The 144,179-nt window shown below is 35.5% G+C and overlaps 12 protein-coding genes and 3 pseudogenes across 14 annotated transcripts; 7 read left to right on the forward strand and 8 right to left on the reverse strand.

Annotated features, from left to right (window-relative positions):
- Positions 1-20,198: 20,198 nt before the first annotated feature.
- Positions 20,199-25,193, reverse strand: LOC132188006 (envelope glycoprotein B). The gene is given in 8 exon segments (XM_088517667.1): positions 20,199-20,555; positions 21,967-22,279; positions 23,034-23,105; positions 23,413-23,449; positions 23,536-23,594; positions 23,682-23,966; positions 24,134-24,315; positions 25,002-25,193. Coding segments are annotated over 8 exon segments (1,497 nt in total).
- Positions 25,194-28,259: 3,066 nt separating this feature from the next.
- On the reverse strand, positions 28,260-30,624 carry LOC132188007 (putative UPF0481 protein At3g02645 pseudogene; annotated as a pseudogene).
- A 125-nt stretch (positions 30,625-30,749) lies between these two features.
- Positions 30,750-34,389, reverse strand: LOC132188008 (putative UPF0481 protein At3g02645). The gene is made up of 2 exons (XM_059602426.2): positions 33,427-34,389; positions 30,750-31,511 (listed from the first exon to the last, which is right to left on the reverse strand). The coding sequence occupies exons 1-2, from the start codon at positions 34,387-34,389 to the stop codon at positions 30,750-30,752; spliced, it is 1,725 nt and encodes a 574-aa protein (XP_059458409.2).
- A 4,135-nt stretch (positions 34,390-38,524) lies between these two features.
- On the reverse strand, positions 38,525-56,117 carry LOC132187413 (Pentatricopeptide repeat (PPR) superfamily protein). Of its 2 annotated transcripts, none has more exons than XM_059601714.2 (2): positions 54,403-56,117; positions 38,525-38,538 (listed from the first exon to the last, which is right to left on the reverse strand). In XM_059601714.2, exon 1 carries the CDS (start codon positions 56,058-56,060, stop codon positions 54,720-54,722), a length of 1,341 nt encoding a protein of 446 aa, XP_059457697.2. In that variant the 5' UTR covers positions 56,061-56,117; the 3' UTR covers positions 38,525-38,538; positions 54,403-54,719. The 2 variants fall into 2 exon arrangements, with proteins under 2 accessions (XP_059457697.2, XP_088374071.1); XM_088517945.1 differs by lacking the exon at positions 38,525-38,538 and adding an exon at positions 50,768-50,901.
- LOC132188009 (putative UPF0481 protein At3g02645 pseudogene) lies at positions 41,613-43,208 on the reverse strand (annotated as a pseudogene).
- LOC132188010 (putative UPF0481 protein At3g02645 pseudogene) lies at positions 44,975-48,603 on the reverse strand (annotated as a pseudogene).
- Positions 56,118-57,418: 1,301 nt separating the features above from the next.
- Positions 57,419-64,766, forward strand: LOC132187386 (3-isopropylmalate dehydrogenase 2, chloroplastic). Its single transcript, XM_059601680.2, has 11 exons — positions 57,419-57,791; positions 58,208-58,337; positions 58,450-58,561; positions 59,662-59,737; positions 59,835-59,923; positions 61,926-62,012; positions 63,135-63,251; positions 63,386-63,493; positions 63,635-63,688; positions 63,771-63,923; positions 64,368-64,766. The coding sequence occupies exons 1-11, from the start codon at positions 57,572-57,574 to the stop codon at positions 64,440-64,442; spliced, it is 1,221 nt and encodes a 406-aa protein (XP_059457663.2). The 5' UTR covers positions 57,419-57,571; the 3' UTR covers positions 64,443-64,766.
- Positions 64,767-66,530: 1,764 nt separating this feature from the next.
- Positions 66,531-73,726, forward strand: BRIZ2 (zinc finger (C3HC4-type RING finger) family protein). Its single transcript, XM_059603035.2, has 12 exons — positions 66,531-66,846; positions 67,420-67,535; positions 67,639-67,747; positions 67,895-68,009; positions 69,275-69,372; positions 71,296-71,402; positions 71,477-71,723; positions 71,818-71,871; positions 72,097-72,240; positions 72,409-72,473; positions 73,116-73,170; positions 73,272-73,726. Exons 1-12 carry the CDS (start codon positions 66,613-66,615, stop codon positions 73,404-73,406), a joined length of 1,479 nt encoding a protein of 492 aa, XP_059459018.1. The 5' UTR covers positions 66,531-66,612; the 3' UTR covers positions 73,407-73,726.
- Positions 73,727-78,974: 5,248 nt separating this feature from the next.
- LOC132188324 (flotillin-like protein 3) lies at positions 78,975-81,924 on the forward strand. The gene is made up of 3 exons (XM_059602748.2): positions 78,975-79,598; positions 80,489-80,884; positions 81,312-81,924. Exons 1-3 carry the CDS (start codon positions 79,065-79,067, stop codon positions 81,819-81,821), a joined length of 1,440 nt encoding a protein of 479 aa, XP_059458731.2. The 5' UTR covers positions 78,975-79,064; the 3' UTR covers positions 81,822-81,924.
- Positions 81,925-82,977: 1,053 nt separating this feature from the next.
- On the reverse strand, positions 82,978-85,259 carry LOC132187026 (RNI-like superfamily protein). 2 transcript variants are annotated; one of them, XM_088517794.1, is made up of 2 exons: positions 85,186-85,259; positions 82,978-84,524 (listed from the first exon to the last, which is right to left on the reverse strand). In XM_088517794.1, exon 2 carries the CDS (start codon positions 84,508-84,510, stop codon positions 83,107-83,109), a length of 1,404 nt encoding a protein of 467 aa, XP_088373920.1. In that variant the 5' UTR covers positions 84,511-84,524; positions 85,186-85,259; the 3' UTR covers positions 82,978-83,106. The 2 variants fall into 2 exon arrangements, with proteins under 2 accessions (XP_088373920.1, XP_059457161.2); XM_059601178.2 differs by having other exon boundaries at positions 82,978-84,534; positions 85,186-85,253.
- A 2,963-nt stretch (positions 85,260-88,222) lies between these two features.
- WIN1 (HOPW1-1-interacting 1) lies at positions 88,223-91,594 on the forward strand. Its single transcript, XM_088517891.1, has 3 exons — positions 88,223-88,609; positions 89,765-90,199; positions 91,061-91,594. Exons 1-3 carry the CDS (start codon positions 88,223-88,225, stop codon positions 91,592-91,594), a joined length of 1,356 nt encoding a protein of 451 aa, XP_088374017.1.
- Positions 91,595-98,120: 6,526 nt separating this feature from the next.
- Positions 98,121-98,909, forward strand: LOC132188012 (Integrase-type DNA-binding superfamily protein). Its single transcript, XM_059602431.2, has one exon. The coding sequence runs from the start codon at positions 98,121-98,123 to the stop codon at positions 98,907-98,909; it is 789 nt and encodes a 262-aa protein (XP_059458414.1).
- A 5,136-nt stretch (positions 98,910-104,045) lies between these two features.
- Positions 104,046-108,683, reverse strand: LOC132187274 (uncharacterized). Its single transcript, XM_059601537.2, has 5 exons — positions 107,962-108,683; positions 106,107-106,169; positions 105,758-105,820; positions 105,591-105,659; positions 104,046-104,741 (listed from the first exon to the last, which is right to left on the reverse strand). The coding sequence occupies exons 1-5, from the start codon at positions 108,286-108,288 to the stop codon at positions 104,457-104,459; spliced, it is 807 nt and encodes a 268-aa protein (XP_059457520.1). The 5' UTR covers positions 108,289-108,683; the 3' UTR covers positions 104,046-104,456.
- A 5,747-nt stretch (positions 108,684-114,430) lies between these two features.
- LOC132188651 (S15/NS1, RNA-binding protein) lies at positions 114,431-127,480 on the forward strand. Its single transcript, XM_059603169.2, has 5 exons — positions 114,431-115,719; positions 117,075-117,157; positions 118,113-118,224; positions 121,072-121,124; positions 126,929-127,480. Exons 1-5 carry the CDS (start codon positions 114,561-114,563, stop codon positions 127,070-127,072), a joined length of 1,551 nt encoding a protein of 516 aa, XP_059459152.2. The 5' UTR covers positions 114,431-114,560; the 3' UTR covers positions 127,073-127,480.
- Positions 127,481-136,871: 9,391 nt separating this feature from the next.
- Positions 136,872-137,436, forward strand: LOC132188792 (uncharacterized). The gene has a single exon (XM_059603329.2). It carries the CDS (start codon positions 136,920-136,922, stop codon positions 137,403-137,405), a length of 486 nt encoding a protein of 161 aa, XP_059459312.1. The 5' UTR covers positions 136,872-136,919; the 3' UTR covers positions 137,406-137,436.
- Positions 137,437-144,179: the final 6,743 nt, after the last annotated feature.

A 144,179-nucleotide genomic window follows, 5' to 3' on the forward strand; every position in this document is an offset into this window, starting at 1 on the left:
AGAGTGCTCTAAGGCAGGGGTGGCAAAATGAGTACCTGACACGACTCGATTACGACCCGCGGGTACCCGTTACATGATTAGCCTATATCCAGACACGACCCGTTTAGCTAAACGGGTAATCGGATCTGACACGAAAATAGTCAGGTAACCCGACACGACCCGGTTTACCCATTTAAAATAACCGGGTCTAATTAGGTAGACACGACCCGTTAAAATCCTAAACTATAAATTTTTTTTTTTAAAAAAAAGAATTGTATTAATAATACATCAATACAGTCAATGCAAAAAATTGAGTTCCAAGATATTAAAGGCTTTAATAAAGGATAAAAAAAAAATAAAAAAAAAAAAGGAAAGTGACCGTAATTGTACTCCAAAATAAATTACTAAACTCATGATTTCACCTAAATTTAAAACAAGCAAGCATATTGACTAAGTTCATTTATTAAAATAATTTTTAGTATAAAGAAATTTAATTTTGCTCAAATTACATTCCACTAAAAAAGAATTATGTATATTTCAACACAAAATATGATATCTATATATTTGGGAGTAGTGGCGGAGCTTGAATTTCCTTATTGTAGGGGCAGGATGTAAGACTAATATTTAATTAATATAAAATAATATTATATTATACTCTATCTACCAAAAACCAATATAAATTATTTTGTGATTTCAAAGTTTCAAACACTTTGAAAAAAATATTGCATGTCCAATTAATTACTTTTAATATTTAATTATCTATTAATGGTATTTAATTATTTTTGAGTTATTTTATTTGGCATTTAGAAAATATATTCACGTTAATTGATATAAGTCCACTCTTTATCAAATTGTATTTTTCTTATTTGTAATTTTAAGAGTGGCTGTATAAGTGCATTGGGCAGAGGAGATTTTTTTTTCTTGGGATAACTTCAGAAAACCCCCCTGAAGTTCCAGCCGATTTGAAAAGACCCCCCTGAATTTCCAAAACTCTCATTTAAGCCCTCTGAACTTCCATTTTCTCTCACTTTGGACCCCTTTAACATTAAACTACGTCGTTTTGAATGTTTTATACCCATTTTACCCTTCCCCAAAACTACGTCGTTTTGTGTCCTAAAATTACCCAGCCTAAAACGACGTCGTTTTAGGCATTAATTTTTATTTTTTTTAAAAAAGAAAAAATTTAAAATTTAAAAAAAAAAATTTAAAAAAAAAAAAAAAAAAAAAAAAAAACTGGGGTGGCTTCAGCCACCCCCTGGACGGTCTGGGGGTGGCCGGACCACCCCCTTGGCCATGGGGGTGGTCCGGCCATCCCCAAAAGGGTTAAAAAAAAAAAAAAAAAAAAAAACGGGGGGGGGGGGGGGGGGTGCATATGGGGTGGCCGGACCACCCCCAAGGGGCTGGGGGTGGTTTCGGCCACCCCATACGGCCGGTATGGGGTGGCCGAAACCACCCCAGCCCCTTGGGGGTGGTCCGGCCACCCCCAAAAACACCCCATCCCTTTTTTTTTTTTTTTTTTTTTGGGGCCAAGGGGGTGGCCGGACCACCCCCTTGGCCATGGGGGTGGCTCGACCACCCCCAGATCGGCCAGGGGGTGGCTGTAGCCACCCCCTTGGCCAAAAATGGGGTGGTCCGGCCACCCCATTTTGGCCAAGGGGGTGGCTGAAGCCACCCCCGTTTTTTTTTTTTTTTTTTTTTTAATTTTATTTTTTATTATATATATATTTTACTTTTTTTAATTAAAAAAAAAATTATGCTTAAAACGACGTCGTTTTGGGCTGGATATGTGTTGTGATTTTAGGACACAAAACGACATAGTTTTGAGGAAGGGTAAAATGGGTATAAAACATCCAAAACGACGTAGTTTAATGTTAAAGGGGTCCAAAGTGAGAGAAAACCAAAGTTCAGGGGGTCTAAGTGAGAGCTTTGGAAATTCAGGGGGGTCTTTTCAAATCGGCTGGAACTTCAGGGGGGTTTTCTGAAGTTATCCCTTTTTTCTTTCTTTCTTTTTTGAGAGTGGGCAGATTTTGAACCAATTAAAGTGGATGAAATTAACCCACAAAAAAAAAAAAAAAAACTGAAATGCCAAAAATTTATTGTCCACGTGATAGGCTGAAAAAAGAATAAGTGGGTCTCTCATAGTCTCATGTTCTAGAGAGAGAAAAAAATTATGACACTTTTGAGAGAGAAAGATCCAGAGAGGAGAAATAAACTGTGAGAAAGACGGAGAAAAAGAGGGGAAGCATGAGGACTGGAGGAGAGAGATGGAAGAAAGAAGCTGAGCGAGAGAAGAAGAAGAAGAAAGGAGGAGGAAGAGGTAGGGGCAAGAAAAAAGGAGGGAGATCCGGAGATCAGTAGGGGCAAGAAAAAAAAAAAAAAAAAAACGGGTCTAGCGGGTCAACCCGCCAGACCCACACAGAAACCATGTTTGGCGGGTCGACCCGCCAGACACGAAATTACCGGGTCTTAATCGGGTACACCCGATTACGACCCGAACCCGATAAGCCCAAACCCAATACCTGTTTTTTCGTGTCGTGTTCATGTCGGGTTCGCGGGTCGTGTCAAAATTGCCAGCCCTACTCTAAGGGAATATTTTGGGGAAGGACTTTATAGATACTGTTACTACTGTGTAATATGAACACGACAGAATAAGATTCTCTCATCTTCAAATGAACTGGGTTAGTTGGATACATTTCAGATAGGCGTGAAAATGCAGTTACGGTTAAAGGTTATTAACTATAACCGCTGACCGTAACCGCTTCCAATAACTACACGATTTAAAGAAATTTTTTTAGGAAAAATTTCACTTTAAACTCCTAAATTACCATCAATTTGGACCCCTGAACTTTCAGTTGCAATCAATTTGACAACTCTGTTAGTTCTCATCGTTAACCTCAAACGGAATGGCCATCACGTGCCATTCACGTGACTTTTTTGACTTTCTATACCCATTATACCTTCACCCAGTGTAGCATATAGACACGTGCTCTCCCCCATTTTACAAAAACGAAATCAGTGAAAAATAGCAGTGAAGAACTCGTCCCACGCACACTAAAAGCTGAAGAACTTGACCTACACACACACTAGGTAGAAGATTTCGATCTACACGAAGCTGAAACACTACGGGCTGTTGATCTCTGGCGGAGTTGAGACCCACTACCCACTACTTGCAAGGCAAAGACGGTCAACGTGGACCACTCCGATGGTGAGGTGTGCTCGTCAGGCTCGAGCTACCCGATTTGCAAATGTGGTAGCAAGATAGTGATCAAAACTGCTTGCACGACTAAAAATCTGGGCAAAAGGTTTTATGCCTATGTAAATTATTTGGTCAGTAGTGTTTGCTACTTTTAATTTGAACTAGAAGTTGATTTTTTTTTTTTTTTCTCGATAGATGCCTAATTCATTTAATGATGGGTTAAACCCTAATTTGTGTGATTGTACAGAATGAAAAAAACTGTGGTTGCATTTTTTTAAAATGGGTTGAATCTGAAATTTGTGTATGTGATGATCAAGTGGTGTCGATGTTGATGGAGTGATAGCAGGGTTTGAAGTCTGAGAGGGCACTGATTGAAACAACCCTCTTTAAAATTAAAGGTTGAACTTGCTGAATACAAGTCAAAAATTGAAGTTGATGCTACTAATTTTGCACTGAAACTAGAAAGGCAGAAGAACAAGTATTGTTCAATTCAGCTGAAGTTTCGAGTTCGAGTTGCATGTTGTTGGTGTCTTCTTGCTGTCTTCATGTTTTTCCATCTTCTAATGGACTTGCATCAAGATTGATACTGAGCAGCTGAAGAATTGAAGACTATCTTACTTGTGTTAAGGGTTGTTGCCTTGACCATTTTGTAACGTTTTGCACCCATTAAATTGTACAATGTTTATGTTGAAATTAGCAAATAAAAATGGGTGGATGCAAGTTGATGGATGATGACAAGAATGGAAGTTGATGGGCATATCTATTCGAGGGACATATCTTATAGATATGGAGAATTATTAGATTTTTGAATTGTTCAAGTTTGAGTGCTGTATCATGAGTGCTTTGTGTTGTTTATTGATTATATTCTGGATTTTGTAATGCTATGATGTCTACATAAGGGACGTGTGTTCGTTGTTTTTTAAGAAACAAGAAGCAAGTTGGTTGATAGTTTTCTTTAATAATAAACTTATCTTGCTTTACTTCTCTCTTCCATTTTTGTATAACGCCCCCAAAATTAGTCTTAGCTAATCTAGCAGGGTTACTGGCAATTACCACAATTAAACCAATTTGTGACTAAATGAGGAATCGTCCATCTAAGCATTATCAGAGTTAATGCATAGGAAGATGAGATAAATCTGAGAAACTGTTAAGCATCATGTGGACAAGTATATTCCTCGAAATTAAAGGCATGAAGCATCTAATAACAATGCAAAACAAACCTGATAGCAGCGTGCAGATTCTAAAGCAAGGTCCGTAGTAGCAACCGTACCACTCATAGGTTCTAATAATAGACTTCCTAAAAGGGTAATTACAGCGTAAGTCTAACGACTTAGTAAGTAAACCTCACAATTAGGTATGATATGAGTCCAGTTAAGTATAAATAAATGTGCAGTTTAGTAAACATTCAAAATGGGGTGTTATCTCCGTTAATACACCATAAAGTAGCATTTTGGTTTTTAAAAGTGAGGTGTACTATCGGCGGCAATCGCCCAAGTATTTTAATGTAGAAAGATTAGTGTTTTATAGGTCATAACTATCATGTATGGTTTAACCGAGATATTACCTCTTCTCAACAGGATTGGCGCTATCCAGAGGGACCTGTAATACAATGCCGGTTCCCCAGCCATTGTACGCTACCGTCCATCCTATTAGTGGTATGACTGAGTCCGACCTCGGATGGCCCACACTACTAATGATGTCCGTCCTATAATGACCAACCATCAGGGAATGGCTGCACTTGGTCACAAAACCATGGGATCCAAAGCCCACATAACAATATACACATTTGACTATAAAATAAAGTCTATATAGTAAGCCCATGACCATTATACTGCACGTACCGGTGTACCATGTCATACGATGCATCTTATTAATTAGTTGATAAAGCAGTTACCAAGTTATTACAAAAATTAAACATGCTTATATCATACTCGTAGTTAGTCAACTAACATATCCTACATTTTTAAGGAAAGAGTTCGTAAGTGTTTACTTACCTCGTACGCTCGCTTGAATCCTCCGACATCGTTAAATCTTACTATAATGGAATATAACACACCGTTATACGTAATACTAGAGGACCCTTTCGAGTAAGAACTAAATCTTATCAGACAAAAGGTTTGCTAGACTCTAAAATACACGCGAATGAGGCTTAAGGCAGATGCCCGACTCCCTGGCCGTACGTCCGGGCTCGAGGTCGTACGTCTAGTCAGTGAGTTAGGCAATCCGTTAAGGGCTTCAAACGGTGTTTTAAGGTTCCTACAACATCTATAGGCTATTATATCCCTTCTAGGCTAATGAATAAACACATGCAACGTAGGAAAACTCAACATCATGCAATACAAAAGAATCAAAGAAGCTTTTGAAACTATTTTGAAAACATTTCTTGTTTTGTAAGGAAATGAGAAAAGAGCTTAGCATAACATCTTGTGAAACTCATAACATTAACGAAGCAATAAAAATAGTAGTGAAAGCATATAACGAGCAAAGGGTTACCTTGGAAATTGGCAAGAACGCACACAAATGCTTCATTTCTTCTCAAATCACAAAACTCACAAAGATATTCACTTAAGGGGTTTTAGAGGGCCTGCAGGCGAGAAATATGTTTGAAGGGCGATGGGGGGTTGGGTATTTATAGGCCAGAGAAGCTGAAGGCGCTACCAACTACTCTGAAAAGTAGTAGACATCCGATACTATTGGGGTGTACGTTCAGTACTATTTACTCAACGGTCCAAATGGTGCATCGTACGTATAGGTATTATCCAGGGGTTAATCCAAAAGTAGCGTACGTTCAGTAGTCCCCACGCATATGTCCGCGCTAAAAACAAGAGCGTACGTCCTCGTGGTCCCCCATGTGTACTATTGTCAGGCATACGTCCATGTGGTTCCCCGGCATACGTCATCACTAAAAGATAGAAGCGTACATCCGGCAACCCTTGTGTACGTCCGAATAGAAAAGGTTAACCTTGGGTTTTACTTCAAGGCTTTTATGATTAAGTGTGAGGGCTTTGGGTTATGCAGAGATGGCTTAGGGTTTTTTGTTTATGGCTGATTTAGAAGGCTATTAACTCGTTAAGTAGAGGTTTAAAACTCTTTTTAAAATGATTTAAAAAGTTGGGGTATTACATTTTGAGAGTGTGACAAGTGTATGAGTGAGAGTGTGATATAGTTTGTAAACTTATCACCCATTTATTTTGGTATTAGTTTGTAAACTCAATTCCAACAATTTCTAATGTACTGCCTAAATGTTAGGCATAATATGTTCTTAATTGGATTCGGATTTAACTTTATGGATTTTACCTTATAGATTTGGCATTGGTTTTGGGCCTTTTGGCATTAGATTTTGGCATTGGTTTTGGCATTGTACAATCTCATACTTTTTGGCATTGGATTGTACTTAAAAATTTGGCATTGGATTTGGCTTTGTACAATCTCATCCTTTTTGGCATTGGATTGTAGTTAAAAATTTGGCATTGTTTTTCCTCATGACCAATCCTTATCATTGACATTGTATTTTATTGAGTCTCTTGTTTGTTTAGCAGTGATGAATCCCACAAGGGCAGTGCTATCACTAAAGAGAAAAATCACAGGATTGAAAGGCGCTCGCCTATATCTTTGATATCATAATAGAACTCAAACAAACTCTGATTATAATTGTCTCTCACACTTCATTCATTTTCTATTCATTTAAATAGAGATATTTTTACATGTGTATTAAATAACAATTAAATAAAACCACATTAATTGAGACAATTCATTTTCTGTAACGGTTAGAATGTGAAGTGAAATGGACTTTCGTAACAGTTGAAACAGACGGAAGTGTAATAGACTTTAGACTTTTATGTAGTCTTCTTATCCTTTAATAATTATGTTCTAATATTAATAATAATAGTATTAGTGTGGTAATGATAAGGATCGAATTAAATTAGAATAATTAAAATGATAGAGGTTTGTATAATATGAAATTAAATAGAATTATAGAAAAGAAAATAAAGAAAAATACTTAAAAGTAAGCAGTGGGAGAAGTGCAATAAAAATTAAAAAATAAATAACAGCTTGGAGAAAAAGCTAGTTTTTTTTTTTTTTGGAAGGAGAGAAGAAGCTAGTTGGGCGTGAGACATAAGAATATACATTGACTTGGTTAGAAGACTCACGTGGTGAGCTAATGGATAAGTTCGAATTTAAATTGATGAGTGAGTCGTCTTAACTTGTGGGTTAAGTATTCTAGAAATGGAGAATCTCTATGTAATATATGACTGATTAGTATTAGTCATTTTAAATTTTATTGATGTTCGGGTGAAGGTGGGTCAGACTATAGCTCAGTAGGACTTAGTGGAACGCTTGCGGTTCTCATCATCTATATCCTCATGTGCTACTATGGTCACATCCAGATAGAATAACCATAATTGATCTCCTCGGCCTACCTTTTTTGCTTACGAAAAAAAAAATTCCTTCCGTAAACAAAAGTAAGAATAGAATTATCTCTTCCTCTCTTCTTATTTCACCCTTTCTCCATTGCACTAGTCACACACACCAGCCGAGAGAGTGCAATTCTGTGTGAGAAAGAGAGCTAAGATGCTTAAGAGAAGAGACCAAAACAGAGAGAGATGAAACTGAGAGACCATGAGAGTCAGAGAGAAAAGAGCTGAGCTAGTGAGAGAGAGAGAAAAAGGGTACTAGCATGAATAGTGTTTCGGATCGGGAATGCAATTTTTACAAATGAACTCATTGAGTTCCTCTCATTGTCCATTTAATTATGTGTATATCTGTTTTTCCAAATTATGTCGTTAAAGGGCCTAATAAGCTTACGAGATAAAAAATAAATAAAGTAAAACGTGATATAAATTCCTTTTATTTTTATTGTCCTTAAAGATTATCAGGAGTGATCGTCTTTACTTTTATTGTCTTCATGATTGTCCTTAAGACTATGAGTGATCAACTATACTTTTATTGTCTTCAATAGGAGTAATCGTCTTTATTTTTACTGTCCTTATGATTGTCATTAAGAGTATTATAAGTGACTGTCTTTGATTATATTTGATACGTATAATTATGGTTTTTTGTGTGCTGCCTATGATGCTTATTCGATACACGTGCGTATTCCTTATTCATTATATATCTAAAACAATATTTATATCTATAACATTTTGAAGTATTTTAATCAGCTCTTGGTGTTATTTATGAGGTATTCATAGAGTATTTAGAAAGAAAAAAAAAAAATTGCTGTGAGATCTTATCTCTAATGTCGTAACGTCATGTGGAAACTGGAGGTTTCTGCTTACGGCTTTGCTTATAATGTGGAGGAACCCTATGACTCAAGTGAGTAAATTAAAAGTCATGCGGATACTTGTTATTATCTTCTTTTCACATAGTATTATTATTTTATGTATCAAACGAGCATGTCTACAACTCAAATGAAATACATTTTAGATTATTGTGAACTTTATTTTTGTGAAAATGAGTGATAAATTAAACAAGATGATGAAAATGATGATTTTATAAATGCATGCATTAAAATTAGGTGAATATTGAATTGCATCGTATGGCATGATACACTAGTACGTAAAAGATAATGTACATGGTACGGGCGCATCATGTACGGATGATGTCAACATTACGATTTTGCTAGTAGCGTGAGCCACTCGATGTCAAATTTGGCCGAGCTGCTACTAGAAGACAATATTCGGCAATATCTAAAGTACCGGTATTGTACTATGTAGGGGTGAACCCCTTTATAAAATATACATATTTTATGAATTCGTCCCTCCAAAATAATATATTTTTCCCAAAAAAATTAACGTATTATAAGTTATTTCGTTTGTATTTTTTTTCTTAGCCATTTTCCCCACATCTCGTTTTTTCATGCATTTATTTGTGTTTTTTTTTTTTTTTTGGCACAAAAATGTGGAATATGATAAAAATATCATCTTCTTTTTTTTAATTTATTTATTTTTTGAGTGATTATTTTGAAACTACCAAAATAATGTCAATGTTCCCCCCAAACTTTCCATTGTAACAATGTCCTCCCCAAACTATCAAAACATTGTCAATGTCTCCTCAAGGCTAACAAAAAGATAAAATTGCCCCTATATATTTTTCAATAAGACAAAAATACCCTTATAAATTCAAAAAAAAAAATAATAATAATTTTTTTTTAAAAAAAAAAACCCGAAATTTTAATTTAAAAAGAACGATTTTTTTAATGAAAATTATTAATTTTTTTTTTAAAAAAAATATGAATATATTTTTTTAAAAATGGAAATTTTTATTAAAAAAAAAAACATTTTTTTTTAAAAAAATTTGTTTTAGAAACCCAAAATTTTTATTTTCTTAAACCAAAAATTTCAATTTTTTTTTAAAACAAAAATTTGTATTTTAAAAAGTTATAAAAAAAAAAACAGAAAATTTTTAATTTTTTTCTTATACAAAGGATTTTTTTTCTTTCAATTTTAAATTTTCCACCCTTTGGATTTTTTTTTTTAGGTTTTTTCTAGAAGTTTTAGTTTTTTTTTTTTACTAAGGGTAGTTTCGTCATTGGGGGGAACATTGACAATTTTTTTTTAGTAATTTGGGAGGACATTGTCACAATTGAAAGTTTGGATGACATTGTCAATTGGGTGATAATTTGAGGGATGTGAACTTTCCCCTTGTTTCTTCTAGGGTTAAATACCTAATATCCCTAGGGTTTCACAACTTTATTTTTACCCCCTAGGGTTTGATTTTTATCACAGGAGGTCCCTGTAGTTTTGATAATAGACCAAATTAGTCCTCCGTCAGTTGACCATTCATTGACTTAACGGAATTCCACGTGGACCAATCAGATGTTGACACGTGACACTTACTTTTTTTTTTAAAAAAATGTATTTAAATTTTTATTTTTATTTTTAAAAAAAAAATGAAAAAAATTGGGGGTGGCTCTTGGCCATTTGGGGGTGGCTCGGCCACCCCCTGGGTGCCCAAGGAGGTGGCCGAAACCACCCCCAGTGGGTACTGGGGGTGGCTTGGCCACCCCCTTGGGCACCAACGGGGTGGCTCGGCCACCTCGTTGGAGCCAAGGTGGCCGAAACCACCCCCAACCACCATTGGGGGTGGCTATGGCCAAAGGGGGTGGGCGAGCCACCCCTAAATGGCCAAGAGCCACTCCCAGTTTTTTTCCCTTTTTTTTTTTTTTAAAAAAAAAAAAAAAAATAAGTGCCACGTATCAACATCTGATTGGTCTACGTGAAATTCTATTAAGTCAACTAACGGTCAACTGACGGAGGACTAATTTTGTCTATTATCAAAACCACATGGACCTCCTGTGATAAAAATCAAACCCTAGGGGGGTAAAAATAAAGTTGTAAAACCCCAGGGGGTATTAGGTATTTAACCTTTTATTCTATTGTGTGTTTGTGATGCATGAGATTAAATATAAGACTTCTATGCTTTTATTTTATATAACCACACACAAATATACATATAGACAAATTATATGTATTTATCTGCTTTTGTATTTATAAAAGTCAATGTTCCTAACTTATTAAAAAAAAAAAAAAAAAAAAAAAAAAAAAAAAAAAACAATAACAAAAAACAGTCTGTCCCCCCCACACTAAAAATCTTAGTTCCGCCCTTAGGACTACGGGTCATTCGGGACAACACCAACCCTATCAAGAAGGGATTAAGGATTTTGATCGACCCTATAGAATGAACTATGAGATGATTATTTTATTACAACGTATATTATATTTATATTTCATCCATGATGATATTGTCAAATGATGAACTATAACTTACATTGGTGCATGTGATTTATAAATATCAGAGTTCACAACATAATAATTTGTTCGCCATATGTATTTATAGTCACTAAGTCGATGGACTTACACTTTTATTTTTTTCCACCCATAAAGCATGTGTTATTTTATAGAAAGTTTAGTTGACAATGAGTCCCCATAGCGCCATGTGTTTTTTTAGGGATATAGTCATGATCATTTTTAAAGAGTTAGATTCCATGTGGCGTGGTCCCCCGGCCTCAACCATTTGATAGATGAAAATGAATTTTTTTGGTTGGAGGATCACACCATGTCAATTTTAATGGATGAAATAGGGATACTTGTTCACTATATAATATTACTTTATATTCAAATTTGCCTTAACTATAGTGCATAGATTATCCGAACGCTATAGTGTCTATAGAAATATAATTAAGAATTGATTGAAATCTAGGAGCTAAATCAGTAGTACTGAGAAGTATGTTATGAATTTGATCATATTAAATTGCATATAATTGATAATAATTGAATTCCAAAAAGTGATTGAAGATTAAGACGCTCTCTGCTAGGGTTTCATCTCTAGCAGAGAGCTTTGTCGGAGGGGGAGCTAGCCTATTTACTTAATGCCCCTTGTTTTTTGGGCGTTTTCTTCCTCTCCCTCCCTCTCCACCCCTTTTCTGATTTAAGGTTTTTTGGAGGCCGATCTTCCGCCCTTCTCTATCCATCGTGCCTATTGCTGAGTCGGGTTTGGCTCCGATTCATGTCTTGCCCGATCGACTGCCTGTCGCCTTGTCCACCTCGACGCGTGCTCCACCCCCTTTGCTACCCGAATCTGCCAGTGCCCATCACACCTGTTGCACTGGATCTGTTTCTCAAGATATGGTTTGATTTCGGTTCTCTCCGACTGTTTTTTTATTTCGTTTATAGTTGTTTTATTTCCTTTTCTTTATGTCTGTCTTTTGCCATGTATTTTGGTGTGTTGTTTTTGTTGCCTTGCCTGTTTGTCATACTTTGTGGGTGATGCTCTTGGGGGATTCACTCAAACTCCCCCCAGTTTGTTTTGTGTGTGACGCCGATCTCCTCCGCGCCATCTCTGCCGCACATTGTCGAGTCTTTCCTCGTGTCCCCCTGCAATGAGCTCCAACGCTACCTTTCGCGCTGGTTACCGGCCAGCATGCGATCAGCTTCCTTCCGACTACCGTTTCCCGCTTAGTGTGATTCTCCGATTTTTTCCCTGTTATGTTGGTTTCCATTTGTTATTTGTTTAAATTTTTCTATTCTGTTTGTATTTCTGTTTTAGTTCCTTTATTTCCTTGTAGGCTTTTATTTCATGTTTTTTACTTGTAATGAGGCTCTTTCTCCTCTTGATCTGCATGCGTGATGTCTTCTGGGTTATTTGCTATGATCTAGACCTTTGGGTTGTAGATGTGAACGCTATCCTGGCTTTCGGGTCGATGAGGAAAAGTTTCTGTTGGGGGTTTGTCTACCCTCAGTTCCGAGGAATAAGCACTACCTATGCATTAATTTGAATCTGTTTGGCACAGATCTGTTTTTTAATAGGTAGATTAGTCATGTGTTAGTGGATTGGTTTTGAGTCTGGAATGTAATATGTCATCTGTGACGCTTGTAACCTGTAGCTTTGGCTATGGTTGCTTATAAGAGCTTTATGCTCATGAAGATCCAAGGTGAAGTATTGTTTTGTTTTGTTTTTTTTTTAACAACACTTGCATTAGAAACCAGAGAACCAACCAACTAACAAATGGCGATTTGAGGAGGTGGATGCTTGTAACTATCAAATGAGAGAGGAGGGAAGAACGGAAATGCATCCAGGGAGTGAGATCTAACTGCGCCCTAATATGTTACATTTTGAGCACTTCCGTAAATGTAAATTTTTCTGAGCGTTCCAAAAAGAAGAGGTTGGTATGAGTGAGATGAAGTCAGAGATAAGATTTGCAATCTTCCATTTAACTTTTTTATTTGGGGCATCATGAAAGCCTTTATTTATTTATTTTTTTTGTTTTTTCTAAATTCACAAATTAGCAACCGGCAAAGAGTAATACTTCCCATAAACACTCACTTAAACAACTAAATGCCACACATAAAAATAAAAGATAATTAGGATCTTCATTCCCACAATTTTCACCTTCACTCACACAATTAAATAGCTTTAATTCATCGATTAAAAAAACCAAAATACAACAAGGTGGGGATAAATTGCTAACCTACTCACCAAAAAAAAAAAAAAAAAAAATGGAATCATTAAAACCATACCCAAAGTGAAACCGTACCACATTGAGCAAATGCATCCAAAAACTTTGCATTTTACATTTCCCACAAAAATCATATGGCAACCATCTCTAACTTTGCCCTCATCCAAATTTTTTTTTTTTAAAAAGAAAAAAAGGAAAAAAACCATCCCATACATACAGATTCCAAAGTTCTCATTAGAGAAGAGAGAGAGAGAGAGAGAGGGAGAGGGTTATTATATGATCAAGAAACAGCCACCCCATCATGGCCATTGGTATTCATCAAACCGAACCTGGTGGGCCTGGGCTGGAAATCCCTCCTCCGTTGAAGATCATGGCTGGAGGGCTTGATGATCTGCATGAGAAACGCCTTGATCATAAAATTGGTTTTGCAGTCCACCTTTGACTGGTTATTATAGACCGTAGATTTGGCAGAGAGCTTGCGAGAGCCACGGTGCAGGCTGCAGCGGAACGAGCCCGGGTGGGTGGTGGGAGAGCATAGGCACGTTCTTGTAGAAGAAGAAGTAGTTTTGGTTGCCATGGCATGTGCTCCAACTCAGTCCTCTTTTAGTTTTGATTATTCCTATGGTGTTAAGCTAAGAACTCAACGGAGATTAAAAATGTGAGATTTTAATTTATCTCCTTTTTTTATTTTTTTCAAAATCTGATTACCAATTATACCCTTGTCATGCTTGGGTTTATACTGCTAAGTGAGTGGGCTCCAGTCTTACGATGTCCCTGATGATTAAAAAGTTTTGGGTTTTTTTCATTCCTTTCATTTGAAGCCTAACATGCACCTTTAGTTTAATAAACGATCCAATTATAATATAAACAAAATAAAATCTTAATCTCCTAAACAAACAATGTTACCATGAATAATGTGCAGATCGAGGCTACTAGTTCGAATGTGCTAATTGCTTATGAGGATAAATTCATATTTGTAACATCAATTTGATAGTTTTGGTGTACCAATTGGTAAGGAATACATGTAGATTTGAACAAGTAGAACATCATATATATTATCTTGTATTGTTCATGATGTCCATATCAAGGAGAAGTTTTATTATTTTTCTTAAAACATTCGTATTCGCCGTCGATCTCCCCATCCCCCATGGCTGGTGACGAGACGAAGGTCGGTGATGGTAAAGGACCGTTGGAAACGGCAATGGACAAGGGCTGGTGATAGTGGAGGACGACTGTCAAAGAAGGTAGTAGACGGTTGTTGGTGACGGCAAGGGGTTGTCAAATTAAGGCAATGGCATGACGAAGGGCTATCAAAGACGATGGTGAACAGTGCCTAGTGACGATAAAAGGCTTCTAGATATGGTGCTAGACAGTAGCCAATTAATGACGAAGAAGGACCAATGGAGATGCATGGCGGAAAACGGTGGTAAATGATGATGGAAGGCCACTAAAGACGACAACGGATGGTGGCCAATGTTGACGAGGACTACCGAATATGGTTTTTTTGGGTGTAAAAAAAAAAAAGAACAGTATTTTGGGAAATAATTTTTAGGGCTATTCTATTTTCACACAACCAAACTATAAATTAACTATTCAATTTCTAGATGTATGCTAAACATAACCTTATATTATATGTACATCATATGCTAGCTTACATATAGTTTACAAAAACTAATGGACATACAACTCTTGTGACAATACTATTTACATAATTACATGGTGCCGACTGCCGACTCCAGATGCTTTTCTGTTGGTTGGATAATAAACAACAAAGTTGTTCTGTCAGATAATAGTTGTTGCTATTTTATCTTTTGTCTACATCATACGTGCGCATGCATCTGCGATTTGCGAAGCACTAACGAAAAAAACAAGGACAAAAAGTTGTTCCATTTAAAACTTGAAGGGTTTGAGAAAAATTGAGAAAAGAAAGGACCCCCGACACTTGCCATGCATCCTACGGTACACTTTTTGCTGGTCGGTTCTTTCTTCCATGGAAAAGTAGGTCAAATCTGTGATGCAAATCTCCTTGTCTAGCAAACGGTTTTATTAGGAAATAGTTTTCTTTTAAATTCATCTGTATCTCACATCTTATTACAAAAATGACACATATTACTTTTATACATTAAGTAATTGAAAAAAATTTCTTCAACTTAGTAGGAAAGAAAATTAACTCTATTTTTAATATATCTCTAATCTTAACACGTGTGAATCGATTTAATTGGCACGTGCTTAAATGATTCGGGCTAAGAGCATTCATAATAAAATTTTCAAATTTTCTTTTCAAAATTTAACTCTAAAAAATAGATATATGTTATTTTTATAGAATAGATTAAAGTAAATTTCTCCAATACAATTTGAAAAAAAACTCTGTCCATTTTTATTATAGCTTTAATCTTAGCATGTGTGAGTGTGAGTCAATTTGGCACGTGCTTAAATGATTCGGGCTAAGAGCATTCATAATGAATTTTTCAAATTTTTTCAAAATTTAACTCTAAAAATCTTACTCTCTAAATATTTTTGTATTTTAACTAAATATTTTATTTTATTGATAAAATAAATTTATGAACTCTTAGTATTAAAAATTTATTTTTTGTTGAAAGGAAGGAATACAAAATATGAAAGAAAAAAGAATCTTAAAAAATAAATAACTTTTACTTTTAGAGTTTTTATATTTAGAGAGCATTACTTAATTTTTTTTTTTTAATTTAACAATGAGTAAAAAATTTGTTAAATAGATTATTGTATGAGTTTTGTTAATTTTTTTTTTTTTAAAAAAATAATAAAAAATAAAATAAAATTTATTGTGAATACTGTAGACACTTCACATAATTAATCTAGCCCACAAGAACTTCTGTTTCTGACACTGACACAAACGCACAACCTTTTCAGCACTTCCCAGTTGCCAAGGAAGAAAGTCGGTGCTGTCTTTGAAGTTTTACTGAAAATTAGGTAAATTTTGAGAATGTCTGATTCTTATTATATTATATTGAGCACATAGTAATAGTATAAAGCTGTTGGGTTCTGACTTGTATTTTTTAAAATTTGTTTGAGCACATGGAATTTCGAATGTTGATCTGTTCTTCTTCTGGATTCTGGTTGAGCACATAGATTTGTAAAGGTCCAGGGTGTTGATATTTTCTGCCCTAATTTTCCATTGACAAAACAAAGTGACACTTCTCTGCTTCAAAATTCAATACAATTTATATTGCAGGGTGATATACTAGCTAGAAATAGTACATACGCTGAAGAATAAATGCTAGCTTTTTGAAGTTGGTATCGACATCTAATTGACATTTAGAAGATGATATTAAATAGCCTTCAATCATAATACATTGGCATTTTAAAAGAGAAGTAAATATAGCGGTGCACTATTTCGAATTCATCTTCCTCTCTTTTATGTAGATATGTCAAAATATATATATATATATATATATATATATATATATCGGTGCACTTTGAGCTATTGCTAGAAGCTTTTCTGCCACCCTCCATCCACCCTGTTCTCTGTTCTAGTCGTTGTTCAGTGGGCTTTTTTCTTGCTTTTTTTTTTTAAATTTTTTTAATTTTTCATGTATTTTTATTTTCCTTGTATTTTGCAGCTCTTTTTGTTGTTGTTTGCTGCTTATTGATTTTGTGGGTTGCTGTTTCCTTGGTTTTTGGTGTTTTGATCATTTCGTGGAGATTTTTGTAATTGAATTTGTGATGGTTCCTCTCTTTTCAGCAGTCTCTATATCGAACTATGACAGTACATTTTCAGCTTCAGCTTCTTCGTGGTGGTTGTTGCTAATTTCAAATGGGGGTTTAGATAGACTTGTCTTAATCTGTGCCCCTTTTGTTTCTGCAACTGCCTTATGCGGCCCCTTGAGAGGACTAGGTCATTTATTTATCTTATTTCTTAACAATTATAATTATTTTTGTGCTGTTTTAGTTTATTTTAAATCTGCCGTTAGAGAAACTATCTCATTTTTATTTTTTAAAATCACCAACTTTTTCTTCCATTCCAATTAGAAGTGGGCATAATTTTTTCATATAACCTTTTCTTTATTCAATTAGAAAGAATATATATATATATAGGTTTCAATTTTTGAAAAGAAAAAAAAAGGAGTACACAGAAATTGAAAAGCTGTTGAGCCAGTGATTGTGTTGTAGAAACAATGAATGGAGCCACTTTCCATTACCATCTTTCATAGTCCTTGTGGGTTGATGTCCACACAAATTACTTTTGTATTTTTTACTCAAATGTGGGAAAAGGCTGCAAGCTAGGGAGGCCACAGACAAAATAATTTAACTTTTTTCCTTCTCTTTCTTTTTCAAATTATCTAAAGGCAAAATGGAGAAACAAGTGGTTAAATATATATGCTGCACAGTAACAACTCTCCGAAAATCTCTTATTTTTAGATATTCTTATTTCTTTCGCGTTGTATCAAAACAGAGTCTTGTCATTTCTCATTATTGCTTGTGCGTCATGCAAACCTCCTACATAATTAAAAAAGAGGCCGAGGAATCATAAAGAGGCAGATGAAAAAACTGTTTTCCATCTACCTTGTCTCTTTCTGCCTCTTTTTTCATTTCCTTCAAAACCAAAAAGCATAAAGGCTCCGCAGATTTAGTTAGTGTGGCCAATGAGTAGTTCAATGACAATGAGGTTAGCGTATATGTTCTTTCGGTTTCTTCAATTACAAATTCTCCGTAGACTCTTGGGTTTTAGATTATACTTTTTCATATCATATGTTTCTGAATAAGCAGTAGTTCGACTCATTTAAATCTTGTAATGTTTGTACTATGATAATGGGTAATGACGCTAGGCGTAAGGCCATTGTAATAAGTACCATAAAAGTAAGGATGTTTGATGGGATTGTTAGGATACTCACTAATGCGAGATATGTTCAAGATCTTAGGAAAAATATGAAATCATTAGGTACATTGGATTCTTTGGGCTATATTTATTCAGCTAAAGACGAAGTTATGAAAATAACTAAAGGTGCTTCGGTGGTAATGAAAGGTGAGAAAATTGGAAATTTGTATATTTTACTTGGGAACATAGTGGTAGGTGGAGCTATTGCGTCCACTTCGGTAGAACTAGATAGCAGTGAAGAGTCGGCTTTAAGGTGGCAATTCATACAAGCAAAGGTGTTCTCGACTATTTTCACTTAAATGTTTGGGTACCAGTAACAGTATCTTCAAACAGAGGTGCGTATTATTTTGTTAGTTGTATTGATGATTTTTCAAAAAAGATATGGGTCTATTTTATGAGACATAATTAAGAGATTTTCACCATCTTCAAGCAATGGAAAGGCACATGTGGAAAATTCGATTGGAATAAAAGTGAAGTATATGAGATCTGACAATGAATTAGAGAACACAAACACTGCATTTTTGAAATTTTGCAAAACATAAGGCATTACTCGTTACTTCACGGTTAAAGGGACTCTACAGCATAACAAAGTTGCCAAAAGGATGGTTATAACACTGTTGGAAAAATAGAGATGCATACGGTTGAATGCATGGTTGGCTAAGAGTTTCTGGGCTGAGACAATTAATTATACATGCTTCATCACCAACTAATCTCCATTAGCAGCAATTGATTTCAAGGTTCCAAAGGAAGTATGGTCAGGTAAGCCGGTTGATTATTTAGTGTTGAGAATATTTGGTTGTTCTACATACGTTCATGTACATAGTAGAGAGTAGTTGAAATTAGATTACAAGTCAAGAAAATGTATTTGTCTTGGTTTGGAATCTGGTGTTAAAGGTTATAAGTTTTAGGATCTAGCCCAAAGAATAAAATTGTTAGCAAAGATATGGCGTTTGATGAGGCCTATATGTTAAAAAGGGTGAAGATGAAGCATCAACTAATAGCCAAAAAGGAAAAAAAGTTTTTGAGGTGTAGCTTGATGACTAGCATGCACTCACTGACGAATTTGATGACAAAGAATCTTCAAAAGATTCACAACACCAGGAAGAGCTTTATACTTTAGCAAGAGGCAGTGAGTAATGTGTTTTATTTTAAAGAGGTATGAATTTGAAGACATGGTTTCTTTTACTTTGACAAGTAGTAATAGAGATTCATCGTATGTTCATAATGGTATGTCGAAAGAGGTGGAGTCATTACAAATAAGTGAAGTTTGGAAATTGGCATAATTGTTCAGGGGAACGAAAGCTCAAGGGTGTAAATGGGTCTATAGGAAGAAACAACCACCAGAGAAAGTTGCTTGGCCAAGAGGACTAGCAGAGAGGGATGGTGTTCTGTTTAAATCAGGTCTTATGCTCAAGTTCAAGAGATGCTTAGACTTGAGTGACACTTGTGGATTGTGATTGCTCTTAGGGGCTTTGGTCGAGACATCCGAAGAAGATTCGTATTGTTAGACTTGATGGGTTTCAAGTCAGGTTGGACATTTTTGATGTGTGGGTTACTTAAAACCCACGCATCAAAAAAGAGCACTTAGAGTGCCACACACCTTGGGTTTTGTGATTTGGTAGCAACAAAGCAAGACAACAATTACAATGATTTGTTTTCTTTCTTCTTGGCAGTGGAGAGTACCAAGAGAGAAATAAAAAGAAGCCTTGTGACATTGAGAGAAAAATAGAGACCAGTAGTCATCTTATCCAGTAAAAGAAGAGTTTGTATTCCTGTTTGTTTTCTCTTTTGGAAAAAATCTCTATTTTGTGCTAATGAGATTTTTGGTGTATTGGGAGCTTTGGGTTCTAAGTGATTTTCTTTCCACTATTTTTATATTTCATTTTTAATAGTAAATTTCTTTGTGATCGCAACTGCAAGTAAAATCTCTATTTTGTGCTAATGAGATTTTTGGTGTATTGGGAGCTTTGGGTTCTAAGTGATTTTCTTTCCACTATTTTTATATTTCATTTTTAATAGTAAATTTCTTTGTGATCGCAACTGCAAGTAAATTTACCTTGCATTGAAAGAACTACTTAAATCTTTGTGTTATTTGTTTGTGATTGCTTTGCCTTATTTACCGTAATTGTGGGTTTTTGCGTAACATGAAAGAATTCAATTGACAAAAATTCCGCCTTACCTAAAAGCTTATTACATGGCTTTCAATCCTACTAAAGGGACATTGGAGGTGAAGCTATGAACTGTTTATATACATGATGCTGCCTTTCTCTTGCATTAAATACCCATAAGATTAGAGAAAGCATGACAGCAGCTGAAACCATAGCCAACCCAATACAGATGAATTTACTATAGTGCTTCAGACCTGGACAATGATCATCAATGATATCATTAAAGGTTTCTCGAACAAAAGTGCAATCTTGTATGTCAACAAGGAATGGCCCATGATGATACAATGCATAGCTCACATCAACAATAGCCACCATCTGGCTATAAAAAGCAGGGGTTAACTGGCCCACGCTTGTGCAGTTGCCGGTTTCTGAAACTTGGCAAACATATGTTTTCCACTCCTGCAAAAAACGCAATGAGGATATTACAACTTCCGATCAAATAGTGCTTGGTATGATGACAAAAATGATGTAGTTAAAAAGGGTAGATCAGATCCTTTTCCTTGACTTCCTGATAAAAAATGGAGCATATGAGAATACTAAGAAAGAACTTTTAGTTTGCTTTTTCGGGTTGGAAAAGAATAAAGAAAGATTTAAAGGTTATCCCAAGCAAATTGGTTGTAACTATACAGATTATTTCTGTCAACCCCTAAAGTGTTCTAAAATTCATTGAAGAAGCATATGACATGTGTTACGAGCCTAAGGGTCAAGGGGTTAACTAAATCAATATCCAAGAGTCCTAGGCCTTTTGGATCAATGGTTAGGCTCTTCACAATTGGTATCAAAGCATGCACCTTGTCACCAATTTGAGTTACGAAGAGGGCAATCTATAAACTGGATTAAAAAGTCTTTGTATCATGTATAAGTATGGTGTGAAGTCATTGAATATTGATGGATGAATGGAGCCGCCAAAGGGTTGCCATTAGGTCTCGTAAATAGAGTAGGCTGTCGTGGACATCGGATTCAGAAGTATGGTGGAATGTTACAATCCTAAGGGTTAAGGGTTTAACCAAATCAGTATCCAACAATCTTAGAGCTTTTGGATCTATGGTTAAGCCTTAACAACATGCAAGAATAGTTGCCCTAGATTGACCGGTAGATATAGGGTGAAACTTTTAAGAACTTTAAATATGCTTATAATGGTCATGATCAACTGGAATTATTTGGAACTACAAATGTAATGATTCAGGAAAAAGCGTTAGCCACATTTGCGCTATCACCCCAAAAGGACTAGTTAATTTGAAGCTTCCCTAAAATTTATTATAAAGCTCAGTTTTACCTAGTAACTAGACAATGTGGAACTTAGCATCCATGACTATCTTTATAAACTACCCACTCTATGTGGGCTTTTTCTCATCTTCCCAATATGGGACCGGGTGTTACAAACTCCCTCTCTTAAATTCCTGACATCCTCGTCAGGGAGAGGTCATGCAGTGCTCTACTACCACATGGCCTGGCGCTATTAGGTTCTGATACCACTTGCAACGACTCAGGGAAAAACACTAGCCACATCTGCGCTATCATCCCAAAAGGACTAGTCAATTTAGAGCTTTCCTATAATTCATTATAAAACCCAGTTTCACTTAGTAATTAGGCAATGCGGGACTTAGCACCCATGACTATCTTTATAAACTACCCACTCCATGTGGACTTTTTCTCATCTTCGCAATATGAGGCCGAGGTGTTACAACAAATCCCAGAATATTTCAAAGATCTCAAAGAAGGTTGAGCAAGAAGTTACATAAGAAGGAATAGCTTGAAAATGCATGTTTAATGGTAGAGCCATTATTGTGACATGCAAGTTCTGGCTTACCTATGCGGCATTGTTTAAGTCCACGTCACCATCAACACATTTCCTATCAGTCATATCAGAATGAAAGGGATTGCAGACAACAGGTACCATTGGACCAGATTGATTGTAATTAAGTTCATTTCTGGGTGAGTTGGGCCCATTGATGATGAACTGGTTAATATTATTAACCAATTGGAAAGTGACATCTTTGCTTTCGTACAAGGTTTCTTGTGTTGTTGCATTGTCAAGACACGGAAGCATATCATCCAAAGCTGTGTGAGCTGTGGGGTTTTGAAGCCATTGATCCATTGCAACACATGTGTCTGCCATCACGCTGGACCATAGAGAATGATAAGTTAGATAAACTATCGTGAGCATCAATCAAACCAAAAGTATCAGTATCTTTTGTATTAGAGCTTTTGCATTCATAATGAGATGTATCGATAATTTCATTCAACAAGATCTTAGGTGCCCACATTTTTCCGGAAATTGCTAAGGTGATTGAAGTAGTTTTTTGAGATCAGGCTGGACCACTTGAGTGTTGCTTACCAAAAGAACACCCTTATGAAATAGTTCATACATGAAGAACATTTTGCAAAGTTTTAGATTATACAAATCTTGTAATCAGATTTGAGATATTCTGAATCCTATTAATTTGGATGACACACTTTCTTAATTTGTTTCATCAATGATAAGAATTTGGGAAAAAAAAAGTACAGGGAAAAACTTGAACAAAATTTTCTGTAATCCTTTGTTGCAGAACACAAAATTCTGCAACTATCAAATATTCACTCAATTTTCAGGCTTAAAAGTATGGTTCTGAAGGTTTATCTTGCAGCATGACATAGAACCATTCCATCACCAAAAAATTTCCACAGCTTTTCCAAATACCAAAAAAATTGTCACTATTTTCTTAATTATTCAAAATAACAATTTAAAACTTGTTTTGTGACCTTTTTAGTCCAAAGAGAAAAGAAACCCATTGGCTGCTGCAGTTGTTTTGGTTTGATTGTTGTTGTAGTTCCATAGATAATGACATAAGCAAACTAAGCATTTTACGGTAATTAAGCAGCAGCAAAAACACTTACTTATGGAAAATGAAAAATATGCCACACAAAATAAATGTAACTGTGACGAGAATCCACCCCATAGTCACTGATCTGCATTCATTTACACAAGTACTTAGCAAACAAAAGCATCGCATATATTTGGCAACTGCAAAGAATTGAAAGACTATTTTAACGGAAGTTAAAAAAGTTTTATTAAAGTTTTCTTTCCTTGAAGTAAAACATGTCTTCTCTGTATTCACTTTTAGGCCCTTTTCCAACTTGTTTCATGAAAACCATCTTGACTTCCAACCAACCATTCACATGTTTGTCCTTTTGTTAATCAGTTGAGAGTTGAAACAAAATAGAAAATGGGAACAATTTCAATAATCAAACAGCTTTAAAGAACAGAAAAACTCACGTGTGCACAAGAAACTTTAGGCTGAAAACTGAAAATACTGCAACAAGTAATTACAAAAATGTGAGAGAAAACATTTTTAGTAGAAAAAAGAAATCATCAAATTCAAACAATCCATAGTCTTACAGAAACCAAGAAGAGCCAGGAGGAGCATTACAGTAGCAATTATGATAAGAGCCAATCTCCTGCAGAGCATAGCAACAAATCAAATTGATTATAAAAAATAAAAATAAAAAGTTGACATCATGCCCTTTCTTTTGGTCTTTACTCACACAGAATTCAAAACATGTTGAATACTCTCAGAATTCTTCTTTGTTTTGTTTTCCAGAGTGATAGAAGAATTGCTGATCATTCTTTGTACTTTGTCTATGTTGTTTTGGACATCAGCAGGTAGGTAAATTTGGCCCACCCCAACTTGCTTAGCTGCAGCAAGATAATTTGATACATTCCTAAGATTCTACACTACTGTATCTGCTTTGTTTAAGACATGTTCCAGTGTGGAAGTTGTTTGATCATGAAACTTTCCCTGTCCAATGTACAGAACAATACATCCAGTGCTGAAACAGTGAAACCACAAAACAAATTGACAAATAAGTCTCATAGAATCAGCTCTCCCTTTCACACACATCAACACATGTGCGAGATTGTTAAAGTATTGATTAAATTTATTATTTCCTATCCACTTAAGCTTTTAGAACAACCATAATAAAGGCATGGGACCTACATTGCAGCAACTGTGAAGAGTGTGAGGAATATGAGAGAAAATGCATAAGCGGTCGGAGAATAGCCACAATGCCGTCGATAGCAGCAGCAATAGTTGAGACCAATTATAAAGAAGCACAGGCCGAATCCCAGAAACCAGATTGCAGCAATTAGGAATAAAGGAGCACCTGTAATCCCAGCAGACTGCATTGAAAGCATAAGTGTGTGTAAATGCTAATTCCTTAAACCAATTATAAAACGCTAAGAAAAGAAAAACTTATTAAATAAACTGAAAATTGACTGGTTGAACCTGCACAAAGATATTTATGAACAGAACATTAAGCTCTAATATTCCAGTAATATTAACAAAATGGAAAAAGTCATCTCAATATAATTCGAGGTGAAAAGACCATTTAGTATTAGTAATTACAATCTACCATCTAATCGACTGACAAAGTGCAGATGGACTGATTGACTCTAGAGTTGAAAACAATGAAACCCCATAAAGTAAGGTCCTACAGACTATAAAAAAAGGAAAATAGAAAACAATAAAAGAATTATACAAAAGAAAAAAATCATAAGGAGATGAGCAAACATCAGGTGGGAGAAAGACTTTAGAATTTGAAGACATATAAAGGAAATTCCAGATGAGAAAGGGGAAAACAAGTTTAATAAAAGCTTCAGGATTCTAAAATATCAAGGCTAGCAAAAGCAAGCAAATCCCATGATATAATCCATGAAACAAACATTTTCAATTGAAAAAAGAATACCTTAACAAATATGCCCTAATAAGTATAAAATTCAACACCTATTATAAAATTGAAAAAAAAAGAAAAGAAAAGATTTTCATGAATGTTAAAGGAAACAGAGCAGGAATTATAGAAACTCACAGACAAGTAATGTTTTTGCCTTATATCCCATCCATCCTTATAATAACGAAAATTCTCAAGAATGTCTCTTCTGTGTGTTCTCTCTGCAGCTAATATCATAGATGGATTCTGAACAGCCTCAGCATTTGCTCCCTCCACAAGATACCTCCTCACGCCCCATGAAACGGCAACGTACTCATCCCCATCTCTCATATCTCCAAGAGATGAAACATGACAAAGTTTGTGAAAAAAAAAACAGAGTTGAAATAGAATTATACAAGGGAAAAAGTGGTTAGAAAAGAATTCTTGATCAACCCATTGAAAAGAACATATTTAAGTACTATTTGGAAGTATTTTTAATGCTTAGAGTAAAAGAACATTAAAAACATTTATGGACAGTAAAGTTAAGAGAGAACAACAAAATTACAGGGAAACGGAAACCCATTTATGGACAGTAGGCTTGGCATGCTGGAAGTACTTTTAATGTCATAGTCTCATAGACAAGAAGTTTTCAAACTCTGAAACGAATTAACAAAGGTTCTGGAGAAATGCAAGAGAAAGTTACCTTGAACGGGAGTGGATGGTGGTTGATGATATTGAGAAGCTCCATGAGTGAAAGAAAAGATTGAGAAAACAAGAAGCAGAGCCGGTAGAAGAAGGAAATGCTCTGATTTGATAAAGAGCATAGCGTTGTTTGCTTTGTTTTTTTACTTAGTACTTCACACGAAAAGCAATGGCCTTTATAGGATGTGTTCGAAGCGAGACATATACGCGCCGTTTTCGGCATCTTTCTCTTCGGCATTATTTGGATTTTCAGGAATTTGATTATTTTGATGTTTGGAAAAATATATAATTATTAATCTACCTACGAATATGGGATTTTTATTATCCTTTCCAAAAGATTCTTATATACGTATTGTCTAAATTTCTTTACAATTTGCACGTTTTATTAGCAATACATCTAAATCTAAGTTCTCATCGGCCTTGCTTCCTTATTTACCAAATTTTATGCTATTGAGACTATTTGTAGTGTACGAGCTTAGCAAAGTTTAGTCGAGATTTGAGTTTACAAAGTATTTTCTTAAAAAAGAATTCATTGCAAGTGGTCATTGCTTTAAATGCCATCGGACCAAACTAGAGCAAGTATAGACAAGTGGTAGTAGATACGAAATGAGTACTAAATACATTAAAGAGCTGGCAATGTCGACATACCAAGCTAAGATAATTGTTACACATATCATAGACAAGGTCTAGATCGAAGAAATCCTGAGGATTAAATTAATATTTTAATATGAAATTTTTGTATTATTACAAAGTATTTGAATAAAATACCAAATTTTATGCTATAGATTCTCAACATGCATCGGTGCATGAAAACTTGGTGTCTATGTCCTTTTTTAAACGAAGAAACAGTTTCATGTTGTTGTGCCTTGCTTGTTGTTTGCCTGGCAACCTCTTTTAGCTACTTTATTTTCTTGGAAGGTGATTCTCTTTCTCTATTTTAGCCATCCACTATAGCCATCTCTTTTCGGATTGGCCTAGTGCCTCTTTGATATTCGACGGCTACCAGCAACTTTTTTTTTTTTCTCAGTGTTTGAAGTGCCGCAAAGGTCTCTCAATGCGTTGTTTGTTTTTTTCTTTTTTCTTTTTCCCGCATTTGAATAAATAAAAAATAAAAATAAAAACTAGAGGGGACGCGTTCTGCCTCACTCTTTATACTCATTAGCTATGTTTGGCAAGAGCCAGGTCCGGCACCGTAGCTGGAACGGCACTGTTCCAGTTACAGTGCCAACTGACACGTGGCAGTAGAAATTGATTTTTTTATCTAATTTTTTTTTTAAATCAAAATATTAAAAAAAAAAAAAAATTGGCCAAAATGGGGTGGCCGGACCATCGGACCACCTCCAAATGTACCCGTTCCCTTTTTTTTTTTGGCCAAGGGGGTGGCTGGACCACCCCCTTGGCCACGGGGGTGGTTCGACCACCCCCAGATCGGCCAGGGGTGGCTCTAGCCACCCCCTTGGCCAAAAATGGGATGGTCCGGCCACTCCATTTTGGCCAAGCCACCCCAGCGTTCTCCTCCTCTTTTTTTTTTTTTTTTTTTTTTTTTTTAATATTTTGATTTTAAAAAAAAAAATTAAGATAAAAAAATCAATTTCTACTGCCACGTGTCAGTTGATACTGTAGCTGGAACGGCACCGTTCCAGCTACAGTGCCGGGCTTGGCTCTTGCCAAACATAGCTATTAGACTAGACACGGTCAATTTTCAATACCCCTTTTTGTCATGATGTTCCTGTTTGGCCGCTTGGGCATATACTTGGTTTTGGCTTTATGTAGTAGGATTTTTATTTCTGCAATTTGATCCTTAAACTGTACTCATTCGTGACGGGCTGGGAACTTCTACCCTCCACTTCACAATAGTAATAATAATAAAAATAAAAATAATAAAATTAGTAATGTTGGAAACAATCCAACTCTATTGACTCACTAGATACATAATGGGCCTTTAAGACCAATACTAGTCTACCATAAGAATAATGGAGCCCACAACTTTCTGCACTCTTAGTTCAAGTTGAAATAGAAGACATATATAATCTAGGTCTAACTCTACATCTTAGCCTACAAATAGGCATTTACCCAGGTATAAATTCTCAATTGAAATTTTGTGCGAGCATACAATTTTCCTTAAAGACTAACCTAAGCATCAAAGTGAGACTCACCGACACTTCGCCAATGAGTTTTCTTAACGGTTTATTGTCTGGCAGACAAGTAATAATAACATGTATGTCATTGTATGATACATTTGGTGCGCTGAATCATGATGTACAACAGAACTATGATCAAAATATATTAAAAACATTATATATCTATCAACACATAAATTTAAAAGAGTAATTTAAATATAAGGATTTACATAGATAATTTTATTAGTTAATAACAAATTGAAAAATAAATGAATGCAAAGATTTGATTGAAACTTTTCACCAAAGAAAGAAAGAAACAATTTGCAATAAAGTCACACTTGTTATTGGAGAAACCATGCAAAACTGCAAATTCCAGATGTGAAGACACTATATATCAAGGAAAAAAACCGATGACCAGGCCATTAATGTCCAGCTCGATATCTTCAGTTATTCCTTAGCTATATAATATTAATATCTTTAAATAAAATTATATAATTATTCTTACCATCAACAGCCGGCCAATCATGTAAATAAAAAGCCAAACTTCATGGACATAGATATTGTTTTTCTGGTCTTATTAGTTAGAAAAAGATAATTAAATCACTGTACGTGTCCTCTTGACTGGAAGGACGCGAGTGTTAATATAAATAGAGCAAAACGCTTGCAATGTCATCAAGAGCAAGACCAAAATTGCAGCGAGCAATGCGAGAAACTGCCAAGGGTCAAAAACGTAAACCTTCAACAATATTCCAACTTTAACCCTCCATTTCCCACTGTAATACTTGTTCACGTCTTCAATCACCTTGTCTAAAAATGGCACTTTCGTCAATCTGATAGACTTGCTCATCCCATTCCACAGGCTCGCCACCTCCCCATCGCTCTTCAAACGGTTCAAAATGATCCCTCTTTCTCTAAGCGCTTTCACATCATTCTCCGTGTCGATAATCCCGTTCATCAATTCTGTGTACCGCGTAAAAACCAACGGCCCCGATGCGTTTGAAGCCTCGTACGCTACCAAGTTTCTCAAAACCACCTCCGTGTTAACATCTAAAGTGAGGGTGGGAAGGTAAAAAGTGGAGGTTTTTACGTCAAAAGAAACGGTTGAGACGCCGCCGTTTGTGGGTGCGAAGCGGAAGCCGGCTCTTGTGAGCTCAGTTACAGAAGGGACTGTGATTTCCTCCACCAGCGGTGGTCTGCTGACGTCATTTTCCGGCCTGGATTCTTCTCTATCTTGTGAGAAAAACAAATACTCAACGGGTTGCTTTAACATTGCGAATCCGGGGAGGTTGGAGAGGATTGTCAGAGGAAATTTTAGGATGAATTTTACGGCTTTAGATATTATTACCTGCTTGATAAAACGAACTGGGCCGCCGTTTAATTTTGAAATTAGCTTCCAAATCTCATGCAGGAGTTTTTTTACGTAAGAGCTTGAGTCGGCAGAAGATGTTTCCTTGCCATGCACGTCAAGTTCGATAATTTCCGACGGTTCTTCAATTTTGGGCACGATCATGTTGTACAAAAGGTCTAGCAAGTGCGCGCTTTCTGAAGCTTCCATGATTATGATCAGCTTGAAGGGTGAAAGCTCTTTGCAAAACCCAATTAAAATTGAAAACAACGTATCATTTGCAGACTCTAGTGAAGAGAATTGGAATTCTAATATCTTCCTCAATACAAACAAAGGAATTTGATTCTCCAGCATTATCATGTCTCTAAGAATTGCATTGTCGACCAAGTGTGACATCCTACAGGAAGCTCTAATTCCTTCTTTGGTGGCGTAGAATTGAAGGAATCGAAGCAAGAAAGACGCATCAATGGCCATCATCCACGCCAACGTTCCGCCATTGAAATGCAAGTACTTGTGATAGCAAGCTCGGATCCTTGGCTCAACCTTTATCAATTGGTCAACGAGATTATGGAACTTGAGGGTTTGGAAATGTTTTTGGGTGGTTTTTGCTGCTGCTAGCTTAGACCTTTCCATCTCAAAGAGCTTCTGGCGCCAATAGTGGTAAGGGCCGAGAGAAACTTGCTGTGGAGTGTAAGAATCTGGATGAGTGGAGAGAAGAGCTTTGGGGACGTTGAAAATGCAAACGGGGAGTTCGCCGGAATATTCCTGATCATCAAGCTGATCTTCAATTAATTAATTAATTAATTAAAAATTAATTAATGAACTTCAATATATATATATATATATATATATATATATATAACGTCCATGCTTATTAATTAATTAATGGTCATCTAATTAATTTGGACCGTTAAATCACACTTGTTATTAATGGTTAACAAATCTTAACAATTGATCTAAAAAAGCCCATAAGTAAATTTATTATTCATTTTGAAAATCTTTACAACAAAACCAAGAGAGAAAGGATAGGTTTCTATTTTATTGGCTTGGGAGGAAGTAGAAGAAGGGTGATCACTAATTTGGGGGTTTCTCTACAGTTGTGGAAAGTACAAATAACTGAAAATTTGAGAGGTAATTGTTTTTTCATATCTCCATTAATGGTGTGGATATCAAATTCGTAGGTATGAAATGAACGAAGAACAACTCAGGCATTCGAGATTATTTACTCACATATATGTGACTGCAATATAATCTTGTGACATTATCTAAAAAAGACAAAATAAATAAATATAACATATTTGCTTGAAATTATCCTGTAATTTTTCCTTCAAATTAAAAAAAAAAAAAGGTCTCTTCACGTAAACTCCGGTGTTTTTTTGTGTGATTGATTTGCTTTATGATTAAATAATTATGGTCTTGTCTCGGAATTTTTTATTTGAATATTTTTAAGGACTACTTGAAATTCTTTGATAACTAGAATTCACATACGATTAGGTTATGATGCAACATATATAATAAAAATAATGGTTATGGTCATAGATTCATAAGATAAGGTGATTTTTTGGTACAATTATATACGATCAAGTTGTTGTGAAAACTACCCCACCAATCGCATTTTAGTGTTACATTTCACGTGAAGTTGTAACAAGACTTGAGAAAGAAAGATTTGGACGCAAAATATACTATGCGATTACTTTTCCTTTGACTTTATAACACAAAGGAAGGAAAAAAACAGAACAGCTAAGAATTAGTGAGTGTTGTGGGGTTGATATGAAGAAAGCGACTGCAGCTGTAAACCGAGCAAAACGATTGCATTGTCATCAAGAGCAGGAAAAAAATTGCAGCAAGAAATGTGAGAAACTGCCAAGAACCAAACACGTAAATCTTTAAGAATTTTCCCACTTTAACCTTCCATTTGTAACCGTGATACTTGTTCACATCTTCAATCACCTTGTCTAAAAATGGCACTTTCGTCAATCTGATAGACTTGCTCATCCCATTCCACAGGCTCGCCACCTCTCCATCGCTCTTCAAACGGTTCAAAATGATCCCTCTTTCTCTAAGCGCTTTCACATCCTCCTCCGTGTCGATAATCCCGTTCATCAATTCTGTGTACCGCGTAAAAACCAACGGCCCCGATGCGTTTGAAGCTTCATATGCTACCAAGTTTCTCAAAACCACCTCCGTGTTGATGTCTAAACTCACTGTGGGGAGGTAAACTGTGAGTGTCTTGGCGTCGAAAGAAACGGTTGAGACGCCGCCGTTTGTGGGTGTGAAAAGGAAGCCGGCTCTTGTGAGCTCAGACACAGAAGGGATTGCGATTTCCTCCACCAGCGGTGGTTTGTTTGAAGTTGAAGCCTCGTTTTCCGACTTGGCTTCTTCTTTATCTTGCGAGGAAACAAAATACTCCAGAGGTTGTTTTAAGAGTGAGAACCCGGGAAGCTTGGAGAGGATTGTCCATGGCAATTTTACCAGGAGTTTTATTGGTCCAGATACCAACACCTGTAAGAAATTAAATGATAAAATTAATTAATTATTTTTTTTTATATATATATAAGATGTGGGATAAATATTAATTTAACATTTTTATTAAAGTAAATGTCCTAAATTTGAATTTGCATATGGTTTTGGTCGTTTATTTATTATTTTAATTAAATATTTCATATGTTTACCTCTAAACATTTGAAAAATAATGTTTATATGTACCCATTATCCCCCTTTTATCCCTTAGAGTGCTGATGTGACATGGTTCCCATAGCATTTAGAACATGCAGATTTATTTTTTGGTTGAGAATAAAGCTGCATGAGTTTTGGGGATGAAATGGGATAATAGGGTGATGAATAGAATTACTTGAATTTGAATCTAATGTAAAGGTGGGTGTAATAATATAAATTAAATGATTAAATTAACCATTTTTTATAAGTTTAAGGCCTTATTTGGTACACGGGTAGAAAAAAATTAATAACTATTACTAAGTATAAGAGAAGGTGGAATGGAAAGATTAATCATATTCCTTAGTTTGGTGATAATTATACATTTGCTCTCATTAGAATTGTGTCAAAATTAAACAAATACCCAAGACATCAATACCAAAGTAATTAATAATAATAATTTTAAAAAAAATAAAAAATTGAAAAATTGATTTGAACATGGTTTAGATCTTTATTTTTGGTGTTCTTTCTTTGGTTTAATTAGTGGAGCCTTTGCGAATAGATGTGAAGAACAATGTTTGTCTACGTTAAAATGCAATACGTTTTAATGTAGATTTAGGTTCTTTTAGTTCCAGTTTTAGCCTAGAAATTAAAATGGTTTTTGTTTGGTGTTCTTTATGTGATTGGGCTAATTAGCAGAGCATACATGAGGGACAAAGTTCTTCTACGTTAAAAAGATATACTTTTTAGTGTAGATTTGAGTTCTAGTTTTAGTTTTAGCCTATAAATTAAACTGGTTATAATTTAAATGTATTAGTTCTAAAAGGTTTTCAAAGGATTTGTTTTGTTTATAACTATTTATTAGAAAACTAAAATTATTTCTTTCCCTAGTTTTAGTTTTTGTTTTGCTTTTATGTTGGTAGAAAAATTAATGAGAGAGTTTTACTCCAAACTAGGTTAAAGGAACTTCATCCAACTTAGTCTATAAAAATGACATGTGTCATTTGACCATTTGAGATGCACATGTTTTTTTAATAGTAGAGATAAAGTTAGAATAAATAATATTAAAAACTCATGTGCATCTCACATGTTAATAAAAAAAAAGACACATGTCATTTTCATAAACTGAGTTGAAAAAAATTCCTCCAACCCAATTTGGAGGAAAACTCTATCCAAAAATAAAAATAACAATAATAATAATGGTTTTTGGAAAACCCATTCCATTATTCAAAGAATTGTTATTTCTCTTTTCCTTTTTAGAGGTTAGGGATAGGTGGGAATAGCTCTTTTAAGGAATTGTGAGCAACCAAACAAAAGAATAGTTATATTATGGAAATAGCCATTTTATTTCATGGTCTATTCCATATACCAAATGGGTCTTAGGACTTGTTTGAGATTGAGTTTGAAAGTTTAAAAAGTACTTCTAGTACTTAAAAGTCATGCCAAACATAAGTTGGCATGTTTAGTAAAAAATTCCAAAAATACTTTTTTTAACTTTTTATCTCTAAAAATTGTCAAAATGCACTTTTGACAAAAAGTTTAAAAATGAAAATTTTGCCAAAAAAACGCTCTTTGATTTAAAAACTATATTTTATAAAAGCAATCCCAAATAATGTGTCACCATTTTATAAGATTTATTATTTTAGAAAGTATATCACAAACTCATGAGATGGTGACACATCATTAATTTGAAAACCAACATTTAAAAAACAAATTTAGAATACGTAGCATTTCTCTTTAAAATAAAGTAGCTATTTAAAAGTACCTTCTTAAAAAGAAATTTTGGGCCGCGGTTTAATTTTGAAAGCAGCTTCCAAACCTCATCGAGGAATTGTTTCACGTAACTGGAATCTGCAGAAGATTTCTTCTCCCCTTCCATGCCTTCATTACGATCATCCACGCCCTCAATTTCGATTACTATTGCCGGTGACGATGGTTCTTCCATTTTGGGCACGATCATGTCGTACAAAAAGTCAAGCAAGTGGGCAGCCTTTGATACTTGAATATTCTTCGACACATCTTCCGCCAGCTTCAAAGGCGAAAGCTCTTTGCATAACCCCATTAACATGGCAAGCAACACGCCGTCGGCAGACTCCTGCGACGAGAATTGCAACTCCAACACCTTCCTCAACACAAACAAAGGAATTTGATTCTCCAGCATTATCATGTCTCTGAGAATTGCGTTATGTGCCGACTTGGCTCCGCCGCTGTCGACCAAGTGTGACATCCTGGAGGAAACTTTTCTCAGCACTTTGCCTTCTTCGATGGCGTAGATTCCAAGGAACTTGAGCAGGAACGACGCATCGACGGCCATCATCCACGCCAACGTTTCGCTGTTGAAATCCAAGTACTTGTGGTAGCATGCACGGATCCTTGGCTCGTGCTTTATCAATTGGTCAACCAGATTCTGGAATTTGAGGCATTGGAGTTGCTTTTGGGTGGTTTTTGCTGCCGCTAGCTTGTATCTCTCCATCTTATAGAGCTCTTGGCGCAAACAGTGGAAAGGCCCAAGAGCAACTTCTTGTGGAGTATAAGAATCTGGGTCACTCGCCAGAAGGGCTTTGGGGACATTGAAGATGCTTACTGGGGCTTCGGCGTCAGCATCATCATCATCCTCCGGCTCTTCTTCGAGGGCTCGGCGGATCTGAATCACCCATTGAATCTCGTCAAATTTGGAATAAGATTGAGATGGCGTTGTTGCGGGTTGGGGAGAGGCTGAAGAAGCCATGTGTTTGATTTTGTTCTAAGAGAAGATTTTGGTGTAATGAATGATGGGAGGGAGTTGGAAGAGAACGAGGCTTTTATTGGCATAATTACATTATTAATTAACTTTAACAATAGTTCTTTACTTCTTTGTATAAACAATTAAGCAAATGCGTTTTTCACATTTGTAGTATTTTACATCTAAGAAGCATCTTTACTGCAAGAGTCACCTACTTTTTTCTCTTTCAGCCTAATGAAGTGGAGATCACTAATTCGAATCCCCTTCTGCCTTTTATGTGGACATGTAAAAAAAAAAAAAAAAATCAGATAATTAATGAACAAATGTTTACTATCTTACAAGGGAAGGCTACATGTGTTTAATGTGCTATTCTTATGCCTGTGATGAATAAATATATATAAACATGTGGGTCAATAAAATATTCATCATTTTCCTGACATTTACCTAACACTAGGCAAAAAATAAAAAGAAAACATAGTTGTATATATGGGTCCAGCCCCACGAGGGCACAAGAAACCACATGAAAACCACATGAGACGGCGAAAAGAACCAAAAAGAGAAAGAAAACAACTACAATTTGGTCTTAATTACACCAGTGTAATTTAGAAATCATTCATACTTATATCAATTATTTTCTCCATGTAATCAAGGGTGTGGTCTAGTGGCATTTGGGTTGTCTTAGTGAGGGTTAGATTCTAAGGTTATTAGCCTGTTTGTTTGTTTCTTTTTATTTTTTATTTTTTTGGACATGATCCACATAAGGGAAGGGGAGGATGATTTGAACCAATGACCTTGACTTCATTAGGCGTAATTCACCGCCGATTAAACTATCCCTTAGAGACATAGGTTATTAGCTTGTTCATTGACTGTGTTTGGCAAAGGAGTGGAGCGGAAAGAGGACCCAAATACCCAAAACCCTAAAAAATTCCTCTCAAAATCAACTCCAATATTTTTACTTTTTACATCATATCAATTATTTTTTATTATTATTCAAATAAAAAAAATCATTACAAAACAATTTTTTTTTCTTCACTTTTTTTATACAAAACATTCTTACTGTTTTCTCTTAAATCAATCAAATCTAGGGGTGGGCAAATTAACCATTACCGTTTAACCGGCCGTCTACCGGCTTCGACCGAACCGATATAAACCGTAGCCGATATGCCGATATCCTTATCGGTTAAAAAAAGTATACCGAAATTCGGTCCGGTCCGGTCCGGTCCGGTTAAGCGGTTCTTATCGGTTGACCGGTTAACCGATAAGAAACCGGAATTTTTTTTTTTTTTTTTTTTTTTTTTTTTTTTTTTTTTAAGTCCTAGTCCCAAAACGGCGCCGTTTAGTCTTTTAGAGAGGTTTCCAAATTCCCACAAGTGACACAGGTTTCCGAATTTGTGTAATGGTGTTGCCCATGACTTATTTTCCTTTTGCTAAGTGACTTTAATTAGTTAATACTTTGTTTATTATTCTTTTTTTGATAAGTAATAAGAAGTTTTATTAAAAGCGTATAGGCGCCCCAAAGTACACTGGGAGTATACAACGGAAACACCTAACGAGGAGAAAAGCAAAAAAGAAAATCATCAAAAGTAATCGATAATGCAAAGACATGCGCCACAGTCCAAAGATACAAAGTATGAAAACAAGAGGCTAAGATGTCCTCCAAGGTCCCCTCAACATCCTCAAAACACCTCCTATTCCTTTCTTTCCACAGACACCAAAAAAAGCAAGTGGGCACCATCTTCCAAACCGCGGCACTCCCCCTCCTCCCCGAGGACCACCAACAGGCTAGTAAATCCAAAACCCGTCTTGGCATCACCCAAGATAACCCAAACCGCCCAAAAAAAGTACACCATAGGGCATAGGCAACCTCGCAATGAAGGAGGAGATGATCCACCGTCTCCTCACTCCTTTTGCACATATAGCATCTATTTGTTACAATCACTTGTCGCTTCCTGAGGTTATCTAGGGTCAGAATTTTGCCCAAAGCCGCCGACCAAACAAAGAAACTTGCTCGTGGCGGCGCACACTCTTCCAAGGAAAGCCCCTCCCTTCGGTTTATTATTCATTAATGAATTTTATTTTAATTTGGGTTTGGGTAGGTTTGATGTTTTTTTTTTAAGTGATGGCATTTGATGAGATTTCTTTGCCTTTGGTAAAAGCATTTTTCATTAACTAGTTTTGGTAGTCTAATTAGCATTCATTATGTTAATTAGTCCATTTGCTTTGGAAAAATGTATTTTATAATATTTAAAAAAAAAAAAAAAAAAGTTGAAGTGGATCAATATAAAAAAGCTTCAATTTTTAGCCCAAAAAACAAATATTTGGGTCCCAACAAAAAGTATTTGGTCCCTAAAACAACTCATTTTTAATAAATTATTTTAGCCCAACAAAAAGTATTTGGGCTCTCAAAAGTCAAAAAAAACTCATTTTTGGTTTTTGGCCCAACAAAATAAATCAATATAAAGCTCTCGGTTAAATCGGTTAACCGGTTTAACCGGACCGTTTAACCGTGTACCGTTTTAACCGAAATTATCGGTTAAAATTCTTATTGGTTCGGTATCGGTTAATAAACCGTTTAACCGAAAATTATCGGTTAATAACCGATAAGGTCCTTAACCGGACCGTTTTAACCGATACCCAGGCCTAATCAAATTTGCTACAATTCTGGTCTGCTTCCTTTTTCAAGTCCTTTACCAAATTCACACCCCTAGAGTTCTCTGTGGACTGGTGTTAAATTATGGCTCAATCAGTTTTGAGAAATTGCCTATGGTTCCTACTATCTAGACCATTTCTGAGTAATGCCCAATAGGCAAGTGCTATCATGATCACATCCGAATAGAATAGTCACTTTAGTTATCCTTAGCTTTATATATATATATATATATATATATATATATTTATATATATTCACATGTTGATCAGGAGTACTGTGGTTTACGGTTGGGAGAAAGTACAAGAAAGGAGGGTTCTATCTATATTTGTTTGTATACTTGTGGTGAAATTGTTACCAAAACTATCTATTATTCTGGTGTCATGTTTCACATGTAGCCATATATAAGAAGAGTGTAGAATAAAAGTTGGATGCAAACTTTGTCGCAACTTTAACACCAAATGAGTCTGTAACTTGTCGGCTCTTTCCAAACAGTAGTTAATGATTACTATAGCGTGGCTGCTACTCAATTGTAGGCCCTTCATTTATCTAATGTTTTGCCAAGTAAGAGAAGTATTTGAAGTCACCTTGTTTTAGATGACTTCAAACATGTGGAATTCACATATTCTCCTTTATTTTAATTATCTATAACAAGGTTTGTGCACTCTAAATTTACAGGGTTTTGCCTTTTGGGTTCTACTAAGAGGTTACATGACAGCTACATGATTGTTTGTGCTATTTGGAATTTTTTTTCAATTTATTTGGATTGTTTTGAGTCATGCCTAGACGAGTAGTCAATCTGTATGCTTGTAAGTAGATTGCTGACAACATTTGGAGTGCTGCTCTTTGAAAGATGGTGTCTTCGTGCCTTTTGTAGTGTATATGGAGGAAAATAAATAATAGATATTTTGAAGACTGTGATAAGACATTAGAGGAGATTAAGTCATTATTTTTTGACACACTGTATTTTTGTTGATTAGTTATCATGATTTTCTTGTTCTTTTTGCCTCTATTAACTATGTAGCTTCTCTGACATATTTTTATGTACTTGAAGAGCCTTACGCTTCTAATGATATTTTGCAATCCCAGTTAGAGTTCCAACTTCTAGTACCATCAAAATATCATCTGATGCTCATAGATTCATAAATTCTTTAAATGGAACCTTTTTTTTAATCTTTTTTTAATTTTTTAATTTTTTACAAGTAATTGAAATATCAATAAAAGTGCAAAGCACAACCAAAGTACATAGGAAATATACAAGAAAATGCATAAATAGAGTTAAAAAAAAAAAAAAAAAAAAAAAAAAAAAAAGTATAAGAATATCATTAAAACTAATCACCAGCAGAGCTAAAAAAAGTAGTTGTCCAATTAAAAAGAGAATAAAAAGACTTTAGCTCCTCCAACGTCCTCTCTCGGTCCTCGAAATTTCTATCATTTTTTTGTTCTTCTATAGACACTATAAAGGCAAGAGCACCATCTTTCACGGACAGCATTCCGAGAGCATCCACCTGTCCACAACAAGCAAACAAATCAATTACCCGACTAGGCATAACCTAAGACAACCCAAAGCGACTGAAGATACTATTTAATAAGGCGTAAACAACCTCACAATAAAGAGGAAGATGCTCCATGGGCTCTCCATTCATTTTGCACATGCAACACCTTTTTTATTTATTTATTTATGTCGGGGAACCTCAAGACCCTTTGGACCTACCTCTGCAGAGTAAACTCCAGTCCCGTGCATTGCATTCTCAGAAGTTTTCCTACGCAAAACTAGTTAAATCACTGGCTTTTCACCAGGGGGTAAGGTCCCAAATAATTGTTTGCACCCATGAGGTGTTGAACCTTAGACCTTGAAGGGATGATACAAGACCAAGGCCTCCACCACTTGGGCCAACCCCTTGGGGTTAAAATTGTCCACATGTCCACGTGCAACACCTATCGACCACAATGACATGCTGCTTACTAAAATTGTCCACAATAAGAATCTTTCCTAGGGCCGTTGACCAAGTGAAAAAAAAAGCCTCTCAAAAGAGCCTTAGTCTGCCAAATACTCTTCCAAATTCCAAGGGAAAGGAAAGCCATCTTTACAAGTAAAGACCCTATAAAATGAGCTAACATCAAACATCCCTTCGTGTAAAGGGGGCTATAAAATCTTATCTTCTCCTTCCCATCTCACTCTACGAGAATATAACAAAGTGAAAGAAGGAAGCCAAGGCAACCACCTTCCAATTATGTATTACTTTAATAAAGCTAACATTCCACTCAAGGAAACCACTAGAAAAGTCCAAATGAGCTGCAACTGAAGCATCCTTCACACGAGCAATGCTATATAAATCCGCCAATGCTTCCTTAAGGGTCATCTCTCTGCATCTCACATCATCCTATAACCTGATCTTGGACCCATCGCCCAGCTCAAATTTGGTATGGCTATAAAACAACCTCCACCCCCTCTTTATATTCTTCTATACCCCTACACCATGCGGCCAGGGGGATCAATCGAACACCACCTGCTCCAAGCACTACCAAATTTAGAGTCCATAACAACTTTCCACCATGCCTCTCTCTCATGGACATAGCGCCATAACAACTTCCTTAAAAGGACCCGATTGAGCATCCTCAAGTTCTAAATCTCCAAACCTCCCTAAAAAATAGGATAGCAAACATTGGATCAACTAACCATGTGATATTTAAATTCGATTTGCCACACCAGCAGTAGGGGGAGAAAGAGACAAGAAGTACGCAGGTAAGTTGGAGAGAGTGCTCTTTATATGCGTAACCCTACCACCCTTAGACAGATACATCATTTTCCAACTAGCTAACCAACTCTCAATCTTTTCAACAATATCATCTCAAATAGACTTGGCCTTGTAACAGACCCCCAGGGAAAGAGCCAACACATCCACGTTACCCACAAGAACCAAAACTAACTTAGCCAAATTCACCTTCAATTCCTAAGACAACTTCAAAACGTAAGAATAAAACACGCAGATAGCGAAGATGATCAGGGTTGGCCCCACAAAATACCAAAGTATCATCCGTGAACAACATGTGTGAAGTATTTACCACCTCAAAGAGCCTAGTTCCCATCGTGAAACTTAAGAGAAGAGCCCTATCAACAGTAGCTATAAGCATTTTACTTAATGCCTCAATGACAACAACAAATAGAAGAAGAGATAGAGGGTTTCCTTATCTCAACCTGTAAGAGCTATTGAAGAAGTCAAAAGGAGTGCCCTCCACCAAAATGGAGAAGAGCACCAAAGAGATACAATACGCTTTCCAAGAGCACAATTTCTCCCTAAAATCGCACATTCTCAGCATATACAATAAGAACTTCCAGTTGACATGACCATATATGGCTTCTCAATATCCAACTTGCAAGAACCCCTAGTTCACTAGATTTGAGTCGACTGTCCAAACATTTGTTTTCTATAAGAATGGAATCTAGGATTTGCCTACCTTAATAAAAGCATTTTGGGGCTTCAAATAACCTTCTCCATGACCCTTCTCAATCTATTGGCAAAGACTTTGGCAATGATCTTATAAACTCCACTCACAAGACTAACGGGCCGAAAGTCCTTAATATCAATCGTCCTAGGTTTCTTCGGGGTGAGCGCAATAAACGTGGCATTAAGGCTTTTTTCAAACTTACTACGAGCATAAAAGTCAAGGAACACCCCCATGGTGTCTGTCTTGGTCACATTCCAGCAGTCTTGGAAGAAAGCCATGAAAAAAAAAAAAAAAGCCATAAGGATCTAGAGCCTATCTCTATTCTATTCGTACCTTTCATCACCTTTAGAACCTCTCTCTCCTCGAAGAGATGCTCTAACCAAAAGGTCTCATCTGCATCTATAGAGTCGAAGGCAAGGTCATCCAGCTTAGGTTGTCCACTGTATGGTTCTGAAAATAAGGTCTCATAGTACTAAACCACATGATCCCCGATAATCGGTTGGTTAGAAGAAACTAAGCTGTTTAAAGACAGCGGCTCTACGAAATTGAACCTCATGTTCGAGTTGGCTAGTTGATGAAAAACATTTGTGCATTTGTCATCTTTTTTTAGCCAAAGAACCCTTGACTTTTCTCTCCAACCAATCTCCTCCTGTAGAGTAGTTTTTTCCAGCTTACTGATAACCAAGCTTTTCCTCAACTTCTCTTCAACAACTAACACTCTCTTTTCTTCCAATCTATCACGGGCGCACAATTCTTCCAAAAGAGCTTTTTTATGGAAAAACTGATGACCGGGCCATTAATGTGCAGCTCGATCTTCAGTTATTCCTTTGCTATATAATATTAATATTTTAAATAAAATTATAATTATTCTCATCAACAACACCCAGCGAAACATGTGATGAAAAGCCCAAACATCATGGAAATAGAGTAAAAGCCCCCACAACACAAAAGAAGAAACAGGATATCATAAATAAATAAATAAAAGAACCCCAAACAAATCTTATTTTAAGAAAATAAAGACAATATTGTCATTGTGCCATTCCCAACAAAAAAATATAAATAATTAAAAAGGGTACACAAACTTATAGAAATTGCTTTTTCTGGTCTTATTAGTTAGAAAAAGATAATTAAATCACTGTGTCCTCTTGACTGGAAGGACGCGAGTGTTAATATAAATAGAGCAAAACGCTTGCAATGTCATCAAGAGCAAGACCAAAATTGCAGCAAGCAATGCGAGAAACTGCCAAGGCTCAAAAACGTAAACCTTCAACAATATTCCAACTTTAACCCTCCATTTCCCACTGTAATACTTGTTCACGTCTTCAATTACCTTGTCTAAAAATGGTACTTTTGTCAATCTGATAGACTTGCTCATCCCATTCCACAGGCTCGCCACCTCCCCATCGCTCTTCAAACGGTTCAAAATGATCCCTCTTTCTCTAAGCGCTTTCACATCATCCTCCGTGTCGATAATCCCGTTCATCAATTCTGTGTACCGCGTAAAAACCAACGGCCCCGATGCGTTTGAAGCCTCGTACGCTACCAAGTTTCTCAAAACCACCTCCGTGTTAACATCTAAAGTGAGGGTGGGAAGGTAAAAAGTGGAGGTTTTTACGTCAAAAGAAACGGTTGAGACACCGCCGTTTGTGGGTGCGAAACGGAAGCCGGCTCTTGTGAGCTCAGTCACACAAGGGATTGTGATTTCCTCCACCAGCGGTGGTCTGCTGAAGTCATTTTTCGGTCTGGATTCTTCTCTATCTTGTGAGAAAAACAAATACTCAATGGGTTGCTTTAACATTGCGAATCCGGGGAGGTTGGAGAGGATTGTCAGAGGAAATTTTAGGATGAATTTTACGGCTTTAGATATTATTACCTGCTTGATAAAACGAACTGGGCCGCGGTTTAATTTTGAAATTAGCTTCCAAATCTCATGCAGGAGTTTTTTTACGTAAGAGCTTGAGTCGGCAGAAGATGTTTCCTTGCCATGCACGTCAAGTTCGATAATTTCCGACGGTTCTTCAATTTTGGGCACGATCATGTTGTACAAAAGGTCTAGCAAGTGCGCGCTTTCTGAAGCTTCCATGATTATGATCAGCTTGAAGGGTGAAAGCTCTTTGCAAAACCCAATTAAAATTGAAAACAACGTATCATTTGCAGACTCTGGTGAAGAGAATTGGAATTCTATTATCTTCCTCAATACAAACAAAGGAATTTGATTCTCCAGCATTATCATGTCTCGAAGAATTGCATTGTCGACCAAGTGTGACATCCTAGAGGAAGCTCTAATTCCTTCTTTGGTGGAGTAGAATTGAAGGAACTGAAGCAAGAAAGACGCATCAATGGCCATCATCCACGCCAACGTTTCGCCATTGAAATGCAAGTACTTGTGATAGCAAGCTCGGATCCTTGGCTCAACCTTTATCAATTGGTCAACGAGATTATGGAACTTGAGGGTTTGGAAATGTTTTTGGGTGGTTTTTGCTGCTGCTAGCTTATACCTTTCCATCTCAAAGAGCTCCGAGCGCCAATGGTGGTAAGGACCGAGAGAAACTTGCTGTGGAGTGTAAGAATCTGGATGAGTGGAGAGAAGAACTTTGGGGACGTTGAAAATGCAAACGGGGAGTTTGCCGGAATATTCCTGATCATCAAGCTGATCTTCTTCGAGGGTACGACGGATCTGAATGACCCATTGGAGCTCATCAAATTTCGGGTCGAATTGTGATGACATTGTGATCAAAAGCTTTTGGTTTGGAGCGGTGAGGGAGATTGGAGGATCTTTAAGTCCATTACCATAGACATTACTGTCATTAATTAATGAACTTCAATATATATATAACGTTAACGTGCATGCTCATTAATTAATTAATGGTCATCTAATTAATTGGGACCGTTAAATCACACTTGTTATTAATGGTTAACAAATCCTAACAATTGATCTAAAAAAGCCCATAAGTAAATTTATTATTCATTTTGAAAATCTTTACAACAAAACCAAGAGAGAAAGGATAGGTTTTTATTTTATTTTTTTGGCTTGGAAGGAAGTAGATCGAAGAAGGGTGATCACTAATTTGGGGGTTTCTCTACAGTTGTGGAAAGTACAAATAACTGAAAATTAATTTGGGAGGTAATTTAGATTGTCAAATTCTATGTAGCTAGCGTTAATTTTTTTTTTTTTTTTTTTTCTGTGACAATATTACGAAAAGTAATTTTGGTGAGAAAGTGCCTTTGCAAGTCCTTGATAATTTGATTTTCTTTGTGTTGTTTTCATATCTCCATTAATGGTGTGGATATCAAGTTTGTAGGTATGAAATGAACGAATTCAGAACAACTCAGGCATTCGAGATTATTTACTCACATATATGTGACTGCAATATAATCTTGTGACATTATCTAAAAAAGATAAAATAAATAAATATAACATATTTGCTTGAAATTATCCTGTAATTTTTCCTTCAAATTAAAAAAAAAAAAAAAGAAAAAGAAAAAGAAAAAAAAAGGTCTTTTCACGTAAACTCCGGTGTTTTTTTGTGTGATTGATTTGCTTTATGATTAAATAATTATGGTCTTGTCTCGGAATTTTTTATTTGAATATTTTTAAGGACTACTTGAAATTCTTTGATAACTAGAATTCACATACGATTAGGTTATGATGCAACATATATAATAAAAATAATGGTTATGGTCATAGATTCATAAGATAAGGTGATATTTTGGTACAATTATATACGATCAAGTTGTTGTGAAAACTACCCTGCCAATCGCATTTTAGTGTTACATTTCACGTGAATTAAGTTGTAACAAGACTTGAGAAAGAAAGATTTGGACGCAAAATATACTATGCGATTACTTTTCCTTTGACTTTATAACACAAAGAAGGAAAAATGAATGTGTTAATTAACTTGTCTCATGCATGTTATCTCCTAAAATCATACATATACACGTCAATTCGGGTTTTGGGACATAGCTGATTTTTTTTTAATTTTTTTATTTTATTTTATAAAGATATAGCTGATGTGCGGGTTTTGATGGAGATATAGTTATGTACACCAATAAATCACTCACATGTTACTGAGTTGATGTGGTTGTGTCCTTCGACCTCTAAATTTTTTTTTTATTATTTTTTTATTTTTTTTATTATTTTTTTTTTTAACACGGACTTATCTAAAAAAGAACGGGTATTACCACATCAGCCCATCAAAAAAAAAAAAAAATTAAAAAGCCACCAAACTTGCTAAGGAGATAAAGAAAGTGGATTTTCTTACAATTACAATCTTTCATGACAAACACATAATACAATATATATTCTTGTCATCATTCATTCCCAAATCCCCCAAAAAATATGCAAATAAAAAAAGCAAGCACCAACCAACTTTCTTTAAACAGGGTACACAAACTTATAGAAGTTAGAATACTTATGGGAATTTTTTTTTTTTTTTTTTTTTAAAGAAACCTCTGCTAAAAAAAAAAAAAAAAAAAAAAAAAAAATCTGAACAGCTAAGAATTAGTGAGTGTTGTGGGGTTGATATGAAGAAAGCGACTGCAGCTGTAAACCGAGCAAAACGATTGCAATGTCATCAAGAACAGGAAAAAAATTGCAGCAAGAAATGTGAGAAACTGCCAAGAACCAAACACGTAAGTCTTCAAGAATTTTCCCACTTTAACCCTCCATTTGTAACCGTGATACTTGTTCACATCTTCAATCACCTTGTCTAAAAATGGCACTTTCGTCAATCTGATAGACTTGCTCATCCCATTCCACAGGCTCGCCACCTCTCCATCGCTCTTCAAACGGTTCAAAATGATCCCTCTTTCTCTAAGCGCTTTCACATCCTCCTCCGTGTCGATAATCCCGTTCATCAATTCTGTGTACCGCGTAAAAACCAACGGCCCCGATGCGTTTGAAGCTTCGTATGCTACCAAGTTTCTCAAAACCACCTCCGTGTTGATGTCTAAACTCACTGTGGGGAGGTAAACTGTGAATGTCTTGGCGTCGAAAGAAACGGTTGAGACGCCGCCATTTGAGGGTGCGAAATGGAAGCCGGCTCTTGTGAGCTCAGACACAGAAGGGATTGCGATTTCCTCCACCAGCGGTGGTTTGTTTGAAGTTGAAGCCTCGTTTTCCGACTTGGCTTCTTCTTTATCTTGCGAGGAAACAAAATACTCCAGAGGTTGTTTTAAGAGTGAGAACCCGGGAAGCTTGGAGAGGATTGTCCATGGCAATTTTACCAGGAGTTTTATTGGTCCAGATACCAACACCTGTAAGAAATTAAATGATAAAATTAATTAATTTTTTATATATATATAAGACGAAGCTTGTGGGATAAATATTAATTTAACATTTTTATTAAAGTAAATGTCCTAAATTTGAATCTGAATATGGTTTTGGTCATTTATCTCTTATTTTAATTAAATATTTCACATGTTTACCTTTAAACATTTGAAAAATAATGTTTATATGTACCCATTATCCCCTTTTATCCCTTAGAGTGCTGATGTGACATGGTCCCCATAGCATTTAGAACACGCAGAATTATTTTTTGGTTGGGAATCACGCTGCATGAATTTTGGGGATAATAGGGTGATGAATAGAATTACTTGAATTTGAATCCAATGTAAAAGGATGTATTATAATATAAATTAAACGATTAAATTAACCACTTTCTATAAGTTTAAGGTCTTATTTGGTACGCAGGTAGAAAAAAATTAATAACTATTATTGAGAATAAGAGAAAGTGGAATGGAATGATTAATCATTTTCCTTAGTTTGGTGACAATTATACACTTGCTCTCATTAGAATTGTGTCAAAATTAAACAAATACCCAAGATATCAATACTAAAGTAATTAATAATAATAATTTAAAAATAAAAAATAAAAAATAGAAAAATTGATTTGAACATGGTTTAGATCTTTATTTTTGGTGTTCTTTGTTTGGTTTAATTAGTGGAGCCTTTGCGAATAGACGTGGGGAATAATGTTCGTCTATGTTAAAAAGCAATAAGTTTTAATGGAGGTTTAGGTTCTTTTAGTTCCAGTTTTAGCCTAGAAATTAAAATGGTTTTTGTTTGGTGTTCTTTATGTGATCGGGCTAATTAGCAGAGCATACATGAGGGACAAAGTTCTTCTACGTTAGAAAGATATACTTTCTAGTGTAGATTTGAATTCTAGTTTTAGTTTTAGCCTATAAATTAAAATGGTTATAATTTGAATGTATTAGTTCTTATAAAAGGTTTTCAAAGGATTTATTTTGTTTATAACTACTTATTAGAAAACTAAAATTATTTCATTCCCTGGTTTTAGTTTTTGTTTTGCTTTTATGTTTGTAGAAAAATAAAGGACAGAGTTTTTCTTCAAACCAATTCCTCCAACTCAATCTATAAAAATGACATATATCATTTAAACATGTGAGATGTGCATGTTTTTTTTAATAGCACGGATAAAGTTAGAATAAATAATATTAAAAACTCATTTGCATCTCACATGTTATTAAAAAAATGACATATGTCATTTTCATAGACTGAGTTGAAGGAATTTCCTCCAACCCAATTTAAAGAAAAACTCAGTTCAAAAATAAAAATAACAATAATAATAATGATTTTTGGAAAACCCATTCCATTATTCAAAGAATAGTTATTCCTTTTTTTTTTTTTAATTTTTAAGAGGCTAGGAATAGGTGGGAATAGCTGTTTCAAGGAATTGTGAGCAACCAAATAAAAGAATAGTTATATCGTGGAAGTAGCCATTCTATTTCAGGGTCTATTCTATATACCAAATGGGTCTTAGGATTTGTTTAAAATTGCATTTGAGAGCTTAAAAAATACTTTTAGTACTTACAAAGTTATGCCAAATATAAGTTGGCATGTTTGGTAAAAAATTTCAAAAATACTTTTTTAACTTTTTAATTCTAAAAATTGCCAAAATGCACTTTTGGCAAAAAGTTTAAAAATGAAATTTTTGCCAAAAAATACTTTTTGACTTAAAAACTCTATTTTTCAAAAGCAATATCAAATGATGCGTCACCATCTCATGAGATTTATTATTTTAGAAAGTATATCACAAACTCATGAGATGGTGACACATTATTAATTTAGGAACCAACTTTTAAAAAACAAATTTAGAATATGTTGCATTTCTCTTTGAAATAAAGTAGCGATTTAAAAGTACCTTCTTAACAAAAAGTATTGGGCCGCGGTTTAATTTTGAAAGCAGCTTCCAAACCTCATCGAGGAATTGTTTCACGTAACTGGAATCTGCAGAAGATTTTTTCTCCCCTTCCATGCCTTCATTACGATCATCCACGCCCTCAATTTCGATTACTATTGCCGGTGGCGATGGTTCTTCCATTTTGGGCACGATCATGTCGTACAAAAAGTCCAGCAAGTGGGCAGCCTTTGACACTTGAATATTCTTCGACACATCTTCCGCCAGCTTCAAAGGGGAAAGCTCTTTGCATAACCCCATTAACATGGCAAGCAACACGCCGTCGGCAGACTCCTGCGACGAGAATTGCAACTCCAACACCTTCCTCAACACAAACAAAGGAATTTGATTCTCCAGCATTATCATGTCTCTGAGAATTGCGTTATGCGCCGACTTGGCTCCGCCACTGTCGACCAAGTGTGACATCCTGGAGGAAACTTTTCTCAGCACTTTGCCTTCTTCAATGGCGTAGATTCCAAGGAACTTGAGCAGGAACGACGCGTCGACGGCCATCATCCACGCCAACGTTTCGCTGTTGAAATCCAAGTACTTGTGGTAGCATGCTCGGATCCTTGGCTCGTGCTTTATCAATTGGTCAACCAGATTCTGGAATTTGAGGCATTGGAGTTGCTTTTGGGTGGTTTTTGCTGCCGCTAGCTTGTACCTCTCCATCTCATAGAGCTCTTGGCGCAAACAGTGGAAAGGCCCAAGAGCAACTTCTTGTGGAGTATAAGAATCTGGGTCACTCGCCAGAAGGGCTTTGGGGACATTGAAGATGCTTACTGGGGCTTCGGCGTCAGCTTCATCATCCTCCGGCTCTTCTTCGAGGGCTCGGCGGATCTGAATCACCCATCGAATCTCGTCAAATTTGGAATAAGTTTGAGATGGCGTTGTTGTGGGTTGGGGAGAAGCTGAAGAAGCCATGTGTTTGATGTTGTTCTAAGAGAAGATTTTGGTGTATTGAATGATGGGGGGGAGTTGGAAGAGAACGAGGCTTTTATTGGCATAATTACATTATTAATTAACTTTAATAATAGTTATTTACTTCTTTGTATAAACAACTAAGCAAATGCGTTTTTCACGTTTGTAGTATTTTACATCTAAGAAGCATCTTTCATGAGCAAGAGTCACCTGCTTTTTCCTCTTTCCAGACGTATTAATCAGATAATTAATGAACGAAGGTTTACTATCTTATACGGGAAGGCTACATGTGTTTAATGTGCTATTCTTATGCTTGTGATGAATATATATATATATATATACATGTGGGTCAATAAAAAATTCATCATTTTCCTGACATTTACCTAACACTAGGCAAAAAATAAAAAGAAAACATCGTTGTATATATGGGCCCAGCCACATGAGGGCACAAGAAACCACATGAAGAGACGCATGGGACGGCGAAAAGAACAAAAAAGAAAAAGAAAACAATTACAATTTGGTCTTACACCAGTGTAATTTAGAAATCAGTTATATTTATATCAATTATTTTCCCCATGTAATCAATTCAAGGGTGTGGTCTAGTGGCACTTGGGTTGTCTTAGTGAGGGTTAGATTCTAAGGTTATTCGCTTGTTCATTGACTACGTTTGGCAAAAGAGTGTACCAGAAAGAGGATTCAAAGACTCAAAATCTCAAAAAATTCCTTTCAAAATCAACCTCAATATTTTTACTTTTTACATCATATCAATCATTTTTTATTATTTTTCAAATAAAAAAATCATTACAAAACAATTTTTTTTTTTCTTTCATGCAAAACATTCTTACTCTTTTTTTTTTTTTTTCTTAAATTAATTAAATCTGCTACAATTCTGGTTTACTTAATTTTTCAAGTCCTTTACCAAACACACTCTTAGAGTTCTCAGTGGACTGGTGTTAAGCTATGGCTCGATCAATTTTGAGAGAATGCCTATAGTTCTTACTATCTAGACCCTTTCTGAGTAATGCCCAATAAGCAAGTGTTATCGTGATCAATTCCAAATAAAATAGTCACGTTAGTTATCCTTGCCTTTATATATATATAAAATTTATATTCACATGTTGAGGAGTACTGTGGTTTACGGTTGGGAGAAAGTACAAGAAAGGAGGGTTCTATCTTTATTTGTTTGTATACTTGTGATGAAATTGTTACCAAAACTATCCATTATTTTGGTGTCATGTTTCACATGTAGCCGTAAGAAGAGTGCAGTATAAAAGTTGGATGCAAACCTTGTCGCAACTTTAACACCAAATGACTGTAACTTGTCGGCTCTTTGCAAACAGTAGTCAATGATTACCATGCTAATCTGGCGTGGCTGCTACTCAATTGTAGCCCTTCATTTTGCCAAGGGAAGTATTTGGAATGTTGAGGATTAATGGGGTAATAGGAATTGCGTAATCCTATCACCTTGTTTAAGATGACTTCAAACATGGGGAATTCACATATTCTCCTTTATTTTAATTATCTATAACAAGGTTTGTGCACTCTAAATTTACAGGGCTTTGCCTTTTGGGTTCTACTAAGAGGTTACATGACAGCTACATGATTGTATTGCTATTTGGAATTTTTTTCAATTTATTTCAATTGTTTTGAGTCATGCCTAGATGAGTAGTTAATCTAACAACATTTGGAATGCTGCTCTTTGAAAGATGATATCTTCGTGCCTTTTGTAGTGTATATGGAAGAAAATAAATAATAGATACTTTGAAGACCGTGATAAGACATTAGAGGAGATTATGTCATTATTTTTTGACACATTGTATCTCTGTTGATTAGTTATCATGATTTTTTTTAAAAAAAAATTTTTTTGCTCATATTAACTACGTAGCTTCTCTTACATATTTTTCATGTACTTTGAGAGCCTTACGCTTCTAATGATATTTTGCAATCCTAGTTAGAGTTCCAACTTCTAGTACCATCAAAATATCAGCAGATGCTCATAGATTCATAAAATCTTTAAATGGAACCATTTTTTTTTTTTTTTTACAAGTAATTGAAATATCAATAAAAGTGCAAAGTACAACCAAAGTACATAGGAAATATACAAGAAAAATGCCTAAATAGAGTAGAAAAAAGTACAAGAATATCAGTAAAACAAACCACCTTAAAAAGAGAATAAAAAGACTAACTCCTCCAACATCCTCTCACGGTCCTCGAAATTTCTATCATTTTTTTGTTCCTCTATAGACACCATAAAGGCAAGAGGGCACCATCTTTCACGAACAGCACTCCGAGAGCATTCACCTGTCCACAACGAGCAAACAAATCAATTACCCAACTAGGCATAACCCAAGACAACCCAAAGCGATTGAAGATAATATTTAATAAGGCGTAAACAACCTCACAATAAAGAGAAAGATGCTCCACTGACTCTCCATTCATTTTGCACATGCAACACCTATCGACCACAATAACATGCCGCTTACTAAAATTGTCCACAATAAGAATCTTTCCTAGGGCCACCGACCAAGCGAAAAAAAAATCTCGAAAGAGCCTTGGTCCGCCAAATACTATTCCAAATTCCAAGGGAAAGGAAAGCCATCTTTACAAGTAAAGACCCTGTAAAATGAGCTAACATCAAACATCCCTTCGTGTGAAGGGGGCTATGAAATCTTATCTTCTCCTTCCCATCTCACTCTACGGGAATATAACAAAGTGAAAGAAGGAAGCCAAGGTAACCACCTCCCAATTGTGAATTACTTTAATAAAGCTAACATTCTACTCAAGTAAACCACTAGAAAAGTCCAAATGACCTGCAACTAAAGCATCCTTCACACGAACAATGTTATATAAATCTGGCAATGCTTCCTTAAGGGTCATCTCTTTGCATCTCACATCATCCCATAACCTGATCTTGGACCCATCGCCCAGTTCAAATTTGGTATGGCTATAAAACAACCTCCACCCCCTCCTTATATTCTTCTATAGCCCTACACCATGTAGCCAGGGGGATCAATAGAACACCACCTGCTCCAAGCACTACCAAATTTAGAGTCCATAACAACTTTCCACCATACCTCTCTCTCATGGACATAGCGCCATAACAACTTCCTTAAAAGGGCCCGATTGAGCATCCTCAAGTTTTGAATCCCCAAACCTCCCTAAAAAATAGGATAGCAAACATTGGACCAACTAACCAGGTGATATTTGAATTCTTCGCCTATCCCACCCCATAAGAAATTTCGATAGACTTTTTTTATTCGATTTGCCACACCAATGGTAGGGGGAAAAAGAGACAAGAAGTACGCAGGTAAGTTGGAGAGAGTGCTCTTTGTATGGGTAACCCTACCACCCTTAGACAGATACATCATTTTCCAACTAGCTAACCAACTCTCAATCTTTTCAACAATACCATCACAAATAGACTTGGCCGTGTAACAGACCCCCGGGGAAAGAGCCAGCACATCCACGTTACCCACAAGAACCAAAACTAACTTAGCCAAATTCACCTTCAATTCCTAAGACAACTTCAAAACATAAGAATAAAGCACGCAGATAGCGAAGATGATCAGGGTTGGCCCCACAAAATACCAAAGTATCATCCGTGAACAACATGTGTGAAGTATTTACCACCTCAAAGAGCCTAGTTCCCATTGAGAAACTTAAGAGAAGAGCCCTATCAACAGTAGCTATAAGCATTTTACTTAATGCCTTGACAACAACAAATAGAAAAGGAGACAAAGGGTTTCCTTGTCTCAACCCGTGAGAGCTATTGAAGAAGTCAAAAGGAGTGCCCTCCACCAAAATGGAGAAGAGCACCAAAGAGATACAATGCGCTTTCCAAGAACACAATTTCTCCTTAAAATCACACATTCTCAGCATATACAATAAGAACTTCCAGTTGACATGACCATATGCCTTCTCAATATCCAACTTGCAAGAACCCCCGGTTCACTAGATTTGATTCAACTGTCCAAACATTCGTTTTCTATAAGAATGGAATCTAGGATTTGCCTACCTTAATAAAAGCATTTTTAGGGCTTCAAATAACCTTCTCCATGGCCCTTCTCAATCTATGGGCAAAGTCTTTGGCAATGATCTTGTAAACTCCACTCATAAGACTAACAGGCCAAAAGTCCTTAATATCAATTGTCCTAGGTTTCTTCGGGGTGAGCGCAATAAACGTGGCATTAAGGCTTCTTTCAAACTTACTTCGAGCATAAAAGTCAAGGAACACCCCCATGGTGTCTGTCCTGGTCACATTCCAGCAATCTTGGAAGAAAGCCATTGAAAAAAAGCCATAAGGATCTAGAGCCTATCTCTATTCTATTCATACCTTTCATCACCTTTAGAACCTCTCTCTCCTCGAACGGATGCTCTAACCAAAAGGTCTCATCCGCATCTATAGAGTCAAAGGCAAGGTCATCCAGCTTAAGGTCGTCCATTGTATGGTTCTGAAAATAAGGTCTCATAGTACTAAACCACATGATCCCCGATAATCGGTTGGTTAGAAGAAACTAAGCCGTTTAAAGATAGCGACTCTACGAAATTGGACCTCATGTTCGAGTTGGCTACTCGATGAAAAAAATTTGTGCATTTGTCATCCTTTTTTAGCCAAAGAACCCTTGACTTTTCTCTCCAACTAATCTCCTCCTGTAGAGTAGTTTTTTCCAGCTTACTGATAACCAAGCTTTTCCTCAACTTCTCTTCAGCAACTAACACTCTCTTTTCTTCCAATCTATCGCGGGCGCACAATTCTTCCAAAAGAGCTTTTTTATGGAACTCGACATTACTAAACACCTGCTCATTCCACCTTTTAAGATCAACCTTCAAGGCCATAAGCTTTAAAGCCAATATGAGGCTAGGAGAGCCATGAAAGTGATAAGACAACCACCATTACCTCATCCTATCCTCAAAACCATCAGCCAGTAACCACATATTCTCAAACTTAAACGGTCTTTTGCCCCCTTAATGCCACCACAATCAAGGAGAATGGGAAAAGTTTTTAACTTTATTGATACTCATACACCCATGAGCAGATATTTCAACATGTAGATTCATCCAGAGAGGATAAAAACTACATTTCTTCAATGGTAAAAAATAACAGTGGGTTTCAGTTCCAGTTCACAAGATTGCAGTAAGAATATCAACTAAAGCTTAAATTCTGCCAAAATCGACCTATGCATTTTCCTTTGATATATTCTTTGGAATTAGAACTCTACAATAAACTTGCTCCACTTCTCTGGAAAACAAACTTCTCAAATCCATTTGTTCCCTAAGATGCTAAATAGTTTTTTTAAAAAAATATTATATTTATCTATGTTAGTTACAGATAATTTTCCCTAAGTTAAATGTTAAAACCATTCCACTCCAGAACCAATCAGATATAATATACAAAAAGAGGATATAAGTTAGTGACATATGATTTTCTCTAAGCTGAATATTTTTTTTACAAGTAATTAGCCCCAAATGGAGGGAGGAATGGGAAATTTGAACTAGTGACCTCCGCAAGTGTGGTCATCAGCGAATTGAGCTCTAAATATAAAACCTCTTCATCTCCGAAAGTAATCAAATACAATGAAAAAAAAAGTGAACGCAGGATCCGAGAAAGAACAAGTAAAGAGCAATCCTGCAACTAGCAACAATTTAACAACCTGCAATAATCCATCTCTATCGTATCCGCAAAAGCCTCTCAACCATTAAATATCTATAAAAGTTTCAGGTGTGTAGAATTCATTTAACCACTCAATATATTTATGAACCGGTGAATAGATGATTTTTATAAAAAAAGGATGAGTTTTATACCTAGGGCTTGTGTAGATGATGTGAATATCCATATGCTGGAAAACCTTTAACATCCTTTTTTGTACAGGGAACAAACATCCACTTATAGAACAAGGCTATCCCAAACAGTCAATTATTGCAGTGAACTCTTCACCTTCTAGCTAGCAGTCTTTCTCATGATCATGAGGCATACCCACCTTGCATGTCTGTGCTAACCATCATCCCACCTATTAGGTACCATATTATTCCCAGCTACAGATTCTGGACAGACGCAGGCCCATCTGTCAGATCCATGTCTGCCAATTACACATCAATACCAACCTCAATAAATCTGCTTCTCACAAATCCCTGTCAAGAGATTCTGCGTTCTGCTCCAGCTTAGCCCTTGGTTTAGCTGAGAGCCCTTTTGCTAACATCTCTTCATCATACTTCCGGGCCATATCTACCATTCCTTTCTCCACCAAAGCATCAATTAAAGCATTGTAAGCAGACTCATCCGGACTACATCCAAGTTTCTCCATCTTCTTCCATACAATAAAAACTGGTCGAAGAAACCCCCATCTCCCAAATTTTCTCAGAAGCATCACACAAGTGTCCATACGCGGATGAACCCCACTTTCAATCATCCTATCAAACAGTCGAAGAATCTCCTTGGGCTTCTCAAGACACCTGAAAATGCAGTTGTATGTCATCACATCTGGTGCACAACCCCAGTCATGCATTCGATCGAGCAACTCATACGCATCTTTATATCTCCCACTTTCACAGAACAGCTTTATAATTGTATTATAAGTCACAACATTAGGCTTACAGTCCAAGTCCCTCATTTCCCTAAATACCCGAACTGAACAATCCACGCCCTCCAAAACACCAATAGCACGAATAACCGTATTGTACGCCACCACATCCAACTTTATCCCCTTCTTCTTCATCTCCTTATACAATTTCACAGCCTTCCATGGCTTCCCACTTTTGCACATTATATCCATGTATATCGAATATGAATGCAAATCTTTACGAACACCTTTTTTATCCATGTCTTCCCAAAACTCCCTACACTTACTCCACCACCCCATCTTAAAAAACCCGCGAAGAATCATATTATGAATCTTCGTATTACTCACATTCACATTGAACTTCTTGTTCTTTCCAAAACACAGGTCTTGGGCCTCAAGCACATGCTTGTACTCGCATAACGCGTCAATAAGATTACAAAGCGACGTCTCATCCTTCAAATCAAACTCTTCTAAAGAATCATACATATCTAGAGCTTCTTTAACTAAATGCGCACATATATAGCGCTTAAACATTATGCGAAATGTGGCGTGGTTTGGCCTCCCTGATGGGTTTGTTTTCATTTGACGAATCAAGTCCCAAGAGCGCTCGAATTCGAAGAACTTACCAAGAATATCGAGCATACGATTGCAAGTATCGGTGTTGTGTTGGAAGTGCAACTGGGTTTCGACCCAGTTGAAGAACTCGAACGCCCGCTCCCAGTCGTTGCAGTAGGAGGAGAGGGTCTCGCAAACAGTAGCGGGGTCCGAGGGGGCTTTTGAGGGGTTGGAGTGCGAATCTGAAATGGGTTTGGTGGAGAAAGACTGAGAGGATGAGAAGAGGGAGTGGATGCGAGAGAAAAGAGGGTAGGGGTTAAGGCGTCTGGAGACGATCGGAGGATGCATTTTTTGTTTGCGAGTTTTTTCTCAACGCCGAAGGTTTGCAAAACAGTGCAGTTTGGCTTTTTGTCAGCTAGCTCAGCTGCCCGGAGCGAGTAGTTTTACTTTTAAGCGGTCTACAGGTGTTTTATTTGTGTTCTACTAATTGTATGTCTAGGATTGTGATTTTACAAGAATAATTTATATTTTTAAAAGATATTATAAAATGTTAAGTATTTGACATTGCAATAAAATTTTTTAATTTAAAATAGGAAAAATATCTGCGATTTTAATAAACATGTTAGGGAGTGTTTATTTAAAAAAGTACAAATTTAAACAAAAATCATGAATTCACATAACATATATTTAATAAAAAAATACTTTTTAACATATTTTATCAAATACTTTTACGATTTTAAAAAGTAGCGATTTCAAAAACGCTATTTTTAAAAAACACTATTTTTAAAATCGCATTTATTGAAACCGCAATTCCAAACGGACCTTAAGAATAATGTGACTATTAAAATTAATATTAGGCTTGTGATTAATCATTATTAAATTTTGATCAAAGAGTAATTTTAATAGCCACATCATTCTTAGTAGGACGCATTATTCTTATTTTTTTATATATTTATATCTCTTCTTTTTCTTAAGAATTAAGAAAGACTTAAACAAAAAATAATAATTAAAATAGAAATGTGTAAAAAATTTGATGTTTGGTTTATTTTAAAACGTGGCTTTCTAAAAAAAAAAAAAGTTTTTCTCATAAATTCAACTTTTATTTGAAGAGCTCACTTTAAATACTCTTAGATGAATATTCATTAGAGCATCTCTAGCAATAGTGCCTATTTTAGCTATTCAAAGCACCCTTTTTTTAAAAAAAAAAAAAAAAAATTATTTTAACTACTAATTTTCAAGACAAATTTCAACCGCTTATCTATTCAACTTTCTATTTTCTTTAAATATTATTTTTATTGTTGGTTAAGGGAGAAGGAGATGGAGAGAGGAAAAAAAACTAGAGAAATGATTAAAATAATTGTATAACGTGCTACAGACTACAGTAAACTTTCATACGTAAAAGTTAATTGTAATAAAATTTTTAGAATGACAATTCTACTGAAGATGAAAAAAGGCTGATGTTCTAATCTATTTAGATTTTATTAGTCTTTTAGAGCATTTGTTGGAGATGTTCTTCTAATTGTTGGGGCACTTGAAAAAAAGATACATTATTATTATTATTATTATTTTGACATTTATTATAGTATTTTTGGCTAATATGGCATATTTAGATCAGTTAATTTTTTATTTATTTTTTTTATATGTTCGTTAAAAAAGATGAGAGAGATTCGAATTAGTAAAATCCGTATTAAATTCTACCCGATTGAGCTGATTGAGCCGTGAGGACAATAGTGAGTTTTAGATGGAAGAACGTTAAATAGTTTGTCGAAAAATCCTTGTATCTTCACAAGTGAGCAGGGTAGAGCTTTTCCTTAAAAAAAAGTGACAATAAGAAGTGCTGCGATTCACAGTCGAAAGCAATGGCGGCTTGTCTTCAACTCAACGCCAAGTCTTTAAGATCCTATTTCCCACTCAACTCCGTGTTTGTGTCCAAACAGTCCCCCAAACCGGGTCGGATCAGGTGCGCCACCTCCACACCCTCCAAACGCTACACCATCACTCTGCTTCCCGGCGATGGCATCGGCCCCGAGATCATCTCCGTCGCCACCAACGTCCTCAAGCTCGCCGGCTCTCTCGAAGGTCTTTCAGTTCCCTCTAATGTATTTTATTTTTTCGAAATTTTAGAAATTGTTCGTTTTGTTTGTGTTTGGTTGCGGAGAAAAGAAACTGAAAGAAAATGAAAGAAAGGAAAAGAAAAACTACGGATTTCCGTGGATTTGCGTTTCCTACATAATGAGGCTCAATTGTTATTGACAGCATTGAAAGTTTTAGGAATTTTCATTTTCATTTTCATCAAATGGATGTAAATTTTGCGAAAGCAATTGTTTTGGGCTTAATTAAGTGGAGTAGCTTGTTTAATTATAATTCATAATGTAGGACTTTTTTCTTTTCCTACATTTTCTCACTTATTCTAAGAGAGTGTATACTTTGAAGGGTTTAGGGTTTAGTAATAAGATTCGATTATTTTAATAATTTTATTTAAATACGTATATCAGGGATTGAATTTAAGTTCCAAGAGATGCCTGTGGGTGGAGCTGCGTTGGATTTGATTGGAGTTCCATTACCAGAGGAGACCCTTTCAACCGCAAAGCAATCCGATGCGGTTTTGCTCGGAGCAATTGGAGGGTAGTGTCAGTGTGTCCATGTATATATAATTGTATATATGCATATGAACTTTGACTTTTTTTGCAAGTGGTGCAATTATTTAATTAATCCAATGTTTCTTTTTGATGTTAAGGTATGCGTGGGATAAAAATGAAAAACACTTGAAGCCAGAGACTGGGTTGCTTCAGCTTAGGGCTGGCCTTAAGGTGTTTGCGAATTTGAGGCCTGCAACTGTTTTACCTCAGGTAATAATATTTCTTCTAATGCAAAATTTATTGGAAATGGGTGATAGTGATGGGAAAGAAACCTGATGATTATAGGGATCTTATCACATAGTGAAGTTTTGAAAGTAACAGCGTCTGTTCTGCACACAGGAAGAGTTAAGAAAATTCACAGGAATTAACATATAATAAACTTTATGTTAGTGAATAAAATCTCTACTATAATCCTTTGTTCCACAGTCTCGGGCTATTTACAACTAACCAATTTAGAATTCTCAGATGTACTGATACTAGCAAGGACATTTTTGATGCTGTCAGTTGCAAAGTAAGTTATACTGACTGATGTCTAAGGGATTAGTAGAAAACAGTTCACAAGCTTTTTTTTTCTGGAAGAATCTCACGTGTGTTTCCAGAAATAATGAATGATGGAATAAAGATGGAAGTTCATAAATCCATATGATCTGTAGTGATGTAGAAGTCTAAAGTTCCACTTGAGGAGGAATCAGTTGAGATGTTATATTCTTCGCACCATTTGCTGTAAGTGGCTCGTCATTCAATGTTTCCAAAGTCTTATTCTGTAAGCCACATCTCTAAATATCCTTGGTCTGTAGGAGATTGAGGCAATGATATAAGCTGCAGTAGAGAATCAAACTTTTCTTTCATTCAAGCTGGATTTAGATGTCTGTTGATCATATGACATGCTGAAAAAGAAAAAGATTGAGGTTTATAAGTTAATGAACAGCGTGAATCTTGGTTTGTTTTTTTTAAAAAAAAAAAAAAAAAATTGTTTTTAACATTTTTAATTAATTTTAGATTTTTTAAACTATTGATTTGGTGTCTCAGTGGTTGATTTGCTGCAGTTATGAGTGTCACATGCTTGTCATAATGGTTTTATTACGAAAAGCATACACATATATAGAATAGTTCTTGAAAGAAAACTCACATTCTTGCTTGATGCTGAAGAAGCCAGCAGGACAAGCATAATCTTGGAATTAGTTTAAATTTTTCACTTTTTAAAATGATGGTTTATGCGTATTAAAATTGCATTATGATTTCTAATTGACTGCTTTATTTCAGATGTATACATTATAAAACTGTCGTTTTATTTTGTTTACTCATTTCAGTTAGTGGATGCTTCAACCTTGAAGAAAGAGGTTGCTGAAGGTGTTGATCTAATGGTTGTAAGAGAGCTTACTGGAGGTCAGTATACATTGAATGGAATAGAAGTGCATAGGTACTGTGAATGGTTTTTCTTCTTGTAGTAATCATGTACTCTGTAATTTTCTTCTTGAACTAGGTATTTATTTCGGAAAGCCCAGGGGTTTTGGCAAGAATGAAAATGGTGAAGAAATTGGCTTCAATACAGAGGTGTATGCCACCTATGAGGTAGTTCTCTGGCACAACTTCGTTTTCTAGCATTGGACAGATGCCATTGATTGTTTTCAGTTTTCTAGCTTTCATGATTTTTGTTCTTTTTCTCTTGTATACTTCCTATATACTTGGGTTGCCCATTTTGCGCTTTGTAATGAATTCCACTTATCAAAAAACAAAACTTTGTTTACTAGTCATCTTCTATGTTACTCACATCCTATCAGTTTCTGCCCATTCTAGCACAAAACAAGGTCTTGCAAGATTCAATGGTTTTTAATCTTCTTTGTTGGCATCACCTTTATAGAAGTATTTAGTTATAAGCCATTGCATTCGGGTTGTGACATTTGTATTAACGTTTCAACCAAAGCCAACTGGAGCTGATATCCTGATATCAATTTAAATTTCTCCGACTGGTAAATACATGAAATTTTGTCTTGTTTATCATTATAGACCATATATGTTTACTTGGTAAGGAAGAATCAAGAAGAAATAGACAAGAGTGTCTCTGTTATGGCTGACTTACAAATGTAAGAGGATATGAACCCATAAGATTATTTTGGCATGCAAGATCTTTAACAATAAATCGATTGTATCAAATTGAATGAACCAAAACTAGTAATGAGGCATACAGAGGAAACTAGAGGATCAGGGGAATTTCTTTTTAGGAAGGGTCAGGGAAATTTTTTCAACTATGTCTCCTTCAAATTTGGGTATGGGTCCCACATTTGTTTTTGGCACGATGTTTGGTGCAAAGAAGCAGCTCTCAAGCCTTCATTCCTAGAGCTTAATCAATAGCTCAGGACAAAGAGGTCTTAGTGTCGGATTACATGGATTCATCTAGTACTTATTGGAATTCGAGTTTCATTTGGGCAGTCCAGGAGTTGGGGCTGGAATCGCTCGTCTCTTTCCTCAACCTATTATATTCCTCAAAAACCCATCGGGGGTGGTGGATAGAATGTTGTGGACCCTAGCTAAAAATCAAGCTTTAAAGTGAAGAGCTATTATATCACCTTATGGGCTATAGAGCCTTGTTTGTTCCCCTGGAAAAGTGTTAGGACGGTCAAGGCCCCTCCCCATATTGCGTTCTTCACTTGGACAGTAGCTATGGGTAGAATCCTTACAATTGACAATCTTGGAAGGCAGGGTTTTACTCTTGTGAATTGGTGTTGCCTTTGCAAAAAGAATGAGATCATAAAATCACTTCCTTATCCACTGTGAGTACACTAGTGATCTTTGGCTCTTAGTTCTCAACACATTCGGTGTTTCGTGGGCTATGCCTAACAATGTCCAAGAGTTCACTATTGGAAGATTCAAGGACAGGGACACTCACAAGAGGCTATATGGAAAGTTATCCTGTGCTTTTAATGTGGAGCATTTGGAGAGAAAGAAATCGGCACCTCTTTGAGGACTGCGAGTCTAATGTGCTATGTTTAAAATCTTCTTTTTTGAGATATCTCTTACACTGGGCTGTAGTCTATGTTCCTAATTTCGCCTCTTCAAATCTTGTAGATCTTGTTAACTATCTAGATTTTAGATGCCTTTAGGGTTGTTATCTTTCTTGTATACTCTTTTTGTACGAGAGCTTTGCCTTTTCTCTTAATAAATTATTATTCATGAAAAAAACTAGGAATGAGGCATACGCCTGACACAGGGTGTTTAATATCCAAAAAGAAAGAGAACAAGAAGGACATTAGGGATTTTATCATTATGAAGAAATATGGCATAGTTGGAGATTTTCAAGTATTGTATTTGTAAGTCTTGAGACTTCTCAATTTTCAAGATGTTCTGCTCCAAACAAAATAACAGGACATTAGGGATTTTATCATTATGAATAAATATGGCATTCAAATCCTTAACATGATTTTGTGCTGCATACTATTTTTCGGTGGCCTATCAGTATGGACAGGAATCCAAGTTAGTTTTCTGAGATGTCTTTCTCCCTGTCTTGTCCTATATAATTAATAATTTTGTATGATGGAAGTAAGTGGTTTTTGAATGTAAAGAGTTTACATGCCAGATTGATCGCATTGCTCGTGTTGCATTTGAGACTGCTCGGAAGCGGCATGGAAAACTCTGCTCTGTTGACAAAGCAAATGTGTTGGAGGTACTTTTGTACTGATATAACTTTCGGTTTCTTTGCCTTGTTATGTATTTTAAGGTGTTCTTTGACAATGTTCTCTTTTTTTTTTTTTTGTTACAATTCATGTCCTAGAGTATCATATGACAAATGACTATGGCTCCCTCGTAGAGTGACTAAAGCTAAAGTGCCAAAAACATATCATTCATTCCCATAATACTGTGGGATTGTTGCTCCTTCTAGCTAGGTGTCACTTCTTGTTATACTTAGGGGCACCTTACGCTTTTAATTATATATGTTGATTACTTATCAAAAACAATAATAATGTGGGATTGTAAGCTTTCATTTTAATAGGGTATTTTGTGTCCTATGATAGTGGTCTGGAGGACTGTTAACTAAGTGTCCAGCAGGAGAATTTTTCTTATTTCTTTACGGGTGGACTGTAGATCAGAGGTCTCGGTCTCATTTGATCACTTTGTCAATCAATCAGTAATTCAATCTTAGTTGAAACAAATGAGATCTAGACTAATGTTTTGAAAAAACTAAACAGGCTTTATTTTTTATTTTCTTGGGCTTTGAAAGTTGAGAACTAGATGACTCTGAAATACTACACAGATAGTTTTTGTGAAACACTGAAATTTATTTAAAATGTTCATGGCTCAATTAGTTTATGCTATCCTCTTGCGTTGTGGTTGTATACTTGCTTAACCCCGAAGCCATGATTTGGGGATTAAAAAGGATAGGCATACATATGGTATTATGTGGCTATTACATACAGATTATGGACATGGTTTCCTGTTATTCTTTATGTATTATATACAATTTATGGACATGAACCCCAGTGTCAGCTTTGTACTTGAATCTGACATTCCCGAAATGGCAAACAAAGTAGATTGTAATCAAGATACTATTTCGTTGTTTTCTCAACCTTGACATGTCTACTAGTAATGGTGTGTCAGATGGCAAAGAAGGTTCAAATTTGTGTGTCCTTGTCATGCAAAAATCAATTATATCATTTATAAATTAATGAAAAGGAAACTAATAGAATGAAAATGAATTAACTACTTCAGAAGCATAATAAGTGAATTCTAGAGTTACGGAAAAATATGCTACAACATCATTAATGTGTACTGATCAATGAATTTTCAGGCATCGATCCTTTGGAGGAATAGAGTTACGGCAATAGCCTCAGAATATCCCGATGTTGAACTCTCGCACATGTATGTTGACAATGCCGCTATGCAGCTTGTTCGGAATCCAAAGCAGGTTTGAAACAGATTTGCATAACCTTTCTCTTCATTTTACATCCGACTCTGGAAAATTCAGCTGAGAAGGGAAGTGAACTTCCTGTGCCCCATTGACGAGAAATGCGAGCCTGACAATGACTATGAAAATTGCAGTTTGATACGATTGTGACAAACAACATATTTGGTGATATTTTGTCCGATGAGGCTTCAATGATTACTGGAAGTATTGGGATGCTTCCATCTGCTAGTCTTGGTGAATCGGTATGACAAATCCTTTTGTTTCTCTTTGTTATCATTTTTGGTATTAATTGGAAAGAAATTCTTGTAATGCCTTTGATATATTTATGAAAGAAGTTGAAATAATTTCATCATATGATGACATTGAATTTGTCATTGGCTCAGGGACCTGGACTCTTCGAACCAATACATGGTTCTGCTCCTGATATTGCTGGACAGGTTGGTTGGCCTACAAATCAAGTTTATATTCTTTTGACAATTACATGCATTTTCACCGAGAGTATCCTGATTTAATATGCAGGATAAGGCCAACCCATTAGCAACAGTGCTCAGTGCTGCCATGCTTTTAAAATATGGTCTAGGGGAAGAAGATGCTGCCAAGAGAATTGAGGCTGCGGTCCTGGATACTTTGAGTAGGGGGTATCGAACGGGTGACATACACTCAGCTGGAAATGTATGTTCATTTTCTTTTTGGCAAAATTTTTCGCTGATCCCTTTCATTTTCCTTCATAGAAGAGATTTAAAACTTAATATTCTGTTTGATTTTGGTGGGAGAAAATTTATGAAATGTGATAAACTTCAAATGGTTATTTATTTCCTTATTGAGTACTTGCCCACAGCCCTCCCCAAATTATTCTAAATTCTTCAGTTTTTGTTTTGTTGTATCATACATAAACTGGCTGGTAACGATTTAATAGAATATCCTGCTCAGTTAACCAGCACACTATATGTTTATAGTTTAAATCATGATGATGATATAGAAATTATGTTTAAAAATCTTTGATGGAGCTTCATGTATGCATGATTGGTGCCTTTAGTAGTTACTGTCATTATCAATCCAAGGTAGTATAATTATTGTAATTGATTGATTAATGGCTAACACTTACTTATTCTACAGAAGTTGGTAGGATGCAAGGAAATGGGTGAAGAGGTACTGAAGTCAGTGGACTCCCAAGTTCCTGCTCCGGTATGAACTGAAACTAGATTAGCGTAACAACAAAGGGGGGCTCATTGTGCATCAACTATTGTTTAGGTATTCCCGGAGTCTCCTCAATAATGGAGTTGAAAGACTCGTTTTATTTCTCATCCAGTTTTGTGACTCCAATATGGTTATTTCAAGTGCTTCAAGAGTAGTTTGAATTGTTGGACAGAAGAGATGGTTGTACCAAAACCTGCAGATTGTGTAATCACCATTTTATGCTATTGTCTAGCGATCCCTTTAAATTTTCAGTGCTTGGTTAATATTTTCTAGGAATTTGGAAGCCTAAATTGTAGATTACTCTTTTTAGTTTCTTTATGCCTGGGTTGCATTGTTTCTTATTCTTATCTGAGAGGCAGTTGAAATTGTTTGAGCTTAAGAAGTGTCATAATTTGGCGTACAGTAATGATACCAACCAACTGTTGTTCTTTGAGAATATGCTCCCATACAGTTTTTGTTACATCTTTTGACACATTTTGAAACGCTTCAAAATTCATAAAAGAGTTGTATGCATAATGAGATAAGCTAACACTTTGCGCCAACCATGCTTGGTCATTCCAAGCTAAGGCAGTCATATACTCCCTTGGAAGTGACCAATAATAAGCTAAAAAATAATACTATTTAGTAGAATCTTATATATTGAAATGGCGTAGTAGTAAAAATTAGTTTTTGATTTTTTTTTTTCTTTTAGTGCTAATTATCACTGCCACATCATTAAAATGTATAGGAATAGTTCTATTTAATAGATTCTTGTATAATTATTATACAACTAAATGACATAGTAATAAAAATCAACTCTTGAATTAGTACTCGATTTTTTTTTTTTTTTTTTTTTTCAAATGATGATTTAAAGGCTGATTTTTACTATTATTTTAGACTATTATATAGCAGTTGTACAAGATTTTACCAAATAGCATTACTCATTGTATAACATATGCTACTCATAGTTATAATTATTATGCTATGCATCTTGTAACATGTTCTGCTATTACTAGAGGCATCTAAAATGTACATTACGTTGAGACGAATTTTTTTTTTTTTTTTTTTTTAATTATTATGGCAATAGAAGAACCAAACATTAAACATTACAGAAAACAAAAACAGGAAGAAATAGATTTTTAAAAAAAGAAAAGCAAATCAACGGAAATACATAATTTAGACCGTGTCGATCTGACTAATAATTAGCATCTCACTACTCAAGAAAGAGACATTAAAGGTGGAAGTCGGGTGGAAAATGTAGCTGATAGAAATAGTAGTTGCGGCCCATGATGAGAGTCGAGTATTAACTAGACTACTCTATAAAGCTAGTCATAACTTATCTTATGACTAGCTTTTGAGAGACTATGAGGTATATTTATAATAAGTAATGACTCTCCTTGAGTGATAAGTCTAAAGCTTACCTAGATCGGATTATGTTGAATATCATATCCAAATTTGGGTTATTTGAAACATCAAAATGATTCTTTGAAAAGGAGCAAGGGCCCTTGGATCTACAATAGAAGATCCATGGTAACGCATGTGACTCACGCACACCAAGGCAAAAGCGTGGCACATTCGCCGAGACAATAGCCATAAGGTCGAAGAAAGTAAGTGGAGAAGAGGTAAGTGAACGACAGAAATGGGTGAAAAGATGCATAAACTCCGAGCAACAAGACAAAAGAAGTAAAGGCAATAACAAATAAACATTGGTCATTATCTTAAAGTAATGATTAAGTGATTAAATTTACCTCTTTCTATCAGCTTAAGCTTTTGAGATAAATGGTAATTTAACATGGTATTAGACAAAAAAATCTTGTAATCGAACCTTGATTCTATCAAATTACATATTCCCCTATCTTCCTCCCATTCAACTTTTTGAAAATCAACTATTGTATTTATTTATTATTATTTTTTTTTTATAAGTAACTATTGTATTTATTAGTTTGTCTTCAAAATTTCTGATTTCAGACGAGAATTCTATGGCTGAGTCATAAATAACTCTTCTCTTTGTACATAAAATAAAATAAATAATAATAATAATAAACCTTCTTGTGTAAAATAACATTATTCTTCTCTTTAATACTCGGTAGTCGGTACCTTCCAGCTACACACAGAAAAAGAAAAAAGCTTCTGCGGTTCCTGCTACATTTCTGTTGAAGACTAATAACTTTCTCTCTCAAACACCATGTCGACGAGTTCCAGCTCGGTAACCGCCGGACCTTCAAACGAAGACGAGTTCCGGTCACCGGCAGTGATGATCTCCGGAGATTCCACCACTCCCTCCTCTTCTTCTTCACTTTCCGGCTTAACCCAAGCCTTTCCTTTCTCCTCTGGGAACCCTAGGATCGAGGAGACCCGCGGCGTCATGCACCTCTTCCGCGACGACGCCGTTTCCTCCCCCTCGTCCTCCGATCTCCCCGTAAGCCCATACTCTCTCCTCCGACCCGACGTCGTTTCGTTATTTCTGAAATTAGCCTCATATTTCCATATTTTCCCCTAGAAAGAAAGGACTCGTTTAGAAATTTATGCTGCAAATATTGAAATCATAAGGAATCAGATAATGAAGTTGCTTTTGTTAAAATTAAAGAATTATTATTATTATTATTTTTGTATATCAGCGGTGAATTACAGGTTGAAAGAAATATGGCTTTGAAATATTTCTCTGCTAATAATTCTTGGACAGAATATTGATAGAGAACTTTTAGAAAATTTGATCTCGGAAGCCAATGCTTTGCTGAGACTGATTGAATTGTAGTCTTGGAGTCTTCACTTTCCCACGCTACACTTTCTAAAGAATCAGAAAAACCATTGTAGAAACTCAAATGTTTTAGAGCCTAGAATTTGAGTTTTAGTTAAATCAGTTTTCTGCACAAAATTTGTTTAGAACTTGATTTGTTATGTGAATTTGTATTGAAGTGTGTTGTTTTAGAAGGCCTAGAAGTTGTTTGGAACTTCAAGATTTGTTGAGGTTGATGTTCGTTTTGCTCATTAGGTGGAAAGGAAACCTCTTGTTTGCGTGCTTGGAGTGCCGAATTACATGACATATGCGGATTTCTGCCAGTTTTGTGGTTCATTCATTGATCACATCTTAGAAATGCGGATTGTCAGGTTCAAATTCGGCAGTGCAAGCTTATGTTGTGTTTTGTTGTTTTATTAGTTATGCTCATTGAATTTCATCTTCGTGTTGTTGTCTATATTTTTGAGGTTTCAGAAATGATGGAATGGAGGACCGGTACAGTATTTTAATCAGGTTTGACAGTCAGGAATCCACCGATAATTTCTACAAGCATTTCAACGGGAGGCGATTCTCATCCCTAGAGGTTTGGTGTGCTTTTAATAAGTGTTGTATCTTCTACTGAGTTGGCAATTTATATATAACTGTCAGCAAATAATGGGTCAGAGAAACCATTTTAACCATAATAATGCTATTATTGATTATTGTTTTTTTCTTTTTAACTCAAGTATAGGTAGAGGTTTGCCGTGTGCGTTTCACCATGGATGTGCAGTACACGGGCTCAATCGAACATGCACATGGATCTGCCGCAAGTTCAACTGACCAACCCACATGTCCGGTCTGTCTTGGTATGTAACTCTTTTTTATTCAATCTTTTTTTTTTTTCTTTTCTTTTTGTGTATGGGGAAGTGGATTCATCGTTTTGATCTCCATTCAGAACTTGAAGAGTACCTAGCTGGCTAAGCCTTTGTATTTAGGTAACAAAATTCTTATAAAAAGGTGTTGGTTTAAGGCACCATATTTTCTTTCTAGTAATTCCTTAAAAGGAATAATGTGAAGAATTTGCAGCATGAAATCTGGGGGCTTTTAATTTTTTACTAAATCCTGATTCTTTTGTTTAAAAACATGTTGCACAAGTTGATCATTGCAAGAACAAAGTCAAAAATGTTGAAACTCCATTGTCTGTCCTAAACATACTAAATTTATATTGTGATGCTTGATACTCAATTATTTTGGGAGAGTGTGCCCAAACTAACATCTTTAATGGATGCCTGGTTTGAATAGTTTCTTTTGCTGTTTTGTGGTAGAACATTAATTGAATTATGAAATTGGCATTTGTCTTGTGGAAATAATCCAGTGACAGCACTTTATACTGTCTCAGAATAGGTTGGGTATTTTCCTTTCTGGATTGTCCCAAAACATGTATAGTTTTCAAAGCATTTATCATTTGACTTCTCATATGGCCCTTAAATTTGAATCCACATTTTTTACAAATTTGAAGCAACCTTTCTAATTTCACCTGTGTGCATTTGAGGAAGATTATTATGTTTATTTTGTTTCATTAAAGAATGTGTTATTTGCAAACTCATTCAAAGCTTATCAAGTAATTTGTAGCTATATATATTCCTAACTAATAAATGAATTCCTTTTGAGTGGCCCTACCTTGGAGGGGTTTCTTGTCATCAAAAAAAAAAAATCCCCTCAATAGAAGTCTGGTTGCAACAGTAACTTTTTTGAAAAGTTTAATAGATTATGTGACAGATTAACCTTTCTGACATTTCTTACAAAAGAAACCTTGCTGAAATTTGACCTTGTTGGTATCTGGTGGTACTGGTTCCTCATTTACAAGTATATGAAACTATATTCAAGAATTTTCTTGGTTGTGGATTGCTTGCAATTGTTTCTTACACTTTACATCCTTAAATCTATTCATTTTCTTGTATTTTTTGTTTTTAATTTTTAAAGTATACAGGTTTTATTTATATTTGTACAATGGCATTATCAGCAGAACACTGTAACTATATTGAAGTGAAAATTGCTTGTGTAGGATGGTGGCCTGTTTTTAACATTTTCTTTCTGCTTGGATTCTTCTTATTTGTGACTGATTTTGCAGAGAGATTAGACCAAGATATGAGTGGCATTCTCACAACTATCTGCAATCATTCTTTTCATTGCTCTTGTATTTCAATGTGGACGGATTCTTCTTGTCCGGTAAGTTATTCATTAGTGGTTGCAAATTCTCAGGTGTGTGCATGTGCATTTGTCCTGGACATACATCCTAGGGCAATGTCTAGAATTGAAAGAGCAGGAGGGCGATTTCACCCTAATTTATTGTTGAAGTTTAGGGCTTATTTATATGGGTCTTGCTAACACAATCCAGATTAGGGGAGACTAACTTCCTTGACATTTTATTTATATGGGTCTTGCTAACACACGTTTAGATGATTTTCCAAAGAAAATGTTGTGGCTTCTTTTAAAAGTTTTCTATTGACTGGAGAAGGGGGCAATCCTACAAGCTTTGCCTTGATGCAACCATTATCAATTGTCTTCAAATCACTTTTTGTGTCTACCACAACCTCTGAAAGCTCCACAACTAATCACTACCAATTGCTATTGTCAACTCTATTTGGATCCCACCCCAAACAATAACATCTTTTTTTTGGGTCATACCTGATGCAGACATGAAAGAATAGTCTAGTTGCTGTCTCTCGAGTGATTTTCAATTTTGATAACTTAGAAGATTTCATATGTAGCACAAACCTGCAAAGTCCAGTTGAAGCAAGTATGGTTTTATAAGTCTAGTCATCAGTATTCTAGGTTTAAATCAGTTCTTAATTTGAGATTTTATTGTACAAGTTATAGTTAGCTCTGCAATGAAGGGCAGATAATTTATTCTGTATCTACTGTGAATTGAGGGTATTTTGTACATTGAGGGCAGATAATTTGGGACATACTTCTTGTGGGCGCCTTACGCTTTTAATGATATTTTGATTACTTAAAAATAAAAAGAATCTTGTAGAAGATTCTAAGTAACTTGTTTTTATTTGCTTTGAGTGCATTTTAGTCTTAATTGGGTTTATTAGGCCTTCGATTATCTAGTCAAATTAGGAATACCAATGCTACTAGTACAAGAAAGAGTCCTCATATACTAGTGCCCAGTGTACTCAAAGAATTCAGAGATTTTGATTAATGGAATATTGGGAGATTTGAGTTTTATGACGAGAGTGTCTAAAGTGTTTTTCTCTCTGTCTCTTCTTTTCTCCTTCGTGCACTACTACTACTCACATTATTCACGTCAGTTTTCATAGAGCCTCTGAAGAGCAGAACAATTCTCTCTTTTCTTCCTTTGCAACTGCAAATGAGGCCTTTTTCCATACCTTTCAAAATCCTAGAACCCTATATATTTTCGCTACCTGTTAACCAGCAAATAACCCATAAAACCTTGTTCTTCTCATGAGGATATGTTCCCAGCTGGTCATCTACCCACCTGCAGCCCCTGTTATGTGGCATGCAATGAATAGGATAATACTTATAAAGTGAGAACCATAAAGATCAATGTCTTATAGTTGAAAATTGATTTTGTTGGATTTGAAGTTTTTATACCCCCAAATACAAAGATAGTGATTAAAGTATCATGTGACTTAATGTCGTAATGTACAGTTTACCTTCAAGATCATATTTTAAGTATGGGAGCTCATCGTCTTATGAGCTCAGAAATCTAATGCATGGTTGATGTTTTCTATAAACCTTTTTTATTCAGTTCACTTTGCGAGCTTGATTGTAATGATTTTGCTAATTGCTTAGCTTCACCTTTATGTATTAGTGAGTTTATCAACACTTTGTATTTGCTCTCTTATGTGAAGTATTAAAAGGTATTAATCTTCTTTGGAATATAACTAATTTTGTATCAAAGTGCTTGCTAGTACGGAAAGCTTTAAAGGCTTAGTGCACCTAGGCTTGCTTGGGCCAGGACTTGGTTAAGCTTTTGGCTAGACTTTTTATTGTCATAATGGTTCATTTCTCTCTTTTCAGCTGGGTACAGTAATACTGTAACTGCTTAGGAAAGAACTGCTCCTGTCAAAAATTTACAGAGTAGTTTTTTGGAAGTTTATGATCTTGGCTTCCACATTTCAGGTTTGCCGGTATTGTCAGCAGCAGCCTGAAAAATCAATATGTTTTGTTTGTCAAACTTCTGAGAATCTCTGGATTTGTGTTATCTGTGGCTTTGTTGGCTGTGGGAGGTAATTACATTTTTTTCCCCTTGTGATGTTTTTCCTTTTAGAAAAAAATATCTAATTTCCCCTTCTTGTAATAGGTATAAAGGAAAACATGCCATAATACACTGGAAGGAAACACAGCATTGCTATTCTCTTGAATTAGAAACACAACGAGTATGGGATTATGTGGGTGACAACTATGTTCACCGACTAATTCAATCCAAAACTGATGGAAAGTTGGTCGAGTTGAATGCCCATTGCGTGCATGCTAATGATGGGTGTGGAAATTGTGAATGCAAAGATTCTGGACTTAGTGAGACCCTTTTGAACAGTAAAGTTGAAGCTGTATGAAATTCTTTGATCTTAAAATATCTTTTGATTTCAGTGCTACTATGTTCCGTGTAATTTGAAATACTCTCATTATTAAATGTTTGTGCAGATTGTTAATGAGTACAATGAATTGCTTGCCACTCAACTTGACAACCAAAAATTAGTAAGTGCATTCTTATATATTAGTTACTACATGAGTTCTCATCTAAATTTTTTGGAGCTTGAGATTCATTTTAACATCATTGCAATTCTTCCCAAATTGCTTTGCTTAATCCGTAAGTAATAGATACGGTAGATACTCTTAAATATTTGGATTTCTTTCTTCTTCTTCTTCTTTTAATTCCTAAGCTGAATATTAAAGATTAGTAACCCTTGTTTTTCATCATAGTACTTTGAGTCCTTACTGCAAGACGTCAAAGAAGAAACTGAAAGGGAAATTTCTAAAGCTGTGGACAAGGCTGTCGCTCAAAAACTGCAGAAGATACAGGTCAAGCTGGATAGATGTGTTAAAGAAAAAGAAATTCTTGAAGATGTAAGTATTAACCTCTTCTGCTCCTGAGCCTAGCTTATCAAGAATCTAATGTTCATTGTTTGTTATTGGGTAAAGAAATAAGTGATCAGATGACATAACTTGTCTTATTTTTAGTTTTATCTCCTGGCTAGCGATTTGTATTAATTAAATCTTCTTGTCTGCGTGCAGCTTAATGAGAATCTGTTGAAAAATCAGGAGATTTGGAAAGAAAAGATACTTGCAATAGAAGAAAGGTAAGTGACACAAAGTGATGCTTGGCAAATATACTTGAAGAGTGTGAATTTATTTATTCTAAACTTTGCACCGTCCCAAAGATTCAGTGGCATGAGTGGTGTAAGCTATTCTGTATTGACTAGGATTAAGCAGATTGTAAATTTCCCGTTTATGCTCTATCCCTTCTATGTGGGCTTGTATGCCTTCAATGGCTACAATAGGTGTCTGGATGTCCCATTGAATTTGAAACGCTGCATTTTGTTTAATGGGAACTATGTACAAGAATAATGTTTTAAGGCTCAAAAATTTGAGTTTTCTTAAAACAGCAGGTGTAATGCTGTTTCAGCATATGAATGATATATAAAAGAATAATGTTACTTTCATATTCATTTATCATACTCATGTCACACCGGCTGACATGGGTGTGATAAATGGGTGTAAAGTGTAGCATTACTCTATATAAAATGCTTGGAAGGAACTAGTTTTAAGGATGATTCTGTTTTGCATCCATGCCACTGTCCGCAAAACACATTGGAGCTTTTCAGCTTCTCTCTTCCTTTTCCCTAGGAATTCATAGACTGCCACTAATTTTGTAGATACCTGACTAATATGACAATGAAAGGTGCTCACCCTTTGCTCTAATACCTTTTTGTTTTTTACAGAGGAAAAAAGGGTTTGAAACTGAAAGATGATAAAATATGTGACTTGGAAGAACAGGTGACACATAATTTCCAAATTTGTTTTCACCAATGTATGTGACCAATAAACACATGTATCTGAACTAATTGGAGGTCTTTGTTTTCCATTTATTTTTGCAGCTTAGAGTACTGATGGTGTTCCTCGAAGCTGGGAAGACAATGGAGGACTTATCGCTGTCAAATGAAATTAAGGATGGAACTGTTTTGCCCACAGAAATAGAGTCCTCTTCGAGTAATGGCACTAAGGTAGGGTAATAAAGCTCTTCCATGGAAACCACATGCTGCTTCTGTTAAGCTTGTTCTGTATCAGGTTGGTGCCTATGTATACCCTATGTTTTATCTGATTGGCAAGTTGTGTGTATGATTAACACCAGCATTCTTTCAAAAATTGTAAATTCTGATGTTGTTGTACATATCTTTACTGAAATTTGGGTTAGAAAAAGAGGAGGTGGGAAGAAAAGTGGGGGTGGGGGTTTGGGGAATAGAGCAAGAGAATGATTTTAGATTCTCCAATATTGTTTACATGACAATTAAACTTGGTTAAAACATTTACAAATCTTCAGGTTTCAGAATTATGTGTAAAGTGCTACACATCATAATTCAGTTTTATATGTTACACAATATATATTCAAATTCAATAGTTTAGCTTTAATTAATTTGAAAAAAGTTGAGTAAATATGAATGAATTATCGCAGCTTTGCAAGTGACTAATCTGTCATCTATAAGATAAAAAACTTCATTCTATTCGGATGTGGTGTAAAATCCTTTTTGTTATAGCTTCCAATAGAAGGCTAACACCTCAGCTTTTCTCACAAATAACCAAGTACACATCCACACACAATCAAAGCAATGGGTTTCTCTTTCTCAATTGAATGCAGGAGCCAGGAACGACGGCCACCTTCAACCATCAAAGCAAAGGTTTAAACTTCTTTTGGTTCGGAGAATTATAAAAGACGAAGAGAAGGAAGATAAAAAAAAAAAAATGGAATTTCCCATAACCCAAACAAACAAAAAGAAAAAAAAAAAAAAATCCACAGAATCCCAGAAAAACAAACCAACAAAACAAATCAAAGAATCCCAAAAATTCAAAGAGAAATTTCGAAGAAAACACAAAGAAAAGGTTCAAAGAAACAAACCTCGTACTCCCAGTCTCTAAAGGAATGTCAATGACTTAATCCTGTGGATGCGAAGAATGTTCCTGAAGAAGGAATGTGAGTTTTCCAAGAAAGAACAAAAATAAATTAAGAATATGTTTGGGATTGCGGTTTTAATAGGTGTGATTTTAAAATTTTCGTTTTTAAAATTGTATTTTTTAAATCGCTGCTTTTTAAAATTACAAAAACGTTTGGTAAAACATGTCAAAAGAAGTTTAAACCTTTGGTTTAATGGTTGAAGGTGACCGTCGTTCTTGGCTCCTGCATTCAATTGAGAAGGAGAAGTCGACTAATTTAAAGATTTAAAAAATAAAAAAATAAAAATAAATTGAACTTCAAACATTATTAGGTCAAAACGTTTTTCCCATTATTATTATTATTATTTTGTTATTATAATTAAATTTTAAAAATCCCCTCAAAGAAACGTTTCGGAAAAGAACAGTAAAAAATAAGAAGAATAATAATAATAATAAGGTAAAAAAGGTCAAGGAAAGAAATGTGTAATATATTGGACCAACATATTTAGCTAAGAAGCATCTAGAACTACATACAGCCCCAAATCAACTAAGAACTACGAACAATATAGTCGTGTATTTATATAAAAGCAAATTCAGTATAATGTGAATCTAATCAAGCCAACAAAAATAAAAGAAATCAGAACGAAATTTTACCTTTAATTTCCATTTAGACCTTTATCCACGACCATATCTACCATTTGTCACAATCTATACTACGTGAGCCCAATTTACAATCAGTATATACTCTTAAAATGAATCTATTTAAACTTAAATGTAAATCATATAAATTAGATAATCCTCTTTTCTAGGCATTAACAGAAAAGTTTATAATCAGCATAAACTAGGTACAAAATATAATATTATTATATTATAAAGTAAACCATACCTTACCAATGACTCCTAAATCTAACAACCAATCAACTGAAATTATTCCAAACTCCTTTGTAGTGAAATTTCCATGTCACTTGTACGTAAAAGTGCTTACATACTACTTTCTACCAAAATGATTATATATATATAAAGCAATTAGCAAGTCAAGATATAAAACAAAACAAATGACCTCCTAACAGTTCAATAAAAGATGTTGGGGCAAAACATGGAGAAAATAATACGTGAATAGTGACTCAATGATTAAAAAAAAAAATTAAAACAAAAAAAGTTGATCAATGTGAAAAATGGAGGAATCCTATGGAAATTATGCTCTTATCAAATATTTTTGGTGAATTATCTTTTTATGCTATATTAGGGGCTAGTTCATTTCCCTATGAGTTACGTCAATATAAAGAATACTTGAAATTATATTTTTATCTCATAACTATTTTATAATGCTGGCATGACAGTCCTAATTAACACTTAGATCAGTGATGGTTAAAAAAAAAAAAAAACCAAGGATTAATTGGAATTGCCACCTTAGCCTGGGACGAAACCACCTTATGCCGCCCCCACCCAAAAAAAAAAAGTTTTAATTCCGTTCTTGAACTTAACATTGTATGATAGTTATGAAATAATAGTATAGTTTCTAGTATTACTATTGCAAGGAAATAACGTTATTGGACTTACAGAAAATGGAAATCATATACAATTGGAGAGGCCATAAGAAAATCAATAAAGAGCTGCATGGACATCATGCATATATATATGACATTGCAACAAACCATTAATGAAGAGGTTCATTCAGGTTTGTGCTCAAATGAATCGCAGAATAGAGAAAAATCAAGGGAAAAGAACTACACTTTTGATTTAATAAATTTGTTTTTCTTACTCTTAGTGTTGAAATATATAATAATATGAAAAAAGAGAGCAGAAATAGAGAGAGAGAGAGAGAGAGAGATACATCTTTATTATTGAAGTATGATTCTGAATAATACAATAAGAGAATTTCATTTAAAACCAAAACACAGCCAATTAAACATCAGCTGAAACCGGCTTAACACGCCTTCACACAAGGCAGAAAACCAAAAAATAGCTACATTCTGCAGAACAAAAAAACCAACCTAAACCTAATTATATAGAGAATATTCTAAAAAATTCTTAACACTGAGCTACAGTCCTGGAGCTAGCTAGCTTGAAAAGTTATATTTAAATATAAGCCATTTGTATTAATTAAATAGGAAATTCTTAACTTGTTTTTACAGATCACGACAGTTCACATTAATTAGTGCATATGGGGAATACAACTATATATTATCTGACATCTTCACCGTAACTAACTAGATATTATCCAGTTTATTTGAAATGGATAGGATCCTAATTCAACAAGAATAGGAGCTCATTCATTTGAACGGAAGAGTATCCAATTAGTTATATTTTTTAAGGGTATTTTTGCTTTTTTTTTTTCTTTTTTTTTTAAAAAAGGGAAATTATATCTAAAATCCTTAGGTAAACGTGATTTTTTAAAAAACTCCCTGGGTATTTTTTTTTGAAAATTTAGTCCCTGGGTAACTCGAAACTACTAGAAAACTCCCTACCGTCAATTTTTGTTAACTTCCGTTAGTCTACTCAAAACTCACCGTTTTATCTGATTAAAATATTATTTTTTTATTAATTTAATTAAAAAAATTCAATCTTAAAAAATAAAAAATAAAAAATAAAATAAAATAAAAATAAAAAAAATTGAAGGGTGGCCCCCAACCCCTATGGGGTGGCCACAAGCCACCCCAGGGGTGGTTCGCCCACCCCTGGGGTGGCTCGAGCCACCCCATGGGTGGTTTGGGGTGGCTTGCGGCCACCCCATAGGGGTTGGGGGGGGTGGCCAGGGGTGGCACCCACCCTTCAAATTTTTTTTTTTTTTAAGATTGAATTTTTTTAATTAAATTAATAAAAAAAATAATATTTTAATCAGATAAAACAGTGAGTTTTGAGTAGACTAACGGAAGTTAACAAAAATTGACGGTAGGGAGTTTTCTAGTAGTTTCGAGTTACCCAATGACTAAATTTCCAAAAAAAAATACCCAGAGAGTTTTTTTAAAAAGCGCGTTTACCTAAGGATTTTAGATATAATTTCCCTAAAAAAAACTTTTTTAGGGGACAAAAATTAATATAACTAACTGAATATTTTCTGGTTCATTTGAATTGAAGATGATCCTAATCATGTAGAGACGGGTAACTAGATCCTAATTAATCGAAGAATATCCAGTTAGTTATATTTAATAGGTATTTTTGTCATTTTACTATTTGAGTGACAAAAATACCCTTAAAAATATAATTAATTGGATATTCTCAACTTCAACGGATCCTAATTGACTCAAATACAGACTGGGGTGGGTTTTGAAAATTGTTAATAAATGTACTTTAAATTTTGCATTTAAGCTAAAGGATTTTAGTTTGGCCCCGGTTCTATAAGAAAGTAGTGGAAGACCAACAGTTTTTCAAGATTACAATTTAAAACCGAACGTCTGAACCATTGACAAATCTCAAATATATTCTTTGGCCCCCTATTGTAATATATTTTTTATTCATATTTTACCCCTGTAAATAAAAATTCATAGTTCCGTCCCTGAACACATGCTAATTAAGGAGTTAGAGCTACTGGAAAATTGGAACAGGATCCCTACAATTTTTAAAATATTTGAAAGAACGCGTTTTTAGGAATAGTTAAGAGAATTATCTTAAAAGAAATTAAAATATTCTCATTTCCAACAATTATTGAAGATGAGTTATGCGATTCAATTGGCACTACTAGCCTACTAGGCATGGTGCAAGAATATATACTTGCATGGTTGTGGTTCCTTGCTTTGGGTGGTGTTTCTCAGCCAACGTTACGGTAGATTTACGTTTTTAATATTAAAAGCATAAAAAAAAAATATTTAGTATTAAAAAATATTAATTTTTAGAATTAAAAACACCTTAAATATATTTTAACGTTACGGTAGATTTTTTAGTATTGAAATTAAACATAAAAAAATAATAATTAAAAGTTACATGATATTTCACTACCGTATAACGCTTGGAAACATAAAATCTAACTATCTAAGGACCTAAAATTCGAGAATAGTTTAATAATTATGCCCTAATTAACACATCCCATCAAGACACCCATATATGTATGGTAATAGGTTGGTAATTATCTGGCAACAGCGTATAGCGATATATTTACATATATAGATAATATTACTTTTCTTGCTCAAGAAGCAAATTCTACAAACCGCATTGCTCAAGGAAAATAGACATTTAATTTTACTATTTTTTTTTCGTATTTTTAATAATTTTAAAGGCAATTTTGGAAGTTAAAAGAAAAAAATAGTCAAGTTACTAAAAAGCTATATACTTTTGGCCTGTTTGAAATTGTGGAATCTAAAAGTGTTTTTAACACTCAAAAAGTTCGTTTAAAGAAAAAAGTATTAAAGTGCTTTTAATGGTTCAAAAAGTTAAAAAAAAGTTCAAAATACACTTTTGGTAAAAGCTTAAAAATGTAGCTTTTTTTTAAAAGCTCTTTTTGACTTAAAAGCTCTATTTTTCAAACGCAATTCCAACTAAACACTTTGTTAAAATATGCAGAGCTCAATAAGCAGTGTATAAGTTGATTAATTAATTGGAGCCCAAGGGTTTCTCTTGTTTAATAGGATTTGATTTCGTAGCTCGTTTCGTGGAAGGAAACACGAACACCTTTTTAGTTCAAACTCTGCAAATATTTCTCTATATAAACACTCCTTATTCTCAATCTCTCTGATATCATCAGTACTCACAACAACAAAAAAAAAGGAAAAAAAAAAAAAAAATCTCTCCGAGACAAAAAAGCAAACATGTGGTGGAAAGTAGCTGGTCCGTCGGAGTACCTGGCGATCACCGGATGGGGCATCGACGACATACGCCTGGAGAAGAAGGCATGGGTCCTGCCGGGGCAGAGGTGCTCTCGCTTCGACGTGTCTCCGGTGAACTACACCTTCGAGGTGGAGGCCATGTCCGACGAGAAGCTCCCTTTCATCCTCCCTGCCGTGTTTACCATCGGTCCACGTGTGGATGACATGAACAGCCTCCTCTTGTACGCGAAGCTAATCTCCCCATACGACAAGCACTCCGACCACGTCAACGAGCTTGTCCGGGGAGTCATCGAGGGCGAGACACGTGTGCTAGCCGCCGGCATGACCATGGAGGAAATCTTCAAGGGTACCAAGACGTTCAAGAAAGAGGTATTCGAAAAGGTTCAGCTTGAGCTCAATCAGTTTGGCCTTCTCATCTACAACGCCAACGTCAAACAGCTCGTCGATGTGCGCGGCCATGAATATTTCTCATACCTTGGTCAGAAAACCCAGATGGAGGCTGCCAATCAAGCCAAGGTACGGTACTCAAACTCTCCTTTATTTATGTATATTGATCAAATCAATTTTCTAATACATAATTCAAATTTAATCTTTTTTTTTTTAATGAATTAACTTATTTTATCATCTATATATATATATATATATGAAACAACATGCAAAACCAAACTCTTTTTCAAACAGTAATATTATTTTGGAGTATCTTCACTTTGGACCTCTTTAAATTAACACGCGATTTGAGAAGTTCTCAAATTTTAAAACTTCTCAATTTGAACCCCTAAATTTGTCCAAAAGAGTTTGGAATCCCTGATTTCCCTCGGAGATAGATTTAGCATCCCTGATCTTTTTAAAAAACTTTTTTTTTTTTATTTGAAATTAAGAGTAATTTAGAATTTTATAAAAAAGTCTTATTGTCTCACTTTTAATATTTAAAATCTGACGGAATGATTCAAATTAATTGAGAGGTTTTGAAATTTGGGCTTCTCAAATCTCTTAGTAATTTAGGATATAAAATGAAGTTACCCCTATTATTTTTCTTAAAAAATTTTACGGCTCCTATATTATTTTCCCTGTTTTTTTTACTTTGATCCTAAATTTTTATTAGTTCACAGTTCAATTCTATGTTCACATAAATCACAACCAATGATAACTTTCTAAGAAATTTCACTTATCCCTATTTTGATTGCTTTTGCAATTTTCCTTCAAAGTTTAATCTCACCCTTTCCATAATGGTTTTTTTTTTTTTTTTTTTTAACAGGTAAAATAACTATTATACCCTATAAAATTTATGAAATTACAAAATTACTCTTTAAGTAATAATTATTTTTTAACAAAAAAACAAAAAAAAAACCCAGAAAATACAATATTTTCAAAAGTAGGAGTTTGATGATTATTGAGTGTGGTTACAGATTGATGTTTCGGAGGCGAAGAAGAAGGGTGAGATCGGAGCAAAGTTGCGGGAAGGTCTAACGACACAAAACGCTGCGAAAATTGACGCGGAGACGAAGATCATATCGACTCAGAGGCAAGGAGAATCCCAGAAGGAGGAAATTAAAGTTAGGACTGATGTGGAAATATTTAAGAACCAGAAGGAAGGTGAAAGGGCCCAATCCAATGCTGAGTTGGCCACTAGGAATGCCAGCTGGGCCCAGGCTTCCGAGCTGGCACAGGTGGAGGCCAAAAAGGCTGTGGCCTTAAGGGAGGCTGAGTTGCAGTGCCAACTCGAGACGAAGAACGCGCTGACTCAGACCGAGAAACTCAAGGCCAACATGCTCAGCAAGGCTTCTGTTGAGTACGAAATCAAGGTATATATATATCTGCACTAGTTTTGCTTTTGCTTCTTCCTGTCGTTTCATAATTGATGTGGCACTATTTTTTTTTTTTTTTTTTGTAATTTTTTTCAAATGTTTTTTTTTTTTTAGTTTTAATATTGAAATAAATTAATGCATTATTTTTGGTCAATCTAAATTAGAGTTTTGACAAAATTGGATCATATAATCTGTCATCATTAACGTGCTAAATGGAGGTGGTCGAACCACTCCTTAACCTTATGGGTGATTTGATTGGCCACCCTTTCTGAGCGTCTAGACCTCTCTCATGGTCATTAAGAGTGGTTCGGCCTCTCTTATGCAAGCTAGGCATGCTTCTCCTTCTAATACAAGAATTCCCATGACAAGAAATTGGTTGTTAATACACAAAACATTGATTCATGAATTTCATATATATGTATAGGTGCAAGAGGCAAATTGGGAGTTGTACAATAAGCAAAGAGCAGCAGATGCAGTCCTTTATGAGCAACAAAAAGCTGCAGAGGCACAGAAGGCAAGCGCAGACGCCAACTTTTATGCTCGCCAGCAAGTCGCCAACAGTGAGCTATATGCGAAGAAGAAAGAGGCAGAAGGTATCAGTGCACTCGCGCATGCTGAAGGCATTTACTTGAACACCCTTTTGGAAAAGCTTGGAGGAAATTACGCCGCCCTAAGGGACTACATGATGATCAACAAGAACATGTTCCAGGAAATTGCCAGGATCAATGCGCAGGCAGTGAACGGATTGCAGCCCAAGATTAGCATTTGGTCCAACGGAAAAGCCGGCGAAGACGGTGCAAATGGGGCGATGAATGGCATCGCCGATATATACAGCACGCTGCCGCCATTGCTGAAGACTGTGCATGAGCAGACTGGGATGCTGCCACCTTCTTGGCTGGGCACATTGAGTGATGTTACTCCTAGGTCTAATTAAGATGTTTGGTTTTTAAGGTAGTGTGGAAATAATAGTCGAATAAAAATTACTTAATTAGCTTGTTGAGCGTACGTAGGGTAAATGTTTTTTGCTTTGCTTCTAATTTTTGCTGACATTATCAGTTTTTGGTACTTTCAGTACACTTAATTATATGGTACTTTAATTTGTTCTGTTTAATTTCTCTTCTGATATAATTTGCTGTTTCATTATTAGTGCTTTAACAGTGATATAATTTGTTGTTTCAAGTATACTTAGCCCCTCAACTACTGTCATTTTTGTAATTATACCACCAAATTTTAAAAAGTAAATATTTAAGCTTCTCAAATTATCATCCTGTATCAAATAAGCCACTCCATTTTTTATTAAAATGGACGGAAAAGAGGTCATGTTACCTCCTTTGAATATCTCTTACCAAAATATCCTTAAAAATTATTAAAAATAAATAAATAAAATGAAATAAAAATACTCAATTTTTTATTTTATTTTATTTTTTTTAAGCCCCTTTCATCTGGATGTTAATATAAAGCCACAACTTTTGTTAGGATGACAAAAACTAGGAATTTTGTGTTGGAAAAGTAGTTTTCTTTTGAGTTATATATATAGTAAAGTATTCTGTAGTTCGTATATTTTTGACTTTTGTTGTCTATAAAATATGAATAATGTCTCAATCAGCTGAGACCACACCTCATAAAGTACAGGTCACTAGTTTGAATCTCTATCCTCCCTCTTGTGCGGACATGTCAAAATATATATATATATATATATATGAGTAATCGTATAGTTGTGTTCTATTGTTATTGATAGCTTTTCATGAATTTGTAACATTTATATTTAATGTTCTTTTTGGGCTTGAGCTATACTCCATTGGTGACATTTTGTTTAGTTAATTCCCATGCCATGCTACCTTAGTTTTGAAATTTTGTTGTTGAGGATTTACATATATATTGTTAAATCATCATTTATTATAAAAGCTTAAGTCAATAATAAATAATTAATTTTATAATTTAATTAATATTTTAATACTCCCCACGTAAGCTATTTTAATTGAAACGATAAACTGTTAAGTTAAGGTTCGAATTTAAGACTCCGAAAGGCAAAAGCTTGCAAGATACATATGGAGTTCAGAAAAACAATATCATCATGGTAGTCCAGGAAGGCAAGTCAATGGAAAACCAAATTTAAACGAATAAAAAATCATTCACTTTAATTACAGAAACTATATATATTACATTCACAAACGAAGAACAAATGTTTTGATGCCTGCTGTTAAGAGGCCATGAAAAGATCAGAACATCCATGACAAGTCCTGCCTGAAAGTAATAGATTTTGCAGCTCCATGAACACCTCGATCAGAAATCTGAGGGCAGTCTTCAACAGCCAGCAATTCCAATTTGTATGACCCCACAAGTGGCTTTAAGCCATCATCAGAAATCCCCAAACACTTGCTTAATCTTAGAACGCGTAATTGCGGAAACTGGCTCACAAGCTGCAGGCCCTCATCACTAATCTCTTGGCATTTGACAAGTTCTAGGGTTTCAAGATACTGAGCTGAGCAAAGGGCCTCCATCCCATGATCATTGAATGAATACACATGGTCAAGAGCAAGCTCACGAACAGGGCACATTTGAATCAAAGTAATCATTCCATTTAGTGTAAATGAAGAGAATGAAGGGAACTCCCCATCAGAAAAAGATATCCTCACTGATTCAAGCATTGAACATTTCTTAGCCAAAGCTTTTAAACTCTCATCTGTCAATTCTAAAGGATTGTTCGCCAAAAGTGGCAGCGAGAAATCGGATGGAACTCGCAACGAAATGAACCGAAGATTACTTGATCTTTGGGCTAAGCCAATGATATCACAGTCCCTTACCCCAACACACATATCTAAGTGAATCTTCTCCAACTTCTTGCATTTCCCCAACACACAAGCAAGACCTCTCCCTGGGCTGATGATGCAATTCACCAAGCTAAGCTCCAGCATGTTTTCGCAAGGCACCCATTGCTTTTGCCATCGATCCACAGCCAACCTATCATAAACTTTCATATATCTGTAATTAGCATCCACCTCAAATTGCAATCTTTTCAGTTTTCGCCAACCAAGACCTAGCTTAATTAAATCACCTTCCCCAATTGCTCTGCAATTCTTAATCGAAAGGTCCTCGAGTGTTTCAAGCTTGCCAAGATATTCAAGCCATTCAACACTGGTAACATTCAGACATCTAATAAGGTGGAGAACAGCTAGATTTCTGCAGCCCACAACAAGAGATAATATGCCACAACCTGAGATTCTAGGAGTGAAATTCAACTTCAAAGCAGAAAGCTTGGAGCAAGAAGCCAAATAACGAAGACCCACATCTGTAATGAAAGTGCAGTAGCTTAAGGTGAGATTAGTCAGAGAAGGGCAGCAACTGGCAAGGATGAGAAGCCCTTGATCATCCAATTGCTTTCCTAATTTGGACATCCAACCAGAGTAACTTATCTCCACCTTTGCCAAGTTTGGAAACCTATTGCATAGGGAAGTCAAAGCTTCATTCGCAGGGTCTAATCCGCAACCAACCCGAATCCATTGTCTCTGTTTTTTATCCAATTCATGAAGACGTTTACATGCTAAAGACACAGAGTTTCTGTCATTGGTTTTCTTGATCCTCCCCAAAATCTCCCAAACTAAATGGTCTGGTAAACCATCCATCAAAATTCGACTTTCTTTTAGCCCCTACAGCAAACAATTATCAACCGCCTGAAATTGTGGCAAAAACCAAAAACCAATATGCACTTCCAGTTTTAAAATACAGGGAAGAGACCTTGCTAATATCCAATTACAAGAAAACTTAGGAGATTGTTGTACACATTCTGCCCAACAATTTGTCCCCCTTTCCAAAAAACCAAAAAACAACATGCAGGCTGTGCTCTAGATAATCAATTAAGAAAATATATTTCACAAATTCAGAAATAAATTTCCCAGATCAGATTTTAAGCAGCCAATTTATGCTTCAGAAGTCAAACATTAAATCCATATATAAGCAAGAAGCCAGAGGATGAATCATTACACAAATATTAGAGTTCAAATAAGGACAACTGCATATAAATGGAATCAAATTGAAGGTTCAATTAAAAAACAAAAACAAAAAACTTCCGCAATCTCAGTTATATTGATCCTACCAAATTGAACACACACACCCATAAAAAGAAAGAAAAGCAAAAGAGATTATCACAGGTCATAGATTCAGAAAGATACAAAATTTGAATCAGTTCAATCCGGACAGACGATAATGTTCGAGATTTCTGTGCGAAGAATTCCAGACGCGATTGTAACAGAGAACCAAGATCTGAAAACTGTAATAACTGAAACTGTACGAAAGATTACCTCAAAACAGAAAGCGAAAAAAGAGATCTTATTCGGATTTGACGATGCCAAGAAGGAAGGAAGACTGTTGAAGAGATCTTATTGCGCCTGTTTTTATTCACATGCGGTTACTTCTTTGTTGTTGGAACTTGGAAGGTTTGCAACTTGTGGAAGAGTAACGTGTCATATTTATTTATTTCACATTATTTTACAACTATAAATAATTATGAAATATATATATATATATATATATATATATATATGGGGATTTGTAATAATTATCTGCCAGAATTGTTATACAAATTTCATATGAAATCTGTCAGTATGATTAAAATTTATTTAGCCCCATATGAGCTCTGTCAAATTGCTTGACCAAATTACTAACAATTCGAATAAATAATTACGGTGAATTAGCTAAATACGGTGAATTCTTATCTGGTATATTGCATCGCTTATTGGGCCCATGACTCTAAAAGGCCCACCCCTACTTATAAAACTTGAAAGAGAGGCAATGGGTTTGTGCACTAAAACCGAAAAGCCCATAATCACATTAGTGGGCCAAGTAGAAAGATTTTCGAGTCAGAGGCGGAACCACCCTTCGGCTTGCGGGGCCCAGCCCCCAAGCCATTGATTGGTCCCAAACAAAAAAAATCTTTTTAAAAATAGACCTTTAAAAATTAATTCCACCCCCCCAAATTTTTAATTTTTTTAAATGTTCAATTCACTTGACCCTCGAAAATTTTAAGAGTTTTTCAATTCGAAGCCCAATGTTTAAAAATTGACAATGTACCCCTCTAATGTTTCAAAAATTTTCAATTTAGACATTTTGTTACTAATTTTCGTCAAATTGGACGGAAATCTATGAAATTAGGTAATTACCCTCAATTTTTTTTTTTTTTTTTTAATTTCTGAAATTAGTAACGGAGAGTTTGAATTGAAATTTTTTGAAGCATTAGAGAAGTACATTGTCAATTTTTAAACATTAAAGTTTGAATTGAAAAACTCTTAAAACTTTAAGATAAAATAAATTTAACACTTTTTTGTAATTTTACCCCAAACTAAAAGTTCTAGGTTTCGCCCCTAATACGAGTGCATATATATGTTGTTCAACTTGTATGATAAGTTTGGTTCCTGTAACTTTCTTTTATCACTCTTCGCAAATCTATCTTTTCTCTTGTAATTGACCATTAAATTTTAACAGAGTTAATCACGTTTTCGTTTCTTGTCATGCCAAGAATATGGACAATCGAACCTCAACAATGAAAGAAGGTCAAGAATTGCAGCCACAGGAAGCTGCAACTTTCTTCATAGCCTATGTCTCTGTTAGAACATTTTATAATTTAGGAGAAACTTCATTTACCCCCTTATACTTTCGTTGTTTTTGGAGACACCTTCCATTGTTCAAGAACTCTCATTTTGATGTATCAAACTTTTGTTTCCTTCCACTTTGCCCATTCCGTTAGGATTTTGTAGTTAAATCAAACGGTCAAATGAATAAAAATCCTTTATACCCCTAAAAATTTTTAAAATTTCAAATTTAACCTTATTTATAAATAAAAAATAATTATTATATTTAAAAAAAATAAAATAAAAAATAAAAAAGTGACCCGCCGATGGGTCACTTTGTTACCCCGGATGGGTCAGTTTTGACCCCTGTGACCCACCAGGGGTCACTTGTGACCCGCCGGTGGGTCACTTTTGACCCCTGTGACCCACCGGAGGTCACACACACGGTTACTATTTTTTTTTTAAAATATATAATAATAATATGACCCGTGGGTCACAATTCGGGTGGGTTAGATCCACCAGTAAACCTATGGGTCAAGATTAAAAAAATATATTTTTTAATAAAAAATAAGGGCAAGGTTGAAATTTCACACCCTTCAGTTAGGATTTAACATAAAATCTTAACGGAATGGGCAAAGTGAAAGGAAACGAAAGTTGGATATATCAAAGTGAGAGTTTTTAAACAATGGGGGGTGTCTGCAAAAACCGCAAGAGTATAGAGGGTAAGTGAAGTTTTTCCTATAATTTATTACTTAATTCTACTTTTATATATATATATATATATATATATATATATATATATGTTTTTTTTTTATTCACTCTAATTTTCTAAAAATAAATGTCATTGTCATACAATTTATAATACACATGAGTATATTAATTATTAAAGATGCAGCCATCCCTCTCTCTCTCTCTCTCTCCCCGCATGCTCTTCTGTTTCATATTTTTTTTCATTATATATATTTTTACACGTAGAATACAAAACAACATAAAAACAAAACAACCTTCGACTTCTCAAACCCATGAAGAGCCAAGGCTCATTGGCCCAAGGTAAATCCATGTTTGATGTTATCTTTTTTCCTCAATACGCAAACACCGTCGTCATTCACCACTCGTAGTAGTGGTTTAGTGGTTTAAAAAAATAAAAGTGGTTTAGTGGTTTAAAAAAAAATTATAACGTGTTTAGTGGTTTAAAAAGAAAAAATTTATATATATATATATATATATATATATATACCATGAGTTCAAATTTTTGCAATAAAGAGTTACTCACATAAATTTAATTAATATTAACAGAATTCACTAATGTTTTAATAGAATTGGGCAGGCTATGGTTTAATTGATTTGAAGAGAGCGTCTATGATTTTCAGTGTCTACGTCACAATTTCCAATGAATGCACACTATCATGGTAACGCTCAGATAGTCACCACTCCCTGAAATAAAAAAAGGAAAAAAACGTTAGCATTCTTTCGCTTTCCCTCTCTATATTTGCCACGTAAAACTAAGCCAAACAAACCGCAGCGCTGACGTAGCAAACTCAAATTGCAAACAAAAAGTGATTATCTTAATCTTTCCCTTTCACACCCAGAATCTAATCAGAGCATTTTTGCTATTATTGCACTGCTTTTGTGTGCCCAAAACGCTAGATAATTCAGCGTTTCTATTCTCTAATATTCCCTATAATCAACTCTTTCGACCCCACCTCCAATTTCATCTATTTAAACCCCACTCCCCGCATGCTTCATTTCACAACACCAACCGCTAAAAACGATGACTTCTCTCCAGGTTTCTCTCACCCGACCAGTTTCTCCGGCGATGCATCTCCGTCGTCCGGGTGTCCGACGACACCTTCAAGTGAGCGCGTGCGCCAACGTGGAACTGCAGACGCCGAGTTCTGTGAAGATGCATGGCGTGAGTAAGGAGGTGATAGAGACGGCGGGAAAGGTTTTGGTGGGAACGTATGCTAGAGCGCCGGTGGTGCTCTCCAGTGGCAAAGGTTGTAAATTGTACGATCCTGAAGGCCGAGAGTATCTGGACTTGACGGCCGGGGTCGCCGTGAACGCGCTCGGACACGCAGACTCTGATTGGCTACGGGCAGTCACAGACCAGGCCGCTACGCTCGCCCACGTCAGCAATATCTTTTATTCAATCCCTCAGGTAGAAAACTTTTCTTTTTAGGACCTTTTTACTTTTCTTTTTGCTTTTTTCCAAGGTTAATTTGGGTAATTACAACTGGTATAGCGATTAGCGAATCCCACTGGGGACATTGGCATAATATAATTATGATTCTTTTATCAGTCAAAGCACAATATAATCATATGTAAACTGTTTATACGTATTAGACTTTCTCATTAAAAGAAAAAATAATTTGCTTTATTCTATTTTATATATAGGCGACATATAGAAAATGATACAACTGAGTAATTAATATGATTTAATAGGCATAATATAATGAAGAATGATACAGCTCAAACTTAGGGCCAAGTTGAGACCAATTTTTTTCTTATTTTTAATTTAAAAAATAACCAAATTAAAAATTAAAAAAGTTTCTGAACCAGTAATTTTTATTTTGGTCTTTCTTTTATTTGGTATTTTTTTTAAAAATAAAAATTGTATTTTTATTCATAATAATGACCAATTTTTTTTAAATACAATCTTTATAATAATGACCAATTATGAATAAAAATACAATTTTTATTTTTATTTTTTAAAAAAATACCAAATAAAAGAAGGGCCAAAATAAAAATTATTGCTTCAGAAAAATTTTTAATTTTTAATTTTTTTTTTTTTCAAATTAAAAAATAAGGAAAAAGTTTCTAAAGCAAAATACAGTTTTTATTTTTTTATTTTTTTAAAAAAAAACCCCCCAAAAAAAAAAAGAATAACCAAAATAATAATTATTGCTTTAGAAAAAAATTTTATTTCTAATTTTTTTTATTTTTTAAATTAAAAAATAAGGCAAAAATTGGCCTAAAATTAGACAAAATAGTTGTGCCTTTAATATTTTCTAATATAATTGTTGATTTATAATTTTTAGTAACCTGTCATACGCTGAAATGGCGTGTTATCTCTTCATTTACTTAGGAATAAGTTCTATTTAAAGGTCTTATAATCAATCATTCATGATTGGCCAGACCATTCAAGCAAAGAATATCCAAGTACCAAACTGACCCGCTATATAACCTACGCAAAGTAAAAGAAGTTCTTGGGCTTTTGATTTTTTTGTTCTTACAAGTGCTGATTACCGCAGTCTACTAAATTTTATTGTAAAATTTGCTAACTCTATGAATTGCAAATGTATTGTTGGTGAAGGTGGAGCTGGCAAAACGCCTTGTGGGGTGTTCATTTGCAGATCGTGTATTTTTCTCGAACTCTGGAACAGAAGCTAACGAAGCTGCTATAAAGTTTGCAAGAAAGTTTCAAAGATTTACACACCCGGATGAGAAAGAACCGGCAATAGAGTTCGTTTCTTTTAGCAATAGCTTCCATGGTAGAACAATGGGGTCCCTTGCATTGACGAGCAAAGAGCCTTACCGATCACCCTTTGAGCCGGTCATGGCCGGAGTTACTTTCTTGGAGTATGGTAATATAGAAGCCGCAACACAACTGATTCAACGTAGAAAAATAGCTGCTGTGTTTGTGGAACCCATCCAGGGAGAAGGCGGCGTATATAGTGCGACAAAGGAGTTCTTATTTGCCTTGCGTAGAGCTTGTGATGATTCTGGTTCTCTCTTGGTTTTTGACGAGGTATGCAGCTCTTCGATCATTTTCGGAATTATATAAACTCTGTAGGGTGGTTTAGATAACACATATATGTCACGACATGGCATTTTGGGTATTCCAGCAATTTGCTACCTGCCCCAACAAGAGAGCAGACTCTGTCCGAAACCGACTTAGATGGACTCTCTAGCATTTTTTGTCCAATTATTAGCGATTTAGACAACAAAATTGTTGGAATATAGTTAACATGTTGGGATGTTTTAACATGTAGTGATACAAATAGTTAGAGGGTGCTTAACAAAGTCATTATATTAATCTTCTAAATTTAGGTTCGTATTTGAATTTATTTATTTATTTTTTTGTGTGTGGGAAACTTCACTTAATTTCTTGAATTGTTATCATTTTTGCAATGTCCCCCTTAAAGTTTAATTTCTCTCAATTTAATGTATCCATCTTTCAATTGTTTGCAATCTCACCTCTCTATTGAATTTTCCAAAAATACCCCCATTTGTTTTAGGAAAAAAAAAGAACAAAATTAAAAAATTAAGGCTTTGGTCCGCATTTAACGATATTTGCGAAAATACCCATGATTCAATCTTTGCAACAAAAAAAAAAACTATATTCTTTTTATAAAAAAAAAAAAAAATGGTATTTTATGAATTTTGTTGAGATTTAACGGAAAATTCTAACGGAGTGAAACATTAAAAAAAAATTAAAAGTTTGATACACTAAATTGAGAGGTTTTAAACTTTAGGGAGACATTGTAAAGAGGGTAAAAATTCAAGGGGTAAATGAAGTTTTCGGATTTGTTTAATTAATATCTTTAGATTCTTAATAGATCTTACTCTGGCGACATGTTTTTTTTAAAATGTTTTATTAATTTCATAGGTTCAATGTGGATTGGGCCGCACTGGTTATCTTTGGACGCATGAAGTATATGGTGTATTCCCAGATATAATGACACTTGCCAAGCCTCTTGCCGGAGGTCTTCCCATCGGAGCTGTGCTGTTGACTGAAAGAGTTGCATCTGCCATAACTTATGGAGATCATGGAAGCACTTTCGCCGGCAGCCCTCTCGTCTGCAAAGCCGCCCTCACCGTTTTGGAAAAAGTCTTGAGACCTGGTTTTCTGGCCAGTGTCTCAAAGAAAGGCCACTACTTCAAAGAAATGCTGATTAAAAAGCTTGGAGGGAACTCCCATGTCAGAGAAGTACGAGGTCTAGGCCTTATCATTGGGATAGAGCTGGATGTCTCCGCCTCACCGCTTGTCAATGCCTGCCGAAATGCTGGCCTTCTTGTGTTGACTGCTGGAAAAGGAAATGTTGTTAGGATTTTGCCACCATTGATCATCACAGAGCAGGAATTGGAGCAGGCTGCTGAGATTCTGCTTCAATGTTTGCCAGCACTTGACATGGCCGGCTAACTGAAACAATATTGAATGTTAAATATGTTAATTTCAGTGACTTGTTGCAAGTTAGAAGTGCAACGTGTTCATATTGATAATAAAATAATATCATCCGAGACATATATTCTAGATGATTGGTATACCGTATATATACTGATCAGTTTTTTTTTTTTTTTTTTTTTTGGGTCTTTTTTTGGTGCCCACTGAAAGTTAACCTGAGGCCCAAAAGCCAACCGACGGCAAAGTACTCACGAGTCTCTAAACGGATTTGTTCAAGTCCATATTTTGATTCTTTGAACCCAATATGGCTAGGCCCAGAGAGGGACAACATTAATAATATATATATATATATATATATATATATATATATAGGGTTAAATACCAAATACCCCCTTGGAGTTTGGTAACTTTATTTTTACCCTCCTCGGGTTTCATTTTTATCACAAGACCCCCTTAGAGCATTCACAATGGATGAGCCATATTTTTATGTAAAATAGCTTCTAAAAACTCACTTTTATCTAGTTTAACTAAGCCATTTTTAAATGTCTATACATCTGATTAACTATATTTCTATCTATTCTATTAAAATATTATTAAAAGTAAGAAAAGTTTTTGAAAAAAGAGAACATATGAGAGGAAAAATGGCAAAAATTTTGGAAAAAAAAAAACATGCAGAGAAAAAGTAGGAAAATATTTGAGAAAAAGAGAAAACATGTGAAAGAAACAATGAAAAATAAAATAGCTCCCTTGAAAAGTGCTGCTACATTTAGCTTTTTTTTTAGCTCTTCCAATCAAATATCTATTTTACATTTTCTTTTGGCTAATCCAATGTAGGAGGTTTTTTAAACATTTGAAAAGTCATTTTAGATAAAAGTAACATTTGGCTCTTCCATTGGGAATGCTCTTAGGGTTTTGATAAAGGACCAAGTTAGTCCATTTGTTAGTTGACCGTTAGGACTGACACGTGGACCAATCAAATGTTGACATGTGGCACATATATATTTTAATTTTTTAATTTTTTTTTTTTTAAAAAAAAAAGGAAAAAAATTGGGGGTGGCTCTTGGAGCCCAAGGGGTGGCCGAGAGTGGGTACTGGGGGTGGTTTCGGCCACCCCCTTGGAGCCACCGAGCCACCCCCTCGTGCCCAAAAAAAAAAAAAAGGAAAAAAATTGGGGGCCTTGGTCATTTGGGGGTGGCTCGGCCACCTCCAAATGGCCAAGGCTCCCAATTTTTTTCCTTTTTTTTTTTTTTTTTTTTTTACATTTGTTTTAATTAAAAAAAAATTAAATATGTGCCACTTGTCAACATCTAATTGGTCTACGTGTTAGTCTTAACAGTTAACTAACGGATGGACTAACTTGGTCCTTTATTAAAACCTCAGGGGGGTCCTGTGATAAAAATGAAACTCTAGTGAGATAAAAATAAAGTTACCAAACCCCAGGAGGGTATTTGGTATTTAACCCATATATATATATGGTCCCCCTCTTGCTAATATTACCATTCCCTTTATTGCTCTCCCCTTTTCTCAGTATTTATTTTCTTCTGAAGATCATTCTAAGACTCTAGAGCAGTTGGCTCATTCTTACTTTCCCCCGAATTTTTATTGGGTTCCTAAACATCCTTTGAAGGACTTATCATATTATACTGATATTTTGATCCAAACCAATTCTATTCTATTCTAACCAATTTTTAGCAAAACCATATATATATATATATATATATATATATATATATATATATATATTGAAGGGTAAACAAATTAGTTTTGAGAGATATTTTAGAAAAGCCATAAATTTTAAAAATAATTTAAAAATTTTGAGGGGACATTAGCCCCATGGCTCTGCAGTCTACCGCTTAGAGTACTCACCTCTTAGAGTACTCACGTTTGGTTCAACAAATAATTAGTTAAAATATACATTTTATATATTTTAACTATTCACTTTTTTAAAGCATTTTTAGAGTATCTCTAAAAGAATAGCCAAATCTCTAATAATAAATAGGTTGATGAACATATTTACTATTTATACTATAAACTTTGTTTATAATTTTTTTTTCTCACACTTTCTTTATTTTTTTTTCTCTCTCTCTCTCTCCTCCTTTCTCTTTCGCACTTTTTCCCACACAAAATAATATTTAAAGAAAATAAAGAGTATAGCAGAGAATCTGTTGGTGTATGTATGAAAAAATGAGTTGGTAAGTAAAAATTTATACTTTTTCAGTAGTTATTTTGCTTACTTCTACTGGAGATCGATACTCTAATCCAACTCATCATTTTAATTATTTATTTAAAATATTATTTCTTTATCTACTTTTTATATTTACAAGAAAAAGAGTACAATTTTTTTTTTTTAATTAATATAACTAGAGATTTGCTCAACAAAGCAAAATACTCTTATACTAGACCAGTTGGGCAGCCCCATGATTTTCCCTCTCTCCCCCCTAACTGTGATATATTAATACATAAATTTTCTTTTTGGTAAGTAGCAGCACTAGAAGTTCTGACCTAATTGTCTCCAAGGTATAGTTCAATCGGCTGGAAACAATGTCTTATAAAGCGAAAATCATTAGTTCGAATTTCCCATTCTCCTCTTGTGTGAACATATAAAAAAAAAAAAAAAAAAAAGAAAAGTTCTGACCTAATTACCTACGATTAATAAATTTGCAATAAGGAGATTAGCTAGGTTTTAGTCCTCCTCCATATATTTTTTTAGTTTACTACTGTTCATCTCTGCCTTCTTATTACCATTCTTTAAAAAAAATAAGAGGTAAAAAGAAAATCTAAAAGTGGCACAACAAATTGACCAAAAAGAAAAGACAACAAATTGGGCAATTTCACATTTCCCACAACAAGCCATGAAACTTGCAACGAGGGAGATGGAAACTTGCACCAATGTTCAAGAATCATAAAGCTATCATGATAACATACTTTCTTTTGTCTTGTTTCTTCTTGGGATTTTCCCACCATTTTTCTCTCTCTTTCTTTCTCCGAACCCCAAACGCAGTTTTACTCCATTTCTCCCCCCTAGCAAGAGAGAAATGTCTCTCCGTCCAAACTCCAAAGGGACTGTAAAACACAAAAAACCTTCGCGTGCTTCCATCTTCTCTCTTGGGAACACCACTTCTCTCTCTCTCTCTCTCGCACGCACACACACGAGGGAAAACAGGCCACGGTGTTGTTGGGTTGTTTTGGGCATATTTCAAGGTGGTGATATTTGAAAAAAACACATTCGGTAGGAACAAAAAAGAATGTCGGTCGTTTGTAAACATGTTTGAGGCTTGTGCATGGACTATTCTGATGAAGATTGACTTCCAAGTGGTCATGGTGGATTGGTGTGTTGGGAAAATCTCATCGATAAATAAGCCATATATTTTTTTTTTGGTCTCTTGGATTACATTTCCTCACTATTTTTTCATTCTTTTTCTCTCATGTGATGGGTCTACTATAACTTCCGTCATATCTCACCTGCTGATTAATAAGATACAAAATGGATATAGAAATGGCCCAAATGGGATCATCACCTTTTCTTTTTTTCCATTGTGGTTTGCATTAATTAACAAGTTAAATGACATAGTTTTGCATGCATTTAGGATTCCAAAGCTCGGTTTTCTTGTCCGTTATGCACAATTATGAGAGGAAATTATTGTAAATTAATCCTTATGATATAAAATAAATCAATATGTATCCTCGAATAATGTGATCCAAATCTGAAGGGTTTGAGATACGAAACCTAATTAACCTGAAACCTAATGGAGTAGACGAGTGTGGTTTTTTCCTTACATATAGAATTGAAAACATTTATCAAGATCCTTAATTAGAATTATATATAAAATATTCTATTAAGTACAGTTCTTCAAATTATAATAATTAATTAGATCCCTTGGTCTTAGAAAGACCGATTGTAGTGCTGGTGGACAAAATGGTTGCCCGGGGAAGAAGTTGACGAGTGGGGATTACATTACTTAATTAGTAGGTTAAATATTAATTAAATAATTAAATTTATAATATTAAATTGAAATTTAGAATCTTAATAAACAGTCTAAATCAAAATTAGCATTTATTATTGAAAGCAAAACTGGATTCATTTATATATTATTGTTTATTAGAAGCGATGAAGCAAAGACAAGTACATGAGAATGACGACATCATATGTATCGGATGGTTGTTCTATTTCCATTTTCCTCCTTTAAAAAAAAAAAGTACGTAGACCCAGAAGATGAAGATGAAACTGGTGGAGTCCACAAATCATTTGTACGACGACATTGAAGCTTTGTGACCTACAGTTGCTGCCAGTATCTGGTGAGCTTCCCCAAAAACTTCAGTTTAGGTCGGAAGTCGACAACCTTTTCAATGGAGTTTGCTTGATTTTTTTTTTCTTGAAATAATGGGTTAATGTGAAACAAAAGTAAAAACTGTTTTTGTCTGAATTTTAAAGTGAGTCTTAAATGTATTTAATGATCAGAAGAAAAAGATTATGAAAAATGTACAAGAGCTTCAAGGGTGGCCGGCTACTTAAATCTAGATGTGGAGGAGCTTAAGGTTATCATTTTAGTAATTGCGATTTTAAAATTGTTATTTTTTTAAATTATAAAGATATTTGATAAAACATGTTAAAAAATACATCAAATATTTATTATGTGAAATCGTGATTTTGGTTTAAATTTGTGTTTTTTTTTTTTCCCTTCAAATAAGCACTCTAAAACCTGCTCATAGAAATCGTAGATTTTTTGTTTTTTTTTTTCTATTTTAAATTAAGTTCTTTTTAAATCGCAATATCAAATACCTTTATGATATTTTTTAAAAACACATTATTTTTACAAAATCATAATTTCAAACACACCCTTAAAATTGTCGATCACCCCAACTAAAAACTTTGAAAGTGGCCGCACTACTTGAACATTTAAGAGCTTCAGGGTCACACGTCTGCTACCAATACAATCACGGATGGTCATGACCATTTCCAGTGTGTCTGGTTGCAACCATCCTTAATGCTCATTGTGAGTGGTCTTACGAAGAAATTTCTTTTTCAATACGAAAAATGAACCAGTTTTAAAGTAAATCAAGAAAAAACAAAACAAATACCCTTAGGGCGATTCTAATCATGGGAGAATATACAATTTTTTTTTTTTTTTTTTTTTTTTTTGAGGAATGACTATTCCTAGCCATTCATTAGATACCAGTATTTTTAAGAATACTAAACAAATCAAATAGAATGATAATAAGTATTCTATTTCATTCTTAGACCCAATATTAATTATTGTTTATCAAATTTGCTCTCTTAGTATTCACTCCCTCTGTTTAATTAATGATTTTAAAATACCAAGGGCCATTTAAGTTTATTGTTAATGCTCAATTGCTCATCATGAGTGGTCCACGACTTGGATTAGCTAAAATGTGGTCCCTTCAAGCTTTGGTTTTATAAAGATAGATAAGAATATTGTATCTATATATATTTTCTATGATTAACATAAATATATTAATACTTTTTTGGATTTTTTTTTTAATTTTTAAATCATATTCCTAAGGTATTGTAATTGGTTTAATCGAATAAGTCTAAATAAATCATTGACGGGAATTAGTTATATATTGAAAAATTAGATACCATGGAGTGTGATTAGAACAATTGGATACAATTAAAGACTTTTTTTCTTTTTCTTTTTCTTTTTTTTAGGTGTACCTTTAAAAGACTTGATAGAATAGGCTGAGTACTCATGATTTGCTAACCCTAAAAACCCAAAGCTACAACATTTACAAAAAGATTTTGCCCTTAAAAAGACAACCATTTCTTCCCCTCTACATCACCCAAAAGATTACACGGTCATGATCAACAATTTTGTCAAAGATCCTGCCCCCCCAGAACAGACGCTATCGATCAGTGGGACGCAACTCCCACTGATTGACAAGATCAGGACCTTTCATATGTCATCATCAAACAGCATCTTCCACATACTTAGCGGTTCCTCAAGTGAGTGTGCAGGGCTATTACCAATGCCTTCGCTACACCCAAATCTTCCTCTGGCTAAAGAAAAGCAAATCAACATAGATTAAATTAAATTAAATAGGCTATCAAAAGGCTAAGCCAAGCAGTCAAACGAAACAATCAAACAATCTTTTCCAGGACGACACCGTGACGCCCTCTGATCGCGTCCACAATGCATAATCCAACGGCTATTAACCCTCCTATCAAATCCTCGAGATGTTGCACCCCCTTAATCAATGACCATCAAATCATCTCGTTCCAAATTACCCTTCACTACTTCCGTAATGCCATCCATATCCCTACCGAAGTAATTTTGATGGGTAGTTTAGACATTACGGAAGGTATATATCCTTCCTGCCCAGGAAAGACAAAACATGTAGTAAATAAGGGATTTCGGTCTAATCGATATTGACAGGAATATCTTTAAATCAAAATGAAATCTTTTTTCTCAAGAAAAATAATGGTTAATTAATAATTTATCATTTCTTTGGTAGTATATATACTGTTACATGCAAAATCGTCATTCTCCGTCTGTGCTTGTTTCGTCCCCGTTCAAAAACAACCAATATGGACGGGAAAGCCCTTCAAACCGTTCCGTTCTTTACCATTTCCGAACCGTTTCATGCACCGAAACCGTTAACGTTGCTCGCCGAAAAGCCGCGCTTTTACGGCTCTCACTTGTCCGGCGTTTCTGCAGACCTTTCTCTTTGTGGTGTTGACAACAAAGAAACGGAACCGGAAACGGAAACGGAAACGTCGCCGGTTCTTGACGGAATCGCTGCCGTTGTGGGTCAGCACGTCCTCTTCGGAGGTAACATTAACACCAACAAAAGTGTAAGCATCAGCTACAAGACCGATACGAAACGTTTCGGTGCCGAAACGGTGAAGGGTACTGGCGGAAACGTTGCGGTTCAGAAGAGCTATAGAGGGGTGAGGAAGAGGCCGTGGGGGAGGTGGTCGGCGGAGATACGCGACCGTATAGGGAGGTGCAGACACTGGCTGGGGACGTTCGACACGGCGGAAGATGCGGCGCGTGCGTACGACGCGGCGGCGAGGCGGCTGAGGGGGTCGAAAGCCCGAACCAACTTCGAAATCCCTTCGGTTCTGCCGCTAGTAATGTCATCGCCTTCAACATCTTCGTCTTCATCTTCGGAAGCTAAGAAGGTGAGCGCCAAGGCTAAGGCGGCGGCGCAGAGTGGGAGGAGGAAGTGCTCGGTGGTGACTTCGGTGGCTCAGCTTTTCAGCTCAAATGTTTGTAGTACTACAAGAGAAGGGAATGGGAACGGGAGCTTGGAGCTTGATTTGAAGCTGGGTGTGAATTTCGGCGGCAGAAGTTCTCCATCTATGCCTGTTTAGTGTTATGCATGCATACGTGTTTATTATGCCTTTTTTTTTTTTTTTTTTTTTGGTTCGTCTTCCTTGCTGATGGGCTGGATATATTTATCTATAACGCATATGCGTGAAAGAAGATACTTTTAGTGTTGTAGTTGGATGAAGATTCCAGCCCATGCTTTTGAGATCTAGGGCAACGAAGATGATGAATATATATATATTTATAAATAGATACTTAAATGTACGGCAGTAAACCTTCAAGAAGGTGGTGTTTGTTTGTTTGTCAGTCTTTTTCTTATTTGGTTTTTGAAGAACATCTTCCAGCAACTTCCATGGAGTGCAGAGCCAATGTTGTAAGATTATTCTCTCTGTTGCAGTGCAAGTGCATACAATTTCTGGGATTCCACATTCCTATGGTGGAGTACTGCATGTTAAATAAAATAATGTTTGAGTTGGAGTGCATGGGTATGTAAAAACCGGTTTAACATTATAAATTATAAATATTAAACAAAATAATGTTTTAGAAACCGGTTTTTTTTTTTTTTTTTTTGCCAAATTAAATAACCTTAAGATGATTAATGAGGGCGGTTTGGCTAAAAAGGGTTGCCGAACTACTCTTAGTAACTTGAGGTTTCTTAACCATGTAGTCATGGCCAGCAATCTTCAAATGGTCATTGGTGGTTCAGATATTGGATATATATTGAGATGGTCTTTTTGTTGAAAGGGATACTTTGTATTGTTTGATAACAAGAAGTAAACACATCCAATTGTGGTAATCTAAAGTTCGAAAGAAAAAACATATTAATTATTAATTGGGTGATAAATAAATTAAGAGGAATCTGAAGATTTCCCAAACTGTTTACTAGGGAGTATATGAGGGTGCGGTGTGAGAGGGACCCGTAGCAGAAGATCAGGCGAAAAGAAGTGGAAATGGTCAAAGCTTTTTCAGAAGCGCTGCGAATGGGAAGAGCACTGTTGGAAGTACAATTCCTGCTGCTCTACCTTTCTGGCTTTCTGCCATGTATGTACGTGCTTCATGCATTTATTTACTGTTAAAAGTGCGTGGAGGACGGAGGGGACCCCCTCCCCCTCCGGCTCTGGCTCAGACACGTCGTAAAAGTCGCCCATGAAAGCCGGACGTGAGAAAATGAGCGGGGAAGAGGGTGATCCGTTCTGAGGAGTGATGATGGTGAATGACAGACAGTGGGTGATATATAAATAATTAATAATGGTGGGATGGTGACAGCGGCCTCATGATCGGGCAAGCAGCAGGCAGCTGAAGATCTTCTGCGCGTTATGTTTGAAAAATCCCCCTTATTACAGTGCGCCTCAGGGCTCAATCACAGTGTGACGTTGATAGATAACTATTATTATTTCTGCCCAACGCCAACAACACACTCATCATTTACATTATTAATATTTACTTCAAATTACTTATTTTGTGATTTGTGAAATACTTCCATATAATTCAATATTTTGAGGTATTTGTTTTTACTATTTTATTTAAAATATTATTTATTTTTAAATTATTTTTTCATTAGTGTCGTTAAGTTAGTTAGTTCATCTCTAGAAAGAGTGAAGTTAAAATAGCTATTAAAAAACTCCAAAATTTTATTTTACCTCTTTATTATTATTTTTTTTATTCACACTCCAACAAACTCTTTATTCTACCCACTATTTTTTTAAAAAAAATTTATATATAACATTGAGGGAAAGGCAGACACAAACGAGAAAAAAAGAATAAAAAAATCTTACAATATGAAAGTTTACTGTATCAAATTTTAACAAAAATTTTATTTTAAAGTGTGTTGGAGCTTGAAAAGGGCTTGTACTAGTTAAATATAGTTAATATAAAACTTTGAAAAGCTTTGTTGGGGATGCTCTTACCATACTTAGGAAAATAATCAATCATTTAAGCTGGCATTTTCGAAAAAAAATTCCAAAAATAAAAATAATAATGTTCTCATTAGGCCAGCCGCATTGGCTAAAAGGATTTTTGTAGCTCAACAATGCATAAGTTAAATTAATTAAAAATAATAATATGAATCTTTCTCTTCTTTATGAATATTGAAAATAGAGAAATATTATAATATTTTAAATAAAATAGTGAAAGTTGATAGCCAAATTACTGTACCAGATGTAGGTCATTTGCAAAAATAGTTAAAATAGAAAGAAAAAAAAATGTATATTATTTTCTTAAATATTTGCTAAGTGGAATATAAATACTTTAAGCTCAAGGCAAAAAAAAAAAACATTATTTTACTCTGCTACTCTAATTTTCACTCTACTATACATGCTTAAGAGTAAATTGCCTATGTTTTAGATCACGATGTGGATGATTATATATATTGTTTAGGAAAATTTGTGAGTACTATAACTTTTATTTATTGTAACTATTTTATAAATTGACATAACGGTTTATAATCAATGAAATAATTAAAAGTAAAAAGTCTATTTTATTACTTATAGGCTATCATGTGAATTCATAAATAAAGTTAATGGATAACTTCATTTTAAACTTTTGAATTACCAAGCGATTTGAGAAGCTCCCTTAAACTTAAAAATGTCTCAATTTGAACTTCCGTCAGATTTTAAACATTAAAAGTGAGACAATAACGTTTATACCCCTAATTTTTTTATAAAATTCTAAATTTACCCTTAATTCCAAATTTAAAAAAATAATAAAGTTTTTTTTTTAAAAAAAAAAAACTCAGGAATATTTTAGTCTTTTTAGGGGTAAATTAGGGAAGTTAACGGCTAATCTAACGGAGGGATTCAAATTGATTACAATTAAAAATTCAGGGATCCAAATTAAAAAGTTTTAAAATTTGGAGAATTTTTCAAATCGCGTATTAATTTAGAGATATAAAGTGAAGTTACCCCTAAAGTTAAATATCTTTAGAAGCACTTCATTAATTAGGTGATGACAATCAACTATTGACGAGAAAGTAATTGAAAGTTATACAAATCATCATATTTGTATGCCATTCCTACACTATCATGTTTGTTGTCTGCAACGTCGCAATTTGCATGCGTGTTAAGTTTGAGTAATTCTACAAGTCTTTTTTGTGTCTCAAAAAATGATGTTCTTTTTAAAATTATAATTTGATCAAAATCTAATAATGATCAATCACAAATTTAATGGTGATTTTAAGAGCCGCATAATTCTTGTAGGGACACGAAAGTGACATAGGAAAAACTTGTAGCATTGCTCGTTAAGCCTAACTAATGTATGTTGTCTGACCAATTCATTGTATTGCAGAGTTTCAGCTAGGATTAAGGATCATGATTTTATATATATATTGTTAATTAATACAATCACAAACAAGCTCTTAGAATATTGTTAATATAAAAAAATTAGAATTAAGATGTTTCCGTTGTACTCCCTCATTTAAGAAAAGCAGTAGGGTTTTTTTTTTTTTTGGACGTTTCATTTTTTTAAAAAAATTTTCTATGCTCAAAGTTAGATATTCTTCCTTTTGTTTTAATTTTCTAATATATATATATATATTTGTTTTACTTAATGACAAGCGAGGAAAATTTCAAGTGAACTTATAACAAGTCTATTATAATTTGTGTTTTTTTTTTTTTTCCCGACAAATGAGCTTTTTCTTACGAGACAGAAAAAACAGTAAATAGTCTTTCTTTTTTTTTTTTTTTTTTTTTTTTTAGTAAAAAACAGTAAATTGTCAAACACAAAAGCTAAAAATAGGAGAACTTGTCAGCCCACTAATCGAGCTAACGAGCCGGTCTTGGTCCAGTAGTGATCTTTGAGGCAAAGGGCTCGTTTGATATAATTTTTTAGAGGAGTTTTTTTTAGAAAAAAAAAAAAAACTCTGATGTGACATAACTTTGAAAGCAATTTTAAATAGAAAAACGTTAAGTGTTCTTAGGTTAGGTTGCTGATGGATATTATTTTTTAAAAATTATGTGAAAATAAGGGTTAGTGTCAGTTTCTGTTTTGCTTTTTTAAAATATAATATTCACTAAGGACAAGGAGAACATAAGTAGAACACCTATCATTTTCTTTTTTAATATTTTAAATTTTATTTTGTATTTGGATTTTTTTTTTTTTGTCAATAGTTTTACTCTATTTTTTTAAATTAAAAAGCAAAAAGCTTTCTAAAAAAGTGTGGTCAAACCAAGCCCAATTAATTCCACCTTTTAAGGAATCTGATTTTGGTGTAATCAAAAGGTTAAGAATAAGAATATTATTAATTTAAATGGGGGTTGTGAAAGATGGAGATAAAATTTAAATTCAAACCTCTACTTTAATATCATTAATCAAACATTCAAACCCCTCAATTACTTTAAAAACTTAAGTTGGTAAAAATAATAATAATAATAATAATAATTTAATTGAATATTCTAATGCCAAACAACGAGACAAAAAGAAGAAAGCTTCAAGCAGACACTTTCTGACCTTTTTCTTTGGCTGGTGCCACTGCCACCCAACTGTCTTTCAACCAATTTGTGTGAAGTTGAAGTTTCAGGGGGTTTTATTTATATAAAGAATTAATTTCATAAAAGCCTCATCGACAGATCAAACTTCTTTTTCTTTTCTTTTTATGGTTAGCCAGTCAAATAGGTGGTGAGCGTGAGAGCTGTTTAACTTAATTCTGCTCTAATTGGAATCATAATTGGGTTCTTATTTGTTGTGGTGGGTCCACCCCACACCTAATATTAACCCACTTTAAGCTTTTCTTTCATATTAAGTTATTAACCCTATTTGTTAATCAATCTCAAGTACTCGCTCATTATGGCCTTTCCTTTTTCTTTTTTTTTTTCTTTTTTTCATGCAAATTTGTAAGTCAATCCTATAATAAAAATTAAAAATAAAATAAAAGTTAGTTGGTACGTAGGTAGGAGTGAGACAGATTGACAAGATTATCCTCTTTTCTTTTTTATAGGTAGATCTGCTCTTGCTATATATAGTTTAGAAATCTTTCGACACTTGTCCTTCTCGCTTTTATACCAATCAATCAATAATCTTGTGAAAGAAACCTCATGCCTAACCTAGGCATGAGATGAAGAAAATGGAGGAATATATCAGTGCTCCACCTTTTTCACTACAAAATTCTTGCTCTACATGAGATATATTGCAGAGTAATAGGGTTCCATTCAAGCACGAAATTTGGGATTCATCTTTTTTCATAATAATAAAAAAAAAATGCAAGAGCAAATACTATCAAATTAGATTTCACATTGTTCAACTAAAGGAACCCAAACATATAATTGTCTATAGAATAGTTACACCTTTCTTTGTTTGTAAAAAATTCCTAAAAAAAAAAAGGAAACAGAAGGAATGAGGGTTGGCCCCTAAGAATTTTGGATGACTGTAGAAACCTGCGAAGAAAGAATGCAACTGTAACTAATGGTTAGGATCTCTACACTAGTACCCCTCAGTACCTTCATGTCAAGAGGCGGAGAAGGTAATTGGTTTTCTACTTACAATTATAATAACCCAACCTACCACATGGTCAGTCAGACTCATGCATCCATTATCTTATTAAGGAAAAATGCAGTTGATGATCTTTATCCCCACTTAATTAGGAAGACAGTCTCGCCTTGTTAGCTCATCCCATATAAAACCTCAGAGCCGGATTCCTCCTCAAAAGGCAGATTTAGATCAGGTAACAAGATCGATGATGCTTCACTGTCTCTAAGTTCCTGTATTTTTGAACAGGAACTTTTTGATTGGAATGTATGTGGTACAGCACCAATGTTATTGCATATGACGCCTGTTGGAAGGATTGAAGCAGGGTCACAAACTTGTTCCCTTTCCTGGGGTCGCTCAGAGATGATGGCTTCTTCCTCAGTTGTAGCTTTTAATGTTTGCTGTGACTGCAAATCAAGCTGTAACAAAAATATAGATATATATTTAGATTCAGCATCACCTATTATTAACTCGTATTATTTTAATCAACTTTTGAAATATTATTTGCATAGAAAGATAGCAACCTTCTAGGTTTTGCATGATGATCAATGTCACCAAACCAAATTGGCACGAATTCACTGGAGCAAATTGTGTGCCTTTTCTGTGTCTCATTTTATGTCACATTTTGGCTTTATTGCCGCTTCAGGCACTTCATATCAATGAGGAACACAAATGATTGTATGTAGTAGTTTGAGCAACACGACACCCAGATGAAGTGGCCCACAAATTTGCATATTATGTTAATAAGGAAGCTTGTTTTCAAATTATGGTAGGCAAACAAGATAGCATCAAGAAACAATCACAAGTTCAATTTTAAAGATGCATAATAACGGACCCACTAAATATGTAAAGTGGAAATTAATGAATATCAGCTGACGTAAAGTTCAATTTTCAGAAAGACAGTAGGTAGGCTAATCTATGTGGTTAAAGACTGACAAAAAGTTCCTGACGTACAGATTGGAAAAGTTGGAACATGACAGAATGAAGTACAAGTGCAACACTCAAGAGATAATGGACCAGTGATAAAATTCACTGTCGGATCAAAACATCTGATATAAACTTCATATGGGATCAACACGGTTGTTTGTATAACCAAATAGATTAATTCAATTCGTAAAACGATTCAATTGTTCACAAGCATGATTTAATACAAGTACTCTAAATTTGATAAAAGATTTACATAACAGAAAAAAGAGAAAAAAAAAACATTTATGAAAAACAAGTCACAAGTGAATTGGCCAAGAAATTGATAAGACAGGCAAAGTGACCTTTATTCTCTTCCAACTTTCATTTGCAGCTCTCTGTTTGTCAAGAGTGAGACGCATTTTTGCCAGTTCCTGCTCAATGAATCAGTTAAAAATTATTATTCACCGTCTAGGTATCTCCCATAAGATATCTCAGGACAAGAAGCCAAGGAAGGAAACAAAGGGCTTACATTTTTCAAATTTCTCCTTTCCTTCAAGAGCAAGCTTTCCTCCTCTCTAAGTTCAGCTAACGACTGCCAGAAAAAGAAGAAAAATTTAAGGGACCCATCCACCAAAACCTCACTAAATAAAGAATCAACCCCAAGTTTCGATAGAAAAGTTGAAAATGACACATTTTTACAAATGCTATTCATGGTGACGAGTGGGTAGTAATGATAAACGTGGAAACTAATTAATGCTTGCGGAGCCATGGATGACGTTTCTTTTGGATTTTTCTGTCATTAAACATTCATGGGCAATCTCATAATTACACTAAACACCAATTACTCCATGAAATCTTCATACACGTTTGGAATTTACCTTTTTCTTTCTAGCCCTCTTAGTGGTGGTGGTGGTGGTCGTCGTTTCGCACGTAACCGTTACCTGTACACAATCATTCAATCCAAATTAATAAATTATTAGTCGACAGATAACACACGCACAATAACTGAAAATAGAAAAAAATATTTATAATTCGCTCGCTAAACCGTACCAACTACCAAGTATTGACACGCATTTTGGTCATTGAAAACCGCCACGAAAATATAAATAATTGTTTTGTGTGGAGGGTGGAGGACACCATTACATGTTCCACGTCGCCGCATGGTATAAAAGCCCATGGCTTCTTGCCACATCAGAAATTCACAAAAGGGTCACATGACTCGCTCGTGACTCTACGCGCGTGCATTAACTTAACACCTTGACATTTTCTTGGCGTGTAGACCCCACACCCCAATGTGTCCCATCCCCAAGACTTTTGGCTTTCCTAATTTTTGTCCACAAAAACAAATTAAATAAATAAAAAGGGGACCCTTACGAGAACCTCTAAAACTAGTTGATAATGTTCTTTGGGTTTTGGTGGTATAACCAATAACCAACAAGTCAGCTGTATGTTACGCCCTTAGACAAACACTATTCATAATTGGGTGACCAAGTGGCCCCTACCAAAATGTGAATCTAGCCCCATACATGCAACATTTATTTGACCAAAAACTCCACCTTTGTGGAGCCCGGGAAGACAGCAAAAAGCCCACATGACAGCCTGTTGTTCAAAAAGGGTCACGGCCCAATGAAAAACCTTTCCACTTTTGACTGTGCCGAAGGAGAGATTTATTCACTATTCAGGAACCAAGGGCTGCTCATGCTGCGATCAAAACTGTCACGCTGGTAACCGACGTTTGTCTTATTGTATATAAGACCATGTGCGAAAAAGCAAAAACGACGACGCAGGAAAGGTTGGGATTTAATATTTACTGTGAGCCCACAGGAAAAGCCAAACTGCGGAAACTGCAGGGAATCATTTCCCATCGCAGCAAACATAAAGTGCACAACCACTTCCAACACCCCACCCCCACCAAACTATACGCAGACCTATTTGCCACGAAAACACGCCACCGATAAAGCAGGTTAAAAACATATGTCCTATTGCCCTAAATACCCTTGCCAATTGTGAGGGGTGTTTGACTCTGGGTGGGGGTGGAGGATTTCGTCATATATAATTTGGAGAAGAAATTACGGGCCAATAGGAGTATTGACTCGGACAATGAATTGGTATATAGCAGGAGGCTTCTTTACAAGGACGAAAGTGGAAGGGTGTTTTGGTCAATTCGAACGTGGGCATGACACGGAGCGGAAAAGCGTGAACAGTTTTAAGAGAGTCGATATAAGCCCCTCTGACTCCAGGCGTTGAATCCAAGTCACCAATTTTCTCTGAAAGAATTAAAAATAGAAATCTCTGAGAAAGTGGAAAGTCCTAAATCGAAACGAGAAGGGCAGTTTGGTTAATGAGATTTGAGACACGGCCGGTTCGGTGGCCGGCGGACCCCGATCTGGTACGCAAAATGACAGAGCTAGTCCCGGAAACCACGAGGCGTCCCCATGCAAAGGGGGCATAAGCGTAAACTAGGAAAAGAACAATGGAAGCTCCTAAAAAGATTGAAAAGATGAGAACATCTGACAGGTGCTGATGGTGCCAGGCTCCATCTGTGCCTGACTCTTCCTATAAACCAATCAAGGATAAATATAAGACTTTCATAGGGGTATTTTCGTCAGTTCTTAAAAAGCGTTAAGCCACTCGTGGTAACCGAGCTAACACCAACTCACCGAGTCAGACTCGGCGAGAGAAGCAAGGAAAGGAAAAAAAACAATGAAATAAAAAGCAAGCAGAGGAACAAACCTTAGATCTCGAGCCGTCCGTTGGCTTGACCGGCCGGCTGGACTCCTCGGAGCCATCGAGTACGCCGCCGCTGACAGAGGTGCCGCCGCTCCAGGAAAGCGGCGTGGTTGGACTAGCCCTTGCCGCCTCGGGCTTCTTCTTCCCATCGCCGTGCTTCGGCGCCGATCTCGAACGCCGCTGGCGCACCGTCCATCCGAGATGGAGAACCGGCTTGGCTGGAGCAGGCGGCGGAAGCGGCGGCGGCTGCTCTGTTTTGAACCGTAGCAGCATGTAGGCCACCACCGCTTCGTTGGTCATCGCGACCTTGACCCACTCGTCGTCGCTCATCTCGCCGTAAGGACGTCGTTTCCGTAGAAGAGAGAGGGTGTGGTTGGTGGAGGTGGACGTAGAGGTGGTGGCGGTGGCGGAGATGGAAAATCTTGTTGGTGTTGTATGGGCGTGTGTGTGTTAAATAATGGGGTTAATGGCTTTTATATGTGGTTTGTGTGAGAGGGAGTGGTGGATGCTCATTTGGCTTTGTTGACAACCCCTTCTGGGCCTTCTCGTTGTGTGGATTTTTCATCTTTTTCTTTTCTTTTCTTTTCTTTCTTTTCTCGTGTCTGGGCCCCACTAGTTTCACACGTGGCGCGGATTCTCAACCCGATCCCTCTCCTATGTGCGCTTCGTTGATAGGGATCGACTCCTCAACGCGCCCGTTTTGAAGGTGGGCAGGTGCTTAAGATCGTGATGGATGGTGTGGCAGTTAATATGCTGTCTCATGTTGAGAACTAGGGTTTTTTATTGGGTACGGTGCCGTGTTGGGGGCATTCTGTGTACTTCTGCCTAGTGCTGACACCTGGAGCCTCGCAGCTCCAAGATTTTAAATAAATATCAAATTTTATTATTTAAGAGCATTCTCAATGGTTATTTAATTTAGTTAATAAATTTTTAAAGGCATTTTATATCTGATTAGCTATGTTTTTTTTTCTATATTATTTAATATTATTTTTTTACTCTTTATTAATTCTATCTTTATTTTTTTTTCTAAAATTCGTATTTCACTCTTTATTTTTTCAATGGTAATTCATTTAGTAAAATAATTTTTTAACGATTATTATTTGTCAAATAATCATTTTTGTAATTATAATATTTTTCAAATGGTTTTATTTTATAATAATTATATTTTTCAAATGTCGTATTTGCCAACGTTAAGTATGAAAACCATATTCTCATAGTAATGTCAATCATATTTATGAAATATCTTTTATTAAAAATTGTGAAATAATATTCTCATAATAATTCTTATAATGCTACATGTAGCTTTTTTTTTTTTTTTTTGGCTAATCTAAACAATTATCCATTTTGCATTTTATTTGGCTAATCTAATGTCGGGAGTTTTTTATAAATCTAATTAGTCATTTTAGATAAAAGTATCATTTGACTCTTTCATTGGAAATGCCCGAGATCTCATTTAGAAAATTAAATGTATGAAAATTCGATTAAAGATTGTAATTGTGAGAAAATATTATTAAATTTTTCAAGAGGCTGTAATAATGATGAAAGCTTTTATCAAATATTAACGTTCTTATTTTCTTAACAAATATAGAAAATTGTCCTACGTACGACACTCCATGTTCATAGTAATTTTTATGGAGAGAAAAAGTGACACTAAGTTACGATATTTTAATTTGTGCTGAGGCTCTCAGTGCCACGCTGCAGAGGGTTGAGAGAGGGTTGAGAGAACAAGAGATATCATAGGGGTGCTTATTGCTCGAGGTATCACTTGGTTTTTGCAGATGCAGTCTTCTCTTCTGCAAGGCAAGTCTCATGGACTGGTCCAGTTTACTTAATGTGGTGGTAGATATGACAATGCGTAGGGCAACAACTTAACAAAGAAAAGACTTCCATCTTGCTTAATAGTAGGAATACAACGGAAGACACTAAAAGGCAGATCTTGCTCGCGTTGGGGATCCAAGCCACAAACTGCCTTGAAAAGTATCTAGGCTTGCCAACTATGGTGGGACGCTCTCGCCGGACGGCATTTAAGGAAGAAAAAGAGCGCATTTAGAATTAGATAAGTAATTGGAAGAACAAGTTCCTATCACAAGCAGGGAAAGAAATTCTATTGAAGGTAGTAGTTCAAGTTATTCCCACATATACCATGAGTATCTTTTTGCTTCCAAAATCCTTATTGCGTGAGATAAATGCCATGATGCAGCAATACTGGTGGGGTCATCATGAACAGGACTCAAGAATTCACTGGACTAAGTGGGAAAAGATGGGCATGGCTAAGTGCCATGGAAGTATGGGCTTCTAGGATTTTGAAAGTTTTAATAAAGCGCTCTTAGCAAAGCAATGCTGGAAGATTCTCCAGAATCCCGAGTCCTTAGTTGCCAAGATTTTAAATGCCAAATATTTTCCATTGATCTAGACCATTCCTTGAGGCTAAATTGGGGCGTAATCCTTCCTATGTCTAGTGAAGTATTTGGTCTGGACGTGAGCTCCTTAAGAAAGGCCTAGTGTGGCGAGTTGGAAATAGGCGTCAAATAAGAATATGGAAAGATGAATGGTTGCCAGATACCATTGTACAGCCACTCCCTACGTCAAGTGGAGTGCTCAACGAAGATGCAAGACTCACAAATCTCAGTGATTGGGGGAGGAAAGAATGGAAGACAAATTTGGTTTGCAAGCTGTTTGGTGTGGAGTATGCCACTGTTATATGTCAACTTCCTATTGGTTCTATCCACAATACCAATAAACTAATATGGAGGTCCAATAAAAGCGGGAAGTTCATGGTGAGGAGTGCCTATCATTTATAGAAGGGGTGTGTGGAAGTGGATAAGGGTGAAAGCTCTTGTTCTGGTAAACACAAATGGCTCTGGAAGAAGAACTGGCAAATGAACACTCTCCATGCAGTAAAGGTGTTTATGTGGAGGGCATGTCATAATGCCCTGGCAACGAAAGCTAATCTACTTCGGCGTAAAATCATGGAAGTTTCATTATGTCCCTTATGTGGTGTGAAAGTGGAAACTACGGGGCATCTTTTGTTGGGATGCCCTGCTGCAAAGGCTATATGGAGTATGTGTAATAAGAAGACACAAAAAAGATGCATCGAGAATGATGATTTTGTATGCATTGTTAAGGAGTTGCATCAATTCCTGGATAAAGACAATATGGAGCTCGTGGGGGTAGTTGCAAGATCTATATGGCTTAGACGGAATGCAGTGGTGTTTAGGCGGATGGTTAGTTTCCCAAATTTAATAATTAGTAAAGTTGTAGAATCTCTGGAGGCATTCTGTAATGCCAATTCGAGGCCATACATAGAAACGGTAGTAGACAATACAAGGGCTATACAATGGCAAGCCGCCTTGTAAGGTTTTGTTAAAATCAATTGGGACGCAGCTGTGGACAAGAGAAGAGGGAAGATGGGTATTGGTATTGTTGTGGGAGACAATATGGGTGAGGCTTTGGCAACCTTGTCAGCACCAAATGATCACATTATTGAACCTGATATAGCAGAAGCTATGTCAACTTTACGAGCTGTCAACTTTGGTAGAAAGTGGCTCCTGCTTTATTCTCGAGCATGTCTACTCGTAGCTCGGTTCAGCGCTTCAAGTTTGACCACGTTCTTTTGTGAACGTGGCTTTCCTTACTATAACCTTTCATTCCCGTTCTACCATTGGCAGGTTGGCTTAACTTTGGTCTGAGCCTCTCATTGGTGGGCTTGTAAATAAACTTGGAGGCCCCTTGAGCATTTAGTGGCTCATCCATTACCCAGCATAAATAAAAATCAAAATATGCCAACATAACGTTACAATGACAAAAAAAGTTATCGGTATATGAACAAACCCACCAATAACAGTGCAAACTACAGAAACAACATGGTTTGAACATTTAAACATAAAACATCAGAATATCATGCACATGCAATGTTGGGATCTTACATGACCTACGTCCTAATAATGTTTGGTTTGACTTATTCTGAATATCTATTTATTATCACACATTTGAATAAATTCCTCCCTCGTATGTAAGTTCTGACAATATGTACAGAGTAATCCATAAAACGTCCTATGAGTGTGATCTTAAATTAATAACTTAAGACTTTACATAAAAGATAGTGATATATAACAAGCTTAAATGCAAATTCAAATAAGATCGATCCAAAATGAATAAAATAATCTACAAGATTTAGTACTAGGGATGGGAGGAATACGTCTCCCACAATTAGATTTTCACCATACATTATCAGGAGCTAGGTTCTATTTTGACAAGTTGATTTTATGTTTCCAGTAACAAAGGAGTTGGATTGTCATAGCCATGACTATACAAGTATCGGTGATGTTTTCACAGGATAATTATTTATTTATTTATTTTCAGTATAAAGTGTTTTTATTGTTGTTTGAAAATATTATAGAGGTTTTCATGCCCCGACACAGTTCGAGTATTCATTGGAATAGATAAATTAAATTTGGTCTTTTTTTTTTTTTTCATGGTTGCTTTTTGTATCAGTTCAATTTTCTGAATCTTTAATTCTTTTTGCGAGTAAGCTAATAATATTATATCTATTCTTCTATCAATTTGTCACTTTCTAGTTAGGATTTTTTTTTTTGGGAAATTACAATTTACCCTCTAAGTTGTGTGCATTTTTTTTATTAATTAATTAATTAATTAATTTTTTTTATGGCAAATGCTCTTTTGCATTCTCCCACCATCTCCTCTCTTGTATTTATTATTTATTATTTTTTTAAGAAAAAATCATGATGTTGAAAGAGGGAAGATGGTGGGGGAGATGGGTGGGAGAATGTATTCTTGCAAATCTCTTTTTTTATTCTATCTCTAATGTTTAAAAATTAACAATATATCCTCACAAAGTTTTTTTTTTTTTTTTTAACTGCAATGTGGCCATTCCGTTTATAGATTCCGTCTTTTTTGACTGTTTGGAGGTCACGTGCGTTTGACATGATATTTTAGCGTATGAAAAGTCTAAAATGCCCCTGTTTTTTTGTTTTTTTTTTTCTTTTTAAAAAATTAAAAAAAAATTAAAAAAACAAAAAACTATGGCCGTTTGGGGGTGGCCCGCAACCACCCCATGCCCATTGCAGCCACCCCATTAGGCCAAGTGGGTGGCTTGCCACCCCATTAGATTTATTGTTATTATTATTATTATAAATAAAAAAATAAAAAAAAGTAAGGGGATATTTTGAAATATTATAGAGGTAATTTTAGCAAATTTGGTGCTTAAAGGCCACCTGCGTGGCATGTGTCCTGCCTACCGTTCAAAAAGATGAAATTTGCAAATGGTAAGAGTGGGTAAAAACCCGCCCAACCTGCAAACCAGCCCCGCCTTAGCCAGATTTTGGTTTTGTTTTTGCGGATTTGGATTGGATTTCTTTCAACCTTTGCAGTGCGGGACGGGTTGCGGGTATGAAAATATTTGGGCGGCGGATACCCGCCCTGCTGAGGACCACTTAAAAGGGGCAAAAAAACAAAAGCCTAGAATCCTAAATTTCTAATTCTAACCTTGCTAAACTATGTGAGCCTTGCCTCCTAAATTTCTAACCTTGCCTCCTAAACGAATCCTCCTAAAAAAACCCTAGAATCGATCTGGGTTCCTCTGTGAACACAAAACAGCAGCAAGAGAGAGAGAGAGAGGAGGACGAGAAGAAGAAGATCTGAGCTGAGAAGAAAGAAGACGATCTGGGTTCATCTCCTCTAAGGACCATCTTCTAGAAGAAAGAAGAGAAAAGGAAAATAAAAGAAGAAAGGGGAAAGAAAAGAAAAGAAAAGAGAAGGAAAAGAGGAGTGGGTTTCAGTAGTGGGTCTCTCTCTGTTGTGTGCGTGAAGAGAAAGGAAGAAAGAAAAAAAAGGGAGAAAAGAAGAGAGGGAGGCGTACGTGAGAACATTGGAGAAAGCTAGAAGAAAGAAAAAATGGTAAAAAACTGGCACCCGCCCGGCCAAACCCGTAGTATCTGCCCTGTTCAACCCACCACGTAAAACCCAAACCCGGGCGGATAGGGTTCATTTTGCTCGGTAGTGGGTTGAATTTTTCAAACCCGCATGGTGCAGGTCAGGTAAGGGAAAAGGCCAAAATCCGACTCGCACCCACCCCTGGCAAACAGAATGACCACATTGCCATAAAAAAAAAAAAAAAAATTCATTCTAGAATAAAAAAGGCTTACAACAGTTGAACATGGTGTGGTATAATGACCCACCGGATTGAATACGTGATATTTTGCAGGCAGACTTTTCTGTTTTGCAGCATTTACACTAAATACAATATCTCTGATTATCCTCAAAAAAAAAAAAAAAAAAAAAAAAGGCTTACAACTTGTCAACTTGAACTTGAGGGGTAAACTATAATATATATATATATATTTTTTTTCCACTTTGACGTAAGAAAGAATAAAGTAGAGGAAGAAGATGCGTCGTTAAGATAAAAAAAAAGTGGCATGAATTTTAACCTTTAGATGTAATGGACAGCCAATATTTACTTATTTAGAAACTTGAGATTCTTGAATTTTAGAAGAATTTGAGGGAATCCCGAAATTTGCAAGACGGATAAAAATAAAAATAAAAAGCTAAGAACAAATATTTTCTCAAATTAAAGGAAATTTCTGATGCCAATAGTTGGGCAGGTGATTCCAGCCCTAACCCTAACCCCAAACCCAAACCCAAACCTGGCCCCCACCATTTCTGCTCATCATCGTCGTCAACCCCAAAACCACCGAACTCGGTTCCTGGGTCCCACACTAAACCCTCACTTCTATCCTCTTCAGCTCCCAAACCCTAAATCCCCTAAACGACATCACTTCTCGTCAGCGACCATGGCTGCTCTGCAACTGAGACCCAAACATAGAACCCTCCACAACCCCTCTCTCGTTAACCTCTTCTCCACCTCCCAAACCCCTCCTGACCCCACCCCCGCCGACCAGACGCCGTCCTCCACCCCACCCCACCCTGCCCAATCCCAATCCCAATCCTCATTTTCCTCCTATTTCTCTGACGTCAAAGCTAGCCTCAAACAACAACAACAACAACAAGGACAACGAAGACCCACGAACCCTTTGAGCCCATCTCTCTCTAAGCCTTCCAAAGTCGCTTCCCTCGAAGAAATCCGCAAGAACCTCTCCGAGTTCCGCCTCCGATCCTCTGTGCCTCCCCCCAACGAACCCAACTCTGCGTCTTCAACCTTATCATCATCACAGCGCATCTCATTTCAGGAGCTTTACAAACGGAATGAGAACAGCGCCAATGCCGGATCAGGCCCTGGAAAAGTCGGCGGCAGGTCCTCGTTTGAAACGATTCGCGAGAGTCTGCGGCAGATACGGTCTTCGTCGTCTCCCGGGATGGCGCAGAATGAGAGGAGGAGTGCGGACCCTATGTCATTATCGGAATATAAGACTAGTTTGAAGTTGAAGCCGTCAACGGAGTCGGGTCCGGTGATCGGTGGGACGGGTATGCTGCCGGCATCTGTGTTCGGGAAGGAGAGGGAGAGGAAGGAAGTGGAGGGGGAGACAATGTCGACGAAGACGGAGTTTGTGAAGGCGTATACCTATGAGGAGTTGGGGAAGAAGCTGAGGGAGCTGCGGCCGGAGGGGAAGAAGGAAAAGGAGGCGTCGTTTTCGCTTGGGGAGTTGAATGAGAGGCTGATAAAGCTGAGGGAGATTGAGGAGAAGGAGACGGAGTCGATGATTGGTGGGCTTTCGTTTGTAGATTTGAGGGAGAGCTTGTTGAGGTTGAAGATGTCAGACGCTGAGAAGGCCAAGACAAGTTCAAGTAAGTAATGCGGTTTCGTATGATATTTGATGAATTTAGTTTTCTAAGTATGCTTTGTTATTTGGATGGTGGATGGTGGAATAATGTGCTTTCTGTTTTGGTTGATGAGGAAGTTAGGGAACTGGAGATTTGGACACCGGGTGTGGAATAGTTGGGAGTTGAAATTGAATATTAAAAATAATGGCAAATTGTTGTGGTTGGTTGGTGATGAAAAATTCTAGTTCTCTGCTTGGTTCTTTGGAAAATTGGGGAAGAAAAGAAAAGGTACTTTGGATTACTTGATTTTATGTTAGTATGTAACTGCACGCCCTTCGGAAAACACCCTAAAAAGAGAGACTATGTGAACCTAACCTGTCTGATTTTGATAATGAATTGTCGAGAGGGGCTGGAAGTTGGTTAAGCGAGTGATTTTTGTGTAGTATATCTAAATTGAGCTTATTTTGATATTATATTCCAATGTTTGATGATAGGTAGATTCAACCTCTGGTTTTGTTGCTAAGATTGTGGAGAAGGAAAAGGATCTGCAGTTTTGAATACTAGATGTTATATTGTTTTGGACCCAATAAGATGATGACAAGGTTAAAAAGGCTTCTAGGATAAATATTGTTTAACTGATTTCAGTTCAGTTATCATCTGGAAGCTGATCCACCTTAAGCCATCAAATTATAGGATTTTGAAGATGATAGATGGTAGATCAGTCTCCACTTTTGACTGTGTGACAACAATTTAGAATCTTTTGCCCCGGTTGCTGAACCAATTGAGCTTTGGTTGCTCTAAAGTTTTAGAAAGTATCAAAGATACTTAGATATTTTGGGGATTCTCTACTGTGTTATTTAGTATGAAAACTAGTTATAACCTTTGTCAGGAAATATTTTAGGACTTGCCTTTATCAAGTGAAGAATTTTGTTCCCTGGGTCGCGAAACATGAAAAATCTAACATTTATAGTTTCTGCTTTCTTCTTTTAATTCCCCTTAAACTGAATTATAGTTCTACAGTCCTTCCTTTATTCTTATTACTGTTAAATTAAACCTGTAATTATGGAAAATAATTTCTTGAACCAATAATTTAGCCCAAGGTATCTAATACAAGGCTCAAGTTTGCTCTTTTGGGTTTGTCACCTGGTTTTTCCCTAAGGCAAATTGTTGCACTTGTCACAACTCATTGTTTTTTTATTTAGTTTTAATTTTTTTCTTTTACATTCTGATATATACATGTTCAATGTCTGTTTTGAGTTGTGGAATCTCACTTCAAAAAAATTGTGGTTAACTAAAATTTTCCAGCTTTAAGTTTTTCTGCAGTAGAATATGACGTGTATAGTCTCCTATAATTTATTGATTGAGATTTAACTTTTCAGTCCAGAGACTCGATATCTTGGGCCAGTTAGGCAGAACTCCAAACTTTCTACTGCAACCTCCGAAGGAGCAGCTAGTTGAAAAGGCAAGTATCCTACTCTTTGTTTTTCTATATTCTTAGTACTATTTTTGGTTGAACAAAATATTCAATGCCTAGAACAAATTAGACTGCCAAGTCCATTCCTAAAAATATATATATATATTTTCTAACTTTTTACTGTTAATTCTTACTTATGTTTTGATGTGGAATTCTTTAAGAAGCAATTGTATGTGTAAGTAGTAGTTTCACTTGTGTTTTACAGTGCTTGTTAAAAAGGTGATAGGGTTTTGCAAAACCCATATTGTTTTATTTGAAGAGGATGTATTTAGTAGCATCAGTAAATGCAGTAGATTGGAATACTAGCGTGCCTTTTGAGGTCTACTTTGCCTTTTGATGCAAAAGAATGAAGCTCTGAAGAGCTGCATGTGTTGGAAGGGTTTGCTGTTAAGTATATTTTTTTGCTTCTTATTTTAGATGGTATACTCTTGCATAAGAGCTAAATGCAAACTCTTATACCATACAAAGGCATCTCCAGCCGACGTCTATGGGTCAGAAACAGATCTATTGCAGACCCTAAATGCAAACTCTTCGCCTAGCTGTGACTCAATTCTTGCATTCTTTAAATTAAGAAATTATAATATGTCTGGTTTTACTGATAATTGAACTAAATTAGTGTCAGAGTGACATATATTATCCACAATAGGTCCTTGCAGATTCCTGTCCTGCTTCTTGTCGTTCATACAGTGAATATTTTTCCCCAAATGAGCTCGAAGCAAATTCATTACATATGATAATTGCATACACCAATATTACATGAAGTAACTCAACCTTACAGTACTGTTATCAGTTAGGGAAGCTTAGGGTCCTTTTTAGGGTATTCCGTCCTTAAGAGCATGTCCTTAAAGAGTACCAGGTATGAACTTATTGATGCCTGTGTGTTTGTAGATTTCACATGAAGACACTCGACCTTTCTAATATTTTTGAAATATGTTTAATGCAGTATTTCCACCCGGATAATATGTCTTCTACAGAAAAACTGAAAATTGAGCTAGCAAAAGTTAGAGATGAATTTAAAATGTCGGAGTCAGATTGTGGATCTGCACGTGTTCAAGGTAAAGGAGTTTTCATTTTAGTTACATTACACTTTTCATCCTGAGATTGCTTGTTTCTGATTTTCTTTCTATGATACATGCATGCAAACTTTATTTTGACATGCTCATGGTATAATTAATTCCACAAAAATGTAGGCTGGGTTTTCTCCACTTTCATCTAATTTGTCCAGCCTTAATTTTTGTTCCCTGTTCTGTTTGTTGTACCCCTTTTTTGTGTGGAAAAAATGCAAATCAATCCTTGTAGCTTACTTGATTTACAATTAGCTCCTTCTGGTATTAAAATGAACTTAGAGGTCCTTGCGGTATGGCAAAAAATAATTTAAGTCAAATTTTGTTCACTGACTTACCAAATTCTGTTAGTGTGACATGTCGAAGTCAATAAAATTATGACACGTGTCCTCTTTAAGTTAGTGTCTCACTAACGGAATCTTTTAATTCAGTAGACGAAATTTGATAGTAGGGAGTAGATTATTTTTTTTTTGACATACCTTCGGGACCTCTGAGTTCATTTTGAATCTTTGATACCATGTGAATCTAATTGCAAATCAGGTAAGATGAACTAGAGATAGTTTCTTTTCAATCAGTAAAGAAAGCGAAAAGGGCGCAATTCAAGTATATAGGAAGCACACAAGAGAGACCCTCAATTAGGGAAAAATAGAATAACACAAGTCCAAAAATTTAGTAAAAATAGAAAAACAAGCACTATTGTATGCCACCATCCATGCATAGGGAGATTGACATCACTTTTTAACTCAAACACCAATCCCTCACAATCTTCAAAGATCCAAATGCACCACATTAAGCACATAAAAACCATCTTCCAAGCTTCTAAAATGCACTGGCTTCCAACTGACCTTTCCAGCAAGCCAACAACTCCACCACCCTTTTAGGTATGACCCGCTCAAGACCAAAAAGAGGGAAGATCGAAACCCACAAATCTCTAGCCACTTTTAACAATGGAGTAGAAGGTGATCTATATGGTCTTCCCGCTCTTGCACATGCAGCACCAAGCTACCACTATGACATGCCGCTTTCTTAGGTTATCCAATGTTGAACTCTTCCCCAATGCCGATGTCCTCATAAATAATGCTAGCCTTGAAGGAGCCTTATTTCTCCAAATGCTCTTCTAAGAAAATGGGGAGCTAGTTTATCCTCACCTCCTTGTCTCAACCTGAGAGAGTACAAAAGATTAAAGAACGAAGTGAGCAAGTCCACCTTCAAATCATGCACTGGTCTGGTAAAAGAAATATTCCACTGAATATTGTTGATAAAAAACTACATATAACCCCAAGGGGTTGGCCCAAGTGGTGGAGGCCTTGGTCTTAAGGTTTGTTCACTTCAAGGTTCAAGGTTCAATACCTCATGGATGCAAACAATCCCTTGGAGCTACACCCACCGGTGAAAAGCCAGCGATTTAACCAGTTCCATGTAGGGAAACTTCCGAGGGTGCGGTGCACGGGACCGGGGTTTACTTTGTAGGAGTGGGTTTGAAAGGCCCTGCCTTGGAAAGGTTCCCCGACATAAATATTTTTTTTTTTTTAAAAAAAACTACATATGATCTGCCACCAAAGCCTCCGTACAATGAGCAATGGTAAACAATTCCAAAAAAGATGCCTTTAGGGGGTGATACCCACACCAAAAATAATGCCAAAACTCGATCTTAGATCTGTCTTCCACCTCATGTTCGACAAATCTAGAGAAAACCCAGCCACTCCTATTGTTTTTCCACACCCGCACTTCGAAGAGCCCAACAACCTCTTTGGAACACCATCCTGCCCTCATGCTACAATATTTGGTTTTCACCATTGATCTTCACAAAGCCTCTCTCTATGGCAAATTGCCCTAATCATTTTTTCAAGAGAGCTCGCTTAAACTGAATGAGATTTCTAACCCCTAAATCACTAGAGCAAATTAGAGAACAAATTTTAGACCAGCTGACTAGATAGGATTTGAAGTTGTCACCAACTCTACCCCACAAAAAATCCCTCTGAAGTTTCTCAATCCGGTTACCAACAACTACGAGGATGGGAATAAGGGATAGATAATAAGTAGGCAAATTGGAAAGAGTTCTTTTAATCAGTGTCAACTTACCACCCTTTAGACAAATAGAGCTGTTTTTAACTAGCCAAACGACATTCCATTTTTTCAACAATACCATTCCATATTGATTTAGCCTTGTATGAAGTCCCCAAAGGAAGACCCAAATATGTCAAAGGCAAAGAGGACACCCTGCAACCAATTATTCAAGCTAAACCTTTAATATCATCCACAACACCATCAAGGACTGCTCTGATTTAGACAAGTTAATCTTCAACCTCGAGACAACTTCAAAACATAAGAAAGAGGCAACTTAGATGACGAAGATGATCTGAATTTGCTTCACAAAGATCAAAGCGAATTTGGGTAGGTGGAATATAATTTTTGCTAGTTAATAGTTCAATTTATTTGTGGTGGTTTGTTTTTGATAAATAAAATTATTTTGTGATCTTGTAAACTTTTTAGATTTCAAACACATTTAGGGTGTAGTTTCTTTTTGATACTTTTCGTGTACGAGAATTTTGCCTTTTCCTTTAGTAAATTATTAATATTCATCATTACATACGCAATGGTGTCATAAAATTATTTTTGAGCTATTGAAATCCCTGAAATATTATGTTAATGTTCTACATGGTCTCTTGCCCTTCTTTGGTTGCAATAAACAACTTTGTTCTTTATGCTTGTGAGAAGTGAAAATTTCAATTACCCTTAAAGTCTTTCCATACATACAGTGGGTTTTTTTTTTTTTTTTTTTGGTTTCTTCTTCTCTGGCCAAGGATTATTTACATCCCATCTCTAATTTCTTTGCAGTGGCCCAACTCACAACTAAGATCAAGCATCTATCTACAGTTTTACACAAAAAGGTGACAATCAAACCAAGAACCTGTTTAATTCGGTCTATTGTATTAGATGATGTTCATTGTATTATTACTTAGGTTACATTGGGTACGTGGAATGACTATCATTAGAAATAAGGTATAGCTTTTATTAGAAATGGAAGAAGGTGGAATAGAATAGCCTTGGTGTTATAGAGTATATGATAAGGATCTAAGACTTGGAATATCCATTCCCATTGCCATGAGGGAATGACTATTCTAAGGCTATTTCATTCCACATTCTTCAATTCTCAATAAAAACTATTCCTTATCCTAATGGAATAGCCATTCCACTTATCAAACATAACCTTAGTTCTCTACTTTGTAGTGTGAACACTTTCTGTTCCTTGACTACATAGTTTTTATAGTTCTAGTTGGGGGTAATACCAATCCTAATAATTGAACAAGAAATTGACTTTTGCTCCTTATAAAGAGATAGTTAGCTACCCGTATTTTGTTTCTAAATAATGGGGCATGTTGAGTTAGTCAACATAGTTTAGGTTGTTGTAGCTGATTTTTTTTAAGGCCTTGCCTTTTATATTCTGGATAGGAAATATGACATCAGTTGCACTCAATTCAAGTGTCCTTTGTGTTATCGGATTTCAATTTTCTATTAATTGCTTAATAAAGGTCGTTGTTTGGGCATTTGTGTGCGTGAATGTGCATGTGCGCACACTCTTTACATGTACATCTAGGCATGTTAAGAGGAATTTTGAGTCCAACAGGATGTCTGAACAGTGTTTGACATGGTCTGACACAATGTGCGTGCACATTTTGGACATGTTCTTGCATACACATGTCTAGGCATGCCATAGATATTCTGAGTATAACATGATGTCTGAATGGTACATTACATGGTCTGATACAATGTCAAACACAATGAATTTCCTTGTCTGCCAAAGGCTCATTCCCTCATTATCATTTCTTTTGTCTGTTTCCTTGCATTAATTTCATACGTATTATGTTTACATCTTTCTCTTACTCTCTTTCATGAAGGTCTTGAGTATGATTGTCTATGTGTAGTTTGATGCAAACATCAGAATAAATCAATAATAAAGAATAAGTAAATTTCTCGACTAAATTACACTTTTCCTTCCAAACTATCACCTCACTTGCACTTACGCATCTAAACTATGACTCACTTTAACTCGGAGCTATAAACTACTAGAATGTTTTGAGTTGCCCCTTGTGTCAAATTTGGCCTCTATTTTTAGATGGAAACGGCACACGTGCCAATCACATGCATATGAACTGTTTTTTCTGTCAAAAATACCCCCAATTTAAAATAGAAAATTATAAAACTGCCCCCATTGAGAAGAGACAAAAATACCCCCAAATAGAGGAGGTGTGGCCACAACCACCCCAATAGAAGAGTGGCCTCGTGCTCACCCCTAACAGAAGAGAAGAGTGGATGGCCTTGTGGCATCCCCCCATGGAAGAGGGGCCCGGGTTTTTTTTTTTTCCCCCTTAAAACAATGTGTTTTTGTAGCGACCCGGAGAAAAAGGTAGCCATATTTGCTCTATCAATCCAAAATGACTAGTCAAATTACAATTGAAACTTCTTAGAATCACTTATAAAACACAGTCTCATCTTGTAATGAATTAATGTGGCACTTAGCACTTATAAACACTTTATATTCCAACCACTCATTGTGCGCAATTCCTCCTTCCAATGTGGAACTAATTTATGGGGTGACACAATCTCCCCCACTCAAATCCCTAATATTCTTGTTAGGGCCCATGCCATGCAGTTCCTTAGTGCCACATGGTGTCTCTAGGTTACTCTGATACCATTCGTAGTGATTTACAAAAAGCACTAGTTACATGTGCGTTATCACTCCAAAAAGATTAGTTAAGTTGCAATTTTTTTTTTTGATAAGTAATAACTAGTCTTATTAAAAGCGTAAGGCGCCCCAAAGTACACATGGAGTATACAAAAGAGTCACCTATCTAGAAAAGGAAAAACAAGCAAGAAAATCATCATAACTAATCGACAACGGGGACACATACGCTATAGTCCAAAGATACAAAATATGAAAACAAGAGGATAAAATGTCCTCCAAGGACCTCTCAAAGTCCTTAAAGCACCTATTGTTCATTTCTTGCCATAAACACCAAAAGAGGCATATAGGCACCGTCTTCTAGACCGTGGCACTACTCCGCCTTCTAGAAGACCACCAACAGGCGAACAAATCGAATACTCGTCTAGGCATCACCCAAGCCATCCCAAAGCGACTAAAGATGACATTCCACAAAGAAGAAGCAATCTCACAATGAAGAAGAAGATGATCTACCGTCTCCTCGCTTCTCTTACACATGCAACATCTGTTTATCACAATAACGTGTCGCTTCATGAGATTATCTAAGGTTAGAATTTTGCCTAGAGCCGCCCACCACGCAAAAAGACCATTCTTGGAGGAGCCAGTGTCCGCCACACACTCTTTTAAGGGAAACTCTTTCCTTCAGTACTAGCCAAGTAGTAAAAGAGGGACTTGACCTTGATGAGGCCTCTTTTGGAGGAAATCCACCACAATCTATCTTCACACCCTCGTCTCACTTTGACTGAATGCAATACCTGGAGAAAGGAGGCAAAGACTTCCAACTTCCAATCATGTGTCTCTCTAAAAAAACTCACATTCCACTGATCGGAACCACCCAACACCTCCATATAAGCCACAACTGAGGCATCCTTCACACAAGCAATACCAAAATAAAACTGGAAAAGCTACCTTGAGAACCATATCTCCACACCACAAATCATGCCAAAAGCTAATACTAGTCCCATACCCCACCACATGTCTAGTAAAGCCTTTGAGAGTCTTCCACCCTTTCCTAATATTCTTCTACAACTCCACCCCAAAAGCTCCTCTAGGCTCAAGAGAGCACCACCCGCCCCGCCCCATAAGCTTTCAAACTTCGAATCTACGACCACTCTCCACCAAGCATCTCTCTCAATCCCATAGCGCCACAACCCTTTCCCTAAAAGAGTGCGGTTGAACACCATTAAATTTTTGATACTCAGCCCTCCCTCCTTGATTGGAGTGCAAACCTTCAACCAATTCACCAAGTGATACTTGAACTCTTTACCTATTCCAACCCCATAAAAAATTGCGTCATAACTTTTCGATGTGCTTAGCAACACTCACCGGGATAGGAAAGAGACAAATAATATGTGGGCAAATTAGCCAAGGTGCTCTTGATAAGGGTGACCCTACCACCCTCCGACAAATACAACTTTTTCCAACTAGCCAACTGGTGTTCTAGCTTCTTGATAACGCCATCCCAAATATGCTTGGCCTTATAAGAGGCCCCCAATGGAAGACCAAGATACTTCATTGGCAAAGAGGCAACCCCACACCCTAAGATATTGGCTAACATTCCCACTTGATCCGCATTCCCCACCGGTGTTAAAACCGACTTGGCCAAGTTAACCTTCAACCCGGAGGCAACTTCAAACACACTCTGCAAATAATGCAATTGGCCGGGCATGGCATTGCAAAAAATCAAGGTGTCATCAGCAAACAGAAGATGTGAGAAAATAGTATTACTGACTTTGAATCCTTCTAACAGTCCCCCATGAACTGCCACAAAAATCATCTTGCTCAAAGCCTCCATCACAAAGACAAACAACAAAGGAGAAGGGCGTCCTCCTTGTCTCAAGTCCCTGGAACTACTAAAAAAACTATTAGGAGAACCATTAACCAGAATTGATAACCGCACCGAAGAAATGCAATGTTCTATCCACCATGTTTCCCCCAAAACCACACCTCCTAAGCAAATACAGTAGAAAATCCCAATTCACATGATCATAAGCTTTTTCTAGATCTATTTTCCAAATCACCCCTGGCTCCCTAGATCTCAACCTACTATCAAGGCATTCATAAGAAATCAAAATAGGATCTAGAATTTGCCTACCCTTAATAAAGGCGCTTTGCGACTTGGAGATAATTTTATTCAAAACTATCTTCAATCTATTTGCTAATACCTTAGCAATCTGTTGACTAGTCAAGTTACAATTAGAGCTTTCTGAAATCATTTATAAAGCCTAATCTCACATAATAAGGAACCAATATGGGACTTAACAGTCATAAGCACCTTCATAATCTAGCCACTCAGTGTGCGCAATTCGTCTTCCCAATGTGGGACTAATTCTCTAGGACGATCACAGTTTCCACACAAATAAGGGCAAATTAGTCACTTCAAAATGTCTCATGCACTTGCTAGTCACGTGTAATATTTTCCACGAGGGGGGGAAAGTGTAATTTAGCCAAATTTCTTCAATCATGGGCCATCACCTTGTCTCCTTGCGTTTGCTTAGGTCGTAAAGGATTGAGTTTGTTTGGGTAGCAGGAAAAAAGAAGAAGAATAAGACATGTTGGACTGCCTTGTGGCTGCTAGATGCCTCTGCTTGCCAACTGCTGGTTACCTTGTATTATACAAGGAGTAAAGTTACAGCAGCCCTAAAGGGGTTGCTTGCTTCTACGTTTTGAGTGCAGATGAATGCGCTTAGTTGGATTTGTCATTAGTCTGCACACTCAAATTCTGCAATTTTTGCATAAAATCCTTTTCCCAAAAGTTTTGCTACTTATTTTTTTTCTTTGCAAATTTATTCTGTCCAAAGCTTCCAACTTGGAAAACCACATCAAAATTTACTCATCTTTTGTGATCAATAGGGAGATGCAAATTGAACATGTAGAGGGAGAAAGAAAAATTGTTTGCATCTCTGTAGAGAGGGTACACCTTCAGATCTGCATGAAGGTTTGGTATTTATCAGCTTTTCACGCATCTACATTTGCATGCGTGCTTGGTTCTTATTTAATGCGTTTGAGTTATTACTTTTGTGTAAAACACAAGCGTTCATCCATTTCTGTGAGTTTATATGGTCTCTAAGCGTAATTGAAGAAATTGCCAAACAATATATTGAGCAGGGAGCTCTTATATAGTTCCTTCTTTGGATATTTTGTAGCTTACCCATATGGGAAAAAAAGAAGAATATTTTGTATTGCTTTGAAAAAATTGAGTAGTTTTTGGTTTATAGTGCACATTTAATATTTTTTAATCGCCCAAATCATTAATACAAGAAATATATGATATTCTGTATTTATAACGCCCTGAAGATGTTCCCCTTTCTCAGAAAATTTAAAACGTAACTGGGTTACACTCCTGCTTCATGCGTCTTAAACCAGGTCTGTTCCTTCACAATTCATGTGGATTGTTTATGGAGCACAGTTACACAAATTAATGTCTGGTTTTATTTGCTTTCGGAATGCTAAAAGAAAACGAAAATACTTACAGGATTAACAAAATTGATTGATCAATATTGGGCGGATGTTTATAAAAAAGAAATTATTCAAGGGTTTTGATTGAGCCAGCATCTTCTTGAAACGATAGGGTTTGCGTTTTAGGGTTTGAATTTGAATAACTATATCCCGTATTTAAATCATTTTGGACTGTAGTGTTCTGTAATGCATGATTACCGCTGTTGTCAAATTTTCTTCATGCATGGCACATTGGACTCTAGTGAATCTTACTGTCAATTCAAATGAGCTTTTCTTATGCTAAAGGGCACATGCAATTTTGTAAACTAGATTTAAGGAAATTCCTCAATTCCCTCAGTTTGGAGGAAAACTCTATCCCTTGTTATTTCTGTGCATTGTATAGACCAGTTTGACATTTTTAACTAGTCACAAGTTAATAATAATACTAATAATCATAATGACAACAATAATAAAATCAATAAGATTCGTAACAAGTTTACTTATTTAATCAATTTATGTATCATAATGCTGTAGGATAAGCATTCTCGAAAGGGTCTTATAGGAATGGTGCAGAGGAGGAAGAGGCTATTGAAGTATCTCCGAAGAACTGACTGGGATTCATACTGCTTGGTTCTTTCTAAACTTGGTCTCCGTGACAACCCTAATTACAAGCACTAGGCTATTCAACAATGTGATCCTGATCTTTTGCTTCGGAAGATAATTGCTTGTGGTCTCCGGGACAACCTTGATTAGAAGAAATCTACTCTAGTCAACAATGTTACCATCTCTGTATTCCTTTCTTTTCTTCCCCCCGCCCCGGGGGGTAAGATCACTGCTGTAGTTGGTCTACCTGAGTTTTGTTCCGTTCCGCAAGGGAGTTGAGAGACTTTTACAGTCCATTTTTGGCTCCATTTCCTATTTCTTTGTTATTTTTCTTTTCTTTTTTGTTTTTTTGTTCGCATGTTCCTAATTCTTGTCTTTCTGAAGACATGGTGGTTGAATTTTTTTTAAGTTAATGTAACCGCCAAGACGAAGCATACATTGCTGTAGTTGTTTATAATATGGTTACAATAAATTCTCTCCGTATATGATGCTTGTTTTGTGGTAGGTATCCTTCTCTTTGTCAGAATATACTCTTTTATGCTTGCAGTTCTTGCTATTATTACTACAAAGAATACCATTTCTTCCTGTGAAGCTCTATGCATTGATTGGCAATGGAAAAGTTACTGCAGGCTAACTTAGAAGTTTGATTACTTTTCTTGATGCCTTGATTGGTAATCTACAAGTCGTTATCTCACTGGTATTGATACCATTTGTTGGCGGAAATGTAATTAAATGGTTTCCGACTATCATGAGCCTGAGATCCAAACTCATCCAAACCTCTCCACTCTTCAACTTGAGTCCGGTAAATAGCTAATCCATGTTCCATGAGAAGAAGATCAAAGATGACATAAACAAAAATGATTTTTTTGGACATGATCATAAAAGAGCCCATGATGAAAAAACAAGATAAAGTACTCTATTCAACTCTGCGCATTTAATTTGTGTGAAAAAAAAGGGGAAAATCAGTCTTTGTGGTTAGACTCTATTACCATAAAGTCCACTGTAGTAAAAATGTTTTGAAAGTTTCATGTGGTAGTGCGTGGTATGCAAAAATAACAAATAGTTCATTGCACCCAACCTCCATTTAATATTTTGACGGAAACTGTCAAATGCCATATCAACACCAATCAGATTATGATATGTGTAACCCATAAGATGTGTATGTTATTTGATGATTTCTATCAAAAAATTAGATTGAATTTGGGTGTAGGGATTTATTTGTTATTTTTGCATACCACATGGAGCTTTTAGAATATTTTTATACCACAAGTAACTTATTGCAAATCAGTATAACTATAGGGAGTGAGTTTATATTTTTCCCCATTTCTTGAGTGCAAAACTCACACCGTATGAGGCGAGGATTTTCTTCCCTGAAACTATCAAGACTTGCTACTTGTACGACTCGTGATTATTTATTTATTTTTTTACCCATAAGACTTCTAATTGGACAGTGTTGAAAATACACTATCTTGGGCAAATATTTGGTAAAAAGTTTGAGATTTACAAAGGAAAGTGATGGGTAATCATACCATTTAGTATCTATCCTTACAGGGGAGGAACTAAAATTTAAGGAGGGGAGATAAAACTAAAAAAATAAAAATTTTGGGAGATCATATCATATGTTTAATCATGGTAAACAAACATTATCCTTTTAAGAGTTTTCTGTTAAACAGATACCACTCTTTTAAGAGTTACACTAATTACAAAGAGACACCACTGTATTATTTTAAGGGTTATTTGTAAATGCAATGATCGCTGGTTTAATATTACCACCCTTTTAAGAGTTACACGTACCAATTACAAAGAGACACCACTGCATTATTTTAAGGGTTATTTGTAAATGCAATGGTCACTGGTTTAATACACTTTATGTTCCCTTAAGAGGGTGTCTCCCATGAGATCAACTACCTCACTGTAGACGTACGTCACCATTTTCAAGATCCAATAGTGGTATTAGAGCTACGTTGTGGTATTTAAGGAAGAAGAAACAAGTGTGGAAAACATGCTACTCTTCCTTGTCTATCTTGCTGCCAAAGGTGCCTATCCACTGTCCTTAGCGGCTCCCCAGCTTCCCATCTCTGCCAATTGACCCTCGATTCGCCAACCATGTGCCACCAGATCTCCTCCATCCGCCACTCCTCCTCTGGTCCAGCAGCTTAGTGTGGTTGTTTTTTCTATTGTTGTCTTTCCGTTATTTTCCTATATTTTATGTACTTTCTATTTGGTTTTGCTGTATTTCATATTTTATGTGGGTTACAATCTCCCTATACTGAAGTGATTTGATATTGTGGGCGAGTTTTTGGATGCTAGTGGTCGTCCTTCAATGGCTCAATCTCGGTTATCTGCAATGCCATCCCTGTAACATTCATTTAACAGTGATTGTTGCCTTTACCGCATAAGTCTCTTCACTGAGGTTTTATGCATTTTAGTACCATCTTGTGTGGCTCAAGAAAAGACCCAGCTTGTTTATGGTCTCTTTGAGGCTATGGATGAAACAATTGCCAATTGTTTGGTCATTTGGACCATTCCCTGTATTTAGTCATTTTGGACCATTCCCTATATTAGGTCATTTTGGACTATTCCATGTATCCTTACTACATTTTTCGTTTGGGCTTTATTGTTGGGGTGCCTACCCATTTTTGGTTGTTGTTTGATCCCCTATAACCCATTTTTCCCTTATTTGAGAATTTGACTATCCAAATATTATTTCTTTGAATATTTTGCTTTCTAAGTTCCAGAAGAGTGATAAGGATCTCCAACAATTTTGGATCAGGATCCTTTACAATTTCTTTAAAATTATAGATTATCAAATTACGTAATTTATGATATTTTTAAGTATCGAAATACTTGAAAAATTCTACCTATTAAAAATGTGGTGTGTTAACTGAGGTAACTAAAAAGAATTTTCTTTTCAAAAGGCTTTATTTTTCCCTTTTATAGAGATGTTTCTTATTCATAAAATCAAAAGACAATTTTTGGTCTAAAACTTTTTTACAACATAGAGAGCGAAAACTCTGAAAATATACTAAATTTTCAATTGTAACATACCGCATTTTTAATAGGACATAAATTTCCTCTTTACATTTTAATAGGACTATAGGAGGCATTTTTCAAGCGTTTCAATGCCTAAAAATGGTCAAAATTACATAATTTGAAAAGGATAGAAACTTCCTCCAAATCGGTCTAGAGAAAATATTCTCAAACCCATTTAAAATAATGTCAAATATCTGTAAACATTTAAAAGGTACATTAAATTCTTGACGTCATTAATAACAGTTTACTAATTTAGACTAAATTTAATGTGCATTTTAAATGTTTATTGACACTCGACACTATTTTAAATGTGTTAGAAGATATTTCTTCCGGACTAGTTTGGAGAAAATTTATGTCCATTTGAAAATTTACATTTCTTAGTCAAACTGCTCGCAAGTCGTGTCCCGAGGTAGACACAGATAAATTTTGCAATACACGTGGCACTTTATGGAGAATGTAACGCGTGATTAAAGTTAAAAAAGCATCATAATTTCTTAATGACCCTTTTACTCTCTCAAGTCAAGGGAGGAGAAGAAGAGAATGAAGAGAAATCTACTCGGCGGTGCCGTCCAACCAGTGGGACGCAAGTGTCGCGGTCTCGTCGGCCACATATGCCGACCAGGATACCCTCTTGACGCAATCTAGACGCACAAAAAGCGAGGGAATGTTGGAGGAAAAATCAAATCAGCATCAGAGAATGAGAAAGGAATAGTTTTAAAACCATAATTGCCTTTCCCTTTTTGAGTTCTTCATAGACAAATAGTCCAACCTCAACTACAGAAAACATAAAAGATTCTTTCTTCTTCCAGAATAGAGGGTTGGATCCACACGTACACCAATAAGACAAAAAAAATAAAAAAATAAAAAAATCATAGAACTAATGGTTCGTGGCCAAACCCCAATTTGAACTTTGAAGAAAGGTCGTGCCGATAATATAGATTTTCAGTAATTTTATTGTTTAGATTACTAGAGATTTGATTAAACACTTACTAACCGATTGAATTACTAATTAATAATCCGAATAGCAAATTGTTTGAGACGATACTAGTTATATATTGAAGTTGCTGAGGTAGGATTAGGAAAGATTGAAAGATTTTTGATGCTTTGGTTTGAAGAAAACATGCATGCATGAGTGGTGCAAACAAAAAGGAACAAATCTAAGTGAGATTTTTCAAGGACCTGGACATGCCACTTTACAAATATATGCATGGAATTGTGGAAAGCTATGCACTTGAACTTAATTAATTATCAACTTAGTGTGGGTCTCTTTGTAGGCCAAAAAGAAAGTGGCACGTCGTTTTTCTTTGTTTTGTTTTGTTTTGTTTTCTGTTTGTTTTTGTTTTTTAATATGTATGGATTCATCAGGCTGACATAATTGATTACACCATCTTACTATCCTTATCAGAACCATAAACCAAGATGAAAATGAAAAAAATAAAAATAAATAATAATAACAACAGTGATATTAATCTCTTTATAGGCCCAAAAGGAATGGTGTCGTTTTTCTTTCTTTTGTTTTCTGTTGATTTTTTAATATAAATATATATATAGAGAGAGAGAGGTGAATCCATCATGCTGACATAATTGATTACATGCACCAACCATCTCAATCCTCATCAGAACCATATATAAATTATAAACCAAGATGAAAATGAAAAAAAATTAAAAAAAAAGAGTGCTATTCCTGCAAAATATATATATATATATATATATATATATATATATATATATATATATATTTCTATTTTATTAAGGAAAATCATCTAAGTATTACATATGGCAAACAATCGATAGCAAGTATTTTTTTTAACCTTTAATTCCTTTTCCCTATAAATAATCACTGGCCAGTTCTAGGATTGCTTAATTGTATGGCTGTACCACTTAGAAAATGAATAATTTTCTATGCAGTTATTACAAGATATTCTTCAATGGTAAGCTGAGTATAAAAAAATGTACGGTCTCCTTTCATACACAAATATAACTTAATGATTCAAATTTTAGATAGAAAAAAAAAAGGTTTGTAAGGGGAGAGTGTCCAACAACTTATATACACGTACATGATTAAGATTGTATTTAAGTCATATGAGACACTTAGAGTCTGTTTAAGATTGCGTTTGAGGGGCCTAAAAGTACTTTTAACACTTAAAAAGTTTGTTTGAAGAAAAAAAAATACTCGTTTGGTAAAAAAAAATTAAAAGCGCTTTTAAATATCTAAAAAGCCTAAAAATGGCCAAAACACATTTTTGGCAAAAGCTTAAAAATGAAGCTTTTGCCCAAAAACGCTTTTTGACTTAAAAACTAGATTTATTAAATGCAATCCCAAACAGGCTCTTAAAATCGTAACATATTACCACGCTCCACAGTCGATGTCTACGACGATCCAATCTATCTCATAGGGCCCACTTACCTAGGGCAAGTGGACCCTTAACTTTTGTCTCTTAGGCTACTCAAATTTTAGAAAAATTCGCGCGAGTAACCTAATTTGAGGGGATCGATCGATCCCAATCCACAATTCACAACCAATAGATCTTAATTAACTTTTATTTTTTTTAAAGAAATGTTTGCATCACTACAATTTCATGGGGTTGTGGAGAAATTTGGATAGCCTAATTTTAAGAGATCCTAATCCATGATTCACAACAAAAAATGTTCTTAAGTTTCATTTTCAAAGAAATGTTCGCATCATTACAATTACATGAGATTGTGGGGATGTGGACCCCACAGCGGGTGCACAATCCCTCTCTCTTGAATTGTCCGAATTTCATGAAATTTGGACAACCTAATTAATTTCAAGGCATCTCAATCAATGATTCATAACCAAAGATCTTAAGTTTTATTTTTTAAAGAAATGTGTGCATCAATAACAGTTACATAGGATTGTGGAGTCTGACGCGTAGGGTACGTTTCAAGTATATTCCATCCCATCTTCTTTCATTCTTAATAAAAATTATTCATTTTTCTTAATAAAATATCAATTTCGCGCGCCAAACGTACCCTTAATTTTAATATTGTTCTGAAAAATTCTTACTAGAAATCATTCTCCAATCCACCGACCTCTTGATCTTATCATAGGTCTTAGTTCTCAAATTCGTTCTTGAGAATTTTCTGCGCCAAAGAAAGTTTCAACATCCAGAGTTCTAATAATTAAATAGGCGTGTTTGCATGCAGACTTTTAGTTTTACTTTTCTTTTTTTTTCTTTTTTTTTTTTTTTTTTTTAAAAAAATTTATTTATTTAATTTTTTATAAAAGAAAGTCAAAAAGCAAGAAACAAGGATAAAAACACCAATTAATAGCACAAAATATATAATGTTAAGATATTATGCATATATTAAATAATGAAAAATGCTTGGAGTATTTTATAGTATTTTTACCAACTCATGTAATATAATAACTTATATTTAGTAAAATAATTAAATAAGAGTGTATATTTGATAAGTCAACTACTAATTAATTATATTGACAAGTCAAATTTTTTGTTAACTCATTTTAAATTATGAACTGTCACATCAGTTTGTAAAAAAACATTATAATACTCTTAACAACAATCTTAAATAATAACGAGATGCACACAGCAATTAATTTTTTTTTTTGGACATGTTTGCAAAAAGGAAGGAAAATGAGGCATAGAGTTTTGAATTAGTAACCTCTACTTTTTGAAGCGTGATCTTCGATCGTTTGAGCTACCCCTTTGGAGGACTAATTAATAAACTTGTGAGGAAATATCGGCATGAAACAGAATGTATTTCTTCCTATTATAAAATATGTTTAAGAAATATGACTTAATTTTATATATTTTTGTGAGTGACTTAATTATATGTATCTTAACGATGGAAGAGGCAAGACTGGAGAATTCAAGAGCAACTAGTCCAATAAGGCTGTAGCGTCCATGCCATTACCTACTTTGACTTTTAGTACTCGGCTTTATGTAATTCTCCACGGAATGTGGTGGTCCAGCTTTGGTGATCACTCAACGTTGGTTTTTCCAGCACCAATTAATAAGTTGGATATGCCCACCAAAATTCACGCTGGCTAGTGAAATTGAAATTGGAGTCGTATTCAATTCATATAGAGATGATACTTTGCACGGATTTGAGATTTAACCAACCGGAGTGGATATACTTTGCACGGGTCGAATAATGAGTGCCTGTTACTCATTATTCTTACTTTCTAAAAAATACATTTTAGAAAACAATTTTCACGTAGGATCAAGAGAACATCAGGAGAAGCATAAGAGAAAACCGTAACATTTCTCAACAATATTTAATGGTGGAAAGGGTCTGATGGCAGAGTTGTAAATTGGAAAGGGAGTGTGGCCAAGTTGGAGGAAAAAAGGGAGGAGAAATGTTGGTTAGATCAGTGATGAAAAAGAAAGAATTATGGAGTATGGAGAGTTCACCAAAAGGATGGGGTTAGAGGCGTAGTGGTGGTGGGTGATGTTGTCAACACGCATGCCTGAGATAACAACGTACTCTCTTTCTTGGGTAATTGTTTTAACTAGTGGGGAGGCTGGAAATGGGTGTCCATCCACTATAATTTCCATGGCAAATAGAAAACGACACTCTTTTTTCTTTCACCTTGGGCCTCCTCTATATATATATATATATATATGCTAAATGCCTCTTTATCATTTGCTAACATTAATCATATTTTGACCTTCGAGTATCTTAATTAATTATCACAATTTTTTTTTTTAACTGTTTCTGTTTAATTTTTTTTTTTTAAATTTTATTTGCTTTACATTTTTGCACTAAATAGTTTGAACGGGCAGATAAATCACGTAATTTTCGTGCTATTATTCAAACATCTCACAAATATCTTATAAAGTTAATGTAAGGTTTAATAGTTAGTGGATTTTTTTTTTTTAAAAAAAAAATTGTTATATACCACGTACGTACATTTTTATCCCACAATGCTAATGTGACAGTGCTAACTAACATTTGTTTTGTTTTGTTTTTTCTTCTTTTAATAAAGACTAATCAATGGGCTAGTACGAACATTTGGCTCCTTACCACTTCTTCTTCTTTTATTTATTTATTTATTTATAACAAGAGCTAATCAAAGGGCTAGTAAGCCTTACAACCACAGATGAAGGGAGCGGGGACTGGTATAGGCCATGCCCCCACCTCAATTCCTAAGAACAAAGAAATTTTAAGGTAAAAAAAAAAAAAAGAAAGTTATAAATGTTTTTTAGCTAATTGGCCCCTAGTAGTGACATTTTTTTGGCTCCGGACCCTACCCATAATAGTTTATATATATATATATATATATATATAGTTTTGTTTGGCAGTTTAACTGGTATTTTATTTCCAGTAAAGATTGAGTTGATCACACGATGATCACGTACGTACATAGTTTATATATCTCTCTTTCTTTCCAATAAATTAAAGATCAATATTGTAAGAGTAATTTTGATGTTGTTAATTAAACTAATTTTCATGTTATATCCTTGATTTACTCTATCCAATAGAGAATGTTAACCTAATTATATTGATCATACAATTCAATACAAAGAAGATGTAACTCTAACGTCTCTATCAGTAACGCACGTACAGTAGGCTGCCTTAAGGCTGGACCGCCCAAAATCTCATATATCTTATTTTTTGTCCACTCCTGTTATGTGTTTTACATAAATTTCTACCAATATATTGAAAGATGAATGATTTGATTTGAAATCCAAAGAAGAAAAAGTGTTGCATGGTCCAATGCCGGTTATAGCCGACCTCAAGAAATAGGCACGTTGAAGTGTTACCGCTAAAAAGAGTAGCGCAGATGTCACTGTTGCATCAGATGGATGTAGCCGCGCGTGAATCAATCATATTATAAAGGCCAATCGACGGTGCAAAGTGGTCAACCACCGGAGCTTATGGCTCATCTTTCGCAGTAAAAAGAAAAAAAGGGTTCCGGTGGGAATCCACTTGGGGTGGTCACACATTCTTGATTTGACTCTCTCGTTGCCTTGTAACACTAGAATATGAGTCCACATGGGCAACGAGTTTTTGTTTGGCAAATGTTTTTGTCGGGATATATATAAAGCATTTTTTGCTCGTGTTTCTCATATTGTTCTTCGTACTCTTATAATTGACAAGTAATTTTACTTAATTAATTTCCAGATCTTTTTTGAATATCAAAGTCGATCTAGCAGTCAAAGATTTGTGAATAAGCTAGAGTCTGTGAGGTAATATCGTTAAGCTTTTACTAAGAGATGGCAGTAAAAAAAGAAACTCTACGGTTATATTTGATACACTAAATAATAACTATTTCATTACAAAAAAAAAAAAAAAAAAAAAATTATTATAAATAGATAAAAGTGGAATATAATAGCCTTTCTTATTAGAATATACGATAATTAAGGATAGACTTGAAATAGCCATTTCCATTATAAGTTTCTTGTTCCATGAGAATAACCATTTTAAGTCTATTTCATTTCATATTCCTCAATTTAAAAGTTATTATTATTATATTTTGTTAATATAATAGATATTGTGTGTACCAAACGTGCCATAACTATATAATGAAAGCAAGCGCTAATCATATTAACGTTGTGCAGCCGTGGGTTTCTCTTCTTACTTTTTTACATGTTAAATTCCAACACTCCCCACTCGGTTATGGGTCGTCCAACTCAGCCCGAGTCAACGCCAAGTTTCAGAAACGCCATGATTACTGCAATTAGGAAGTCATGAGCAGGGGCAACCAAAATCAACACAATGGGGTCCATGAGAGATACAAGGTCATCTTCCGTAATATCTGATATATGATGAGGGTATTTTCTCCACCCATTTCCTTTAAATATAACTCATTTTACTCCTAAATCTCTCCACTCACAAAAACCACTATCAAACACATAAGATTTTGCTCCATAAAAAAAGAAAAAAGAAAAGAAAGAAAACCATGGGGAATGGCTTAGCTCTGCAACAGAAAATTATCAAGATCATGAAAGCAGATGGGAAAGTTGTTGCATACAAAGCACCAATGAAAGCCCAGCAGGTGTTGTCGGAGTTTCCCGGCCATGCAATATCTGCCACCCTCCCCGTCGTCCGGCATCTCAAGCCGGAGACCAAGCTGCTGTATAATCATGTATACTATCTAGTGCCTCTTCCGCCGCCGTCGGCAAAAGTTGTCAAAAAGAAAAAGGTTAGATTTGCAAGTCCAGAGCGGGAAGATGTGGTGGAGGAAAAAGGGGTGGTGAGGATTAAAGTGGTGATTACGAAGAAAGAACTGGCGGCGATGCTGCAGAAGGGAGTGGTTTCCGTCGATGAAATGGTTGCTCAGCTGCAGAGTAAGAGCGGCATAGACGGGGCGGCGGATGATTTCACAGGTGGTGATAACTGTAGACAGTGGAAGCCGGACTTAGAAAGCATAGCTGAAGTAAACTAGGAAAAATACATCGTGTATAGAGTAGTTTAACCACAACAGCCTGTTTTTTTTTTTTTTTTTTTTTTTTTTTTTCAGTTTAATTAGCATATAGACAAAGTAAACATATATGTAGCCATGAAAGACATTGAAAAAGAAGTTTTGTTGTGCTTCTAATCGCCATCGCCAGCGGTGGTCGGAGTATATTTCTTTTTAGGGGTGATTTCACTTATCTCATGAAGTTACGCGTCTCTTGTAAACACCCTCCAATGTTCAAAATCTCTCATTTTGGTGTATCGAACTTTGATTTCCTTTCACTTTCCCCTTTTCGTTAGGATTTTCAGTTAAATCATAACAAAAATGTGTTAAATTACTAAAATACCCTTACTGAAATTACTCATTCCACCGTTTAATTTAACTGCAATATGTAACAGAAGGGGAAAAATAGAAGGAAATCAAAGTTTGATACACTAAAGTGAGAAACTTTGAATATTTGGGAGATATTTGCAAAAGGCGCACTCTAATCTTTTTATTAGTTTTATGCACTCTAATCATATAATTAAAGGCTCAACGTACCCACCTTAGGAAGACGAATAAATTAACAAACAATTTACGTACAAAGCATTAAATTGTTTATATTTATTATTTGTGTAAACTATTTTCCGCCATCGTGTGAAGGGGACGCTTTGTACAATGTCCCGAGGATCTAGTCAGACTGAAGCCCCGAATACCTTGATTATAAAAAATAAAAAAAAATAAAAAACACTAATTTTCAGCACTTCTCACATCCACCACAATTGTGAGAAGGCTCTTTATGGAGCCTACCTACCTAAATAGGTTTCGAACAGCCCAAATACCTGCTCGAGAAAGTGGGCCCTACCAGGACTGTCTCACAATTGTCAACCCTAATTGCAAACAATATGGACAGACAGTTGTACTAGATCTCAATCACACCCTCGAGGGCCTTCTTACCTACTCTTTTCCTTTGTAACTTCTCTTTGTCGTCTTCCTCTCTTCCTCACGTACAACGCGTCATATATATTGTTATATGAAAATATATTGATTATTGCTAGTCAATATGTACATAATTTCTAGGTTGATTATTTTAGTTGTTTTATATTAATATTTTTATGTTGTGAATAAAATTTTATATTTATAGGTTAATATGATTGAATGAAAATATAAGAAATATTTGTTAATTTTCTGTATGAGCCATATGCCAACATTTTTAAACCTTTTTTTTTTTCAGTTGAAAACATTTAAACAGGTGATATTCAACCTATATATCCTTAATTTGCTACATGAACCTGATCTGTTGAGCGCATACTAGCTAGGTCGCAACTAAGGTGCATGCATATGTGACCATGTCGCAAGGAGGTGGTGCAAGGCTGACAGGATATAATTAATTATAACTATCAAATTAAATTGAAAAACAAAGAATTTGTGATAATTGGCATATATAATTATGAGAGTATAGGCTAAAAAAAAATCACGATATTCAAGTATAATAATATGCATGTTAATTATTACGTAGCATTGTGCGTAATAATATTTAAGTGCCAAAGCCGCGCCTTGAGCCCACGACCTCATTCGATCGCCATTAATTCACTCAAAAGGTATATATATATAGGGAGATCGAATGGTTGGAAACTGTCTTAAATTCCAAGCTTTGATTATGGTAATCTCTTTTAGCTTAGAAATCTGCAGGATCCGATGTCACGATTGATGGCTACTGGAAAACTGTATGTCTTATCAGCAAAGCACTTTCTCCTTTTCTGGTTCAAGTAGGCATAGCTAATTAAGCTAGCCTTAATCCAAGAGCAAAAGTAATGAATATTTCTGTTTTAAGTTTCGCATCCATAATTATTACGGAGAGCCATATATATATATATATATATGGTGGTCCTTATTACTCATAATTACAAGGCACTTGGGGCTTGTTTGTTAAACCCCCACCGTCCCCACACATTCTCCCACATTTCACCACCACTATTCATTTCATTTTTTTTTTTAAAAAAAAAATAAATATTCTTACTTTTATATCAAATTATTTACTTTTTATATCCCATCATTTATTTTTTTATTATTATTCAAATAAAAAAAATCGCTATAAAATAAAATTTTTCACTTTTCAATACCACTTTTTCATTTTTTTCATACCAATCATTATTTATTTATTTATTTTATTACACGTAAACAGTGCGGTGGTGTTTAGTGTTGTTTGCCAAACACCACCTTGATGTTTATAAAAAAATATTTGGTACAATTCAACTTGTCTAGTAAAACTTCATAATATTAATTTGATGGTAGAAAATATTAGAGGTGACTAGTCTTTTGCATGCATCATGGTGGCTCCTCCTTTTTTAAAAAATTTTTAAATTTTTATTTTTTATTTTTTAAATGATGGGAAACTTGCAAGAGGTAAGGTCATTTCATGTATCCACTCTTGAAAGATCGAGTAAGACTCGGGTTTATGGTAGGTATGGCCTTAAAAAATTATTTGCACTTAAGGAATTTGAACTTTAAACGTAATGGGAATACCATCAAGTTTAAAGCCTTCACCACTTGAGTCAACTCTTTGGAGTTCTTTATGTTAAAGTATTGGTTAAATTTATTCTTTTCTATAAACTTAAGTTTTTGGAATAAGTGTTAATTTAACACAACAATATTGAAAAGGTAGTCATGTTGCTCGGGTATTTTTTTTTTTTTTTTTTTTGACATGTTCACACAAGGAGAGCGAGAAGAAGATTCGAATTAGTAACCACTGTTTCATAAGGCGTGGTTCCAACCGATTGAGCTACTCCTTGGAGACTGCTCCTAGTTGTGTTCTTTTGGTGTAAATGCTGTCCTACTTGAGACTGTTTTTCCCCATTTACCAACCAGACAAATTAACACATACTCTTAACTAAGAGGACCAAAAATAAATTGAATTCTAGCTCGAGATAATCTAACTTTGCTAGAAAAAGCTTACATATGATATGATCCACCTTCCTGCATGAATCAGGCACCAAAAATAAAACTACAAAAAAAAAAAAAAAAAAAAAAAAAATCCAGAAAAACAAATGTAAACGATAATTGGTTGGTTGTGGATTATTACGATCTTTGCAATACGGCATTAAAGAGATTACAAATTAAAATGCATTAAACTCTTTCTTATTTCTCAATCAAAAAATTTATCTATAAATTTCATAAAAATAATAAACAAATTTAAGCCTTAAAGCTAGATGATGATGGGATGATTAACAATAATAACAAATCTGTCAAATCATGTGAGAGTTTGTAATATGACTAAAAACAACAATTAATTGTTTTACAGCAAAGGATCTTACAGCATCATCCTCACAATAAGATTATGTCAAAGGCCAATAGTAATTGCACTGACATGACTACACTTAGGATTAAGATTCTCGGTAATAGCTGGGAAATTGCCAAAGGATTTTTTTTGTTAATTTGGATTGTTGGATTCCATCCAACGGTCTAAAGCTCGCCATGTGTTCCACATAAAAGAAAATAATAAAATATTATTTATATTTTAAAAAATAAATATAAAATAATTAAAAATTTAATTTAATAATATGGGGTGATTGGCCATCCCATTTCCACTATATGGGGTGGCCAGCCACCCCCATGGCCCCAGGGGTGGTTCGGCCACCCCCTAGTGCCAAGGGCGAAACTCAAAAATTTTTTTGGGTTTAGCCATAGGGAATGGCCGAACCATCCCTAGGGCCAAAGTTGGGGGTGGCGGGCTGCGCTGGGGTGGCCAGCCACCCCCTATGGTGGAAATGGGGTGGCCAGCCACTTCATATTATTAAATTAAATTTATAATTTATAATTATTTTTTAAAATATAAATAATATTTTATTATTTTCTTTTACGTGGGACATGTGATAAGCTTTAGACTGTTGGACTCATCCAACGGTCCAGATTAACCAAAAAACCCCTTGGCAATTCCCCAGCGATTGATCTCTACAATCAACAACTCTTTCCATCAAGTTTATCTATTCTGCGTTCATTCAAGCAATTATGCTTTCCCTGGAAATGAAGATCATCCATTCGCTCCCCAAATTAAGTGGATCAACCTTTTTCCATGAAGTTGATCTCAATTGGGTTCAAACTAGTACACTTGATAGAGAGAGAGAGAGAGACGCTCGATCAAGTGCTCGAGTCGCCCTGAGGACTCCGCTCGATCCATCAAGTGCTTGACACGCGCTCGAGTGGTGGCCTACTAGGAAAGACCGCTCCATGATGGCTCGAGCGAGTTTCCTACAATCAAACGATTTCGGAAGGTTTTTGCCTTTAGGCAACAATTCAATTCGATATTTTGCCTTTTTAAAAGTTTGACTATTGATATAAAAACAAAGTAAATGTACTGAAGAACACAGTTTTTGGCATGATACAAGTTGGAGCTTTTCACCAATGCCCTGTCTCAGCCTATCAACCACTAAGAACAGGGAGTATTGCTCTTTTTAAGATCGGACATAAAGATTGTGAGAAAATAGAGAAAAGAGCACAAAATATCTCCACATCAGAAGTAGGCGGCAAAAAGCAGAAGTGCATTGGATCTAATTAAGTGGGTGATCATATATTCAGACTCCACTATGTTCAACATGCCCACCACCATTTTAGTGGTTGACTGTCTCAGAATCCTTTCTAAAGCCTTCTTGCTTTCATACTTCAACCATTAATTCTGCAGAGAAAACAGAGGAAAAGGAGAATGGACTACTCTGTTCTACATATGATGACCCTTTTATTAAAATAGGCAAAAACAGAACAGTAATAGATGCATGTATTATAAGTAATGCATGGAAATAATCAACCAGATACACAATTAAAACATGAAAGCTTCAAAGAGATAAAAGTAATAAATAAATCTGTTAATCAAGGATTCTAAGAACTACTGGTTCATTCTATATGGAAAAGGAATGCCCATCTACTTATTATTGATTGATTTAAGGGTCTTAGAGTAATGATGATATAATGTAATAGTTAAATAGCACCATGGTGATAATCCCAGAAGATGTTCAAATATATACCGAATCTATCTTGATGCACAACTAGAAATCTGTATGGATATTTTAATGGATACAACATAATCATTAGCATCCAATAAATTATGGAAGATATTACATCAGGGTACCTGATTGGGCTATATCCGCTATCATTTCTCTTTATTATAAATTATAAACTTTATTAGGCTTACAAATAAATTTTTTTTAAAAGAACTTTTACAACATGATGTGGCACAATATGATTGGCTTTCTCAAAAGTTGAATTTATCTATTTTCCAATCATGTTGTGCCACATTATGTTGTAAAATTTGTTTGTATGCCTAACATTCTTCATAAATTATACATTTTCTTCATGGGAATTGAGTTGAAGTGACTAATTCCGGGAAATTAAGGGGTGTCAAGAACAAAGAAATTGTTGCATCAAATCAATTATGGAAGATATTACATCATGGTACCTGATTGGGCTATGTCCGACATGAAAAATTTAAGCTTACAAAACCATATACATAAGCCTGATTAGTATTAGCCGCATAGAGATTTCACTGATATCCTGATGGGGCTGGGTCAGGCAATGATTCAATTGGTCTCGAGGGAACACCTGCGGTTTCCACCGTCTAGGCCCATTCTTAGCAATTCTCAACCGATAAGTGCTACCATGGTAACGTTCTGGTAGAGTAGCTACAATTAGTCACTCCCTCCAACCCTTTTAATTGAAAAAAAAAAAAACAACTTTTATATCCAGTGAGCTCAAGGGCTCTCAGGTTATGGAGAGGGCACAAGATGGATGGTTCTTTAGCAATGTCAAGCTAGCACCATGAGATTAAAAGAAGAAGAAGCTAGCACCATGAAAAACTAACATTTGGATCTTTCTCTCACAGCCATTAGATGATCTATAATTCATGTCAATCCATGGCGGAGGCATATGCTGCCACCATCGTTATAGTGTCATACATTGTGCATGTTGATGATGTTAGAATATAAATTAAATAATTAAATTTATCAATTCTTATAAGCTTAAACTTTTAGGATAATTGATGCATGACTTAATGCGATATCAGAGCAAAGGTCTTAGATTTGAACCTTTTCTTTGTCATTCATTTATCATTTTAGTTAAATATTTTACGTGTTAGACCGCACTCATTAAAGAGGAGTTTAAGCGGAGGTTAATTGGCTGGGGACCACGCCTTATGAAGCGTAGGTCACTAGATCGAATCCCCTTCCCCCTTTCCCTCTCATTGTGTAGACATGTCAAAAAAAAAAAAAAAAAAAAAAAAAGGTGGGAAATGAGAGTTTAAACCCACATATGAGAGAAAATGGTAATAAGATTAAATTCATCCCTTTTTATAAACTCCAACTTCTAAGGTAAGTGGTAATTTAACATATGAAAGGTAAAAAATGGACAAACTACACATTAAAATGTGTTTCCTCAACCTTTCAATTTTCATTACCAGTTTGTAGTTAATTTTTGTCCATAATTAAGAGCCGCAATGATATTAGTTAATATGAAAGCTTCAAAGAGATAAAGTAATATATAAATTTGTTAATCAAGGATTCTAAGCACTAGTGGTTCATTCTATAATAGAAAAGGAATGGCCATCAACTTATTATTGATTGATTGAAGGGTCTTAGAGTAATGATGATATAATGTAATAGTTAAATAGCACCATGGAGATTATCTTAAAAGATGTTAAAATATATACCGAATCTATCTTGATGCACAACTAGAAATCTGTAGGGATATTTTAATGGATATCACATAATCATTAGCATCCAATCAACTATGGAAGAT

This window comes from Corylus avellana, chromosome 6 (genome assembly GCF_965113065.1).
Source record: "Corylus avellana chromosome 6, dhCorAvel1.hap1.2, whole genome shotgun sequence".
Lineage (NCBI taxonomy): Eukaryota > Viridiplantae > Streptophyta > Magnoliopsida > Fagales > Betulaceae > Corylus > Corylus avellana.

Coding starts and splice junctions, on each gene's coding strand:
- LOC132187274 (XM_059601537.2), bottom strand. CDS start 108,288: ATGAGCGACGACGAGTGGGTCAAGGTCGCGATGACCAACGAAGCGGTG. Junction 105,660..105,757: donor AAAGGAGAAATTTGAAAAAT/GTAAGCCCTTTG, acceptor TTCATTGAGCAG/GAACTGGCAAAAATGCGTCT. Junction 104,742..105,590: donor AAAGTTGGAAGAGAATAAAG/GTCACTTTGCCT, acceptor TTTTTGTTACAG/CTTGATTTGCAGTCACAGCA.
- BRIZ2 (XM_059603035.2), top strand. CDS start 66,613: ATGTCGACGAGTTCCAGCTCGGTAACCGCCGGACCTTCAAACGAAGAC. Junction 66,847..67,419: donor CCTCGTCCTCCGATCTCCCC/GTAAGCCCATAC, acceptor TTTGCTCATTAG/GTGGAAAGGAAACCTCTTGT. Junction 73,171..73,271: donor TATGTGACTTGGAAGAACAG/GTGACACATAAT, acceptor TTATTTTTGCAG/CTTAGAGTACTGATGGTGTT.
- LOC132188012 (XM_059602431.2), top strand. CDS start 98,121: ATGGACGGGAAAGCCCTTCAAACCGTTCCGTTCTTTACCATTTCCGAA.
- LOC132188324 (XM_059602748.2), top strand. CDS start 79,065: ATGTGGTGGAAAGTAGCTGGTCCGTCGGAGTACCTGGCGATCACCGGA. Junction 79,599..80,488: donor AGGCTGCCAATCAAGCCAAG/GTACGGTACTCA, acceptor GTGTGGTTACAG/ATTGATGTTTCGGAGGCGAA. Junction 80,885..81,311: donor CTGTTGAGTACGAAATCAAG/GTATATATATAT, acceptor ATATATGTATAG/GTGCAAGAGGCAAATTGGGA.
- LOC132188792 (XM_059603329.2), top strand. CDS start 136,920: ATGGGGAATGGCTTAGCTCTGCAACAGAAAATTATCAAGATCATGAAA.
- LOC132187413 (XM_059601714.2), bottom strand. CDS start 56,060: ATGCATCCTCCGATCGTCTCCAGACGCCTTAACCCCTACCCTCTTTTC.
- LOC132188008 (XM_059602426.2), bottom strand. CDS start 34,389: ATGGCTTCTTCAGCCTCTCCCCAACCCGCAACAACGCCATCTCAATCT. Junction 31,512..33,426: donor CAAAATTTCTTTTTAAGAAG/GTACTTTTAAAT, acceptor AATTTCTTACAG/GTGTTGGTATCTGGACCAAT.
- WIN1 (XM_088517891.1), top strand. CDS start 88,223: ATGACTTCTCTCCAGGTTTCTCTCACCCGACCAGTTTCTCCGGCGATG. Junction 88,610..89,764: donor TCTTTTATTCAATCCCTCAG/GTAGAAAACTTT, acceptor TTGTTGGTGAAG/GTGGAGCTGGCAAAACGCCT. Junction 90,200..91,060: donor CTCTCTTGGTTTTTGACGAG/GTATGCAGCTCT, acceptor TTAATTTCATAG/GTTCAATGTGGATTGGGCCG.
- LOC132187026 (XM_088517794.1), bottom strand. CDS start 84,510: ATGGATGGTTTACCAGACCATTTAGTTTGGGAGATTTTGGGGAGGATC.
- LOC132188651 (XM_059603169.2), top strand. CDS start 114,561: ATGCCAATAGTTGGGCAGGTGATTCCAGCCCTAACCCTAACCCCAAAC. Junction 117,158..118,112: donor AGGAGCAGCTAGTTGAAAAG/GCAAGTATCCTA, acceptor TGTTTAATGCAG/TATTTCCACCCGGATAATAT. Junction 118,225..121,071: donor TGGATCTGCACGTGTTCAAG/GTAAAGGAGTTT, acceptor ATTTCTTTGCAG/TGGCCCAACTCACAACTAAG.
- LOC132187386 (XM_059601680.2), top strand. CDS start 57,572: ATGGCGGCTTGTCTTCAACTCAACGCCAAGTCTTTAAGATCCTATTTC. Junction 57,792..58,207: donor GCTCGCCGGCTCTCTCGAAG/GTCTTTCAGTTC, acceptor TACGTATATCAG/GGATTGAATTTAAGTTCCAA. Junction 58,562..59,661: donor CTGCAACTGTTTTACCTCAG/GTAATAATATTT, acceptor TACTCATTTCAG/TTAGTGGATGCTTCAACCTT.